Raw genomic sequence first — 144,179 nt, 5'->3', positions numbered from 1 at the left:
GCATAATCAACATTCCAGATTCAAAAAGATGGGTAAATAATTGTTATTTGTAAATAAGATAGTCATTAAATATAATAATGATGAATATTTTAAAAATTACATGGGCTAATTTCCATGTCATCATGTCAATTAGGCAAAGAGGATGCAAATTCATATGCTTGTATGTGTGTGTGTGTGTGTGTACCACACACACAGTGGCATATGAGTGGGAGGTTCTACGAATAGACACATTTAGTTAGGCAAATGCAGATAGAAGTAGATAGGTAGAGATAGAGATCAGTGATAAGTTTAGTTATACAGATGGAACAAAAGTAGGTTTACAGTTGTAAGTACACAGAACAGAGTTTATTTTTATGTTATTATTCATTCATTATTGTATTATTTTTCATATGAACACCTGTAGACCTACTTTTGTCCCACCTTGTCTGCATTTATGGCAGGTAATTCTGTTGCCATCATTGATAAAAATAATTTAATAATAATCATATGTTACCTCCAGCAGGAACCACTGAGATCCACTCTATTCCTAATGAAACAATGGAAGTACAATAGATATCTAGTTTTTTCTCCTGTTTTTTGAATTAAACTTGTTGTGGTGACATTAGTTTAAAAAATACTGAATTGGTTTCAATTGTACAATTCTATAACACATTGTCTGTACATTGTATTGTGTGTTCACCACCCCAAGTCAAGTCCTCTTGCATCACCATTTATTTCTTCTTTACCCTCTTCTGGTAATTACCATGCTATTGTCTATGTCTGTGAGTTGCATTTTTTTTTTCACTTAATCCCTCCCCCTTTGGTCTCTAAGATTTTATTTCTTACTATTGTTATTAAAATATCAGTGAGCCCTAGTTTGTATGGCGAGTCCAGGAGGGTGATGTTAAATCCATGGTAATAACTGTGGCTGTAATATGGGGTGAGATATGCCAAGTATGATCAGCCCCCTGTGCCATTTATCAACAACAGATCTTTGAGTTCATTATATTTCTGACGCAAGAGCATCTCACTCTTAACTGTGTATGTCTTCTGATACATTCAGTAGATTTCATACACAGACATTAGTGTTAGACAATGAGTTACTGGAGCAAAAAACTCATATTTGCATCCCCAGGACCTAGAAAAGAGAAGATCTGTGGAAAAGGACTTGATAACAGTATAATAAAGAATCAGTGTTATGATCTATGGTGCAACTGCTTGGCCAGTGGGAAAATCCATAGGTCATGTTGCATCTTCCCTAGGACTACTCAGCTTCGTACACTAGTCTGGTGTGCCGTTTAATTTTAAATGCAACTATATGATAAAACTTTCCTTCAACCAGGAGCGTGCTCTGAGCTTCAATTCAACACTAGAAGATTAGTTATATTAATCCTGAATTTCTTTTTAAGGCATAGGTTAGTGAAATCTATTCTGTCCTCTAGCTACCTAGGGTCCTCCAGGCACTGGCTGTCTTAGAGCACAGTCATGGGTCCTGAACTCTTCATTTCTGTTATTGTGCAAGGGACAACCAAAACAGGAAGACTCTAGAACCCTTCTGCCTGAAAAATACATACAACATTTTATCTGAAACACCAGGATCTCCAGTGCTTGCTAATGATTGTTTCTCCATTCGGATTCTCGTCTTATTTTAAAAGGATCAAAGGTCTATTTTCTCTTCTTTGAGAATTAAAATCAAACAAATAAACAAACCAACAACAATCTTCTGGAAGTTACAGAGTTCATTGCAGAAGCTGTAACAAAGCAGACCCTGACAACTGTTCTATCAAGAAATCTAAACTCTATTTAAGGTAGTTAATCTACATGGAACACTTTTTTTTTTTCAATAGGTAGACTAGTCTTTATTAATTAATTCTTAGAGACACGTGCCAGATACCTGGTGCCCTAATCATAGGAACAATGTTCATTTTTCTTCATTCTGAAAGAGGTTCATAGAAAACAAAGGTACAGGGCACTTTAACTTACAGTGCAAAGTTGACCTTTTCAACTCTGGAAATAGATTTTTAAAAAATCAGTAACAAAAATCAGAATATGGCCCTGCAGAATGTATGTGGGGCCTAGTGTCCCATTTCAGTTTCTCTGTTTAATGAATCACCTCAGTGAATGTGTCACGTTCCTTCTGTGGGTTACAGAACGGGGCCGTGTCCCCACTGCTCTCCGACTCTACAGAATGGGGCCGTGTCCCCACTGCTCTCCGACTCTACGACTCTACAGAACAGGGCCGTGTCCCCACCGCTCTCCGACTCTACAGAATGGGGCCGTGTCCCCACCGCTCTCCGACTCTACGACTCTACAGAACGGGGCCGTGTCCCCACCGCTCTCTGACTCTACAGAATGGGGCCATGTCCCCACCACTTTCCGACTTCAAGACGTTCGTTCTGATGAAATACAATGCAAAGGTGTCCCTCCCACCACCCCGCCAGTGTCACCGTGGCTCACAGAGGCCTGAAATCTCAAGTTCCTCTGCTCTCATTCCTACATCTTTTGTATGTTCCTTCTTTTTCTGATGTTTTTCAATAGGTAGATCATATTTTGGATATGCTGTAAAGTTTAGCTCCAGAAATGTAAGTGCTGCTTCTTAATCTCCTCTTTTTCACCATTTGGTGTTCATTTTTACATCCAAGGGGAGGGACATCCCTTTCTTCCCACCCTATACTCTAATAAATATTCTTTGCAGTCCATTAGGAAAGCTTTAAAATATATATGATATGTGTGTGTGTGTGTGTGTGTAATGTATTTTGTTAGGAGAAAGGCTGTCATATATAACTATATATCAGTGTTTAAACTCAATAAACAATATTAAAAATAATGCCTAACTTGTGGTGGCCCAGTGGATAAAGCATCAATCTCAATGCTAAGGTCACCGGTTTGAAACCCTGGGCTTGCTAGATCAAGGTATATATAAGAAGCAACTACTATTAGTTGATGCTTTTTATTCCTCCCTCCCTTTCTCTCTCTCTCTCACTCTCTCCTCTCTCTAAAAAAAAAATCAATTAATAAAAAATATTTAAAGTATATATATTCAAGAGTTGAAAAAATACAGACTCAAAAGCCCAGAAATTCCTCTGAATAATGTCACTCAGTGGAAATTCATGAGTTTATTTACCAAAGCACATATACTCGAATGTTGACAGTAGCATTTCTTCTGATTATCAAAACTGGAAACACGCATATGCCCATTAACAGTTCACAGTGTTTTGTGTGCACAACAGAACGAACACGCTAGGATGAGCAGAAGACATCGGCATCTTACAGGTTGGAATGAGAGGTGCTGCTTAGCTCAGCACTTGAGGAAGATAGAGAAAGCAGGATTAGGTAGAGGATGTCAAGCTTTGATCCAATTAGCCAGTCCCTAAAGATACTTTGACCAACACTGCAAAGAGTTTTATTTTAAAACAAAGGATTGCCCATCGGAGAGTCCCGGAACTGGGGCAAGGCGGACTATGCACACCTCTGTGGAGCAGTCATTGGACGTTGGCCATCCTGGAGAGCGGCCAAGACCACACGTGGTGGTGGTGGTGGGGCTTCCTCGGTTGAGTCAGTTTCAGAAAGGAGCTGAGAGCAGAGGGCTGTCTGCTGACAACACGCCCTGCTGCTTGGACAGTCAGCCCGTTACTCCCGCCGGGGTTCCAGGTGTGGCTGGTGCACCGCATTCTTCACTAGAGAACTCATGTAACAGGATCAGTAACTCTCACAAATACAACCCTGAGTAAAAGGCTTTGGGTGCAAATGAGAAATAAGACATAATTTCATTTGTAATACTAAGTACGTAGGCAGGTAAGAAGATTATATACAGTTAGAAGTCAGAATTACACTGGCTAATGCTGACATTTAATGAACAGAAGTGGTTATTTGTAATGTAATTTTTCTTGGTCCAGGTGCTGGGTACAGGGTGCATTCCGTCAGCAGTGGAAACGCTGTTGGAGCTGCCCTCTAGAATTAACTGACCATTTTATAACTATTCACTGGAATGAGGTTGGGGACACTTTCTATAGGAAGACAGGAAAATGTGCCTTTAAATATTTTTTTTAAAGTATGTATTGATTTACTGAACTATCAGTTACACTTGGGAACAAAATTTTTGTTGCATCTACAAAAACACTTGTTCTTACCTAATTCAAGTGTGCTGATCTCAAATCTGACATTAGATTTCTCTGTAAGCTACAGTTTTTTTGAAATTCAAGATTTTAGGTTTTCATCTTATTGTAAAATTTGTAACATTTAATTTAACATAATGAATAGAATGTCTTCTTGGGCATCATCTTTGTGAAAATATAATAATTAATATAATGCAGTAAATACACTAATACACTAAAATATATGATTGCATCAGAATTTGTCTACAATTTCAAAATAGAACATATTAAAACACTTATTTTAATCATAAAATTTGTGCAAAACTTATTTAAATTCTGTTCAGGCAAAAATTTGCGTTTGTAGCTCTTGTGTTTGTGTACTTGTTGAGGACAATCTTGTTTGATGCCCCAGCAGTAGTCTGCTCATCACTAACAGCTCCAAGATTTTTGGGAAACTTATCAAGGCGACTGTTCAGGAAGTGAATTTTAATGCTCACGTTACATCCAATGTCGCAGAAAACCAACAGCATCCTTTGAACCAGAAGTTCATAGTTTTCTGCTTTTTTGTTGCCAAGGAAGTTCTTTGTAACTGCCACAAAAGACTGCCATGCTGCTTTCTTTTCCTTATTCATCTTCCTTGCAAATTCTTCGTCACGTATGAGGGTTCGAATTTGAGGTCCATCGAATACAGCTGCTCTTCTTCTTGAAAGACAAGGCAGGAAAACCAGAAATAACATGTTGAAAGCATTCACTTTCTCTATTCAAAGCCTGAACAAACTGCTTCATTAAGCCAAGTTTGATGTGAAGTGGGGGGGAAATGATCCTGTCTTGATTAACTACGGGTTCATTCACAATATTTTGCATTTCTACTTCCAGAGTTTCACGTTTCGGCCACTCCTTCTGTGTCCAGTGTTTCTCCCAAGCTCGGCTGTCCCACAAACACAGAAAGCAAGGATACTTTGTGAAACTTCTCTGTTGTCCTAGCAGGAAATTTACCATTTTAAGATCCACACAAATGATCCAATTATGCTCCTCATACTTCAGAAAGTCGAGGACAATTTTTATGTCATTATAATCTTCTCGCAGATGAGTTTGAATAACCAATTGGAACTGCTGCATAAACATTATCGTTGTGTAGGAGAACACATTTCAGACTCCATTTAGAGCTGTCAAGAAATAGTCGCCATTCTGTTGGACTGTAAGTGGTAACACCTAGCTGGCTGAGAAGACTACTGATATCATGACAGTAAACAAAGTGTTTGTCTTCAGGAAAAAAGTCCACAAAAATTTGTTCATGCTTCCTGAAATGGAATACTTTAGCTGACCAGTGAAATACATTCTTTTCTTGAAGCCTGGAGGCTAATAACTCAGCTGCTTTCTTTGATAGGCCCAAATCTCTTACTAAGTCATTCAATTCGGGTTGTCTAAACTGCTGAGGGGTTAATGACTGCTTGGCATCAGAAGAAGACCCTTCACATTCTACAACCATTTCCTCATGCATTTTATCAAAATACACTTGCTCACCATGTTCACTTTCTTCGTCCTTAGAAGAAATAAAACCATTGAAAACTGGAACCGGGAGTGTCTCAGAGTGTGGGATAGGTCGTATTGCTGAAGGAATATTAGGATATGTGATCATATGCCATTTTTTCTTGCCGATGCCCTTTGTATGGATCAGACAGAAATAACAGTCACTGCTGTGGTCCTTAGGTTCACGCCAAACCATGGGAATACCAAAAGGCATTCTTTTGCGTTTTCCTTCTGTCCAGTCACAAAGCATTTCCTCACAATTATGACACACAATATGAGAAGCCCAATTCTTGTCTTGATCGCCAAGGGGAACTTGAAAATAGGCAATATATGCATGTGTCACAAATGATGAAATATTGTGCCTTTGATATTGAAGTGTGTAACAGCCAGATATATAACAGAAGTGTCAGGACTATTCTTACATTTACACCTACTTGAAGAAGCCATGATTCAATCTTAGAACAAAATAAGAGGGTGTTTTTATCAAATAATAATTTTTTACATTTAAAGACAACTAAAATTATGTAAAAATGATGTTTGTAAAACATTAATTGCCTTGTGATTATGTCCAATCCAAAGTCGTTGCCCTTTAACTCCAATTTTAAAACCAATGCATCTCATTAATTACAACAACAAAAAATTAATATTGCACAAAAACTAGAGCATGCACTAAAAAATGGATTTTATATTTGGAGTCAGCGATGCAGAAATATATAGAAACCATTCTAAAACCTCATGCAACAGAAAATGAAAAAGAAACTTTTCCCCGGTGTTTTTTATAATGTGCATGTGTACATATTGGGAGTTGGAAATACAGTATATCTTTTACTTCTACTCTTCACTGACATATTTTTCAAAACTGACATTTGCAATGCATTCTGCACTTTCTGCATTTTCCATTCTTAGTGCAGCCAAACCAGAATTTTCTGCCCTGCATACTCTTTTAGGTGAAAGTAGGTCAATACCACAACTGAGAAAAATTATTTAGGATCAGAATAAATTCTGGTTCAAACTGAAAAGATCATTTCCAAAACTCTGCAACACATTCCTCACTAAAGTTCCAGCTAGGGATAAATATGTAAAAGAGAGACTTTGGGGCTTTAGCGGGATGTGAATAATATTCTACTTTTATATTCATGGATTCAGCAAATCATAATCTGGATGTCTACTTCTGCAAACACGCACACAAACACACGCGCACGCATATGATACAGTCTGCAGGTGCACAGGAGAAACCAAGATGAATATGGTTTATAGTTCAACAGCTCTTATCAGCTCTTATTCCAAAGGAGAGACAGATAGGTGAACAGATAATTATCATATCACAGAGCATCTTTATCTGAAGCTTACTGACCCCTACGTGGAAAAGGGGACTATAGCTGACATCCGTGTTTATATCAAAATATCCTATTAGCTTTCTAAGAGGTCTTGCCAGCACATCCTCTATTTAGGGAATAAATACTTTGCCTTACCTTCTCACCCTCTTAGCTGAAATGAACACGAATACCAACACACACACGTGCACGTACACCATATAATGGTAAAATGGATTTGGGAAAAAATTGATTCAAATAGCATCGCTGTATATAAATAACGGTAGGTCTAAATAGTAATTCAGACTATTGAAATGCTTTATTTCTAACTGGCCTACTTCTAAAATGCTTGCTCAAGCTACTGTTCAACTGAGCTACCTAAATCCTCTTTGTATTTCATTAATATGGTCCACTTTTACAAACACAAAGCCCTGTTTACTGGCAACCTTCTTTTCTGTGCCTCTGGAGAGTCTTATTAGTGATGATGATGCCCTTAGATAGCCTTTCTTTATTTTCAAAATCCTTTTCAACTCCAGTCAGACCCATCCAGTTGTTCAGTGTTGGCCCATAGTCTGCCCCCTGTCGGCCATTGTTTCTGTTGCTGTAAGAAGTCCCCGCACCTGTAAAGAATGTTTGTAAGACTTTATTTGAGCCAAACCTGATGACAGTTGTCAGGAAGAAAGCTCTCTGAGGCTTGGGAGAATGACAAATTTGCAGTTTCTTTTCTGCATTTGGAATCAAGGAGGGGGCATCAGGAACAGGAGTGAAGATGTGAGACAGCAAGGTGGGGACGGGATGAGAGGGTAGTGAACAAGATCACGTGCTTTCCTGGGGTGGAGGTGCTCCTTTCAAGGGTTGTTGACTTAGACGCACAGCAACAGTGGGCAGAGCTTGCTAAGGGCAGAGGTAAACTTTTTCTTAAGGATGTTCTATGCCTGGGGAGTGACTGCCCACCATGACCTGCTCAGTGAAGAGTTTATGATCAGATCACCCTGGGAGATGGTTTTCCAATTATTTTTTTTGTCTCCATTTTGGGTTCAGGGAAATCAAATTCTACCTCTAGGAACTGAATATGAATTTGAGAATAAATTATAAGTGGATTTTCAAATTGGCGTACTCTTTCCATAGGTGAAAGAAAATACTTTTGAGCCCCGGATGTTTGAGGACAGTAGAGGAATGTATTTGGTAGGCACTAGGTATACTTTATCCTTTCCCAAACACCCCCACTATGTGTCAGGCACCCTGTCAGCTCCTGGACAGATGAAGAAGGCTGTGACCATGACCTCGAAGACCTTGCCATGTCATAAGTGAGACAAAGAAACACAATAGTCATCAGATGGTATTAAGTATACTTTATTCTTTCCCAAACACCCCCACTATGTGTCAGGCACTCTGTCAGCTCCTGGACAGATGAAGAAGGCTGTGACCATGACCTCGAAGACCTTGCTATGTCATAAGTGAGACAAAGAAACATAATAGTCATCAGATGGTATTAAGTATAGTTGGATACTAGTAGTTATATGGTATTATGCACTCATGATGGGGTGCTTAGGCCTGTCTAGGGGTGAAGATTTTATTGGATTATTATGGAATGCTTTACAGAAGTAACCCCTACACTGTTTTGGAAGATATTTGGGAGTTAGATAACAAAAAATAAACAAACCAACACAGAGAAGGGAGTCTAGGCTGGGCCTGGAGGTAGAAGAGAGCTAAGGATGAGTCCATTGTTCAGGAAGACCAGGATGCAGAAACCTTGTTTGAACCCACAAGTTTATAGTCAGCAATAAAACTAGAGAAAAGTCAACTTTCGTTAAAGCTCGGCGCCCGTGTCAAAATCACCGGTATATCCTGACTTCCTTCTCCCGGACACGTTGACTTTTCTCCAGCTGCTGAAAAAAATTGCATTCCACAGCTTTCTTTCTTCAGTATCGACAAATGGTTAAATGGAAAGGGAGGTCAAAATAGAAAAATCAATGTGATTTTCACACCGTCCTCATTACTAGGTCAACCATGTCTTCTCTGCGCAGACTCAAGCCGGCATCCTGGCTTTGGGCAGGCTTTACAAAGGGTGCCTGCTGACTGAACTGTCAGTGCAGGGAGAGGAAAACTAGTTTTTGGAGAGTCTGCAATAAAAGAGAAAGTAAAGTAAAACCTCATACACCACATCTGTGATTCAATTTTTAATTATCATCGCTGAACGCAAAAAACAAGGAGGACACTGGTCGTCTGGGTCATTTCCACTGAAGATGAAGAACCATCCAGGGTTGGCGGCAGCTAGAGGGGCCCCAAGGGAGCCTCATGTCAAACGACCATTCTTTTTCTCTTTTATGAAAACGGAAATCAGGGCACGGAGAAGTCAAGTGGCTTGCCCAAGGTGACAAATTAAGCTAATGGCTGAAGCTTGGTCCCAGCAGAATGTGTTCAGAAGCAGAAGCATTTATATCTGCAGAGCAAGGAAAAATAGTGTATTTTGAATGACAATTTATTACTTTTTTTTAAAAGAAAGTTGGGTTGTTTTTTTTTTATGAAAAATCATGCTTTCCTGGGACTGTGCCGTGGTATCGATTTATCTGTGGTTCTCTCTTCGTGCACATTGGGGCGGGGGCATATAGCTATATTCCTCAGAATCAGCATCTCTGACCCAGTAGTTATTAACACAGGCTGCACATTAAAAGCACTTGAAGGGCTTAAAAAAAAATAATCGGTGTCCAGGCTCCCCTCTCTAGAGATGTTAATCTGATTGGGCTGGCATGGTGTCTTGCAATCTGTGTATTTCAAGTTCCCTAGGTGATTTTAAAGCAGACTCGGTCCACAGAATGACTGCACTGACCCCGCATTATAACCAGGAGTTGACTGTTCCTAACCCTCCCCATAGATGTTTGCTATCCATACTGTTAATTACTTAATATGTATGTCTCTCGCGTTGACTAATATTTAACTTAAGTACATTTATTTTAAATAAATAAATCGCATGTCACTATGAACAAAGGGCAATATAGGTCAGCCCCTATTTTAAAAAATGAAATAAACATGATATAACCAAGAAAACCATTATTCAATACTAGGTAGATACCATGACTGGCCAGAGATTTGGAGCCTAAAGCCTTTTTCGTTGCTAAAATTATAGATCTTACATATACGAGGGAAATGGTTAATTTAAGTCAGTGACAGGACACCAAGACACGCTCCCTGATATAAATGTGCGGATTGGCAGAAGTAAGGAGAGCACGCGTGCTTTCCCGACGGCTCCCGACCCCCTGCGGTATCAAATCACTTTAGTTAACACCGGTGGTCAACATCCCATGCTTCAAGAACCTGTGATTTAATGTACAGTTAAGAAATCATTCTTCTCCAGGACACACAGGCTGAACTCATTTCATGGAAGGGGGAGGGGCCATCTCACAGTTAGCAAGGCTCTCGCCTCTTCCTTGGAGCCGTAGATCTCAGCCTTAGCTGCGTGTTATAATTACCTGGAGGAAAAAAATGCTAATAACTAATAATGCTAGCTCCCCTAGAGATATATTAAGTTTTCATATTTAGGATGGAGTTTAGCTTAATATTTTTCTAGGCCATTTGTGGCTTAAGTGTGTAACAGGTTTTATACCTACTGTGCTTTAAAATTAGCATGACTCCATTGTTTATTAAGAATCTAACTATTTTCTTGGTTTCTTTAATTTTCTTTTTTGGTAGTGAGGCAATTTATGGAGCTATGTTGGCTTTTATTGTTCTCCTAGATTCCCAAGGAAGGGCTTGAGACATAAATTTTAAGATGCAACAATGCCCTTTGTTTTTTTTTAAAAGCCAGTGATGTTATGTGATCTATTTCTCCAACGTAAACTCTTCTTCTTTCTTTTTTCCTTCCTTCTTGGACTCCAAACACCTACCGTTATTATACTTTTGGGAGGAGGACAAAGCTCCATATAATTTTAAAGACTTTGTTCATACTGTTCTATTGATCTGAGTAACCTCACCATCCTATCCTCTCTAAACATACATGTACACACACACACACACACACACACACATGAATGTGCACACCCTTTGGGTGACCAGTCATTCTCTGTCTCAACTTAAATATTACTTTCTCAGGAGTCCAACACTTTTCCTACATTTCCTTACCAACAAGTTACAACTAAGCTTAATATTAGTAACAGCAATCTCTCTCTCTCTCTCTCTCTCTCTCTCTAACTGTATCACATCCCATTATCACAAGCATCTAGCACAGAAAAGTTGTTTATATATTTTCTTTTTATTAACAAGAGAGGTAGGGAAAGAAAGGGAGGAAGGAAGGAAGGAAGGAAAGAAGGAAGGAAGGAAGGAAGGAAGGAAGGAAGGAAGGAAGGAAGGAAGGAAGGAAGGAAGGAAGGAAAAGAGAAGAGAGAAGGAAGACAAGTGTAATAGTGGAATAAAAGACTTACCTGAAAATTCAAAAGCAACAAAATAACACTTTCATTTCCACAAAGTCTACTGTCCTGAGAACACAATATTTGGGGGAGACAACAGTATATTTTTATAAATCTCAACACTTTTAGGTCAGTATTACAGGCAGAGTTTATTTATATTTATTATGAACTTTAAATGGTTTAGAATATTTTAACATCAATTTGAACCTTTATTTATGGTGACCACTTCATCATAACTATTTCTTCTCTTTTCATTCATTCATTCATTCTATTATATATATACACACACACACACACACACACACACACACTTTATCACGTTACTCATGTTTAACAGATATTTTGATACCATTACCTAATAGCTGTACAATCTGTCAGCAAATTTGGGGAGAAAAAGAACAGAGAACAGAAATCTTTTAATGCATTTTCGGGTACAAGAAGGTATGTTTGGCTGAAATACAAGCAAAGACAAAGTACTTATTGACATTTTGGTACGTTGAAGCTCAAATAAAGAAGAGAATTTTGGTGTGGATACATATTCCTATGTTCGCCAGATAGTCATCACAACTGACCAACCAGTCGATAATTGAAAAAATGTATAGTTTGGCTGCAAAGTGATGTCTATAGTGTGTAAACTGTAAAATAAAATTGAAGCATCGTCACCAGAAAAGTGAAGCACCATATACAAAAATAGCCCTTTCAGATATCTGTCAGTGGGAAGGGAGAGTGCTGAAGATTGCCCTGTGAAGACAGGCTTTGCGTAGGGGTGCACAGCAATTTCGTGTAGTGCTGTAATTCTGTGCAAATATTTTCACTTTGGAGAAAATGATCAGTGGGTGTGCGGCATACACAAAAGCAGCTCTGTTTTTTTCTTTTTAAAAAGGAAATTGTACCACTAATGCCCTTTGCCCTTGCCGCCTGCCGCTGGAATCTCCTTATCCTCTTCTGACAGACAGGCACAAATTGAATTACCAAACAAGCTTTTTAAAAAAAAAACCCTAAGCACCAGTAACCTCTATCATCAAACACTGTCTCGCCACTGCCATCTTGTGGACAGGATGCTACCATGCAGCTAGCTCGTCTACCGGCCAAATCAAGAACATAAAATTTCTACTTTTCCAGAGAGTTAGAAACTGAGAATAAATAGTACTCACAATGAATTATGGACACTTCTGCTAACCTACTGAGAGACATAAACTGTTTAAATATATATAGAGACATATGTGTGTGTGTTCATACAGTGAGCATTTTGAGTATATATATATGTATATGTGTTGGTGTATATGCTCATATTATTAATATACCATATCTTTTATAGATATTTATGCTCTCAGATCAGTGTTTTTAATTAATTAAACAAGTATTTATTGTAGATTACAAGATAACACATGGAGTGGGATACCCATGCACATTTTTTTTTAATTTCAGTGAGAGGAGGGGAAGCAGAGACAGACTTCTGCACGCGCTCCAACCGGAATCCACCGGCATGCCCACTAGGGGGTGATGCTCTGCCCATCTGGAGCTGTTGCTCCGTTACTTAGCACCTGAGCCTTTTGTTTTTTTTAGTGCTTGAGGTGGAGGCCAAGGTGCTATCCTCAGCGCCTGGGGCCAACTCGCTGGAACCAATTGAGCAATGGCTGTCATGGCTGCAGAGGGGGGAGGGGGGAGAAGGGGGGAGAGAGAGAGAGATTGAGAGAGAGAGAAGGAGCAGGGGTGGAGAAGCAGATGGTTGCTTCTCCTGTGTGCCCTGACTGGGAATCAAACCTGGGACATCCATGTGCTGGACCAACACTACCACTGAGCCAACCAGCCAGGGCCCCATGCACATTAAATCCATCATAAACACTCAAATATGAACAATAAAAAGTTATGTAGTATCAATGTTACTTTAAAAATTGTGGGAAGAGGCCCTGGCCGGTTGGCTCAGCGGTAGAGCGTCGGCCTAGCGTGCAGAGGACCCGGGTTCGATTCCTGGCCAGGGCACACAGGAGAAGCGCCCATTTGCTTCTCCACCCCTCCCCCTCTCCTTCCTCTCTGTCTCTCTCTTCCCCTCCCGCAGCCAAGGCTCCATTGGAGCAAAAGATGGCCCGGGCGCTGGGGATGGCTCTGTGGCCTCTGCCCCAGGCGCTAGAGTGGCTCTGGTCACAACATGGCGACGCCCAGGATGGGCAGAGCATCGCCCCCTGGTGGGCAGAGCTTCGCCCCTGGTGGGCGTGCCGGGTGGATCCCGGTCGGGCGCATGCGGGAGTCTGTCTGACTGTCTCTCCCTGTTTCCAGCTTCAGAAAAATACAAAATAAATAAATAAATAAATAAATAAATAAATAAAAATAAAATAAAAATTGTGGGAAGTTATATGCCTAAATATTGGTCTGAAAAGGATAGTGAGATTTTTGGCAAGTGTTGTTTTCATACTTAACACTGCCTCAGCCTCCTCCTCGCTATTTTATTTTCTCTTTCTCTCCTACCCCTGCTCAACCCATGTATAAATGAGATCATTTAGACTTTACTGTTAAGGTCTTGTCTAAGCGGAAAGTTTCCTCGTTCCGTTTGTCAACTGAAAGATATCTTTTCTTTTGGAATTCTAAATATTCCATATAAACTTGACCCCACTCTTGTGGCTGGCATAGACATCACACACATTCTACTTTAGAGCAACATGTGTATATGTTCATGGCGGCACCATTGACATTTGGGTGAGTCTTGGTGCACTGTGGGATGTTTGGCAGCATCCTTGACCTCTGCCTACTCGATGCCAAGAACATGCCTATCCCAGTCTCCAGCATGACAACCAAAACTGTCACCAGGTCCTGCCCTTGCCTCGGGTGGATGATGGGGGGGTAGGCAGGGATGTAAATCATCATTGGCTGAAACTTCCTCCTCTTGAGAAATGGACTTAAAGCTATTTTTTTTAACATTTTTATTATTTTTATTTATTCATTTTGAGAGAGAGAGAGGAGTGAGAGAGAATGAGAGAGAGAAGTGGGGGAGGAGCAGGAAGCATCAACTCCTATATGTGCCTTGACCAGGCAGGCCTGGGGTTTCAAACCAGTGACCTCAGCGTTCCAGGTCAACACCTTATCCACTGCGCCACCAGGGTCAGGCTCATTTTTAAAATATATCCTGTTCTCCCCTTATCTTACCAACCTCTGCTTACATGTTTGCTCACATCTTTTCTCTCGACTGAAATGCAGAAACTCTTCAAAGTTTTGAAGATCCACAGATACCCATTCTCCTTTTTATTATATGATTCTTAATCTTTGATTGTATATTGGAACATTTTCATCTCTCTTGTTAAACGATAGCATTCTTATGAGCCAAAGCATAAAAGGCTTTCCTTCTCTCCCCTCCCTCTAACGCAGCATTTCTCAGAATGTGTTCCTGGAAGCAAGCCGTTTGGTATTAGTTACTTTGTGGTGTGGCCTGTGTGCACACTTGCATTTGTACGTGTGTAAAGATCCTAGAGTTTGAAACAGGGGAAACCACATTCCCATCATGGACTTCCACAATAGACAGGAATACATAAAGGCTATAGAAATCTTTTTTTTTTTTCTTCTTTCTGAAGCTGGAAACGGAGAGAGACAGTCAGACAGACTCCCGCATTCGCCTGACCGAGATCCACCCGGCACGCCCACCAGGGGCGATGCTCTGCCCCTCCGGGGCGTCGCTCTGCCGCGACCAGAGCCACTCTAGAGCCCGGGGCAGAGGCCAAGGAGCCATCCCCAGCGCCCAGGCCATCCTTGCTCCAATGGAGCCTCGGCTGCGGGAGGGGAAGAGAGAGACAGAGAGGAAGGAGGGGGGGGGGAGGAGAGGCAAATGGGAGCTTCTCCTATATGCCCTGGCCGGGAATCGAACCCGGGTCCCCCGCACACCAGGCCGACGCTCTACCGCTGAGCCAACCGGCCAGGGCCTATAGAAATCTTTTAATTCATATAACTAACTGTTTCATACAGTTTTCTTTCTCTCTCTCTCTCTCTCAAGAATGTATATTTGATTAGGTCAATGAATAAATAAATTGATTCAGAGAGTTTGGCTAGTTAAATTTTAATTCAATATAATTTTTTTATCCTCTTCTGAAAGATCATTAGAACTTTTTATCTTATATTACTTTCTGTCGAGTGAGAGTCATGTGTCACTGAGCAGGAAAGCCGTTCCATCGATGCTGGTCACTTACAGAGCAAGACTGGTTTTGAACTGTCACTGCGGAGTGCGGAGGGGATTATAGAGTCAGAGGAGGGGTGGGACGAGAAGAAGGAGGATACGAAGTGACTGAAGACAGGTGACCTTGTCTACAATATGAAGAAAGACACAATTTCCAGGTCATACCGTGGTGAAAAAAGGACATGGACAGATATCCAGATAATCTGTTTATAATCAGAAACTCTGGCTACATATGGGTTAATACTGGGAAAATGCTTTTCTGGGAGCGTTTCATCGTCTGGAGCGTAGAATAATGGTTAACACCAGAGCTTTTCTGAGCTTTCACATTGATTGACGGTAAAACTGGGGCTGGGGTGCTTGAAACGGGAGGACAGTTGTCAGAATGACTCTGTCCTTGACCTTGTTTGTGGTCAGTCTCCCTAGAACACTGAATGGGGATATTTTGTACTTGCAGGAAGTAACTAGACTGCTCACAAAAATTAGGGGATATTTCAAAATGAATATGAAGCGATAAAAAAAATGAAGCATTTGATTTTGTTTTTATTAAACAAGAACATAAGAAAAGCAAACAAAAAGTCAAAGAAAGTTCTTTGGTTATGCAAATGAGATGCAAAACCAACTTGATTTCATTGGTGAAAATACACTATTATATATATATATATATATATATATATATATATATATATATATATATGGTGGAAAGTACTGGAGTAACTGCATGTTCTGTGATCCCCTAATTTTTGTGAGCAGATTTAAATAAAGTGCTATTGTGGACAGATATTTTAGAAAGCACCTCCAGATAGAGGGAGTCATAAGAAAGGTGCTGGCGGGTGCTGGAATAATTAAGAACTAGGAGACAGAATACCAAGAAAACTTTAGAAGCAACTACTTTTATCTTCCATGACCCCACCTCTTCATTTAGATGAGAAATCTCTATTTTTCTATCAAACCATGATCTGAAAAACTTACGTTTGGCTAATAACATTAAAGTGGAAGTCATTAATATGAGCTTAAAGAGAGTCTTCTTCTTAAGTCAAATTAACGCTAAATATTTTAAACTGAGGGGGGAATTCACATCTGGTGTGTTCTCATAAAAAAAAAACAAACAAACATTTTTTTTGGAGAGAAGAGTTCTGCAGCATCGGCCCAGACCTATAGTCGTAACGCAGAGAGGGAGTGTGTCTGAATTCTGGGTCTGTTGTAGATCCAGCCCCTGTCTCTGTTTCTGTCCAGGGGTTTAGAAAATGGGACACATCACCTCTATGGTGTCACATGCAATCAGTGCACTGGTGAATTGTTAATGCCATGACTGCAGCTCCACGGAGGCGTTTTAAATACATCCAAGCACATACGACATCTTTTTACATGCTCCTATAAATTAATAAACACATATGCATGCATACAAAAATGAAAATGAATTCTGCAGCGAGACCTGAGCCACTACTCTGTGCGAAATGGGCTAGATCAGGGATCCCCAAACTTTTTACACAGGGGGCCAGTTCACTGTCCCTCAGATCATTGGAGGGCCGGACTATAAAAAAGACTATGAACAAATCCCTACGCATACTGCACATATCTTATTTTAAAGTAAAAAACAAAAAAAACAAAACGGGAACAAATACAATATTTAAAATAAAGAACAAGTAAATTCAAATCAACAAACTGACCAGTATTTCAATGGGAACTATGGGCCTGCTTTTGGCTAATGAGATGGTCAACATGCTCCTCTCACTGACCACCAATGAAAGAGGTGCCCCTTCCGGAAGTGCGGTGGGGGCCAGATAAATGGCCTCAGGGGGGCCACCTGCAGCCCACGGGCCGTAGTTTGGGGACCCCTGGGCTAGACTGTAAGAATAAGGCAAGCAGGAAGTCTCATGGACTTAGACGTAACCCAGCTCATCAGGGCAGGGTCAGATACAGGGCATCTCACTGTCGTGTTGAAATAAGGAGAAACAAGTTCTATTTGAAGGGGCAGGCTTGGAGTTGGGAATAGGACAGGTAGGACCAGAAGTGTGATTGATTGTCTTTGGCCGGTAGATTCGAGTATCTTCTTTATATGCCAAGCTTGCGACTTTGATCTCTGGTCAGGGAACATACAAGAACCAGCCAATGAATGCATGAATACATGGAACAATAAATTGATGTCATACTGTCTTACTCTCTTGCCCTTCTCTCTCTCTCAAATAAAAAAAAAAAAGTGTGATTGATCGGTTCTCAGATTGGTTAAGTTGTTATTTGAAAGTGTACGACGATCTTCATAGGCAAAAGAGGAAAAAGCTATAAAGCTATTTCAGATAAAGGAAATAGTTGCAACAAAAGCAGGCTAGCATAAAAGAAGTTGGAGGAATAAGGGAACCCCTCTGTGAGGCCACAGAATACTAGAGCTCATTTCATAACAGATAGAGCTAGAGAGAAAGTTTTGGACTTAAAAATAAATTTAAGGAACATTTTACAAAGTTGTTAAAGGGTGCTCTGAAGATAACCAATTATTGTTGGAGGTCCCAACCTGAACCAGCTATGGCATAAGAAGGGGAAATCACACAAGACTGCATCTTAAAGTTTTAATGTTGAGAATCGCTTTGGATCATATCTCATTTTATAGCTGCGTCAAATTAGGAGGAAAAGGAAAGCTTCAGAACAGCGCTGTCCAATAGAAACATGTGAGACAATAATTTAAGTCATATATATAGATTGAATTTCTACAACAGCCATATTAAAGCATTAAAAAACAAAACCCAGGGGAAATTTAATAGCAAACGTGGTCAATAAAATATGTCTAAAGTGTGATTTTTCTACATTAAATAAATATATAAAATTAAAAGATATATAATATCACGTTTCTTTTTCAAACTAGGTATTTGAGATCCACTGTGTGTTGTTCACTCACAGTGTGTCTGGATTTGAACTGGCCCGTTTTCAAATGATGTGGCTATTGATTATCCTATTGAACAGCACTTGTTCCTGCTGGTGGAGGGAAAGTGATCAGAATTTATTGTTAATTATGATGTTGACTACATTCAGTTTCTGTTTATATGTTTAAGGTTTGTTCAGTTCCATTCCATTTTATTCCACTCCATTCCATTTTATTCCATTTCATTCTATTTTATTCCATTCCACTCCACTCCACTCCATTCCACTCCATTCCATTCTACTCCATTCCATTCCACTCTGCTCCATCCCAGTCAACTCCATTTCATCATTTCATTCCACTCCATTCCATGTCACTCTCTTCCATTCCATTTCACTTCACTCCATTCCATTCTATTCACTACATTCCATTCCAGTCTAGTCCATTCCACTTTATTCTATTCTACTTCCTTCCATTTTATTCCATTTCATCCTTATTCCATTCCATTCTACTCCACTCCATTTCTTTCCATTCTATTCCACTCCATTCCATTTCACTCCACTCCACTGCACTCTATTCTATTTTATTCCATTCCATTCTACTCCACTCCATTCCATTCCATTCTACTCCACTCCATTCCATTTCACTCCACTCCACTCCACTCTATTCTATTTTAGTCCATTCCACTCCACTCCACTCCATTCCATTTTATTCCACTCCACTCCACTCTATTTCACTCCATTTCATTCCACTCCATTCCATTCCATTCAATTCCATTTCACTACATTCCACTATATTCCACTCTATTCCCTTCGACTCCACTTCATTCCATTCCATTCCATTTTATTCCATCCCATTCTATATTATTCCATTCTATTCCACTCCACTCCAATCCAATCCACTCTACTCCACTTCATTCCACTCCAATCCAATCCACTCTACTCCACTTCATTCCATTCCACTCCACTCTACTCTATTCTACTCCATTCCAATCCACTCCATTCTACTCTATTCCACTTCATTCCATTCCACTCCACTCTACTCTATTCCACTCCACTCCAATCCAATCCACTCTATTCTACTTCATTCCACTCCAATCCAATCCACTCTATTCCATTTCATTCCATTCCACTCCACTCTACTCTATTCCACTCCATTCCATTCCACTCCATTCTACTCTATTCCACTTCATTCCATTCCACTCCAATCCACTCTATTCCACTTCATTCCACTCCAATCCAATCCACTCTATTCCACTTCATTCCATTCCACTCCACTCTACTCTATTCCACTTCATTCCATTCCACTCCACTCCACTCTATTCCACTTCATTCCACTCCAATCCAATCCACTCTATTCCACTTCATTCTATTCCACTCCACTCTACTCTATTCCACTCCACTCCAATCCACTCTATTCCACTTCATTTCACTCCAATTCAATCCACTCTATTCCACTTCATTCCATTCCACTCCACTCTACTCTATTCCACTCCACTCCAATCCACTCTATTCCACTTCATTTCACTCCAATTCAATTCACTCTATTCCACTTCATTCCATTCCACTCCACTCCACTCCACTCTATTCCACTTTATTCCACTCCACTCCAATCCACTCTATTCCACTTCATTCCACTCCAATCCAATCCACTCTATTCCACTTCATTCCATTCCACTCCGCTCTATTCCACTCCACTCTATTCCACTTCATTCCATTCCACTCCACTCTACTCTATTCCACTCCATTCCATTCCACTCCACTCCACTCTATTCCACTTCATTGCATTCCATTCCACTCCACTCTATTCCACTCCATTCCATTCCACTCCACTCTACTCTATTCCACTCCACTCCAATATAATCCACTCTATTCCACTTCATTCCACTCCAATCCACTCTATTCCACTTCATTCCATTCCACTCCACTCTATTCCACTCCACTCCAATCCAATCCACTCTATTTCACTTCATTCCACTCCAATCTAATCCACTCTATTCCACTTCATTCCATTCCACTCCACTCTACTCTGTTCCACTCCATTCCATTCCGCTCTACTCTATTCCACTTCATTCCACTCCATTCCACTCTATTCCACTCCATTTCATTCCATTCAATTCCACTGTATTCCATTCCATTCTATTCCTAGAATGATGACAGTTTTGTCATAAATTAGTGTTGAATTATTTTTGAGTGCTTTTTCTATATCTATAACTCAAAATTCCATTATTCACTCTTTTTCCTTTTAAATATTTGATAAAATTATATAAAATTCAGCTGTGAGTTATGAAAAATGTTTGTAATAAATTGTACCCTCTCCTATATTAGGGAAATGTTTGGATAAGATGCCCTATAAGTATTTGACATAGATGTCATAAGAATCTAATATGGGACTGGAGTTTTTGGGGGTGGGTTATAATTATAAATTCAAGTGCTTTAGCACCAATAGGATCCCTTACATCTTATATTAGTTTTGTTAAATAGTATTTTTTAGAGAATGTATCCATTTTTAGTCTCTGGCTATGATATCTATGGCTTATTCAATGCCAGATGTGGCCCCTTTACTTTTAATAGTCAATTCCTTCACCTTTCTTTTCTTGAGAGTGTCTATCCATCAGTATCTTAGGACTTTATCACCTTGGACCAGGTCCATCAAAGGCTCTGTTGGCAATGTCATTTGGATCATTTGCAGCCTAATTAATCTATCTTTGTGGTGCCTCAAAACAGCATACACACCTCCTTAATTGCTACAACATCACACCTACTGGGGACCACAAATGGAGAGTAAGCAGACTCCCATACACCCTGCAACTCCTGTATTAGTATCGTTTACTGCAAGATTAATGACAGATGCTGAGAAAAGCAGAAGTAGGAAATAAAAGCACAGTTTGGGCTTCTTAGAAAACTTCTAATGCCTCTTAAATAGAGCAACTACTTAACTCTTAATATCATGGCTTTTTAGCTAACATTAGCGCTTTTATTTTTCATTATATGCTCTGCTTATCTCAATGAACTTTACAAAGCTTCAAACCTGAAAATAGCTTTGCTTAAAAAGAAATCTGAAAAGTAAAACTATTTCTTTAGATGTTTAAAATGCAATTTTAAATGGAGTAATCAAATTAAAAACATATATATTCATTTTATTGAGGATAATTTATGTTTAATATGTCAGATGTCCTGTTTAAGATCTAAATATTTATTAAAATAACCATAGTAACAAATGACATGGCAAAGAAGAAAATAATTAACTACCCAGTAAATTTAACGAGAAAACACATACAAGCAAATCAATAACAACCCCTGACACACACACACACACACAAACAATAATATTTTTGAGTGCTTGACTTTGAACCCAGGCTCCTTGATTGTGACACATTGTCATATCAATATTTCAACCTTATTAAGTAAGCTATATGCTTATTTGTGTGTGTGTGTATATATATATAAAATATTATGTATAAATATATTGTATATACAAAAATATATTATATATCAATAATATTGTATATATCAAATGTCCCATAAACAATCTAATATTGTATATATAAAAACAATATAAAATGTTTCTTTTTCAATTATTAAAAACATACACACACACATATACACACATATAATTATAGAATTATTTATGGACCAAATAAACATTGTTCTTCATTTGGCTTTTATACCAGTGAGAGCAGAAAAACAAATAAATGATTATGATTTTAGCTATTCTCACACGGAATAAAGTCCTATAAAATTTAGTGATCTAATAAGAGCCGTGCCCTGCAAAGAGAGATGTTTACCTGAAACCTATGTGTTCTCATGGACCAGTGTCACCCCATTAAATTTAATTTCTAAATATATATATATATATATATATATATATATATATATATATATATATACAATAAAAAAGGAAAATTATTATTTGAAAATAGGCAAGGAATTTGACTTAGCAGGAATGAAGAGCCTAGAGGGAGGATTAACACCAGACAAGAAACTTAAGGTCACAATGCAATAGGTCTGATGTGATATTCTATAGATTTGATAATCTACACATATGATGTTCCATAAGTATGATCGTCATGCTGCAGTCAGAGAAACCATTATGGGGCCCCATGCAGTGGCATGCCATATCCACTTCATGTCTGGTGAGGTCATTTTTGCCTGCCCAGTGGGGAAGGAATTTGGGATAATAAGATGAGAGGTTAAGACCAGCAGGTGGCTGCTTCAATAGTTTGGATAAGAAATGATAGCATACGGGTAGGGTGGAGGTCAGCAAATATATGTGCATTACAATGATTCATATAACCTGAACAATTGGATATGGGTTGGGAGGTAAATTATTAAAGATAACAAGCATATCCACCCTCTTTTCAGAAAGAGATACATTATATGTTTCAGGTGACTCTAGGTATGCATTAGATTTGGTGATAGTCCAATGTAAAACCTTCTGTTAAACAAACACATTCTCTTTGAATTACGCTTAAAATTTCCCGATAGCCTTACATAAAGCTGTATTCTCCAGCTGGGTTACAAAGGTTATTTCTTCTCTTAGAACTAGAGAATTCAAAACATTTTTCATGGAAATTACTGACCTTTGCCATACAATGTTTCAGGAAATAACCACTACTCTAGAAAGAGAGAGCCTTTGTTCTTTTTTCCTTTTAAAGGTGGTGTCTTCTGAGCGCCAGACACAGAAATTGCATGTCCCATATAATGTGCGTGTTCTGAGAGTGCAGTCAAGTCAGATAAATTGTAATAAACACAAATTGTCACTAAACTTCTCAGCTTATGCCTTCTAATATTGTGTGAATACATTTTATTTCCTAACATTATGAAACAGCCAAGAGTATAATAAATGACTTACCTAAGCCCTTTGAGGATTTTTGCATAATTTACCAAAACAAATTGCTTTTAGCGGAAAAGCTGCTAATTTACATGAGTAGGAAGTGTTTTCCTTGGTGTGATGAATTTAATTTCAATTTCCCTGTTTGCATGAATTCACTCCAGTAATTCATCACTGTTAGATTAAACTACAACTATGTTTTCCCTGAGCAGGTTCCTAACATTCAATATATATGAATGCAAATCTATTTCCTTTATAGCCTGGCTATATAATATATATAATACATGATTGCTAAGGTACCCTTTTAATAGAATAAATAATCATTAAAATTGATGAATATGACATGCATAATTTAAAAATATGAGTACAGCCATTTTGTAGTTCTATGAAGTTATAATTCAGGGTTTTTTTTAACTTTCTAAAAGAATAAAGAGACACATTTATAGCATGTTGAATGTACCAATTTGAACCTTGAGTATTTTCCATTTATTATGCTATTTTTCTAACATCTCTGTGAGGTAAGATTCATTGGTCTCTTCTGATATTAAAGGAATCTAAAGTTAGGAAAGAAAAAACCATTAACTTCTTTGTCATATAGTTAGTTAAAGACACCCTGAGCCATTTATTCTCTCTGTCCCCAGTAACATGGCCTGTCTTCTGTTGCTTAATTGACAGTTTTGTTATTTGAATCCATGAATTAACAACCATTAGGCATATACATTTATAACTACGCTCACATGTGAAAGTGTATTTGTGTGTATTTAGTTACATGTCCATATCTCATTCTTCGAACAAAATGTCATTTAGACTTCACAGAACACCCGTGGAGAAATACAGACCTTGAGCACATTCTTGTGGCTTATCACTTAAGACCCATGTCTTCAATTTTTACTCTAGAACTATGGTAATTATCTATTGCTAGAAACAAAAACAAAATTAAAAAAATAAATCTAGAAGTTAGTTAGTAGCTTAACACAACCAACATGTATTATCTCACACAGTTCTTGAAGGTCAAGCTCAAGGGTGGTTTCGTTGAGTGGTCCTGGACTGGAGTCCCTTGGAGAGTGCAGTTATGCTGTTGGCTGGAGCCGCAGTCATCGTAGGATTTAGCAGAGTCAAAAGAATTAACTGTCATGCTCACTCATGAGGTTGTTGGCAGGTCTCGGTTCCTGCCTGGCGTTTCAGCCATAGACCTCTGTTTCTTGCCACATGAGCCTCTCCACTGGACACGTAGATGTCCTCGTGACCTGACAACTTGCTTGGTGCTAAGTTCTCATGACGTAGCAACTTGCTAAGTGATTGAGAGAGTCGCCCAGCAAGAGACCACAGCAAGGCAGAAACGGCAGTCTCTTCTGACCTCCCCTCAAAGGTGACATACCGTCACTTCTGCTGGGTGCCCTTGATCACACAGACTAACACTGGTAAAAGGTGAGAGGAACCCTTACCAAGGTGTCAACACCTGGTACAAGGTGGGAAGCAGACATTAGCAGGGGGCATCTTGACATCTGGCTACCCCAAGTACCAAGGATAGACATTTCCACAGCAAACCAGGGACACCTGAGTTGACATAAAACAGTCCATGGGAAGAAAGCGTGTCTCTAAAACTGCTGAGGTCTTCAGTGATGTAGAAATAACGATGTTCTTGCAAAGTAGAAGATGTGGACAATTTACTTAATGTCATCGCTAAAATGTGTGACAGTGCATACTGTGAACTGTGAAGCAGTGTCTTTTGACCCAAAGTGGTGTGGAAGCTATGTTTGAAACACTTTATAAATTTGGGCCCCTCTCTTTGATCACTTTGATAAGCGGAGAACCTTTTACATAATGCTGGGCTCGCAAAACCACCAGCGATTCAGTAAAAATGCTTTCGATTTCGACTCGTGAAACTGGATTATAGTGGTTTAAATACCTAGAGCAGGGGTTGTGGACAAGTCCTGCTGGGGGTGAGGACAATGGAGACGCAAAGACCTGACTCTGGGGACCTGGTTCAGTGACACAGATTCATTTTATTCAAGAAGTAAACTAGCTTATATACATGGGTTCAGCCAATAGGATGTTACAGCTTGTCCTTCATAGCCAATGGCTGAAAAGATCAGGGAGCTGCGTGGTTGGCGCTGAGTCACTTCCTTATAGCAGGCAAGCTCCCTTCCTGGGTATGCCCAGAAAGGTTCTGGGAGCTGGAGTGTTCTCACAGCATTGCATCAGCCACAGCTGCTAGGAATGTGTTCTGCACTCCACCCACATCTCCCCCTTCTCTTTTAATTAAGTCCACTTGGATTTGATGAATGACAGCTTGCTGTTGTTGTAGCTTCTGAATGCTACACATTATGCAACAGAACCCTAGTAGAACTAAAACAACTATAATACCTATTATACTATATGCTAATAGATTAACTGGATTAAACAATGAGATAAGCTTCTGTAATATTTGACTAGTTAGGAAATAATATGGGCATCTTAAACAGGGGATTCCTCCTAGGGGTCAGGATGTCATTTCCCTCCCATTGTGTTACAGAGAACTTCTAGGTGCCGTTAAACACAGTTCCATTTTGATTGTAAAAAATGGACATAGCTCCATGCACGCCCCCTTCCCACAAAGGTCCCAGCGTCCAAACCCAGAGCAGATGGCTTGCCATGGGCTGTGTACTGCATATGGTTGCAAGGCACATTACACAAATTACAGCAACATGACAAATCATACAATCTCAACAATTACAAAGGTACATTTCACCAGTCTCTGAGCACTTTTCCAAAAGCGCAAAATGTCAGGTTGGGGGGTTCCTGGGATCCAAATTGGCTGAAAAACACAAGCATAACCTCTCTCTTGCACTAGAAGAGGGTATGGTCCCCGCCACGGTGCCATGGCTGGGTCCTTCCAGCATCATTTCAGAGAGAGGGGTGGGAGAGAGAGAGAGCGAGAGATACAGAAAAATAGACAAGGCAGACAGACAGAAAGAAAAAAGACACATGGGGGCATATAGGCTGGCCCATGGGTCTGCAGCAGGAACACGTGTTGGAGTTAAAGCTGGGGTAGACAATGGTGTCTGAGAGGCTGGGGTGGGGCATCGAGCCCCAGTAGAGAATGCGGAAGCAGCGACTTCCGCTTCTTCCGGTGGCGGAGCTGATGGCGCAGTTTCTAATGTATCTAGTTTCATTTCTGAATGCTCAGCAGCAAGTCCATCAAACTCAGTGGCCCAGCCCTTTTCTTCCTCTTCAGGGGAAGGCGAATACAGAGGTAGGGGTTCCTCTGAAAGAGGCGTAGCCTGTAGGACCTTAGGGACTGGCAGAGGGTCCCCAGCAGGAGCACTAGTCAAGCAGGTGTGTATTGCCAATAAGGTAGGAGTGAGGCCAAGAGGGAAGGTTTGCCCCCCATGCACCTCGGCCGAACAAATGCATCGGAGAGCTCAGGCCCAAGTATCCGGGTCCCAGAACAGCACATCCTCAATCCAGGGATTGAGACCAGAGAGACTCTACCAGTAAGTACAGAGATCCTTTTCACAAACTTCAACTCACCTACTCTGCAATAGGGCCTGCAGGGCTCGAGCCTGCGGGGCTCGAGAGTGGGGGAGAAGGTTTCCCATTGCAGAGGGTCACTCACCCGTCCCTTGGATGCCGGTTAGGTCCCTGCCCCATGTTGGGCGCCAGTTGTGGTAAGTCCTGCGGAGGGTGAGGATGACGGAGACGCAAAGACTCGACTCTGGGGACCAGGTTCAGTGATGCAGATCCACTTTATTCAGGAAGTAAACTAGCTTATATACATGGGTTCAGCCAATAGGATGTTACAGCGTGTCCTTCATAGCCAGTGGCTGAAAAGATCAGGGAGCTGCGTGATTGGTGCTGAGTCACTTCCTTATAGCAGGCGAGCTCACTTCCTGGGTGTGCCCAGGAGGGTTCTGGGAGCTGGAGTGTTCTCACAGCATTGCATCAGCCGCAGCTGCTAGGAATGCGCTCTGCGCTCCTCCCACAATGGGTCGGGAACCTTTTTGGCTGAGAGAGCCATGAACGCCACATATTTTAAAATGCAATTCCATGAGAGCCATACAATGACCCGTGTACATTACACATTATCCAATAAAAATTTGGCGTTGTCCCGGGGGACAGCTGTGATTGGCTCCAGATACCTGCAACCATGAACATGAGCGGTAGGAAATGAATGGATTGTAATACATGAGAATGTTTTATATTTTTTAACATTATTATTATTTTTATTAAAGATGTGTCTGCAATCCAGATGCAGCCATCAAAAGAGCCACATCTGGCTCGCGAGCCATAGATTCCCAACTCCTGATAGAGGGAGATAGGCAACTGTTGATCTGGGTTCAAATTGCAATTCCCTTTAATTCTCTTGAACTCCCACAATGCTTGTATTTTCATGATGTCTGTCACTACAGGTCAAGCTGCAGAGATCATTTTTGGATTCACTGCTGGCATTAGGGTGGATGTGCAGTGCCAGCTACAACTTTTGATTTTGTTGTGAAAGGAAAAGCTTTCATAATGTCATGACAGCTTTTCAATTCTATCTTTTTTTGCCAAGATTAATAACAACAGCAATAACGTAAATTATAATAACACCAGATATATGTTTAGCACTTAGTATATACTGGGCACTATTTTAAGCCTGGTTATATAATAACTTATTTAAATAACTACCTCACTATAGTCGTACGAAGTACAGATACTCTGGATATCTCTATTTAGATGAAGGAACGGAGGTACTGATAAGTCATTACTTGCTTGCAATGTACAGTGAGTGGGAGAGACAGAATTTAAACTGAAGAATTTGCTTTCTGGAGTACACACTGTTAATCATAATGGTAAAATGTAGCACTTCTCTCTGGCTGCATATATTAACTGTGTATATTAACTTTTCCAGACTTTTCATTTTTTAATTAATATTCCTTTTAGAGAAAGAAGGGAGACAGAGAGAGAAAGTAACATCAATTTGTTGTTCCACTTATTTATGCATTCATTGGGTGATGCTGGTCTGTGCTCTGACCAGGGATCAACCCACAGACGTGGCAGAGTGGGAGGGTGCTCTAGCCAGCTGAGCTACCTGGCCAAGGCTTTGTCCAGCCTGTTATGTGGAGGTAGCAAGGAATAAAAGGATAAGGTAATAAAAGGTAGGTCTGCCCTCCAATATTGTCTGGTACCATATATTACCTACTAATCATGGGTCTATTCATCCTATTTAAGGGTAGATTTCTTTTTATATAAAGTGGTGAAAATACTACATCCTTTACTTACCTTAGATCAAATAATATTTGTTATTTTTACGCCAAGTAGGAGATGCAAACTCATTTTGTCAATTGTAATAACTACAGTGTGTCTGTAAAGTCATGGTGCACTTTTGACCGGTCACAGGAAAGCAACAAAAGACGATAGAAATGTGAAATCTGCACCAAATTAAAGGAAAACTCTCCCAGTTTCATACCTATTCAGTGCAGTTCAATGTGGGCTCACACACAGATTTTTTTAGGGCTCCTTAGGTAGCTATCCCGTATAGCCTCTACAGACTCGTCCCTGACTGATGGCCTACCAGAACGGGGTTTCTCCACCAAACTTCCGGTTTCCTTCAACTGCTTACCCCACCGAGTAATGTTATTCCTATGTGATGGCACTTCATTATAAATGCACCGATATTCACATTGCACTTTGGTCACGGATTCGAATTTAGCAAGCCACAGAACACACAGAACTTTCCTCTGTACCATCCACATGTCGACTGGCATGGCCGTAGGCTGCTCGCTGTATACACAGTGTTATGTCATCATCTGCGCATGCGCACATGCTGCCACATCATCCTACAGAAACTGGGAGGGTTTTCCTTTTATTTGGTGCAGATTTCACATTTCTATCATCTTTTGTGGCTTTCCTGTGACTGGTCAAAAGTGCACCATGACTTTACGGACACACTGTATACATTATTCTAAGATGCTATTCTGAAAAGAAGAGAGAGTATAAGTGGGAAGCTGGAGGTGATTATAATTCCTTCATTCCTTGGCAAGTCAGAATGCATGTACTTATAATTGCCTCTGCCTTTACCTTTAAAGATCGGTAAGAATTGCTTTTAAGGTCCTCTGTCTGTTTCTCTCTGCACAGTCTCTTCTCACTAGTGTCAAGTGTTTGGTGTCCGTCTCTATGCAGCATATCTAGTGAACCAGAAAAGACTGTTTTCCCCCCAGAAAGCTTTTGTGGTACTTGCCACAAGGCCATCCAACAACTTGTTTGCTGAGCTCTCTTAACCATTAGCATAGACATCCCCCTGGCTTCCAAAACAAGCATAGTATGCCCCTTGCCTGTTGAGGACTTAGTGGGAGGCATCCTCAGCACTTTCTAAGTATTGATTCCTTTGCCTCTGATATTATTAATTACTGGGGCAAGAGATACATTATGGGGAAATGTCTCAGCAACATGAGCCGAGTTATCAGCAGTAGCAGGTACGTGTGTGCTCACCGACCCGTCTCGCTCATGTTAACATGCATCCCTGACATTGAAGAGAAGGATGTGGGGTGGGATGGGATGGGGGGTGAAGCGAGCATTACAAAATAAATGAAGGCCAACCTATTATACTAACTTTTATAGCATAGGTAATTATACAGGGCTAAAGAAGTCATAAAAACCAAAGCATAAACTATCTCTGAGGGGATCAGGGAAGACTTGGTAGAAGACAGGGTATTTATTTATTTCATTTGTGACAGAGACAGAGAGAGAGGGATAGATAGGAACAGATAGACAGGAAGGGAGAGAGATGAGAAGTGTCAATTCTTCACTGCAGTTCCTTAGTCTCCTTAGTTCATTGATTGCTTTATCATATGTGCCTTGACCGGGGCACTCCAGCTGAGCCAGTGATCCCTTGCTCAAGCCAGCAGCCTTGGGCTCAAAACAGCGATCTTTGGGCTCAAACCAGCAACCACGGATTGTTTCTATGATCCCACGCTCAACCGAGCTAACCCACACTCAAGCTGGTGAGCCTGCGCTCAAGCTGGCGACCTAGGGGTTTTGAACCTGGGTCCTCTGTGTTCCAGTCTGACACTCTATCCACTGTACCACTGCCTAGTGTGGCAAAGACAGGGTATTTAAATTAGACAGAAAAGATGCGTAAAATGTCAAGAGGCAGAAAAAGAAGAGGACAATTTCAATTAAAGACTATTGTACAGACATAGAATAAAGGCAGAGATGTGCAAAGATCCAATAAGAGTGATACAATTTGGGTGGACTCTAGGGTGTTTTATTTTTGTTTTGTTTTTTTCATTTTCCCGAAGCTGGAAATGGGGAGGCAGTCAGACAGACTCCCGCATGCGCCCGACCGGGATCCACCCGGCATGCCCACCAGGGGGCGATGTTCTGCCCCTCTGGGGCATCGCTCTGTTGCATCCAGAGCCATTCTAGCGCCTGAGGCAGAGGTCGAGGAGCCATCCCCAGTGCCCGGGCCATCTTTGCTCCAGTGGAGCCTCGGCTGCAGGAGGGGAAGAGAGAGACAGAGAGGAAGGAGAGGGGGAGGGGTGGAGAAGCAGATGGGCGCTTCTCCTGTGTGCCCTGGCCGGGAATCAAACCCGGGACTCCTGCACGCCAGGCCGACGCTCTACCACTGAACCAACCGGCCAGGGCCTCTAGGGTGTTTTAGAACAAGCAGTAGAAGACAGACCCCTGGGTTTGCAACTGGCACCTGCCTGTGATGGTTTATAAACAGTGATCCTTAGGAGGAGAAGCTTACAAGGCTTCGTCTAGTCCTCAAAGTCTTTCAGTATCTCATGTGTCCTTTTGTTCTTAATGTCTGGCAAGCTATATTACATTCACTTTTCCCAGTGTCAGTTTATCCTGTGTGGAATGGTTGGTGCTCAAGGGAAGATGACAGGGAAGTTTGCTCTGTTCCTCATAGTCATCTTCTATAGAAGCCAGATCATAAACGTGGGACATGCTGGCCCTTGGAATCAGTCATGTTAACTTGCTCCAAGTTGAGTATCTCATGATAATATGAAAAAAAAAATTAACAGACTTGCTAGTATTTGTATGTAGATCCCTATGCATGAAAATGTTGGTAATAACATTCTGAGTAAAAAGGACCACCTGTATAATAAATTCAACTGCCTGTGACTTCTGCCTAGACACATAATGAGATGGGTACTTCCAGAATGCTTTGGCCTTATAAAAAAGAAAACAATCATTTGCATATTTCTCTCAATTAATTATTATACTGACATACTTAATTAAAACTATAAAGGGCAGTGACAATATTTTATTCTTTAAATGCAAGAGGAGGCCTATTACACAGTTCAGATTGTTTCTGTATTTAATTTTCCTGACATTTTTACTGCTCAAACTGTGCTCCTTCTATGAATGTTGTCAATTAAGATGAAAAGAAGAAAAATTAATGTCGCTCTTGAAAATGCACTCGTGTTTGTTTGTGGGATCTGTGTACATTCAGAAGGTTGTGATTTGCATATGTCATGTGTCATGAAGCCCAGGAAAGCGGACGTTGGAGAGGCTGGGGCATTCCATACTCTCCCAACGTCTTATTTCTCATCCTCGGGGATTCACTTCTGAAGACGTGGTGTCTTCTTAAAAACATTAGACTTTAGGCCCTGGCTGGTTGGCTCAGTGGTAGAGCGTTGGCCTGGTGTGCAGAAGTCCCGGGTTCAATTCCTGACCAGGGCACACAGGAGAAGCGCCCATTTGCTTCTCCACCCCTCCCCTTCTCCTTCCTCTCTTTCTCTCTCTTCCCCTCCCGCAGCCGAGGCTCCATTGGAGCAAAGATGGCCCGGGCGCTGGGGATGGCTCCTTGGCCTCTGCCCCAGGTGCTAGAGTGGCTCTGGTCGCAACAGAGTGATGCCCAGGAGGGGCAAAGCATCACTCCCTGATGGGCAGAGCATCGCCCCTGGTGGGCGTGCCGGGTGGATCCCGGTTGGGCGCATGCGGGAGTCTGTCTGACTGTCTCTCCCCATTTCCAGCTTCAGAAAAATACAAAAAAAAAAAAAAATTAGACTTTAGAAATTTATGTTGATATATGTGCAGTTATTTCAATTAAAGAGATCTAATACATAAAATAATGACAAAATGTTAAATTGTCTTAAATATACACTAAGAAAGATTTTTTTCTTTTTCTTTCTTTTTTTATCTTATTTTAATTAATTTTAATGCATTGACATTGATAAATCAGGGTACATATGTTAATTTCTAAAGGCAATGTGGAAACTTGTCCTTCCGAAATCAGAAGACAATGGTCAGCCCTGGCCTGTGGGCCCAGTTGGTTAGAGCATCTTTCTGAAGCACAGAGGTGGCCGGTTTGATCCTCAGTCAGGGCACGTACAGGAACAGCTTGCTGCTCCTCTATCTCTATCTCTCTTCCTCCCTATCCTTCCTCACTAAAATCGATAAATAAAACTTTTAAAATATAATTTAAAAATAAAGCAATTATCAGTGCTCTAAGAAGCACATGTTTTTTTTTTAAAGTTGCATGTAAAATTATATCATTAGTCAATTTCTCTGAGTTATTTATACCTTAAAGCAAAAGTTTGTGTTGATTATCTCAAACTTATGGAGGTCTTTAAAAATAAAGTAATAAATCAGATTTTTATTCAAAATTAGTTATACTAAAAAAAAAAACCAAACATTAGACTTCTTTTTTCCCTCAGAATAATATTGTCAACATTCCTTTACATTTCTACCGTGTACATTTAAATATGTTTCTGGGGTTTTACCAGTGGTGGCACAGGGGGCAGAGCACTGGCCCAGGATGCTGAGGGCCCTGTTTGGAAACCCCAAGGTCGCTGGCTAGAGTGTGGGCTCATCAGCTTGAGTGCAGGGTCATCTGCATTCAACATGATCCCAAGGTCACTTGCTTGAGCTCAAAGGTCGCTGCCTTGAAGCCCAAGGTTTCTGGCTTGAGCCCCCCTGGGTCAAGGCATGTATGAGAAGCAATCAATGAACTACTAACGTTAAGCAACTACGAGTTGATGCATCTCATCTCTCTCCTTCCCCTGTCTCTCTCCCTCTTGTCTCTCTCTCTCTCAAAAATAGAATAAAATAAATATATTTATGGATATATATTATGTGTTGGGACAATGAGTGTTGAAATAAACATGGTGTAACAAAGTGTACCCTGTACTTAAATTCTGGAAATGAGTTTGTGTCATATCCCTTCCATTATATTTATGAAAGGCTTCTGTAAGTCACAGCTCTGTCATCCATAAAATGGATGTAATGGTACATATTCTATTGACTGTAATATCAAATGGAGAATGTCAACCACTTAATGTACATGTAAGCACTTTGTAAACTGTTACACATAAAACAAATGTAATATTTTCCTGAGGTTGCAATCTCCTTAAATCAAGAAGAAGACAAAATAAATTAATGACTCCTGTCATAAAGAGCCTTATAAGTCTAGCGGGGAAGGCAAATATATAAGTCACCATAATTCAAGGAGAAGGGAATATGTAATATACGAGAGAAATAAAGCTAGTACATAAATATGGCAAACTTGCCTGCAGTTCATTTTATTTCTTTGAGTGGACCTCTTTGGCATAAGACCACTGGGGATAGATCGGGAGCAGAGGAAATAAAATTTCATCCCCAAGGAAGAATTCAGGAATTTTTTCTATTTAAACCTGGGATTAAAGACACATTGGGATGTTAATACAGAGCTGAACAAAAGTAGGTTTATAGTTGTGAATATGTGAACTTATTTCTGTATTATTATTGATTAATTATTGTATTATTAGCCATATGAACAACTGTAAGCCTACTTTTGCTCACCCTGTATTTTAAAAATAAATAAATGTGTAGCTGGATCATCTGACTGCATGAGCAGCAAGAGCCTGCACGGCTGCTTCGGGCTTTGGGTCAGCTCGTTTGGGAACTGATATGAATAGTCACCTATGAAACATTTCAATAAGCTCCACTAAGGAAAGGAGGAAAGAAGGAAGGAACAGATGGAGGGAGGGAGGGAGGAAGGAGGGAGGGAGGGAGGGAGGGAGGGAGGGAGGGAAGGAAAAAAGGAAGGAAGGAAGGAAGGAAGGAAGGAAGGAAGGAAGGAAGGAAGGAAGGAAGGAAGGAAATATGGGAGGGAGGGATGAAGAGAGGGAGGAAGGGAAGGAAAAAGGGAGAAGGGAAAATATTAAATAATCTCTCTCTCTCTCTCTCTCTCTCTCTCTCTCTCTCTCGCTCTCCCCCTCCCCACTCCTCTACCAACCCATATTTCTTTCTCTAGGTATCTCTCTTGTATGTACTCACATACATACACCAATTTTTTAAGTTCTAAATTCTCCATTTTAGAAGAGCAAAATGAGACGGTTATTGACTTACAGGAGAATTTTAAGGAACTTGTTAACACAACTGATTCTGAGTGCCACATCTTTCAGCTAATTAATCCCTGTGAGGGATCTGTGCTCAGTGCTTAGCATTCACTCCCTTTTCCCTTACTGGGCGTATCTGAGTGCACGTGACCAGCTTTGTTGAATTGAACTGAAAGTTGGACTGTTGATCCATGTTGTTCCTTCCAGATAAAATTACACGATGCCCATCACTGTGTGTTTCATGACAGCATGGCAGGTTGTCATATCCTCACATGAGCAGTCCTGACTGGGACTGGAGGTGGTCTATATCAGGGGTGGTCAACGTTTTTATACCTACCGCCCACTTTTGCATCTCTGTTAGTAGTAACATTTTCTAACCGCCCACCGGTTCCACAGTAATGGTGATTTATAAGGTAGGGAAGTAACTTTACTTTATAAAATTTATAAAGCAGAGTTACAGCAAGTTAAAGCATATAATAATAATTACTTACCAAGTACTTTATGTCGGATTTTCGCCAAGTTTGGCAGAATAAATCTTTATAAAACAACTTACTATAGTTAAATCTATCTTTTTAATTATACTTTGGTTGCTCTAGTACCACCCACCATGAAAGCTGGAACGCACACTAGTGGGTGGTAAGTACCAGGTTGACTACCACTGCTCTATATGACCAAAGCATTAGACAAGAAAACATTAACCTAATCTATAATCCTAGGGCAAAGGTTGACAATAGGACATCCCATGCATGAAGACAAGAAGCAACACACACACACACACACACTCACATACACAAATCCAAGGGCAAGTGTGAGGAAAACAGCTGTGTTAAGTTTGCTCACTGGTTTACCGGTGGCAAGCACATTGCCTGATTAGTGCGTGAGCACAGAGCAGCGCCACGTGTGCACGGTCTATGTAAAGCTAAGGGTGCTTGCGCCGTGGGCGGGTGGTGGATTGTGGATTGCCTGCCCGCCACTGGGAGGGGCCACCTTGCTGTTCATTTGCCTGAGAAGAGCAGTTTTCCCCTGCCTGCTTGCTTGTCCACTACTGGGAGACTATTAAACGGGAATGGCCGAACGCTTTCTGGCTCCGCAGTTTTCTACCGTCTGCCCGAATCCAATGTGAACCTGCCTGGCCTCGGCCACCAGCCTTACAGTGAGTGACAATCTAACACGTGGAATCAAGGACTTGACTGATAACTGAAACTCAGAAGAACTGAAGTCAACAAAACTAGTAGACACATAGCATGAGGATGCTAAATAGTCCGCAACTTTCAACTGCAGGAGGAAGGCCAGTTGAGAGCTAGCCGGCCCACGTCTGTTTTCTGCTGCCCCTCACCCGCTGTGGGTAACAGACAAGCCATCGCCGAAACAGGTGAGGTTTCCAGCAACCTTAAAGCAGTTTCACCTGCACCGTGGCCAAGTTGTCCTAGGCGTGGGGGTTGGCAGGGGCAGGCTCTTTAAAACCTCTAGAATTTGTTCTTACCTTCTTACCTAGAATAATTGTACCTCTGTTCTCAGGTGAAGGCACTGCAGATTCAAGGGAGAGAGACTTTGCTGCCCGTGGTGGGAGTGTGGAATGGAGTGTGTTACTGAGACCTTGGGGACACCATCAGCAGCCGAAGACCACGTCACTGAGCCACGGCCATGAGACAGGTACTGTGCAGACTGCTTTAGAGAAACAGCTTTCTTTTTTTTTTTTTTTTTGTATTTTTCTGAAGCTGGAAACGGGGAGAGACAGTCAGACAGACTCCCGCATGCGCCCCACCAGGATCCACCCGGCATGCCCACCAGGGGCGATGCTCTGCCCACCAGGGGGCGATGCTCTGCCCCTCCGGGGCCTCGCTCTGCCGTGACCAGAGCCACTCTAGCGCCTGGGGCAGAGGCCAAGGAGCCATCCCCAGCGCCCGGGCCATCTTTGCTCCAATGGAGCCTTGGCTGCGGGAGGGGAAGAGAGAGACAGAGAGGAAGGAGGGAGTGTGGGGGTGGAGAAGCAAATGGGCGCTTCTCCTATGTGCCCTGGCCGGGAATCGAACCCGGGTCCCCCGCATGCCAGGCCGACACTCTACCGCTGAGCCAACCGGCCAGGGCCGAGAAACAGCTTTCTTAATACTGCCCAGAAATCCATGCAGGAGAGGCTACTGCTGGTCTCATTTCATACGTGAGCAAACGCAGCCTCGAAGGCACCTTCCTGTCGTCACTCACCTCAGACGCCATTGAAAGGGTCCGAATCCAGAGCGGAGTCTGTATTCTACGGTGCTATAGAGTTGGCCATTTGGATGCTGGATAATTCTGATGGGCTTGATCTGAAATGGAGAAAGAATTCTGAAAGGACTCGGGCTTTGGGGGCTAATTCACATTCCGTTGTTCAACTCCCGGTTTCTCCTGTTTTCCTTACCTCTGCTTGGCAGCTCACATTCCCACACCAAGCGCCGAGGTCCCTGGGGCACTACAGGACTGTGCAGGGGTACTGCGGGACGTCTTACGAGTTCAATACTCGGCATTGGTTATACATCCCCAAACTATAAAATCATAAATCTGAGGTAATTCACTGTTTAAATAGCAGATTATTTATATTACTTTTTTTTTTTTTTTGCACTGCCCTATAGAATTTTGGAAGACCAGGAGGTTGTGCCAATGGAATGAACCATGGAGGAGAGGTTGGGAAGGTTTCTAGTGAAGGAGAGGTTGGGAAATATATACCTTTTAAATGACATGGTGTCTTTGCAAAAGTGCCATGAAAATCAACACAGAATAAGGAACAAGAATGACGGTATACAAAGTAACTCCAAGGCTTAGAAATTTGATCAGCACACATCCTCTCAGTGAATAACTGTGGTTAGTTCAGGATGAAACTATAATGTTGCATGTTTTTGCTTTTTTTTATATGCATGTAGGAAAATGACCGCTAACTTCTTTAAGCATAAACATTACTCTTTTAAGACTTAACTATACCATTAAATGGATTGTTAGAAATTTGTTTTGGCATTTGGACTCCATGAAATGTTTCTGAAACAAGGGCACAGAAACTGAGAATGTGTTGTGACCTGTGAGTGACCCTGTTTCTGTGCTTTGGGAGGTGGATGAGTTCAAGTTGAAACTTTGGACCCCACGTGTCAAGTTCTGTTCATGTAGAATTTGCCTTCTTTACTTTTAGACTTAGGTATAAGTTCGCAGGCTCTCATGAGTGGCCACCAGAGGGCGTATGATATAACTCCTACAGGCAGTGGAATGCCTTCTCAAGTTCACTGAATGTTGGCCAGTGGTGACAGTTGGGATAAGATCAGACGGATGCATTTCCGCTTCTTTTTCTTTTTCACGTACCTATCTGAGGTGTATGTGTGTGTGTGCACGTGTGTGTGCATGTGTGTGTGTGCGTGTATTTGCAGATTTCGCCAAGTTGTCCAGGCCACATGAGCACCCCCACTAAGTGAACTGCTCTTTCTCCCTGCAGCTCTCTGAGGTGGTGGCCAGAACACAAAGCAGGACACCACAGAGCGCCTCACCTTCCCCTCACTCAGCGTTCTCTCTCACCACCACAGCTGTCCCGGTGGTGAGCCTTAACCAAGACAGTGGCATCATGGCCATACTCTCCCCAGTCTCACTCTCTAGGGCAGTGGTCCCCAACCCCCGGGCCATGGACCGGTACCGGTCCGTGGGCCATTTGGTACCAGTCCACAGAGAAAGTATAAATAACTTACATTATTTCCGTTTTATTTATATTTAAGTCTGAACGATGTTTTATTTTTAAAAAATGACCAGATTCCCTCTGTTACATCTGTCTAAGACTCACTATTGATGCTTATCTCGGTCACATGATACATTTATCTGTCCCACCCTAAAGGCCAGTCCATGAAAATATTTTCTGACATTAAACCGGTCCATGGCCCAAAAAAAGGTTGGGGACCACTGCTCTAGGGGACCCAGGCTATGAGAGGATCATTGTCCACTTCCACCAACGAAAGAATCGTTTCATCAGGTGAATTGATTGATAGTATAAGAATATACTTTCTCAAAATATGGGAGCATCAGAAAAGAAGTTTGGATGCTTTCCAAGATTTCTTTGGGAAAAGATTCCCAAATGTAATTTTTATCACTCTTTGGAATCTTTCCAAAAAGACACATTGACAGATTTCAGTGACATCAAATTGACTGCATTCTAAGATATCTCTCTTTGGGTTTTTTTTTTAAATCTTAACAATATAATCCCTGTATGGCTATTTGTAAAATCGGTGCTTTAAAAACAATCAAATGGGTCAAGTTTCAAGCTATTTTATTCTTCTGGTTTTAAAGGAATTATTGCATTTTAGTCTTGTCAAGGCCTGACCTATGGTGGCGCAGTGGGATAAAGCGTCGACCTGGAAGTGCTGAGGTTGCCGGTTTGAAACCCTGGGCTTGCCTGGTCAAGGCACATATGAGGGCTGATGCTTCCAGCTCCTCCCCCCCTTCTCTCTCTCTCTGTCTCTCATCTCTCTCTCTCTCTCTCTCTCTCTCTCTCTCTCTGTATCTCCCTCTCCTCTCTAAAATGAATAAATAAATTAAAAAAAATACCAGAAATATCCAGTTGAGCCTGACCAATGGCAGCGCAGTAGATAGAGCATCAACCTGGGACACTGAGGTCCTAGGTTCTTGGACACCTCCAGATCGCCAGCTAGAGTACAGGCTGTTTGGGCTCACCAGCTTGAGTGTGGGATCATAGACATGATCCCATGTTTGCTGGCTTAAGCCTAAAAGTTGTTGGCTTGAGCAAGGAGTCATTGTCTTGGCTGGAGCACTCCCCCAACCCTTCAAGCCAAGTATGAGAAGCAGTCAATAAACAACTAAAGTACCACAAGTACAAATGGATGCTTCTCATCTCTCTCCTTTCCTGTCTCTCTCTCTTCAAAATTGTCCAGTTGAATCCAAAAGGAAAGCACTGCGCATCTGTTGAGCTATCTTTTCCTACCAAACACCAATGTAGGTGCTATAAATGTGTTATCACATTTGTGCTCAGGACTATCTGATGAATAGGTCCTGTTGTGTAAAGGTCAGCACCGAGGTCAGAGCTTGTGCATTACACAAGGAACGTTTCAAAACTAGGACAGGATCAATTCGGTTTTCTGCCCCGGTTTATCTGACTGACTCTTTCAGGACAGCGTTATCAAACGAGTCTTTTTGGAGTTGCGGAAAGTTTCCAGACTTGACGTTGTGAATCATCCGCCTGCACAATGCTTTCTGATAATGAGTTCCTATGATGAATGAGCTCATTCATTATTCGGGAATCTGGTGGGCCACACAGGGCAGGGGAGACCCAGACGCACTCTCCTGGCCCATCGCTCCTGTCGAGTTTTCCCCGCAGGAGAATCCCCGCTGACTTTGGCAGCACTGAATGCAGAGAGCATTAAAAGACCACAATCTGATCTTGCTTTACCCCCTGTGGTGCTAATCTAAGCTCCCTGGAAGCGCCTGTGAAGCCAGTATGAGCTCAGAGTTGAGTTTAACTTCTCCACAAGAATGAATGTGCTGAGAATTCAGCTTCCCGTCAACGGTTCGCTCTGTGTAGGGGTCATCTACTTAAAAAGTTTGAAGTCAGTGTTTTTGAGCTTGAACTTTTCCATCGCCGGTTGATATCTTTTTTTTTTTTTTTCTTCCTCTTCTTTATTCTAAACACTCTTCTAAACTGATGTGCTATTGCCACAGAAATTGGGTTTGGTTAATGATCCTGATTTAAAAATCATTACTGCTAACAACCACTGATATTTTACTCTTCCCATTGAAGAGTTTGGAAGCGAGTAAGGGTGTAGGAAAACGGCCAGGAATGAGACTGTGGTCCTGAGACAAGTCTTCGGCGTGGACTCTGGAACGCCAAGTCCTGCGGGGGGCAGAACGCTGCCCGGCAAGCACTGATAAGATTGTTTAAGGGTTGCAGCTGATCCCTATGGCCTTTTCCTACATACCTGAGAGCTATTAGTTAATTATCCTTCTCTGCACCTGTGAATCCATTCTGGGTTAATTTGACCCAGGCTCTGCTATTTTGCTTGATGAGCAAAGACACGAATAAATACAACGAGGCTGCAGAGATCTGGGCTCTCAGTCCTAGAGGCTGGGAGTGCCCTGTACTCATCTTTTCTGTATGTTGTTGTGTCTTGTGTGTGTTTTTTCTAAAGTCCTGTAGCGCCTTCCTCTCGTGCACACCCATTGCAGAGCTGGTCTCAGCATAAGGGAAACCTTTTATCACCCAGATGACGGTAAAAATTCTCGTCCCAGTCACTGACTGTATTATATTCTCAGTCTTCTGTATGTCGGTCTATTGTGCAGTCTGTCATCAGAGTCATTACGGCAGTGTTTTAAGTTCACTCATTTTGGTTATTAGACCTGAAAGAAATGGAAATTTTGTAGACAACACTCTTTTCTGCCCTCAGATAAGTCCCACTGACTATTCTCAATAATGGGTATAGGCCCTTCGTCACCATTTCTCTATTCTATTCTATTTTTCCTAAATAAGAAACATGAATACTTATACAATACAACAGGGGCTCTCTTGGACTTTTAATTAAAAACATAAGAATGAGAAAATCATGGCACAAACCATCGTGCAGGCCCTGGCCAGTGACTCAGTGAATAGAGTGTTGGCCCAGGATATGGACATCTCGGGTTTGATTCCCAGTCAGGGCACACAGGAAAAGTGACCATCTGCTTCTCTACCCCTCTCTCTCCCTCTTACCTACCCTACCCCTCCCACAGCCAGTGGCTTGATTGGTTTGAGCATCAATCCAGCACCAAGGATAATTTGTTTGGTCCGAGTGCATTACTCTCAGACACTAAAAATAGCTCAGTATTTGAGCATTGGCCTAAGACAGGGTTTCTGGGGAGATCCCATTTGGGGCTCATGCAGGAGTCTGCCTCACTATCTTCGCTCCTCTCAACTAAAAAACAAACAACTATATAATAACAAAAAAAAAATAACTGTATCCTACAGAACAAAGTTTCTTTTTAAGACAGAGTCAGTTCTTAATAGTTTATAGTTCTGACAGAGGTCTGTATGAGGAGTGTTTTTTATATGAAGTAGACATCTTTATTCCAATGGCAAAGTCCTCTACCATATTTAGAAAACTGAAAACATAGGTTTACTTCCCAATAGAATATCTAATTTGAAAAACAAAATAATCCCAGTCTATTCAATTTAAATCATTTTTTTAAGGTTATGAACTCACTTCTTTTGACTTTGCTGTCAACCTCTAGGTGAAATGTTTCAAAAGTTTGCATAGTGATTTTCCCATTAAAATGCAAATCAGTTTCCTTAGTGACACATATTAAATTAAAGCCCTAATATGAAGTGGAGACATGCTTTAGTGGCCGCAAATTTCAATCCAATCCTCTGTCAAGATCTGAATTCTGGAGTTCTATCTGAAGTCAAGTTCATAGAAGCAGTTTCTCAAATTATTTCATGCCTGATAATGAGAATGTTAACAGTTCAAAGAAGTATTTCTAACAAGGAACGGATTTTAATTGTTAACACTAATTGTTAATAAATGAGCATGCATTTGAAATAATTGTTTGATTTCATTTTCTTGATATGTATTTGTCTATAAATTTGATAAAGAACATCAAAGAATTTGGCACTGATATTTCATGTTGCTGTGATTAAAAGGGAACTGATATCTTGGATAAGGTCAGGGGCAATAATAATAATAATTTGATTATGACATCTTATCCCTGAATGCTTTTAATAGATTTTATAGTATTCTGTAAAATGCAATATGGCATTTTTCATTGCATCCTAGAAAGAAAAACGGCACCAGTGGAAAACTGGTGAAATCCAAATAAAGTCTGGAATTTAGTTAATGGTAATGTACCAATATTGTATCCACCAGGACGCTTGTGACAGAAAGTACCTGAGACATCAATGTCACCAGAGTATCTATATGTTAATACTTTATTCCCAATTTTTGTACGTTTTCTTTTCTTTCTTTTTTTTTTTTTTTACTTTTTTTTTTTTTTTTTTTTAATTTTTCTGAAGCTGGAAACAGGGAGAGACAGTCAGACAGACTCCCGCATGCGCCCGACCGGGATCCACCCGGCACGCCCACCAGGGGCGACGCTCTGCCCACCAGGGGGCGATGCTCTGCCCATCCTGGGTGTCACCATGTTGTGACCAGAGCCACTCTAGCGCCTGGGGCAGAGGCCACAGAGCCATCCCCAGCGCCCGGGCCATCTTTGCTCCAATGGAGCCTTGGCTGCGGGAGGGGAAGAGAGAGACAGAGAGGGAAAGCATGGCGGAGGGGTGGAGAAGCAAATGGGCGCTTCTCCTGTGTGCCCTGGCTGGGAATCGAACCGGGTCCTCCGACGTTTTCTTTTCTACTTGTTAGTTAGATGTGCCTTGTTCCAATAATATTTTATCACAGCATTTTCCTCTTTAATACAGGATGTAACTTAGGGTCATTTCTTGCCTGTGGTTGTCTCGTGACTTTAGTCTTTATTTAATTTTGACTTGACTCAGCATTATTTCATGTTTTATGACATTGACATTTTGAAAAGTATCGACTGACAGATTATGCCCCAGCATGGGGTAGTTTAGTATGCCCAGGGATGAGAGTCTACTTGTGTCTCTGTGGTCAGATTATGGCAAAGACAAGACAACTATTATTCATGTATTTCACACAGAGAAAGTTCATGGTGTCTGACTGTCCCTCATGGGGATGTTAATTCCGAGCTCCTAGTCTAGACATTGTCCAGTATCTTCATTGTATATGACTACAGTTCTTTTTCTACATAATCAGTGATATGTGTGGAGACTTCTAAGGATGATGAAGTATTGCTATCCTCACCCTCTCTCCCTGTGACATATGCCAGCAACAATTTTAACTACATGGCAAAATGATGATTTTTCAGTTCTACCAGTCACTTCACCTTTCACAGACATGGCACCTTAAGGATTCTTGGTCTCCTCTCTTTAATATGCATATTTATTCATTTATCTGTAGCTCTACTGTAAAAGTGAAATCGTACACTCTCATTTAATGGAAAGGGTTAATTAAAATCTATCATTGTCTTTACCTACTTTGATGATAAAATCAGTCAGATTTGTCCTTTTGGTCGTGTCCTTGTCATATTTGGGCTCACAAAACTCCTTGTGCCATCACTCGGTGTCCCAGACTCATTCTGTACTTCCTGTGTCCTGATTCTCGAATCAGTTACTCCTGCAGAATGCCTGATTCCTTCTGGTAGTAAGGGATATTTTGAAGCCAAGATCTGGATTCTAAATATGCTCATTAGTGCTCAAATCAATGTTCCTTCTAGACTCTTTCAGGGTCAAGAGCTAGAAGAAATAAATATAAATACATGCACACATGCATACATACATGCATACACACATACGTACACACATATAATATATTTATAAACACGTACAACGACACACACGCACAATTATCCCATATATTTGTGTCTGCACTTTCCCTGAAAGAGGACTTAGTTTCCTTTTTTTTTTTTTTCTTTTTTTTTTGTATTTTTCTGAAGCTGGAAACGGGGAGAGACAGTCAGACAGACTCCCTCATGCGCCCGACCGGGATCCATCCAGCACACCCACCAGGGGCGACGCTCTGCCCACCAGGGGGCGATGCTCTGCCCCTCTGGGGCGTCGCTCTGCTGCGACCAGAGTCACTCTAGCGCCTGGGGCAGAGGCCAAGGAGCCATCCCCAGCGCCCAGGCCATCTTTGCTCCAAAGGAGCCTTGGCTGCGGGAGGGGAAGTGAGAGACAGAGAGGAAGGAGGAGGGGCAGGGGTGGAGAAGCAAATGGGCGCTTCTCCTATGTGCCCGGCCGGGAATCGAACCTGGGTCTCCTGCACGTCAGGCCGATACTCTACTGCTGAGCCAACCGGCCAGGGCCAAGGACCTAATTTCTAATAACAGCCACACTGCTTCCCATTTGCTGAATTGTACACTACACAGGAAGGAGTTGCAGAATTTCTATTCCTGCAATGCTACAAAATTAAAGCATATTATTAAAAATAGTGTCTTATTTTTAATTATTTATTTTCTACAGACTGAGTTTTAACCTTCTTTTTTTTTACTCTTTTCTCCCCCCTCCATTCTTTCATAAACAAAAGGCGGCATATTATGGAGTTAGCTTTCTTTTTTTTTTTTTTTTTTTTTTTTCTTTTTTTTTTTTCATTTTTCTGAAGCTGGAAACAGGGAGAGACAGTCAGACAGACTCCCGCATGCGCCCGACCGGGATCCACCCGGCACGCCCACCAGGGGCGATGCTCTGCCCATCCTGGGCGTCGCCATGTTGCGACCAGAGCCACTCTAGCGCCTGGGGCAGAGGCCACAGAGCCATCCCCAGCGCCCGGGCCATCTTTGCTCCAATGGAGCCTTGGCTGCGGGAGGGGAAGAGAGAGACAGAGAGGAAAGCGCGGCGGAGGGGTGGAGAAGCAAATGTGCGCTTCTCCTGTGTGCCCTGGCCGGGAATCGAACCGGGGTCCTCCACACGCTAGGCCGACGCTCTACCGCTGAGCCAACCAGCCAGGGCTGGAGTTAGCTTTCTTCATTTAGTAACATTCTTTGGAAATGTCTTCGTATTTGTTCACAGGCAGCCTTATTTTCAAAGCAACATTGTACTTCATGGCGTCTATGCAAAATGTTTTATCCAATGAAGTCTTATGTTTGGGCATAGATAGTTTCCAGTGTGTTGCATTTCAGTATAATGCTACAGAGAATAACCTTGAATAATTTTTTTATTGGATACATATTATTGCTGGGTCATAGGATAAATGTACACACAGTTTTGCTGCATGTTGGAAAGTATACCCATAAGGTGTTTTTTTTGTTTCTTAGTTACCATTTTGCACATAAACCACATTGTAGAGCAGTGCAGTTACTCTAAAGTTACTCTAAAGCCTAGACAAAAAGGGCATTATCAAATTTTTGGATTTGAGTCAATCTGATAGATAAAATGTAATATCTGACTGTTCCATTATAATCTGCCTTACTCTTATTGTAGATAAAGTTTTATGATCAGTTGATATATTTTACTCCTTTTTTATATCTTGTTAAGATATGTGTTTGTGTCATTTGCTCATTTTTTGGTATGATTTCTGAGCAATGGTTTCTTTAGTATTTGAATGTTCTTTATGCATGAGGGTTATTTTGTCATTCTCTTAATTGTTTCCCCCAGGTTACTAAGAAATTATTTTGTATTTTTCTAGCATTTGAAGAAGAATTTTTTGTTCTTCCTTTTCCCCCTGCTCCTTCTTCTTCTCGGTTTCTGATTTATTTAAAACTTGTATGTAGCATGAGGAATAGCTCCAGGTCCAACCCCTTCCTAACTGCTTTCCTTTTACTTCATGCTATCTGTTTTACAAGGGCCAACACTTCATCAGTGCTTTGAAATATTTATCTGATACTAGACTCCACCTGTAGTTACGGATTCTTAGGGACTCCTGCGTCTCAGCTTGTCAACCTTTGTGATGGGTCTATGCTTTTTTTTCAGAAGAAGCTCTGAAGTATTTTTGATACTTATAGGATGCCCCTCTCACATGTATTATGTTTTGACAAAGAGTTTTCCTAGCAATCCTTACATGTTTTTTTTCCCCTACATTGTGTTCCGTGTCACTGTGCACAACCCTAAGGAAAATAACTATTGTTTGTATTTGTATTGGGATACAATTAATTAATACATTAAATTACTGAGAACTGATATTGTGACACGTTGAGACTTTCTAACTGAGAGCAGCTTGCTTATCATTCCATTTGCTCGTTTGCTTTTGTGTCTCTGGCAGTGTTTTATAGCCCTCCCTGTGTGTTTGCACACCTGTGTACACGCCCATGCACACAAACACACACAGGCACTGGCATATGTGAACACAGCTTCTTCTCCTGTCTCTTGCCTTCGCCTCAAACAGGCATTTCCATTGATGTGAGCCTGTCGTTATAATAAATAGCACATCTAACCTAAATCTCAGCAGGGTCTTAAAAACATTTGATAGTGGATATCAAAATATCCACAACGTGCCAACAATTTTGCCACATCCTCCGAATTATTCTAGCCATGATTCTGCCTTTTTTGAAAATTGGACAAATAATTTCTAAATTTAGGATGCCCCCCCCCCCACATATGATGAGAGAGATTTTCCAGCCCCGGTGGCCAGTTCGAAGTTTCTAAGTGAGAATTATTCAGCAACAATATCCTGGATTGTATGCCCTTGACCCCTTCATTAAACTCAATTTCTCAAAAACTCTGCACTATGAGGTGCGCAGTATTACAAAGGGACTTTTACAAATAAGCATTCAACTATTGCCTATTTTGCTATTGAACTTGTGGTTAGGTTTCAACTCTGTGGTCTTCTTTAATTTGCAAAGAAAATGGATGGTATTTTCCTCAAATTTATAAAGATGGCCTGTGGGAAAAGAGCTAATTACCCTAAATGTAGTTTAAAAGTCCCCAAAGGAGATCTAGAAAAACCTTTTTCAAATGGGTCTGCTAGACTAGTTTAATATTCCTTTGAAAAACTCTGGGATCATCACAATGATGGGATTTATTGGGAACTTTCCGTTTGTTCTGCACAAAGAGGAGTCCTATCCTATGCAGAAACCTGTGGCTTGCAAGAGGGAAATAGTCCATTTAAATGCAAATCTTCTAATCCAGGAGATTCACAGGCTAAATAGAAGTGGGTCTTCAGGGTGACTCATGAAGTTAGCAGTCTATGAACATTCTTGCGGGATAACTGCTTATATTAGGAAACCAAATAACCCTCTTTATTAAATGAGGATACAACATCCTCCCACCCAAGTATCCACTGGACTTCACTTAGTTACAGGGGCTCATAATGTGCAGGCTTCCTGAGTGTTAGAAGTTTCAGTGATTCCTACGTTATAAATCAGGAGCTGACAATGCTCTAGTCCTAGGTGCCGTATTAAATCATCTATAGCAATTGCACAGTGTGTCTTCTCCTGTCGCGATTATTGGAAAAGTGTTGCAGAAAGCGTGTTAAGAAGACAGAATGGTGTGTGTTGGAAGGACAACACTATTTCATAAGAACAGTTCCACTCCAAGATTCACACCTGATCTGTCCTCCCACAAATCACACCCAACGTTCATTTTTAATTTCTTTCCGTACGTTCAAAGGTGTAGTAAACTATTTGTAAGCTGTAATTTTAATGCTGGAAAATACAAAGGCAGAGTTGCCCAGTCAATGCTAGCATCCTCAATCCCATCTTATTTCCAGAATTTTGGTTTATCAAAAGTAACCATTCTCTAAAACCATGATTTTTCCAATATCCTCTTGTAGGTAATCCATGGCTCAAACTCAACGGCAATTTTGAAAGGATGAGTAAAACTGTGAGTTTTAAATGAAACCCATTGCTTAATGTAAGCTGTTTAAAAGTGTTTTAAGACACAGCTGTGATTAAGACAAATGTCTAGGCCAGTAAAGCTGAGCAAAGAAAGGGGGTAAAGAGAGAAGAGATAGAAAAAAAGTGCTAGATTCAAATTCTGTAAGAAATTGCGTTTGCAACCTTAAGAAGTGTAAATATTTTTTAAAATAAGCTATTTCAAAGGAAGTGTGTTTTCTTTAGTCTTTTCTTTATGCATTATTTTTATATAGGAGAGGAGGACATGATGTATGATTTAGGAAGTGACTTTGCTTTGGAAGCAGCAAGTAGAATACATTGGAGAGAGGAGAAGGAATATATTTAGGACAGGTTAGGGCAGGGATCTCAAACTCGTTGCCATGCGGCCCGCCCACCAATTTTGTGCGGCCCGCAGACTAATCAAACTTCGTGGATTAATCTGCGGGCCAGTCTGCGGGCCGCACAAAATTGGTGGGCGGGCCGCATGCGGCCCGCGGGCTGCGAGTTTGAGACCTCTGGGTTAGGGATTGTGATGTCTCACTATAGCTTTTGAGATGCAGAAAAATAATTTTTAAAATAAATACAGACAATGGGATTGCCAGACTTGTTGAGTCATTTCATATAGATGGGGAGAAGTCGGGGATCTTTCTTTGTATCTTTGAAAACTAGGCTGATAGAGTATTATTGCTTAATTGAGTGTGTATTCATTAAAACTTTATATTGAGGACTCTGTGAAACATCTATAGAAGGTGGCTGGAAGCTTGGGATGCAAAAGGTTGTAATCCCACCTGAGCAGGTAAAAAGGATACCAGAATTTGTGGGACAGCAGAGATGGCTATGCCCATGTTCAAACTGACTTATCATGAGTTTCTAGCTCAGAAGTTCTCAAATTTAGCTATATACTGGAATTACCCAACAACTTAAAGTAATATCGATTCTCTGGACACATTCCAGTGGTTCTAATTTTGTCCTCGGGTAGGTCCCAGACTTCGATATTTTTCATTTAAGTCCCCCACAAATTCTCGCATGCAGCCCTGCTATAGATGATACCTGAGGAGAGTGGATGCATGTTTTATTTCTTCTCTTTGTGAACTTCCCTTGAATAATTATTTACTGAATAAATATTAGTCTCGCTCACTATACCACGTGATAATGGAACTACTGAATAGATCAGTTTCAGTCACAGTTTCATTTCTCAGGCCTCGTTCCTGTGACACGGACACTTTGTAAGGTCACATGGACCGTTCACTTTCTCACTCACCAGTATCTGTCTACTGAAAAAGCCTTTCAGTGAGCTGCTGGGAATACATGCCAACCCCTGCTTCATCCCCCATGTCATCAGGTTTACAGTCTGCATAGAAAGAATAAAGGAGGCAAGGGAGGAAAGGAGGAAGGAAAGAAAGAACTTATGGCCTATATCCTTTCTGCAAATGTTGCATTCAGTTTTCTGTCTTATCACTGATTATGGGTGCACGGAGTCTCCAGCATCCCTGTATGAATGAAAGGAGTGTTTGGACGGCAAAAGACATGTCAGTGCACGCAGGGACTCTATTGAAAATTCCGCACGTTAGACAGCTGTCAGAGGGAAGGCGGAAGGGGGGATGGAATCAAAGAAGGTGACAGGATTAGATAGAATCATACACACACACACACACACACACACACACACACACACACACACACAACAGGGTAGCAACAGCCAGAAGGAAAGGGGGCAGAGAGAGAGGGAGGAGCCAGAGAGGGGATAGAAAGAGACTTTGCGTGGGGCATGGGTGGACATCATGCAGGATGTGGAGGGTGTCATATTGAGTAGGACACTTGAAGCCATGTTAACACAATAAATTAAAAATAAAAATAAAAAAATAATAAGGCCTGACCTGTGGTGGCGCAGTGGATAAAGCCTCGACCTGGAACACTGAGGTCGCCAGTTCAAAACCCTGGACTTGCCTGGTCAAGGCACATATGGGAGTTGATGCTTCCAGCTCCTCCCCCCTTCTCTCTCTCTCTCTCTCTCTCTCTCTCTCTCTCTTCTCTAAAAATGAATAAATAAATAAAATAATTAAAAAATAAATAAATAAAAACCAACTAAAAAAAATCTGCTCCTTAGCTCTTCATCTATTTTTCTCCCTATAAGCCTGATCCAACAGGAACGCCTTATATTATAAATAAGATGGTGATGCCGCTAAGATGTCTCTAGCTCATTTTTAGCAGGGGAAATAACTTCACTAAGGACACAGATAATTCTCGTTGCTCACTGTCTCCCAGAGGGACCTGGTTATTGTGAGACAGATTAGAATGCCTTCCCTTCAGAAGACCTCAGTGAACATGCTTAAACTATCACTGTGCTCTTAAGGTGGAGAACACCCCAGGTCATTAAACAAGGCAAACTCTGCCCGAATTGTAGGGATTAGGTCACTGAACAGTCAGGGAGAGATGGTGTAGTGTCAACATTTGGACCTCGAGCTCTTGCGTTCAGAGGAAGTTTATTTCGCCAGAGCGCACTGCACGGTCATAGCAGAGAACTTCAGTGAGCGTTTCATGCCCGAGTAGGAAGGGGTAAAAGGGATCATGCCAAGGGATTGGGCGTTGTTCAGAATGCGTGATAGAAACATCTCCGTGGGAGCCAGACTTAAAAAGGATACCTCAAATTTAATTTAAAAAATTAAAAAGCAAATACAGAGAATGAATTTGAAGAAAATTATACTTAGCATCAGAATCAGGGGATTTGAGACTCTGGGAGGAAAGCCTTTGGGAAATTATCCCAACTTGGTCAAATTTTCTTTCCATTTTTTGTTACCAGTTTTACTGAGTTTCAATTTATATGTAGTAAAAGCTACCTATTTTAATGGCTCAGTTTAATAATTTTGCCAGATTTAAAGAGTTGTGTAGTCATCACCGCCGTGCTGGTTTAGAGCCCTCTGAGCCTCCCAGAGACTCACTGTTCATAGACGGTGTTTGTTCCCGCTCCCAGACCTGGGTAAGCAGTGCGTCTATTTCCCATCTCTGCAGAGATCCCTGTTCGGGACAGTTTATATAAGTGGCCTCATACCACATAGTGCCCTTGGTGTCAGGGCTTCTATCATTTGCCCTAATGACTTTGAGGGGCACCCACGTTGTAGTATACATAGGAAGCTTCTGTCCTTTTTTTTTTTTTTTTTTTTTTTTGTATTTTTCCGAAGCTGGAAACTGGGAGGCAGTCAGACAGACTCCTGCATGCGCCCGACCGGGATCCACCCAGCACGCCCACCAGGAGGCGATGCTCTGCCCATCCGGGGCGTCACTCTGTTGCGTCCAGAGCCATCCTAGCGCCTGAGGCAGAGGCCACAGAGCCATCCTCAGCGCCCGGGGCCATCTTTGCTCCAATGGAGCCTCGGCTGCGGGAGGGGAAGAGAGAGACAGAGAGGAAGGAGAGGGGGAGGGGTGGAGAAGCAGATGGGCGCTTCTCCTGTGTGCCCTGGCCAGGAATCGAACCCGGGACTCCTGTACACCAGGCCGACCCTCTACCACTGAGCCAACCAGCCAGAGCCACTTCTGTCCTTTTTATTGCTGAGTCATACTCAATTGCACCAACACTCTGAATTAAAATATGAGGGAACTGAGATCAAGAGAGGCTGTGTGACTCTCTCCAATTCCCATAGCAAGTCTGCTGGCTTGAATTCAGCCTCTCTGGATGGGACATTGTGTTCTGACATGGGATGATAAAGGCCCTGACCTCACCCTAGTGATAAATGCTCACTGGGGAGAGAGATGTCAACATGCAAAATGTGGTGACTGTGTGTGTGGGGGGGGCTCCTCACATTCCGTTCAGGGTGACTGTCACTTGGCTAACCCAGAAAGCTGGATCCTTGCTGTTTCTCAGACCCTTTGATGCACGCTTTAATGAATGTGCATTCAGCACTCCCCCACATCAGTTTCTTTGGGGAAATGTGCCCATTTGCTGTGATGACTTTCAGAATTATTTATCTGTTTACTTGTATTTTCCTCCCAGCTAGTCCATGAGCACTTTGACATCAGGAAGTTCTCTGAGGCCGACAGAGTCTGTTCTAACACACGCCAGTCTGTACTAACACACGCCAGTCTGCTCTAACACACGCCAGTCTGCACTAACACACGCCACTCTGCTCTAACACACGCCAGTCTGCTCTAACACGCCAGTCTGCTCTAACACACGCCAGTCTGCTCTAACACGCCAGTCTGCACTAACACACACCAGTCTGCTCTAACACACGCCAGTCTGCTCTAACACACGCCAGTCTGCACTCACACGCCAGTCTGCACTAACACACGCCAGTCTGCTCTAACACACGCCACTCTGCACTAACACACGCCAGTCTGCACTAACACACGCCAGTCTGCTCTGACACACGCCAGTCTGCTCTGACGCACGCCAGTCTGCTCTGACGCACGCCAGTCTGCACTAACGCACGCCAGTCTGCTCTAACGCACGCCAGTCTGCACTAACGCACGCCAGTCTGCACTAAAAACGCACGCCACTCTGCACTAACACACGCCAGTCTGCTCTAACGCACGCCACTCTGCACTAACGCACGCCAGTCTGCTCTAACGCACGCCAGTCTGCACTAACGCACGCCAGTCTGCTCTAACGCACGCCAGTCTGCACTAACGCACGCCACTCTGCTCTAACGCACGCCAGTCTGCACTAACACACGCCAGTCTGCTCTAACACGCCAGTCTGCTCTAACGCACGCCAGTCTGCTCTAACGCACGCCAGTCTGCACTAACGCACGCCACTCTGCTCTAACGCACGCCAGTCTGCTCTAACGCACGCCAGTCTGCACTAAAAACGCACGCCACTCTGCTCTAACACACGCCAGTCTGCTCTAACGCACGCCAGTCTGCACTAACACACGCCAGTCTGCTCTGACGCACGCCAGTCTGCTCTGACGCACGCCAGTCTGCACTGACGCACGCCACTCTGCACTGACGCACGCCAGTCTGCTCTAACGCACGCCAGTCTGCTCTAACGCACGCCAGTCTGCTCTAACGCACGCCAGTCTGCACTGACGCACGCCAGTCTGCTCTGACGCACGCCAGTCTGCTCTAACGCACGCCAGTCTGCACTAACGCACGCCAGTCTGCTCTGACGCACGCCACTCTGCACTAACGCACGCCAGTCTGCACTGACACACGCCAGTCTGCTCTAACACACGCCAGTCTGCACTAACACACGCCAGTCTGCACTAAAAACGCACGCCACTCTGTACTAACACACGCCAGTCTGCACTAACGCACGCCAGTCTGCTCTAACGCACGCCAGTCTGCACTAACGCACACCAGTCTGCTCTAACGCACGCCAGTCTGCACTAACACACGCCAGTCTGCTCTAACACACGCCAGTCTGCACTAACACACGCCAGTCTGCACTAAAAACGCATGCCACTCTGTACTAACACACGCCAGTCTGCTCTAACACACGCCAGTCTGCACTAACGCACGCCAGTCTGCTCTAACGCACGCCAGTCTGCTCTAACGCACGCCAGTCTGCACTGACGCACGCCAGTCTGCACTCACACGCCAGTCTGTACTGACACACGCCAGTCTGCACTGACACACGCCACTCTGTACTGACACACGCCAGTCTGCACTAACACACGCCAGTCTGCACTGACACACGCCAGTCTGCTCTGACGCACGCCAGTCTGCACTAACGCACGCCAGTCTGCTCTGACGCACGCCACTCTGTACTGACGCACGCCAGTCTGCACTGACGCACGCCACTCTGCACTGACGCACGCCAGTCTGCTCTAACGCACGCCAGTCTGCACTAACGCACGCCAGTCTGCTCTAACGCACGCCAGTCTGCACTGACGCACGCCAGTCTGCTCTAACGCACGCCAGTCTGCACTAACGCACGCCACTCTGTACTAACGCACGCCAGTCTGCACTAACGCACGCCAGTCTGCTCTAACGCACGCCACTCTGCACTAACGCACGCCAGTCTGCTCTAACGCATGCCAGTCTGCACTGACACACGCCAGTCTGCACTGACACACGCCAGTCTGCTCTAACACACGCCACTCTGTACTAACACACGCCAGTCTGCACTGACACACGCCAGTCTGCTCTAACACACGCCAGTCTGCACTAACACACGCCAGTCTGCTCTAACACATGCCAGTCTGCACTAACACACGCCAGTCTGCACTAAAAACGCACCTCACTCTGTACTAACACACGCCAGTCTGCTCTAACGCACGCCAGTCTGCTCTAACGCACGCCACTCTGCACTAACGCACGCCAGTCTGCACTAACGCACGCCAGTCTGCTCTGACGCACGCCACTCTGCACTGACACACGCCAGTCTGCTCTGACACACGCCAGTCTGCACTAACGCACGCCAGTCTACTCTAACACACGCCAGTCTGCACTAACACACGCCAGTCTACTCTAACACACGCCAGTCTGCACTAACACACGCCAGTCTGCACTAAAAACGCACGCCACTCTGTACTAACACACGCCAGTCTGCACTAACGCACGCCAGTCTGCTCTAACGCACGCCAGTCTGCACTAACGCACGCCAGTCTGCTCTAACGCACGCCACTCTGTACTAACACACGCCAGTCTGCACTAACACACGCCAGTCTGCTCTAACACACGCCAGTCTGCACTAACACACGCCAGTCTGCTCTAACACACGCCAGTCTGCACTAACACACGCCAGTCTGCACTAAAAACGCATGCCACTCTGTACTAACACACGCCAGTCTGCTCTAACACACGCCAGTCTGCACTAACGCACGCCAGTCTGCTCTAACGCACGCCAGTCTGCACTAACACACGCCAGTCTGCTCTAACGCACGCCAGTCTGCACTGACACACGCCAGTCTGCACTCACACGCCAGTCTGTACTGACACACGCCAGTCTGCTCTGACACACGCCACTCTGTACTAACACACGCCAGTCTGCACTGACACACGCCAGTCTGCACTGACACACGCCAGTCTGCTCTAACGCACGCCAGTCTGCACTAACGCACGCCAGTCTGCTCTAACGCACGCCAGTCTGCACTAACGCACGCCAGTCTGCACTGACGCACGCCAGTCTGCTCTAACGCACGCCACTCTGTACTGACGCACGCCAGTCTGCACTGACGCACGCCAGTCTGCTCTAACGCACGCCACTCTGCACTGACGCACGCCAGTCTGCTCTAACGCACGCCAGTCTGCACTGACGCACGCCAGTCTGCTCTAACGCACGCCACTCTGCACTGACACACGCCAGTCTGCACTAACACACGCCAGTCTGCTCTAACACACGCCAGTCTGGCCTCAAGCACGGTGCCATATAAACGCTGCACTGTGTAAATAGAGAAGGTGTAAAACAAGTCCCTCGTGGTCCCACAGGTAGTATCAGAGATAAGAATTCACATTTGGCTAACTCCTGTGTTTGAAACATTTTATGAACTGCAGATGAACTCCACATTTTCTCTTCCTTGGATATCCAGGAAAGTTAACCATCATGTTTTGCGATCTCCAAGGAACCTAACGAAGGCTATCACTCACTCTAATTAGTCCCATTTGATTTCCACTTTATTAAGAACAACTTGGTGACACGTGCATGCCCTCTCACCTAATTTTAATTAGGTCTCATGAAACACAATTTAGTGAATCTGGCCATTCACCTCATTATAAAAAAAAGAAAAAAGACAAATTATCCCAAACCATGTTTCTTATGAATATAAAACCCTCTTTTCCAGCTAAGAGGTTTTATCTACTCCTAGATATTAAATATTTGCAAAATATACATAAATCATCAATTTTCAAGGACATGTGAATTTATTAAATACTCTTTTTTTCCTTCTTTTTCTAAGTGAGAAGAGGGGAGATAGAGAGACAGATTCCTGCATGCGCCCTGACTGGGATCCACCCAGCAACCCCGAGCTGGGGCCGATACTCTGCCCAGCTGGGGCCATGCTCATATCCAAGCTATTTTTAGTGCCTGAGGTAGAGGCTCCATGGAGCCTCAGTGCCTGGGGCTGATGTGCTAGAACCAATCAAGCCATGGCTGTAGGAGGGGAAGAGAGAGAGTAAGAGAGAGGGGTAAGGGGAGGTGTGGAAAAGCAGATGGTTGCTTTTCCTGTGTAACCAGACCGGGAATCAAACCCAGGACATCCTCATGCCTAGCTGATGCTCTACCACTGAGCCAAATGGCCAGGGTCTATTAAATACTCTTAACTTCAGATTTTGACCATTACCAATTTACATTTATATATTTATACGTCAATCCAATCCATAATATAGTTAGGCTGCTAAAGCAGAGGAGCAAAGGAGGAGTTGAGGTCATGCAGTGGTCAAGCACATGGAATTTGTCAAGTCCCTCGGGTACAAATTGACTCACTCCCTCCTGCCATATTTGTCACCACGGGCATGTCATTACATTTGAATCCTCCTCTGTAAAATGAGAGCAACGGCACTATCAACCGTGTTGGGTTGTGGTACTACCCAAACAATGCGTTGCCAGTAAAGCATGTAGAATAGTTACTGACACAATAAATTGTTATACATTATCATAGCTAACATTGAGTTAAGATTGTTCTTTAGATATTATTCTCTGTTATTCGTTTGAGCTCTTTTCACAGAGCCTGGAATTTCTGTGAGATGTCATATTCTAAATGTACTATCTTTGGTCCATCAACATAAAATATTCCAAAATTTCAATCCGAGACTGTAGTTGCTTTTGGAAGAAGCATAAGTAGTCTTTTACAGCCATGTGTCCAGACGTCCACATCAGAGGATGTGGCATGGCACATGAGATAAGTGATCTTATAATGCAGGTGGAGCCTTTGAAAACTTCTATATCATGCCCCATCATATTTCTAATTGCAGCAAATGGAAATCATAGAGTATCATACCAGTCCCTGAATGCAATTATAATGTATTTTCATTAATAATACCATGTGTCTTATAATACTAAAGTTTAACTTCATGAAAAAGTAGAAAATGCAAATGGGATTTCAATACAGATCAAGAAATACTAAGAGAGATGGAGAAATGAGGAATTGATGTTCAATGAGTATAGAGTTTAAGTTTTACAAGATTCTAAAGTTCTAGAAAGTTATTGAAAAATAATGTACATGTAATTAATAATAATGGACTATATACATAGAATAATTTAGATGGTAAATGTTGTATGTTTTTTTACTACAGAAAGCATGCATTTTGGTCAGAGGATATCGAATGATACTAAAATATATATTTTTTTATGTATTACATATTGGAAATTTGATTTATTAATTGACCGAATAATTTCAGAAGGCAGATTGTGAAACAGAAATATCCCTAAAGAAACTGAAGTTTTATTGCCTGAGTTTGTATAACCCATATTTTCTCTCCTCTCCAATGATATGCATTATGGGCAGCAAAGAGAATACATAACCATGTTCTCTCATCAGGAAATGTAAAACTGAATTATTTTTCCATCTCTATAAGTCACTTCATGTGGATATTTAGAACAGTCAAATGGTTGTATTTTTTCCTAAATGCCGACTTAACGGATTTGAAGAAAAAAAATATCATGGCTGGCCAACAACCCATAATTCTTACGATCCTCTCATCAAAGTTCTGGGATCCTAGCTTGGTTTATGTCAATCGTTCAAACCAGAGACGTGTGTAAACACATGCAAGTAAACACGCTCTCTCCTCTATGGCTTTTTAGATGCACACAGAGAAATATGAGAAATGTCACATTCTTCCAACACACCATTAGGACGCTGTGGTGCTCACTGCCTAACCCAAGTCGGATTAGAAAGTCCATGCCCTTACCACTCTGTGGTTCCCTGTGTCTGAGCTCTCCATTGCCCTATTGGCATGCTCATTAACCAGCTGGGATGGGACTTCCAGCTTCCGTCCTATAGCGATTTCCTTGAAGAGTGTGGTTCAGAGTGCACAGTCAAGAGTTAGATTTCAACTCGATACTGAAAGAATTTCATAACAGCAAATGCTTTTCAGCCATGAATGAAAGTTCCTGCAAAGGATCCTGTGAAATGTTCTTTTCAGCAGTCCAAGTAAGATGCAAAGAAATCTCTTAGGAAAGGTGAAATGTTTGGAGAAACATTTCTCTTATCTTGCAAACCGTATTTTACACCTGGGCAGTTTTCCTCTGGTAAGAGCAAGTTTCTCTCACAGGAGGTTGATGACATCCTTTAAAGAAAATTGGAGAGGTAAAGCTACAACCATCTGGGAAAAGATACACATCTATACAGCGGCGCGATTTTGTTTTCTTCACACACAGACACATGCGCGCGCGCACACACACACTGGGTAAATTATTATTGACATTTCAAACACTGTATAATTATGTGCATTTTATAGAAGGCAAACAACTCTTAATCCTCCATCTTTTCATGCACTCTTTGACCTATCATCTCTTCATTCTTTAATCTATCACCCAAATCAACCACTTGTGAGTGTTGGGGGCAAATGCACAGAATTTCAACTTGCTAAACCAAGATTTGCTCTCGGACTTGTTGAGAGAGTCAGTCCTATCCCTCCCCTAGCTACCTAGCAATAAGTTAATAATTCTAAAACGCGTTTCCAATGGTAAATGCCAGAAATTTTGCCCACAATTGGAAACTCACCATATTGTCACAGCTGGGAGAAATGCAGTATACACACTGTCATCATAAACTGGTGTCCTGTCATTCAACCCAGGTACCCAGAGGTTTTTCTTATTTAATAAAGTGATATAATGGCTTATTAACCCTGTGAAGAGAAGAATTACAATTTCACGCTATACTTGCAATGGCACAAAACCCGCTCATTTGCCACGGTGGGTTTAGGTACTGGGATGCCATGTGTTGGCTATAAAGATGTATAAACGCATCTCATCAGAATACAGATCTCAATTAAGCGTTAACTTTTATTTTCCCACATACAAACAGGTTGGGCTATTCAGCGGGCTCTTTTCTGCCCCTTGTCAGGCTTTCTCTAAGCTATCTGTCATTATTTCAACATCTGGAGGGGCAGATAAGCTGCTCCAATTGGAACACTGCAGTCAGCAACTTTCTCCAGGAAACTAAATTTGTCACTTCTGCAAAGCATCAGTCTTCTGCCAGCTTTTGACTTCCTATCCTCAGGCCAAACTCGAAAATCAGGCCTCCCAGTTTGTAAGGCTGCTGTGCCAGGGACTAATTCAGCGACGGAGGAGAGGTTGACAAAGGGTAGGAAGATCATGATTAATTCGAATTAATTCCTAAAGCAGCAGGAAACCCATCTACATATGATATAAGGATTTAATCTTAACCTGACGTCTCTCTAGCCATTACACAGAACTTCCTTCTTAAACAAATATTGAATGTTACTCTGCATTTTTCTCTTGACAATCACTTGCACAATTATTGTGCCTCTTTGATTGAGGGAGAGGACGCACTTTCAGATTAACCAGAAAATGAACAATTGCTAATTCTAAGTGTGATACAAAAATCAACTCACGAGTCACCCATCCCTGATCTAATCATTGAATTAAAATGACAGCAGACCTGCACAAACCTAAAATTATTTTTAAAAAGGGAAAATGAGTCAATTCTTTCTCTGATTAAAACTGTTCACTGATTTCTCTTTTTCCAGAGAATATCTTGAGGCTTTTATGAACAGGTCCAGATGAGTTGTCTTCTGGCTCTTGTTTCATTCTCTCGTCTTGTCTTCTGTCTCTGTTCCACCTCAAACCACTTGAAGTTCTCTCTGTCATGCCTTCTTGCCAAGGTGTGTGGGTGAACCTCTTTTCTGGGATGCCTCAACTGCCCAGGTGGGTGCTTTGCAAACTCAATGTGCATTCACAATAGCAAGAGGTCTTGTTAAAGTGCCAGTTTGGACGCTTCAGTTCTGCAGTGGAGCCTAAGATTGCGTACTTAAAACAATCTTTGAGGGGATGTTGAGATCTGTGGTACAGATGGAGTAGCAAGGTCCCCGAGCACTGGTTCTCAACCTGGAGTAGGGGGGCAGTTTTTGCTCCTCAGGGCCATTTGAAAACAAATCTGAAGACATTTTATTTGTCATAACTGGTAGGTGCTACTGGCATCTTGTAGATAAAGGCTAGGGAGAATACTTAACATTCAACAATGCTCAGGAAAGCCTACTACGGCTAAGCCTTATTCAGGCCAATGTGTCAATAGTATCACAGTGAAAAAACCTCGACCCGAGGGCCTCTATCTTACAGAATAATCTCAGTCACCACATCTTGTCTGAACAAGTCCCTAGACCCACCTAAACAACCCTGATCATTTCTGGCTTGCCCTGTCCAATCCACCCCCTTCCTATGCACTCACTCCCTCACCAGATTGAGTGTGCATGAGTATGCATGTGGTGAATCTGCTGTATCATCCATTACTGTTGTGTGTTGCACTTAATTTCCCTTTAATTCAATGTGTAAACATCTTGGACACAATTATATTTGTGTATCTGTGTCATAGTATACAACATCTATCTTGTTAACTTAAGATACTTTTTCTGTGATTAGCATGAGATGTTAAAGGAAAATAGGATCATTCAAATTTGCAAACTTTAATTTAGCAATCATAAGGAAAAAGTAAAATACCAGGGTGCCACATTGTTGAACCAGTTACTGTGACAGAGGACTTCACTGCTCTGATAGAAGTTGAGGAAAATTAGTATTCTAATTGTTCATAGGAATGTGACTGGTTCATATTACTCAGATAAATTGTAAGTTGTTTTAAAAATATACATAATTTTGATTTGTCTCTACAGGCCACTTGTTATTGGTTGACTTGAATTCTAATCAGTTGATTGATCTAGAGGAGAAATTTTTATCCAGAGCAGGGGTCCCCAAACTTTTTACACAGGGGGCCAGTTCACTGTCCCTTAGACCATTGGAGGGCCAGACTATAAAAAAAACTAAGAACAAATCCCTATGCACACTGCACATATCTTATTTTAAAGTAAAAAAACAAAATGGGAACAAATACAATATTTAAAATAAAGAACAAGTAAATTTAAATCAACAAACTGACCAGTATTTCAATGGGAACTATGGGCCTGCTTTTGGCTAATGAGATGGTCAATGTCCAGTTCCATATTTGTCACTGCTAGCCGTAACAAGTGATATGACGCGCTTCCGGAGCCGTGACACGTGCGTCCCACGTCACCAGAAGTAGTACTGTACGTGAGCAATGCCACATACAATACTCTCACTGACCACCAATGAAAGTGGTGCCCTTTCTGGAAGTGTGGCAGGGGCGAATAAATGGCCTCAGGGGACCCCTGATCCAGAGGTTTATGACAGAATTCAGAAGGGAAGATAATACACCTCATTTAACATTTTATGTTTAATGTCAGAAAGAGACCACATAGTCATTAGTATACTTTGTCATCTGTGGCTACCACAGATATTTTCTTATTTATAACAGGCTAATTAAAATTATGATAATTTAAGAAATGTTATTTAATGTGTTAATGATGAAGCCCCTATATTTCTACATCATGATTAAAACTTTGATAATTTTATTTTCATATAATTAGCTTTCTTTGTAATCCTGCTTCTTTATTTTTTTAACAATTTTTTTATTTATTCATTTTTGAGAGGAGAGAGAGTAAGAGTGAGAGAGAGAGTGTGTGTGTGTGTGAGAGAGAGAGAGAAAGGAGGGAGGAGCAGGAAGCATCAACTCCCATATGTGCCTTGACCACACAAGTGCAGGGTTTCGAACTTGCGACCTCAGCATTCCAGGTTGATGCTTTATCCACTGTGCCACCACAGGTCAGGCCATCCTGCTTCTTTATTTAAAAATGTTATTTTCACAGTCAATTTATTAGCCACGTGGAACACCAAAATTAAAAATTAGGAATGAAAATTCTAACCCAATCTCCAACAGTCCATTTCAAACCCTATATCAGTTAGACCAGTACATATAGTATATGGGAACAATATTTTAGGACTATACCATTGCTGAAGAACTTTATTAAAATTCTTTATTATTAGATAATCAGAAAACTGTGCAATGTCTATAATGCAAAAGACAAAAGAAATACATAACATACTATAATATATTTGTTTTCAATTACTATATAAGAAATTACCCCAAATTTTCTGGCTTAAGTCAACACAACTTTATATCTTATGGTTCTTATTGATAAGTCTGAAGTCAGATATAAGTGTCATTAGGCTAAAATCAAGGTGTGAGCAAGCTGTGTTTTATGTTGGAGGCGCTCTGGGAGAATCTGTTTCCTGTTTATTAGGTTGTTAGCATCACTCAGTTACTTAGGGCTGTAGGAACCAGGTCCCTGTGTCCTTTCTGCTTATACGATGAAGGCCGTTTGTCACTTTCCTTGACTGATGACTCCCACACCCATCCTCAAAGCCACCAATGATGTGCCTAATCTTTCTCATTTCCTATCTCTCTTCTTCCATCATTTTTTAATTTAAGAACTCATACGATTAGGATAAATCTCCCCGTCTCAAGATCTATAACCTAATCTCATCTGAAAAATCTCTTTTTGCCTTGTAAAGAAATATATCTATATGTGCTGGAGATTAGGATGTGGCCATGCTTAAGGGGTCATTATTCTGTCTATAATACATACCCAGATGGGAATCACCTGTCTTAAATCAGTTTACTAAGTTTTACACATTTTATCATAGTCTAATGAGAGCAAACTAGTCAGCCTAATGCAACTAGCCCAGGTGCCTAGAAACATTTCACAGCAACTAAAGACGTTCTTTATCTTTGAACTTTATTCAACCTCGTAATTATTACTTGAAATTAGCTGAATCATGTCAATCAATGAAAACTAAATTAATTGTATTATTTATTGATGTGATATATAGAAAGCTGTTATAATCAGTTTGGATATAATATTCTTACTAAAGGGAATTTCAAATATAAGAAAACAGAAGGGTCAGAATGACCACCCTTAATCCGTATTTCCTATGGGATGCAAACTGAATAAAGCTGTATAGTGAGCATGTGCAATTTTTACCCATACTGTTCAGTGAGGAGAGAAAATCAACACAACCTGAGGAACACAACCACACTCACTAGACTGACATGCAGAGAGGTCCAACAATCCTATATACTTTGTATAAATTATCCATGTCCTTTTCTACTTTTTTTTTCTTTTTCTAATAAATGCCTGAACACAGGAAAATAGTGAGTATATCTCAGTTCATATTCTCTTAAGAGAGTCTTACCCTGTGAAGCTGTCTAGCCGCTTACCCAGCCTAGAGATAATATGTTGATAAACACTTCTTGTGCTTTAATCCACAGAAATGTATAATGTTATAGCTCTTGTTATCTTTTGGGTATTGTGCTTTTAAAAGTATCTCGGCATTTCTGGACAGTGTTATTGCATGACATTTCCTTTCAGAAGTTAAATTCTAGGAATCACCTGATGAAAAGATTTTAGTCACTTGTTTTGGATTGTATTTATAGGAAAAATCCTATGAAAGTGAAGTGATCAAAGACCGTTTAGTTAAACAATGAGTGATCCATCTCAAAATTATCTGTGTTTATGGGGTAAGGATAGTCCAAGAAAGTTCGGGATGTGTACCTACTGAATATGTAGGATAGATAAACTCATATTATAAAACCCAAATGCTTACAACCCTGCCCTATGTAACATGACAAATTATATTATTTAGAAGGTTTTAAGTCTTTAGTATATTTGAGTCAGAATGTACATTGGCCATAGCTTAAGAGGAAAAAAACAACTGTCAAGGTAGAGATATTCAATTTGGAGAAGAGCACCTTCCTTCTTGGAAAACCACAGGTGAAAGTAGTAAATGAAATAAAAATACTAGTTACACAAAGGAAATGCCAAAAGCAGTTCACGACTTCCTGTAGAAAACAGCCTTTAGCCACGGTTCAAATCATTCTCTTTCTCTTTACTGCCTTTTATACCAGCGAAGAGGATAGGTAAAGGATCTTTGGAACTGAGAGCAAGTTTCACTAATGAGTCTCCTGGTGCCATCCCTGTGATGGGCAGAATTTCATCCATAAAACATTAAGATAAAGCACCCACAGCCCTTCAGGTAGCAGCCAATTCTCATTCCAGGGACTTGCATTTTGTGTCAATTAAAGAATAAACTTCAAGTGATGAAATTGACTTTGCTCAGGCTTGTAGCGCACCTCCGGCAAACATTAGCACAACAATCACCGTCACACTTTCCGAACCTCACAGGTCCCTGGGAAAGGGCTCTCCAGTCCTTTCTCATTGGTGTACTGTTGTTCTCATTTACTCACCGAAATTCGCATTTTAGTCTCAATTATTCGGCTTGTTGGATACTGAAACAGAGGAGCAAAAACAAGCCTTTTTCAAACCTGTAGTATTTAGTATTTTCTATATTTATAAGTACACCTCTCAACTCTTTTTTTTTTTTTTTTTTTTTTTGCTTGCATTGGGAGGATTTCAAGGCACTTCTGTGAGGTAAGATAAGGATTTTCTTATTTATGAAACTAAAGTTCCTATAAATAAATTTGAATCCTGGGTGCCTTCTGGGGCATTTCTTTCTTCTTGGTTCTTGAATTCTAGGAAAAGCAACAGTGAAAGAAGTAGTGTTAACTCTAACCCACTCTGTTTCTTTATTTGTTGTAACAGCAAATTATTTCTTAGTGTAAATATGAGGGTTAAATTTAGAGTGAGCACTACTGGTACATTTCCGCGTTTCTTATCACACCTAAAGTAACGAAAGGATTTTTGTTGAAAAAAAAAATCTCTTCTCTTGATTAAAAAGTTGTTAGTTAGAATCATAAAATCCTCTGGTTTTACCTTTGGAAATCTCATTGCCATCATTTGCATAAACTGCCATTTTGATTTCTTTGAAGACTAAACAAATTTACACTTTCTCACATAACTTGCCTCATCAGAAAAAGCTTTGCATATTCAGGAAAGTATAATTTGTCTTCGCTGTCGTGTTAGTTTAGGGTGTGATTTACCTGTCTTTGTTAAGCTATTTAAGGATAGCTGATTAAAATAAACATGAAAGCGACAGACCAGCAAACACTTAAATTTCACGATGAGAACACCTGTGTAAAGAAAGTTAACGAGCACCCCCACTACCCAGCACCGTGCAGTGTAGCAAATTCAAGTCGAGTCGGTGATAAGATTCCACCTCAGCCCTTTTCCCGGGAGAAATGGCACTGCCCCTAGCAACCTCTCATTAACGATAGGTCTTTTACCTATGACACTTCCCAAGGTCCTGTCACCATCGGCAAGAAGTCGGCACAGCCACGTGAGCTCCTTTTCCCTCTTGCCTGATTGCTCCAGTTCCAAAATAATTTGAAACTTGGGAGATTTAGAACAGCAAACAGCGTCTTTCTTGTCGCTGTGACCGGGCCTCGTTTCACCTAAGCGCTGCAGACGCCCAGTGAGTCACTCGATCCGGAGAGGCGTTTGGCCGCAGAACTGAGTTTAGGAAGCACATTGCCTAACGTTCAATTTAGGGTGTCCTCTAATCTACGGTTATACATTTTTTTGAAATGTCAAAGAAAAGGGAACAGGTTAGATTATGTTGTTGTCAGTGAATTAGGGAGGATGTGCGCAGGTTGTAAAACTGGACAGGAATGGAGGGGACGTCATCTATTTCAAACTAAAAATAGTTCTTCACAAATCAGAGAAGTTAAGGACTCTTTAGAACATAACGAATCATTGCTTTCAACACCTTCAGTAGAAGAAACATATATATATATATATATATATATATATATATATATATATATATATATATATATATATATGGAGGAAGGTGTTCAGAGGAGTGTAGTCCCCAGGTTATGCTTTCAAAGAATGTGTTTATTGACCACCCAGCACTCTGGGGCTTGCATGTGACCAGTCACCCAGTGCACCAGGAACCGGAGACATCCCAACACCTGCACTCAGCGGGGAACCTAGCTCTGAACAAAGCAGAAATAATCCTGTGTTCACAGTGCCTTCAGTCTAATGGGAGGAGATGGAAATTAAATATGTTTATAAGTAAGTAGCTAATTATAAATTATAAATGTGGTCTATTCTTTTTGGAAATAACTCCAAGTTGAAAGGAGATAAGAAGGGAGTTGCTGGGGCACACCCAGAGGTCAAAAGAAAGCCTGTTTTGAGGAATTACAGTGTAAGTAAAACGCTAAAAATGAAATACACACTGACCAGGCCAAAAATAAAAATGGAAAGGGGAATGATGAGGAGCAAGGGGTCTAAGCGGAAAGATCAGCCCATGTAAAGACGTGCAAATGGTCAGGAGAGCAGCGTGACGGAAGAATTTTAAGGAGGCCAAAGTAGCTTGAGAGTTTCCGAGAAACATGGAAAAGATTAGACTGTAGTGGCAACTAGAGCAAAGCCATTCTGTAGAAGACTCAACTTCTATCAACGGCCATCTCATTCCAATGCCATTGCTGAGGTTTTGTTAATTCATAAAACCAGTGCCCATTTTTATGCAACATGACATAGAAAAAGATTGGGACTCGGAAGTTCTCTACGCTTCTGTGCACTCCAGACATAAATTGGGTGCTCTACTTGCAAACTTCCGTTTTGATTGTGTAATCAAAACCACCGGCAGTTTCTGGCAGTGAGTCGAGTTAAGCAAATTAAGCTACATGACATCAAAACACGTTGCTCTGTCATCAAACAGTTTGCAGTGAGCATGGATTTTGCAAGATTCACTATCTCAATCTGTATTTGCCCGCGAAGCTTCCCCGGGCTCTGTCTCCATTGTCAAATGAGGAGTTGAGCGATCACCACGGGAAGGGAATTGATGGAGACATTTCAGGTTAAATGAGTCCCCTTTCCCTAGATTCTGCTGTATAATAGCCTCATGTCTCCTCTTCAATTTGCTTGCATAAACAGAGCCCGAGGGCAACTGGGAGACGAGTTAGGTACTCCAAACGTGCCTCAAATAATATTACAGAATTTAAGGTCTTGTCTACAAAGCATAGTTGACCCATAACATTTCAGTGCAGCTGAAAGGGAGGGCGGAAAGATACTGCTCTAACTTCATTGTGTACATTTAAGGAAACTGAGGCTCAAAGATGTTTGTTCAGCCCTGGCCGGTTGGCTCAGCGGTAGAGCGTCGGCCTAGCGTGCGGAGGACCCGGGTTCGATTCCCGGCCAGGGCACACAGGAGAAGCGCCCATTTGCTTCTCCACCCCTCCGCCGCGCTTTCCTCTCTGCCTCTCTCTTCCCCTCCCACAGCCAAGGCTCCATTGGAGCAAAGATGGCCCGGGCGCTGGGGATGGCTCTGTGGCCTCTGCCTCAGGCGCTAGAGTGGCTCTGGTCGCAACATGGCGACGCCCAGGATGGGCAGAGCAGTCGCCCCATGGTGGGTGCCGGGTGGATCCGGGTCGGGCGCATGCGGGAGTCTGTCGGACTGTCTCTCCCTGTTTCCAGCTTCAGAAAAATGAAAAAAAAAAAAAAAAAAGATGTTTGTTCATTGGTGCTATTATTGCATGATGCTACAGAGACAATCCCAAGTATAAACAGAGATGCAATACACATATTCAGATTCCCACTTCACACATTCCCCTGAGCATCCATATCCAGTCATTGGGATCCACTCATCCCAACAACCGTTTAACAAACACTCAGTATTTACCAGCCCATATGGGACTTTTGGAAGACAAATAACCATAGCTAACTCCAACTTCCTCTCTGGTGGGGATGGCACTCAGATTTACAGGTCATGCTTCTGCTTGCCACACCACAGAAAGGACGGAGATATTTAAAGCTTGAATAGCACTTCCCCAAATCATACCACTATTGGGTGGTTGATAGACCTTCACCCCTAACCTGGTCTTATGCATTATGCTCTTCTGCCCTGTTAGTAATGATTTGGGTATCCTTTGTGAGGAAAACATTAGTGCTAATATCGTCAATTCAATAAACGCTCATCAATTTCTACCACGTGTTTGGAACTGTGTTTCTTGCTGAGATTAGTCCAGGAAACACAATGCATGTATTTCTTATCATTGCTGTCTAGTAGGGGAAAGGGCTGCTAAGCTAAGACTGGCACAGATTTCTTTAAGTGCTAAGGGTACTTTTAATACTACTTTAAGTACTATTAAGTACTAAGGGTTCATCGGAGGCACTGTAAAACAATACAACAACAACTCGTTTAGTGGTATCAGAGAGGCTATAGTCTGGATGAGGAGTAAATGGAGAGTTTACCACAATGAAAGGCACAGAAGAGATAGAAGAAACAGAGGGTGTGATGGTCCTGGGGTGGGGGAGAGCTTGATGCATAGGAGGCGTCGGAGGCTACTGTGACTTTAATGTACCAAACAATGAGAAACGTGTGTGAAACGGGACAGAAGGAAAAAGTAGCATGTGTCAAGAACTGACAGGTCCTTACAGGGTAATTGAAGAAGGAGAAGGAGAAGTTGAATGTCATTTATAAAGGGATTACAGAGAGGCAGGAATGGAACTTTTCAAGCACTGACGTTTTGTTGACCAACATTGGCAACCTGGATCAGGTAGAGAGGGCTGTGTCTGGAAAGATTCCAGAAATCACTGCCATTTAGGTAGTGTGGGGAGAACTGAGCATGTTTATTTTGAGAAAGAGAATAAGAGAAATCAGTCTTTTCTAGGAGAGAAGGGATGGAAACAATAGGCTGAATCTCTAAGGAGACAGATTTCAGCTTAATAGAGATGTGTTTAAACTCAAAGACAGTCAATGAAACGAAGAGCAGAGCTATGGCACTGTCACTTTTCTGGCCCTGATGGCATTCAAGGCGACATTACATATTCCTACTTCTCAAACTGTTGTAGAACTGGCTCCATGACTAGAACAGAAATTGTGACAGGTGCCCTCCTCCAAAATGGTTGCAAATGCTACGATTCTTCGTTTGCTTTATAAATCTGAATCTCAAACAGCAACCTATCGCTAGAGGTGAAATAGCACCATTTCTTTGTATGTATAATTCAGGATAGAATTTTAAAATCTCACTCACGAAGGAAGGGTGATTTTGTCTTCAGGACCAGATGGAATTTTTTACACAAAGTCATGACTGCCTTGTTTCAGCTTGGTACCTGCTGAGTACTAGTCACCAGCCAGTGTTTACCAGGGACTGGTCAATAGTTTCCCTTCTAGATATATCTTATTCTTGTTCTGTTTATTTTCTACCCATGAGCATAAAAATGCCATAATCAATCATCTCTCTAGCATTAACTTTGATGAGAAATTAAAATCCAAAGTTACTGTCTGACCAGGCGGTGGCACAGTGGATAGAGCATTGGATTGGGATGCAGAGGACTCAGGTTCGAGACCCCGAGGTCACTAGCTTGAGCGTGGGCTCATCTGGTTTGAGCAAAAGCTCACCAGCTGGGACCCAAGGTCACTGGCTTGAGGAAGGGGTTGCTCGGTCTGCTGTAGCCCCACGGTCAAGGCACATATGAGAAAGCAATCAATGAACAACTAAGGTGTCGCAACGAAAAAGTGATGATTGATGTTTCTCATCTCTCTTCGTTCCTATCTGTCTGTCCCTGTCTATCCCTCTCTCTGACTCTCTCTCTGTCTCTGTAAAAAAGAAAATAATAAATAAATGGAAAAAAAAATCCAAAGTTACCTTTTCTCCCTTTGTTTCGGTTCAGTTCTTATTACCTCTCAACATTTCAGCCTTTCCCTGGTCTATTCTTTCCCCCACTGCCCGCTTGTCCTCTGTCCAGAGTATTGCTAGAAGGAAGTCTCTTCTACGACTGTATTTTTGCACGATTTCCATGTTTAAAATGCACACATACAGGATATTTCTCCCGAGTGCTTCCAGTGTAAAGTCTGGATGGTTTTATCTCGATAGAAATCACCCTTTGTCATTTTTATCTAATATACTTGATCACTCCCAAATACAATTATTACTTTTTTTTTTTTTTACTTATTACAAAGAGTTAAAGCTACTGGGGACTACTTTTTATTTTATTTCTTTTTTTTTTAAGGAGTAGTCATATATAGAAGTAGTTCAAGTACAAATAACTGTTATTTGTAGTATTTTGAATATTTTAGTGTTAGTTTTAGTGATAAAAATGCAAGGGCTATCATTGAAGGACCTCATAGAAACAAAACATTATAAGAGGTAATATATATATATATCTGATTTTAATTAATTTTAGTATTCATTTATTCTTATGTATACTTGTAAAAGGCCACTCTCAGACTTTGACCCAGGACACTGAGATAATGCAGCAAACACATAAATAATGTCTTTATTTCATGGGGCTTGTATTTCAGTGAGTCATAATATTCATTTTACAGAGAGCTATTATTCAATCCCCTCCCTTTCCACCACCTTTCCTATCACAAAATAACATAATTTATCTTGTAAAAATAAAAAAAGTATAAGTAAAAAAACTTTTCTTCCTATGCACCTCCCAAATGAAAACCCGTTTCTTACATATGGGTCATGCATGAATGTGCCTGTTCAGAAGAGTCACCGCTCCCACAGGGGAAGTGTGGGTTTTTAACCTTGTTTTGACTCAGGAGCCTACATTGTCAAGGAGGCGCGCCAACTGGACTCTCTCTTTGAAGCCTCCACCTCCACCGTCTGTGTTCATTTTAATGTCATGCCACCGGCGGGCTTCTGCAAGTGGAAGATCATTCCGTTCCTAATGCAGTCCGGTAGCAGCGCGCACTCTTCACCCTGGAAAACGCGAGAGGGGCCGAACGGGGAGCTTTCTGGGCAGAGGAACAAAGTCCAGAGAAAACCCCCAGTGAGATTGTCAAAGGCAGGCTGTGAAGCGGTGTGAGGAGGTGCCACATGGCATCCGAAAGGAGGGAGAGTGATTGGCAAGGTCAGGCTCTTCGCAGAGATAGCATTTGAGACCGGTTCGATTGAAACTTAAAAGCTTAGAGAAGTCAAAGGGGCTGCGAGAGAAGGGAACATAAAAGAGGCGAGCCTTTTCTTCGGGGAAACTTGGTACGAAAAAGAATCTCTTGTGTTGAAGAAATTCTATAAATGGAAAGAAAACTGTGCAAGAAATCTAGGCTATAGAGTACAGAGAAAGTGCTTTTAAAACACACGTAATTGTATTCGGTTTACAAAAGAATTCATTGCAAGTATGTGCAGAGAGGGACGTATTTTCAAAATAACCCAAAGGGAGTATAAACAACTACTATTAATTATTGCTTTTTAAATAGTTCTTATCAGGCAGTGCCCCCCCTTTTTTTTTTTCAGAGACAGAGAGAGAGTCAGAGAGAGGGATAGACAGGGACAGACAGGAAATGGAGAGATGAGAAGCATCATTGATTAGTTTTTCTTTGTGCGTTGCAACACCTTAGTTGTTCATTGATTGCTTTCTCATATGTGCCTTGACCGCGGGCCTTTAGCAGACTGAGTAACCCCTTGCTCGAGCCAGCGACCTTGGGCTCAAGCTGGTGAGCTTTTTGCTCAAACCAGATGAGCCCTCGCTCAAGCTGGTGATCTCGGGGTCTCGAACCTGGGTCTTTTGCATCCCAGTCCGACTCTCTATCCACTGCGCCACCACCCGGTCAGGCTCAGGCAGTGCCTTTTAATTGTGATCATTGAATCAGAATTACTTGTGGGGGAAAAGAAATAAAAACCAAAAACAACCTCCCTGACCATTTCTGTATACCCACCCAACCAAGATTCTTGAGGGTAGGGCTCAGAGGTGGCTTTTTTAGCAAGCTTCCCCCACTGGGAGGTGCTCCTTCTGTTGCTGTAGCTGCTTTTTGGTTCTTTAAGGTCTGGCTTGTGCCTACTCTTCCCCTCAGCTGCACAAACCTCCTGCCTCTGGCTGCTTTTCCGTTGTGGACTCTCCACTCAACCACCCAGACACCTTGGCTGCCGCTAGACTCTTGTTCTTCCATCCTCCACAAAGCAACATGTCTCCTTCTCTGCCTGCAATATCTTCCAAGCCCTCCTCCTCTTCCTCTCAAAACACCAACTTAGACTCACTTCCTCCAGGAAGTCGCTCATAACTACACCAGGTGCCGTGTTAGGCAGTCTTTCCACATGACACAGTCGTTCCTAATGTGACATCATCGATGGTCAACCTCAATAGTTCTTCTCATTCTGGATTGGGCTAATACCTGGGGACATGTGTCTTTTATCTGTTTGGTAAATTCCTGTGAAGGGGCTGCTTGCTTCCAGGCACCATGCTTAGCTGGGCACTACCTGTCGTGTCTAGCGAGGGAGAAGAAAAGTAAGTGATTACAACAAAGTGGAGTAAGTGATATGATAGGAGAAATGCAGGATGCCACAGGACAACAAGGGCATAGGACCCCGCACTGACTAGACTTCTCGGAGTTGCAGTCAAGAATTACATGACTGCTGAGTCACCAAGGCCGTCACTTGGCTGCTTGTCTCCATGATGCTACGTGCAGCCTTTATTGAGAATCCTTTGACAACAACCGTAAGTTCTGCACCTATTTCAAAAATTTCTTTTAATACCCCTTTATTTTGTGTTTTCCATGGTCCATAAGCTTTCCTAAGAATGGGAAGAGCAAAACTAAAGAAAACAATAACCATATTTGCTCTTACTCTCAGGCTTGTGATATGTGTTAAGCTTACCATAATATTATTTGCTGAAATGGACTGACCATTAATTTATATCAGGGGTCCCCAAACTATGGCCTGCGGGCTGCATGCGACCCCCTGAGGCCACTTATCCGGCCCCCACTGCACTTCCAGAAGGGGCACCTCTTTCATTGGTGGTCAGTGAGAGGAGCCTCTGCATGTGGCAGTGCTGCAAAGCGTGGTGTCGCTCACGTACAGTACTACTTCCGGCGACACGGGACGCATGCATCACGGCTCCGGAAGCGTGTCATATCACTTGTTACGGCTAGCAGTGACAAATATATGGAACCAGACATTGACTATCTCATTAGCCAAAAGCAGGCTCATAGTTCCCATTGAAATACTGGTCAGTTTGTTGATTTAAATTTATTTGTTCTTTATTTTAAATATTGTATTTGTTCCCATTTTGTTTTTTGTGTTTTTTACTTTCAAATAAGATATGTGCAGTGTGCATAGGAATTTGTTCATAGTTTTTTTTATAGTCCGGCCCTCCAACCATCTGAGGGACAGTGAACTGGCCCCCTGTGTAAAAAGTTTGGGGACCCCTGATTTATATCATCCCTGAATGTGGATGGTGCCACCTAACCTTCACATCATCCTTATACAGTAGGGGCTATTATTATCACCACATTACAGACGAGGAAACCTAATTCCCAATAAATATTCTCGTTTGTCCATAGTCCCCCGTAGCCCCTTTGTGTCAAACCCGTGTAGTCCGACTCCGGCGTGCACACTCGTACCATTAAGCTGTCTTTCCTGCAGTTTTACTTCACCTTGACATTCCATCATCTTAGGTTGAAGTTTTATTCCAACCTTGTCATTTCTGGGGAGTCACATAGCCGCAGTTCTAGGATCATACTGTCTGGCTTAAATCCTGGTGACATTACCTATTAGTTAGACAGCCTTGAGTCATTTACTCCAGCTTTCTGTGATGCACTGTCGTCACTGGCCCAGTGAGAATAATAATAGCATAATTCTTAGAGAATCGCTGTATTAGTTGAGTTAATGCATACTAAACAGTTGGAGGAGGGCTTAGCAAACAGTAAGCACTCATTTCTGGTTATCATTGCTCCTCTTTCCATCACTGTTACTGTTAAAATGACCGCTACACATAGAGCATTGTTCCCTCCCTGGGCTAGTTCATAAGCCCTTAGGACGTGAACTATATAGAAACAGTTTCCCTATTGTTAAAATGAGCACTCCCATCCTCCCTGTTTTCCTTATAAGATTTCCATAAGGAGGAGAATGAAAGAGTAATGCAATGTTATTTCAAGTTTTCTGAATCTACACTAACAAAATACCTATAATTATATCACTATTTTTTCCAGTTTGATTGACAGGCATCTCTTTCTCTTATTTTGTGATTGTCTGAAAGATACTTCGTGAAAAATGTTCTATCATCCCAAAGTTCGAGGGAGAAAATAATCTCAGATTATCTCAGTCATGTCTATGATATCAAATTCCCTTTAAAAAGATGTGTAAGACAACGCAAAGAAACAAGAATAACGCCAGATGCCCCCAGGCATCAGAATTTGGAATGTGTTAGAACTGCTTTTCTTGACCGTCTGCTCTCTCTCTCTGCTCATGGGAAACATACACTGGACCCTGTGTACACGTGGGACGCAGTGAGCAAGGAGATCTGGCTTTCCCTGATTGATGCCTGGCCTTCACTATGCCAGGAACTTGAACTGTGTTTACGCTTTATTCTTTTAAAGGTTTTTGCAACACTATGAAATCTGATGCATCATCCTCATTTTTACTTGACATACTCCTAAATGTGCTGTATTACTTGGTGTTACAATTAACACCAAGTTCATTCATCAATCCAAGAAAATAATTAATGTTTTAAGAAATGTCCTAGCTGGCCCTGGCCGGTTGGCTCAGTGGTAGAGCGTCGGTCTGGCGTGTGGGGGACCCGGGTTCGATTTCCAGCCAGGGCACATAGGAGAAGCGCCCATTTGCTTCTCCACCCCCACCCCCTCCTTCCTCTCTGTCTCTTTCTTCCCCTCCCGCAGCCAAGGCTCCATTGGAGCAAGGATGGCCCGGGCGCTGGGGATGGCTCCTTGGCCTCTGCCCCAGGTGCTGGAGTGGCTCTGGTCATGGCAGAGCAACGCCCCGGAGGGGCAGAGCATTGTCCCCTGGTGGGCAGAGCGTGGCCCCCGGTGGGCGTGCCGGATGGATCCGGGTCGGGCGCATGCGGGAGTCTGTCTGACTGTCTCTCCCCGTTTCCAACTTCAGAAAAAAAAAAAAAAAGAAAAGAAATGTCCTAGCCAATGGCTAAGGAATGGCCCAGAAAGATTGATATGAGGAGGATGTTTGAACAGAAGTACAGTGTGTCTGTAAGTCATGGTGCACTTTTGACCGGTTACAGGAAAGCAACAAAAGACGATAGAAATGTGAAATCTGCACCAAATAAAAGGAAAACTCTCCCAGTTTCATACCTATTCAGTGCAGTTCGATGTGGGCTCATGCACAGATTTTTTAGGGCTCCTTAGGTAGCTACCCCGTATAGCCTCTACAGACTTGTCACTGACTGATGGCCTACCAGAACAGGGTTTCTCCAACAAACTGCCGGTTTCTTTCAACTGCTTATCCCACCAAGTAATGTTATTCCTATGGGGTGGTGCTTCGTTATAAACACGCCGATATTCATGTTGCACTTTGGTCACGGATTCAAATTTAGCGAGCCACAGAACACACTGAACTTTCCTCTGTACCATCCACATCTCGACTGGCATGGCCGTGGGCTGCTCCGCTGTATACACGGTGTTACCTCATCATCTGCGCATGCTCACATGCTGCCACATCATCCTACAGAAACTGGGAGGGTTTTCCTTTTATTTGGTGCAGATTTCACATTTCCATCATCTTTTGTTGCTTTCCTGTGACCGGTCAAAAGTGCACCATGACTTTACGGACACACTGTATATGCTTGTTACATAAACATATAAACAGATATCATCTTAAAACCCATCTAGGTTCCTGGCACAAAAACCAGATTGGCTTTAAGTTGCATGTTGTGTGACCCTGCAATAACAAAATGTCTAAAGCCCAGTCACTTTATGTTTGAGTTTTAGAATAATATTATTTTAGTTTCCTTTGATCATTATAAGAATACCAACTGTTGAATATAGAAAATTTTGGGAAACTCTAGAAGGAAAATAAAATCACTCATCCAAAGATATGTGGGCAATCACTGCTACATTAGTCCACATTTTATAAATTAATTTTATTATATTTTTAAATATTTTTTTGTACTTCTATGTCTTGTCCTTTTTAAATTAAGATACTCTTATATCTTATCTGCCGTTTTCCAGTTTATTGTTTGGCGATCTTAAGACAAACTTTTTGTAGATAAAAGCCTAATAATTTTGTAGTTTTCTATACTGAGGATTGATAATTACTTCATTCAGCATTATTGTTTTGTTGTTTTCAATTTATAAATTAAAATGTATTCTAAATTAGCCTGCCATAAATACCTTTGTTATTCAATGACAGATTCCCACTGGGCGTCTTTCAGAACAAGCCCGGTTGAAATGAGAAAGACAGCCAACAAAATTGTCTTCAACGTAGAATAATATATTTTTCAGTTCTAGTTTGCCCATGTTTGGTGTGGAATTAGGTATTGAAATCCACTGAAGTTTCCAATTTTCAGCTTCCTTGCACCCACACAGCCTTGTGACTGTGTGTTTGTTACTATAATGAATTCCCAGTTAAACCTAACAAGGGGCTCACTACACAAACATTCTTACATGGCATGTTTATTTATAAGTAAAGCCTGGATCAAAATGCAGATACTATGTAGTAGACTTAAGGGTTTGTGCTGTAACAGAATGATGCTTAAAATTATTCTAATTAAATATGTAGCCATGACCAAGGAGTGACAAGTAGAGCTAATTCATTTATTTGATGGAAAGAGAAGGGATTGCTAAGTCAAACACTCGTCACTATTGAACTGTGGTATTGGTGTGATTCTTAAATATATATATTTTTAATTCTGAACAACACATAAATGTAGTTAATGAGGAAAAACTTTTAAATGACACCTCTGGCTTAGTATCCTGAGGTTAGCGCCCCTGCAAAGCAAAATTAGAATATCCCCTTCTGCAAACCTGATTTGTTGCTCACTTCCATCATGAAAATAAGATAAACATATTCAAATATAATGCATGCCCCTGGCCCATACCACGCATCTATAGTGTTAGACTATCTGGGACTTGGAGCCTGAGACTCTGAATTATAATATAAAGACTGCCAGCTAATTCTCAGGGACACCAAAGTTTCATAACGACTCCTCTAAGACTGTAAGTAAGATTGCCTGTCACTCTACATGTATAAGAATTTATGGTTCCACTTAAAACATTCTGATGGTTTTACACAGAACTAGTTATTTTGAAATGTAATGTCTGCTTTGAAATTATTTCTACTTTCACTACTCAGAAGCTGTTTTTAAAAATGAGACAGAAGACTTATGCATGTGGTGAGGTTTGTATGTGTAGGTTCGGAGTAGAGAGGGACAGCCGGTAGTATATTCTTCTCTGTGCCCCTAGTGCCTAGCCCAAAGCCTGAGGCCAGCCAGGTAGCCGGCACAATGTAGGGAATGAAGTAACTGATTGGAATGTCAGTGGCTTTTCTCTCAATAGGGAAAAGGGTGGAGGTAAAGCTTAGCTCCCGAAGTGAAGCCTGCAATGCTCCCAGTAGTAAACTCTGCAGTCATTTCTTGATGGGAATGAGGAGCACTTTGTTTCCAGCCTTTCTCTAGAAGGCCATGTATACATTGCATCAATGCAGCGGTGGATTTGCCCTTGATCAAATTATGTGCGTGGACTTGTCTTTTGTTTCTTTCGCGTGCAGGATCGCTGCTGACCTCTAGATGGTGCTGCCGGCTCATAACTCAGCAGCCACACCAATCCAAATGCGAGGCAGCGCTGAGCGTTCTGACCCCTGAGGAACCACCTCTCCGTTTGTGTTTCTGCCTCTTGCCTGGTTGCAGGAAGCTGTATTTTAAAATGCTTCCACTTGGCCAGTTCCAATCACCTCTCCTTCCTACGTTCCTCCTCATTATCTTTGCTTTTAAATGAAGGAAACTGTTTGCAAGATATTCTTAATAGAATTTCTAATTACGTTTATGCTCTTTTTACTTGTGATTTGCTTAATGAAAAAGTAGAGCTGACTGACCCATGTTAGGGGCAAAAAAAACCCCAAAACAACAACAACACTGTTTCTACCCGGGAATATTTCCTGTTGAACTCCATACAGGTGGAATTCGATACTTACATACTCCATACATAATCTTTCTCACTCCAACTGTAACCATTTAAGCAGGAAACAGCTTAACACTAACTCTTAGTGAAACAGACACACCCAGGGTTGAAAAGTTAGTGGCGCAGGAACAGCTGTTCGTCCTCTCATTCCCGGGACACACGCTAATATTTTGTCGTGGTGTCCTTCCCCAATTAGCTCAACGTGGGATCAGAAAGCATTCCCAATATAGAGATGAAGGCCGCTAAGTGTCTGCAGATACATGAACTCATTCACTCACCCTGATCTAGAATAATGCTAGGGAAAGAAAAATGGAAGTCAACACAGACATGAAGCAAAACTAAAGAGTTTTTTAGTATGCGGGAAGCAGAAACTGATTTGCTGAATCTAGAAAGATTCTGAAGTTCAGCAGGAGTTAAGTTTTCCATTGATTTCCGAGAGAGAGACAGAGAAGGGGTGTGGGAGAGAAAGACAAAGAGACAGAGAAGCATTAACTCATTGTTCCACTTAATTGTTCCATTTAGTCGTATACTCACTGGTAGCTTCTTCTATGTACCCTGACCGGGGTTCAGCCTGTGAACTCGGTATGCCAGGATAACACTCCATCCACTGAGCCACCTGACCAGAGCCAAGAGGCTAGAATACTGAGGGAAAAACTGGTCATATACCACCAATCCCACCAGTCCAGGCAGACGAAAGGGTAAGGCCGAAACAGGAATTGTTCACGGCAGATGTTGAGGAGTTATACTGTGTTCTCTTACTCAGATTACTTACCTGGGATAACTAGAACCGGACCCATTCCTGAGCGATGCTGTACCCAGAGATCTTTAACTTCAAAAGAGCATCATAATCCAGTGACTTAGTCTAGAATCATATTTTTTTAAGGAAGTTACATTATTTCTCTCTCTTCCCTTTCTATTTTCTGATTGAAAAAAAAATTAGGACATAGGGTGTATTTATCTAGACGCTAGCACCTTGAGTGCCTTGATAGGCTCCTCCGTGCCAGCAGGCAAGAAGCAGCAGAGATGCTCAGACCACAGGAAGACACTGCACTCGGCCCCTGGAGACAGCGCGCTCTATCTGTCCTGCCCTGTTATTTTGGAAACATCGCTGATTATTCATTCCCAGACCTGCTCATCCCAGCACCACTACACACAGGGCACAATTGCTCATTGTTCCCCACTGATTAGAATGCTGTCATTTATAAATGGGTGATGCAAAAGAAGAAATTAGACCAGGGCCATTACGGCAGGTGGATATTTCTAGTTGCTTGACTCCTGGGTAATCAGTCTTCTGTGGACCTGCCCCTCTCCGCTTACTGTGGGGGATTATTAAAGTGACTTTTGACACTGAAAAGTGGCCCAAACTCCGTGTATGTTCCATTCTAAAGTGCGGCCTAAATATCACCTTTTCCTTAACAGTGTAAGTATCTAAATTTCCTCTCCAATTGTCTTTTCTATGGAAATGATAAAGTTTCATTCAAATACTTTACACTGACATACTAAAAAAGCTAAGTAGAAAGTGTGGGTATTAATATATCAGATTTGTCACCACTGAAACACTCAAGCTGGCTCTTGTCCATTCATTGCTCATGGGCAAGATTTTAGACAGCGCCAATGAGCGCTGTTAGAGTCTATTGTATAGCTCTGGACTTGTGTTCAGAGCTAACACTGTCTTTAGACATTGCATTATGTAAGGATGTCCTCTTGACAGGCAAGAAGGCAGATCAGAGTGAGAGAAGAAGGAGAGTATGCTTCCTTAATTTCCAGCCAGAGTTTGACCCACATAATTGCCACATCCCGTGAGACCCCTGGTGACTCACATAGCACACCACACAGACTCGTGCACAAAGCAGGTGCTCATACATGATAATTACAACAGTTCCAGCATCCCTATTACCCTGAAGGATTAGGGAGGTGGGAATTAATTAAAGTCTAAAAAGAAGTGGGAATCTGAGAGGGGGAGGAAAAAAAGTTGTATTGATGGGTATAGCTTCCCAAAGCCTACTTATTCCCATTGGTACTTAACTACCAGCCCAACACTGGGCAGAACTATCTGAGGTTTGGCAGATGAGGCCTGCTCTGGTATATGTGAACAAATATGTCATTGTTTTATTCAGTTTGATGCTGAAAAAAAGAAGTGATTCTTTTTTCTTTTTTTTTTTTTTTGCAAATCTAGTATGGGGCAAAAAAAGTAAGTTTATAGTTGTTCATCTTATAAAATAATAAATTTTATGTTTCGCATACTTACAACCATTAACCTACTTATGCACCACCCTGTAATTTCAAATTCAGTCACAGAAACCAAAGTAAGTTCAGTAAACTATGAGACTAGTTTATAAGATTCAGTTTTTAAACAGAGTCCTTCTAACAAAACTTAATATTGATATCTTATCACCTGACCTCTGATGGTGCAGGGGATAAAGCATTGACCTAGAATGTTGAGGTCACCAGTTCAAAACCCTGGGCTTGCCTGGTCCAGGCACATATGGGAGTTGAAGCTTCTTGCATCTCCCCCCTTCTCTCTCTTTCTACCCCTCTCTCTCTCCCTTCACTCTTTAAAAAAAATGAATAAAAAATATTTTTTTTCCCTTTTTAAAACTTAGACCATTTCTTTTATAATTAGCATCACATATCTGCAAAGAGAGATATATGATACAGGCACACATATACAGTATGTCCGTAAAGTCATGGTGCACATTTGACCAGTCACAGGAAAGCAAAAACAAAAACAAAAACATAGAAATATTGTTTCTGCACCAAGTAAAAGAAAAACCCTCCCAGTTTCTGTAGGATGATGTGGCAACATGTCCGCATGCGCAGATGATGACGTAACACCATGTATACAGCAGAGCAGCCACGGCCATGCCATTCAAGATGTGGACGGTACAGAGGAAAGTTCAGTGTGTTCTGTGGCTCACTAAATTTGAATCCATGACCAAAGTGCAACGTGAAGATCAGCGCATTTATAACGAAGCGCCACAACATAGGAATAACATTACTCGGTGGGATAAGCAGTTGAAGGAAACCGGCAGTTTGGTGGAGAAACCCCGTTCTGGTAGGCCATCAGTCAGTGACGAGTCTGTAGAGGCTATACGGGATAGCTACCTAAGGAGCCCTAGAAAATCTGTGCATGAGCCCACATCGAACTGCACTGAATAGATATGAAACTGGGAGAGTTTTCCTTTTATTTGGTGCAGATTTCACATTTCTATCGTCTTTTGTTGCTTTCCTGTGACCGGTCAAAAGTGCACCATGACTTTGCGGACACACTGTATATAAAACTCTTTATGTAGCTGACAATATCAACTTGTTCTGAAAAAAAAAATTATGAATATACTTTGACCTTTATTCTTCTGTATATTCCAGAAAGTTACATTGGAAAATAATATACATAACTTCCCACAGAAACACATTCTTCAGGATCACGAGCGTTCTCAGTCTGACAGAGACTCCCTCCCTCACCGTTAGAGTAACGAATTACATTTCAGTTCCAATACATTTGTTTAGAAACTTGATAACCACTGCTTTCAGAGCTAGGATTGTTCTTGGAAGGAAAGTTCATTTTTTTTAAAAGGATTATAAAAGAGGGTCTAAAGGAGACAAGGGCTACGGAGAATGAACAGATTCCTCTAAGTTCTTATTATAAAGAATGACTCTAAATTCTATGAAATTGAATTAAAAAAAAAAAAGTAGAAGATTCAAATTTCCAGAACATGGGCCATTGCAAACTTTTTTTGGAACAGAAAAGTTTCTGTTTTTTTAATTTATTTTCAGGAAAAAAAAAAAAGATGAAAAGGCAAGAGGAGTGATTGCAGGGAAAGTAACAAATAATGATCTTAAATATTTAAGAGAAAGAGAAAAGAAAAACAGCTGTAAACATTAACGCTATCATTCAGCTCACTTTTCTGGTTGCTAATCACTGATGTTCATACTGATCACAGGCCTAGCCAAATTCTCAGGATCACAGGAAGATTAAATGCTCCTCGTTAGATTGTAGCTAACAAGCCTAGAGAATGTCCTAATATATGTAACAATGATTTTCAATAACTTGCTTTGTGACCTTGGAAAATTCACTTAACTTGCTCTGAACCTCAGTTTTAATTATTTGTCAAACTGAGTGACTGAACGGGATAATCTGAAGTCCCTCAGATAACAAAAAGTCAATGATTTTTAAGATGTATCCAAAAGGAAAAAAAAAAAAAAAGTCAAAATGTCCTTTCAACTGGAAAGTTAAATTACTAAAGTACTTCTCAGATCCATCAGCGGCTCCCAAAAGGCTAGACTGATGACCCTGAACCATAGCCAGTTTCGGGTCTTATTGGTAATAGCCACAATGTAATTAAGAAAGCATCGACTAGGGGGCAGACCAGCCAGAGGAAGGTCACACTCGCAAAGATTTCTGTGAGCTAGTGCCTTGTGCAAGTCTGAGCCCTCCACCTGCAAGACTCCGAGTTTATAGAAAGTTTTGACTTTGAAGATGTGGAAAATGCACTAAAAATTAAGTACTTCACCAGGGGAATCTAAGGGGTGAAGGAAGGGGCAACAGGAAGAAGATAATTGCACTAGGCTTTCTTATGAATGAAGAGGAGCCTCAACTTTTGCCTTTATTCTGTATGGCAAAAGTTTCCTATAGAAGTGGCTACTGTTTTAATTTTTTTTTATTAGAAAGAATATTTTTAATTTTAAGAAAAGAACAGGCACCTGTTTTTTTTAAGATTGAAATAATATAGACTAACACCTAAGTGACCACCACTCTTTATGTCATTTGGACCACACAACCCTGCCCATTTGACTGGCCATGCTATATAGGTAGCTATAGCTTGGTATCAAGCATTAATAAAAAAAAAAACACTTATATTTATGAATAAATATATGTATATATATTATACATACATATATATATATGCAACATAGGCACAGTAATACAGGATCTCAACAAGATCACACATTCAGTCTCAGTGGGTAAATGCGCTTTCCTTAGTTAACATATCTGTGAGATCTTGATACTGTCCTGTATGCTGATCTACCTCTTGAAATACTGGCAAGAAATTTCATTGTGTGGATGCACTTGAATGTACGGCCCCTCTAAAACTTCCTTCAGCCCTGGCCGATTGGCTCAGCAGTAGAGCGTCGGCCTGGTGCGCGGGGGGACCCGGGTTCGATTCCCGGCCAGGGCACATAGGAGAAGCGCCCATTTGCTTCTCCACCCTCACCCCCTCCTTCCTCTCTGTCTCTCTCTTCTCCTCTCGCAGCCAAGGCTCCATTGGAGCAAAGATGGCCCGGGCGCTGGGGATGGCTCCTTGGCCTTTGCCCCAGGCGCTAGAGTGGCTCTGGTCGCGGCAGAGCTACGCCCTGGAGGGGCAGAGCGTGCCCCTGGTGGGCGTGCCGGGTGGATCCCGGTTGAGCGCATGCGGGAGTCTGTCTGACTGTCTCTCCCCATTTCCAGCTTCAGAAAAATACAAAAAAATTAAAAATAAAATAAATAAAATAAAACTTTCTTCAGTTAGATGGGAGTCTTTGCTATGTTTATAACCCACGTTCCTTTTGAACATTCATAGTTTACACAACATTTTTAGAACTAGATCAGCTTTGTCTTCTGTATAACTAAATCCTAACCTCCCTCCGCTGAACATAGTACCTGTTATAGAAGAAAAGCACAGTCTTTATTTTAGACTTTCAGAAATTGACCTGCCTCTGAAAAAGTCTTGCTTTGTTCATTACTGGCTGTGGTCCATGAGAGAATTAATTTCTCCCAGGGTCTTTCTTTCTTTTCTTTTCTTTACTTTTCTTTTCTTTTCTTTTCTCCATTATCTGCAAAATGGTTTAATTGTTTTGTAAGAAAAAAAAAAAGAGGTGGTGAATATGCTCTTCTAAAATAGCAACAGTGTAATGAAATACTTTAAACATTGAACAAAGTGAAATATGGATAGATACTTAAATATAAATGAAAGCAACCACGTTTTTACTCTTTGCAGTCTCTTGAGTGATGGTTGCGGCAACTACCAAACCAACACCAAACCCACGCTGTCGTTGGAATCCAGTCTTAAAGAGTAGACTGCTCCTGATATTATCGGTGATTCAAAGCAAGACACACTCCTATATCGTCCCAGACACAGGGCATCTCAGCTCAGAGGATATCCATGGCCCATCAACCGCATTAAATTGTATAATTGGTATGTCCCACCAGTTACAGAATCCCAAAGAGGATATTCCTTCAAAAACCTTCCTAAATGCAATTACTTCTCCTTCTTCAAATTGGCAGGAAGATTGCCCAGGGAGATTTTTTTGTAGAAGCATTTCCAAGATGCAGAAAGAAGCTATCTCAAAACTTTGTAGAACTTGACCAAATACATTTGCATCAGAAAAATAAGTGCCGTGGTATGATTCTTTTTAATGAAAGAACAAAAGACTTTATACAATTTTTGTACGCCCCAGAAAACAACAAAAGAAACATTTTTTTTAAAAATCATAAGTACGTGACTATTGAAAATATTTTCATTAGGTTGGGTTTACGTTTTCAATCAGTAATTTTTTTATTGTTTTCATTTTAATGGAAAGGTAGTTTTATTGGACAGAGAAATATAGCTTGAAGCATATATTGGAATTCCAAATTACCTCTCCTTAAAGATGGTAAAATCTTATTGATACGAATATGTTATATTCAGACCTTCTAAGACAAATCTTTCTTCTCATTTTACTCTTTTAACTAAATCCAACAGCCATATATATATATATATATATATATATATATATATATATATATGGTTTAGAAATTCTATTATTTTCTGCTTCTCAGAGCAGCTTGGAAATTGCACAGCCTACTTTAGCATTCTTTAGTCTTTAACAAGTAAGACTGGGAATTGAGGAATAATCAGTAATGGTTATCTGCATTTTCCTATTTAAGAACAATAATGGTGCTCACTCATCCTGAACAAGGCTGTTAATTAATCATTGTAGCTATGCAGGTTGAAGTCCCAATGTTATCATCATTGAAGCATAGCAGTAATATAAACTCCTGCTTAAGTGCCTTTGTTCTGTGAAATAAATCTTTGCATTACAACCATTCCTAATCATTTATTAAAAGCATAACACTTTGCCATTATCATACTTGATTGTGATGTTTTTAAGCCATTTATTTGTTTTATCTACTCACGAGCACAAATTTAATTTGCTGAAATTTTTAAGCTTGCTGCAGATTTGGTAGGAGGAGATGGGTAAGCTCTGTAGAAAGAATTCACTCTAAAAAAAAATAAAAATGAAGACAAAAATAAAATAAAGAAATAAGATAGAAAACTTATCTGAATGCCCAAACTGATTGGTAATTCAATGGACATTTAGCATAAATAAAGAGTGTTGGAATGATGGGATTTGGGGATAGTACACAGCCCAAAGAAACAACAAATACTATTGCGTTAGCCATGTTATCTGAAACAAATAGAACTCTCTGTTGACTTCCAAGGAATGTTTGTCTCTAAATTAGAAGTTGAGGTAATGGCCTCATTTGCTTAAATGTTAGTATCTGTGAATAATTCAAGTGAAATGACTACTTTATAGTTCCCTGGGACCTACATTCCTAGAAAGGACAACTTTTTAAGAGACTTTTCCTAACCAGATACAAATGATCTCTACTTGACTCGTGCCACAAAAATTGAACAGTCCTGTTAGGATGAATAGTTTTATTATCCTAAAAGTACTGAATACTTCACAGTACTGAATATTTCAGGGAAAGTTTGCTACTCCTACTCCCCAAAACAGCAAGGGAACAGTAGGCAATTTCCTGGTGCTCTTCTTTAAGGACACGTTGACTAAAGGCTTGAATGAGGAGGGGGAGTTTCTAATTCAGGTTATGAAGAAATGTAGTATCACTAATTGTTAAACACACAGACCAGAATTCATACAGCCAAATGAATGTTGACTTTTTGAAGCAAGTACCTAGGAAGGCTACAGATCTACTCCAATATATAACCTCATCTCAAATCTCTTCATGTCCTTTCAGTGGTCCCATCAAACAGATCATGATATTTCCACCCAAGGGATTGGAAACATTTTCCCAAGCAGTGGTAGTTAGGGAGGAATTCCGACCACATTCTGAAATTGGACCAAGGTTTTAATCAAACGTGGCTTTGGTCACCAATTCTATCATTTATGGCCTAAAAAACTGTGAAGTTACTCTGAGTGACTAAATAAAGGAACACGTATTAAAAAAATTAATACATGGTAATTTTATTCCTTAATAGAAAAAAATCTCTCCTTGGCAACCCTGACCCTAAATTTTGATGTAGTACTGAAAGTAAAATTAGCTAAAATATGAAAATACTTTCTTCACCAGGATGTCTTATTCCTCCCTTCCCTAATTTAAACATGCATCGAGTGCCTATGATATGACATTTATAGTACTAGGTAGACTTAATACAAAAATAGACATTGCATGTCTTCCCAAACCTTATAGTCTCACAGAGGAGACAAGTAGCCAAAGAGCGAGAATACTTTCTGACTAGAGCTGTAACAGAGGGAGGCAAGGATGTATGAGATGAATAGGAGGAAGGAAAGAGAAGAGAGTTTAAGGGAGGCTTTTAGAGAAAAATGGTGGATCTAGAAAAACACATAGGCATAATGAAAGCACCTTTCATGGAATGAATGTTTATGTCGCCACATAATTCAAATGTTGAAATCCTACCTCCCAATGTGTTGAGATTAGAAGGTCAGGCCTTTAGGTAATAATTAGGTCATGACTGTGGAGCCCCCATGAATGATATTAGTGACCTTATAAAAGAGACCCCAGAAAGCTCTCCTGCCCTCTCTCTGACATGTAGGCATAATAAGAAGCCAACAGTCTCCAAACTGGGCCTGACCAGGTGGTGGCGCCACAGATGGAGCATTGATCTGGGATGCTGAGGACCCAGATTCGAAACCCCAAGGTCACTGGCTTGAGTGAGGGCTCACCAGCTTGAGTGCGGGATCATAGACATGACCCCATGGTCGCTGGCTTGAAGCCCAAGGCCACTGGCTTGAGGCCAAGGTTGCCGGCTTGAGCAAGTGGTCACGGGCTTGGCTGGAGCCGCCTGGTCAAGGCATATATGAGAAGCAATCAATGAACAACTAAAGTTCGCAACTATGAGTTGATGCTTCTTAGCTCTCTCCCTTCCTGTCTGCCTGTTTCTCTCTCTTGGTCTCTCTCTCACTAAAAACAGCAAACAAACAAAAACCAGTCTCCAAGCTGGAGAGTGGCCCTCAGCAGTACTAAACTGTTGTACCCTGACCTTGGACTTTCAGCCTTCAGAATTGTGAGGACTGTTTCCGTTGTTCATAAGCCACACAGTCTGATATACGTGCCAGCCGGAACTAGGACAGTGTCTTATTGTCAGGTGAGGGTGCTGAGGTCTAAATAGAAGGTTTAGTTAATATGGAATGGAATGACCTCTCCCAGATTTTAACTGTGAGTTATTGTAACACAGATCTCTCTATCGAGGGCCCAGGGCTTTGCGACTGGTCTATATGAAGAAAGTCTATATATTCTGCTTTGTCTAGGAAAGACCCAGTTTATGCCTATTGTGCTGACGTAATTGTGACAATCTGCTCCTTTCACTTCTGAAAAGGATACCAGCTTAGAAAATAAGTGATATCATTTGATCTCTTGGTGTATGATGTAATGCATGGTCTCTGAGACACACAGCCAAGATTTATTCATGACAGAATAGAATTAGGAATGTTGGCTCCAAGGGCAGTACTTGTGGAATTAAAAGTATCTCTCACCTTTACTGGTGGTGGACAAGTTACTGAACCTCGGAGCCTCAGTTACCTCGTATGTGTAATGGATTGGGGGAGGGGCTGTGTATTTGATCTGACGGGTGAGTTTTGAAAATGGACTACGTTAGTGACTCTAGAGTCCTTAGTAAAGTGTCTGATGTATATAACAACCAATATATGATAGCTGCTGTTAGAGGGTTAGCTATTTTTCACCAATTTATTTCTAAAATCATATTCATGGAAAGCAGCAGAACGTAAGATTTAAAGACACGTTCTTGAAACAGACTATGGAAGTTTGTATTATAGTTCTGCCAGGTCTGCATTTAAAAGCTGTGAAACCGCCTGACTTGTGGTGACGCAGCGGATAAAGTGTTGACCTGGAACGCTGAGGTCACTGGTTCAAAACCCTGGGCTTGTCTGGTCAAGGCATATATGGGAGTTGATGCTTCATACTCCTCCCTCCTTTCTCTCTCTCTCTCTCTCTCTCTCTCTCTCTAATTCTAACTCTCTCCCCTCACTAAAATAAATAAATAAATAAAAAATAAAAAAATAAAATAAAATAAAAGCTGTGAAACCTTGGGCAAATTACTAAACCTCTTTGCGTCTAGTTTTCTCATCAGTTAAATAGAGATATCAATGCTCAGACTGACCTCATAAGGTTATTGATAGTGTTGAATGTTAGACAGAGAATAGTTAGAACATTTCACAGTGGAGAAAGTGCTGTTACACTTATCACCATCACCATCATCATCATCACCATCATCATCATCATCATCACCATCATCATCACCATCACCATCATCATCATCATCATCATCATCATCATCATGGTCTTTTTCTTAGGCCCATTTTGTGATAATTTTTGAGGCCATCACAAACTTCCTCTGGCCCTAAATACTCAACATTTTTGCACTAGATATTGCTAAAGTTATTTTTTTTGTAGAGTTTTATACTTGGTATGAATACCCAAAAAATTTCATCTAATTTTAAACTATAATTTTGCCTTTCATTACAATGGACTTTCATTAAATATTTCTGGAACTTGGCTCCCTGACCAAAAAAAAAAAAATGTTTTTAATATCCACCCCTTTCATATTCTACTTCAGTACTCTTAGTAAATATTAACATATAAGATGACTGTTGAATACTAAAGTACTGTGAAGCACCCACTCAATTCATTAATGGTGTTTGACTCTTAGAAAATGCTCAGAGTACTGAGAGAAACGGAAGCTGTCTGTGTGTGAGTCTCTCTGTTTTCAGGTCATTAATCAAAGCCCCGCATACCGATTCAAGTGCTTCATAGCATACATAACATAGCACAAACATTCTACTGCCATGCAAGTTTAGTGAAGTAACTCATGAAGTAAAACATAATTACGGCGAATTAACAAAATAGAATTCCAGACAACTTATCCTGAACCTCAGCAAGAATAGCTGGACATCATCACAGCCTATTTGCCAATTGAATTGTATCCCGTTTGAATACGAAAAAATGGTGAAAGTTCATAGTTATTTGTTTATTTTTTCCAAAACAGACCTTTAAAGCCTAGTTCTAAATAATTATAGTATCATCTCCCCAAGTGAAGTTCTTCAGAAAGTCAATGGCTTAGGATCCATTCATTCGCTTATTATTTCTTCCTTTCTGTTGTATTTTCAATTTACTATTTCAGCCCTGTGCATATGCCCCGCCTCTTTTTATAAGGCTCTTCGCTGACATCAATTTCTTGCCAATCTTTGCTCATTTCACCTGGTGAAAATGCCAGATTTGATGTGAAACTTTCTCTGCCATCTGCTATCTTCGTGACTCCGAGGGCCTAGTCAACATACCCCATGGCCCTCAAGGACCAGCTGGATGCATATTCCTTCTATCCTGATTTTTCACATCGCTGCATGAAGCTTGAGTTTCCCTGTTTAGTCAGAAATCCTTCAAGAGCAGAGACTGCTTCATGTTTTACACTTTTGTGTGGTGTTTGGCTCACTTCCACCCCACTCTTCACCAAGGAACCACATATTTCTAGGTGTGCCAAAAATATTGTTAAAGAAACAAATGGCTGTGAAATCAGAACAGTGCTCGATGGTAGAGTCAGCACCTTGGTACATGTAGAAACTCTACCGATGTATCCCAGTGCTCTTAGGCAATGTTACCATAGTTTAATGACAGGTTTTATTTTGCAAACACAAGAGTAACTGTCCTAAAAATTAGAGTTGCCTTCACTTTCTCAGTCTCTCTCTGTCTCTTACAAACACACACACACACACACACTCACACTCACATATACAGAGATCATGGTGGGGGAGGGAGGGAGAGAAAAAGTAAGAGAGAAAGACACCTGCCAATAACACCCCTGTGATACTGCCTCTGAAAGAAAGACAGCCCCATTAAATTACTTCTGAAAGAAAGGCACAAAGTGAGTTAGGTATGCTGAACAGGTGACTATCAAAGGCAGACTATCCCCTGCTGCCATTAACTACATGAAAGCTTTGGGGAGTTATTCCTTTGCTCATTTTAGTGGTTTGTATAATGAGATCAGAAGACAGAACTCTGGCAACTCTTGGATCTATTTGTAGCTACTAGTTTCAGAAAGACACTCTGCTGAGGAATGATGGTTCTATTTGGAAACACCAGACATCCTGATGTCTGAAGTGGGCAATTATCACTCCTGTCTTGTCTGGGTATCATCTAGTGCCTTGTCTTCTTAGGCAGGGGACTTTTCACTTTTTTTCCTCCTTTTCAGCCACAGGACCAGGTAAAAAAGCCTTCACATGCTCATGTGGCTCACTGTAAAATATAGTCTTGAGAGCAGAAAAAGGGAAACAAGCCATGCCTGCTAAGAAACATTGTAGAAAGTCAAAGTAATCGCACACACACACACAAAACACACACACCTCTATCTCCTTCTGATGTAAACAGTAGTCCACAGCAGGGAAACTGGCCAACTCAGCCTGTGCCTTCTGGAGCGTCTCCTGAATGCTGACTTGTGTTTGTACGTCTATGCTTGCGTTCGCCTCCTTCCTTTGCCTTTGTTTTGGCATTCCAGATAACTAATTCCCGATTTAGAACCCAGACTGACTTTATCGGTGGTGTTTTTCATAAACAGAGCTTTGTGTTTTCCCTAGCTGCATCATCAGCGTAGATAACTAATCCAGGATGAGACCTGATGCCAATATCTGAACGCCACCTCTTCTGAGAAAGACTGGATCAGAAAGAAGGATGGGGGAAAACTGCTTGATACTTTAGTATGTTGGAAGGAGTGCAAAAGCAAGAGAGAAAAGAGTCCAAAAGGCGCCAGTGAGTTCTGATGGGGGGAGGACATTGACATTCTCAGTCCGGGTGCCAATGAGGGGACAGAATTCACAGAAATGCTAGGTAGAATTTTGGAACCATTGATCCGGATGGGTAGCTCTTGATTTTTGTGAATCCTTATCTTTAGTAACACTTGGAATATTGTTTCTATGAGTTCAAATTTGCATCAGTGATAGAATTCTCTTGCATTCTTTTTGTTTATTGCTCAGTGTCTTTCCTCAATAAGAGTGTAGTAGTTACATAAGTCCTCCCTTCTGGATCAAGTCAAGTCTTATAAATGTACCAGCTCAACTGGCTTCCAAAATATCCAGCTCAAGAGAGTAAATGTCCAGAGATCTTGCATACAAAGGTCTCCTTACAATAAACCAGGACTTATATGTCATTCCTCGTCTTGATGCAGGACAAGAAGATAAACAGCACACAGACTTGCCTACCTTTCCCCATGATCAATAACATCTAGATATGTGACCATTTAGTTGCCACCATTATCATAAGATCCCAGTTTACACTTGATCATTATGTGATCACCTTAATCACCTACACATAGTAGGTCTTCTGTAAAGATGCTTTTGAAGCACAGAACACAGATTAACCACATTAAGAATGACTGAGGAGCCTGACCAGGCGGTGGCGCAGTGGATAGGGTGTCGAACTGCGATGCCAAGGACCCAGGTTCGAGACCCCAAGGTCGCCAGCTTGAGCGCGGGCTCATCCGGTTTGAGCAAAGCTCACCAGCTTGGACCCAAGGTCACTGGCTCGAGCAAGGGGTTACTCGGTCTGCTGAAGGCCCGTGGTCAAGGCACATATGAGAAAGCAATCAATGAACAACTAAGGTGTTGCAATGTGCAATGAAAAACTAATGATTGATGCTTCTCATCTCTCCGTTCCTGTCTGTCTGTCCCTATGTCTCTCTCTCTCTGACTCTCTCTCTGTCTCTGAAAAAAAAAAAAAAGAATGAGGAGGTGTAAACAGCAGATTTCTAAGTCTGAGATGTTGATCTGATCAGGTCTACTTGGTGCTCGTGAATTTGTACTCATTTAATTAATATTTATTGAACTTGTCATACCAGGTGATCTTCTCTGTGCTGAAAGTAAACAATAACCAGGACAAGTTTTTACAAGTTCTCAATGGCTCTGATAACTGGAGATGAATTTTAAGGAAATCTATCTAAAGCAAAGAAAAAAGATAAAAAAAGGAAGAAGAACCAAAAAAGAATACTCATAATATGTTTTACTTGAAAATGCTATTAGAGCCCTGGCCGGTTGGCTCAGCGGTAGAGCATCAGCCTAGCGTGCGGAGGACCCAGGTTCGATTCCCGGCCAGGGCACACAGGAGAAGCACCCATTTGCTTCTCCACCCCTCCGCCGCACTTTCCTCTCTGTCTCTCCCCCCCCCCCCCACAGCCAAGGCTCCATTGGAGCAAAGATGGCCCGGGCGCTGGGGATGGCTCTGTGGCCTCTACCTCAGGCGCTAGAGTGGCTCTGGTCGCAACATGGCGACGCCCAGGATGGGCAGAGCATCGCCCCCTGGTGGGCAGAGCGTCGCCCCTGGTGGGCATGCCGGGTGGATCCCGGTCGGGCGCATGCGGGAGTCTGTCTGACTGTCTCTCCCCATTTCCAGCTTCAGAAAAATGAAAAAAAAAAAAGAAAATGCTATTAGAGATGGTTAGCCCAGCTCTCTCGCATAATGCAAGTGGATTTGAAATATAATCGTAATTAGTGCAACAACAGCAGTAATATTTATGCAGTGATCCCGTTGTTCCATGCACTGTCTTTAGTCTTTTAGACCCATTATGGCCTTCTATTGTCATAAAACGCTAACCAGGAGGACACAATCACTAACCTCATTTTGTAGATGGGCTCCTCACTACTGCACTGAGTATAGCCGCACTCGGACGTGTTAAGCAATATGCTCAAGGTCACGGCCAGCACGTGGCCCGCACAGTCTAATCGCAGACCCTGTGCTCTCCCCAGCACGTGCGATGCCATTTTCCTCTTTTCCCCTCTTCACCAAGGGAACCATGTCAGGGTAAGAACCCAGGGCTCTTGACTCAACTCCTGGAACTGTTTTCTTTCTAATGTTCTGTTTCCTCAGGTGTAATACCATCAGACTTATTGCCATGGTTTATGCCAATGAACTTCTCCCTTCTTCACGTGAAAGAACACACTCTGACATCTCTGGCAGCAACAGTTAACCAATTTGTTTGAACCTATCTCATAATTCATTGATACCTGAAGGCATCTGCTATAAGAAATATATACTCTTTGACTCTTATGGTGAATTTGAAAAATATTAATCTATTTTATGGGTATAGTTCTATATATATATATTTTTTTCATTTTTCCGAAGCTGGAAACGGGGAGGCAGTCAGACAGACTCCTGCATGTGCCCGACCGGGATCCACCTGGCATGCCCACCAGGCAGGCAGGATGTTCTGCCCCTCTGGGGCATCGCTCTATTGCATCCAGAGCCATTCTAGCACCTGAGGCAGAGGCCACAGAGCCATCCCCAGCGCTCGATCCATCTTTGCTCCATTGGAGCCTCGGCTGCGGGAGGGGAAGAGAGAGACAGAGAGGAAGGAGAGGGGGAGGGGTGGAGAAGCAGATGGGTGCTTCTCCTGTGTGCCCTGGCCGGGAATCGAACCCGGGACTCCTGCACGCCAGGCCAACGCTCTACCGCTGAGTGTATATATATATATATTTTAAGCAAAGCAAGATATATAGCCAGCAAGTGCTGGTAAAGGTGTTAAATGCTCTGTGTCTCCCTTGAGACCACAGGAATCTGTCCAAAATCCATACAAAAGCAGAACCTGAACAACTCCTGTTGGGAGTACAGGTGATTTTTTGTTTAATGTTTATTGCATCTTTAGATTTGTTACCTCTGTGTTGGCAGGGTTTTTACATTAAAAGACAATTAATCTTGGAAAACTTGCATGCAGGATTGAAACAAGGTGATTGTGAAGTAATTGAAAATCAGATATATAGGCCGATGATCTTTAGAGAGCACTTGCTGAATATGTCAGAAATCATGCTTTATGGTGTTTGGCTTTTTGTTTTGTTTTTGTTTTTCTTTTTGAGAGAGGCAGGGAGAGAGAGAGAGAGAAAAACATAAAGCTGCTCCCGTATGTGCCCTGACCAGGGAATCGAACCATCAACCTGTACTCGGGGATAACGTTCCAGCCGCTTACCTCTCTCATTCTCTCTATAAATCAATCAATAAAATCCAGCCATTTTATTGATTGATTTATAGAGAGAATGAGAGAGGTAAGGAAAGAGAGAGGGGGAAGGGAAGCATTCATTTGTTGTTCCACTCAGTCGTTCATTCATTAGTTGCTTCCTGTGTGTTCCCTGTTCAGAGATCGAACCCACAACCTTGTCGCTTTGGGATGACCCTCTTAACCAACTGACCTAACCGGCCAGGGTGTGTTTTGCTTTTCTGCTTTTACACATTAGCACCACCATTCACCCCCAGTCCTGACATCCAGAAATGTCTCCAGATGTTGACAACGGTTCCCTTGGGAGACAAATCACTTCCAGTTGAGAACCGCTGGTCCCTGTTACTGAGCTACTGTGATTCCCATCCATAATCGAGAAGTTTTGGACAAACAGTTACATGCCCATTAGATCTGTTCATCAAATCTGTACAAAATTATCATTCCTAATATATGATATTTAAAATAAAGTCAAAGCCAGAGACTATCTTATTCTTTCTCCTTTGCTTCTGGATGCCCCTAGGCACTCTTTAAATGAGGAGCACACAAATAACTCTCCCTTAGGGATTAGAAAGGACTGACGGAGCATGTATGTTCAGATGGTGAGTCTTTTGCTAGGACTACTACTATGACAGCCGTTATAGTCAGCTGAGACAGTGATAACAAAATGCCACAAACGAGGTGGCCTCAAAACAGGGGTGTGTGTGTGTGTGTGTGTGTGTGTGTGTGTATTTTATCTCAGTTTTGGATGCTAGAAATTTAAGATGAAGGTGTTGGCAGGTTCAGTTTCTCCTGAGGCCTCTCTCCTTGGTGTGCTGATGGCTTCCTTGCTGTCACTGTGTCCTCATGTGACCTTTACTCTGTGCACCTACATTCCCAGTGTCTCTTCTTGTCTATAAATTTCCTCTTCTAGAACTCCAATAAGATAGGATCAGGGTCCCATGATCCCCACCCATACCACCTCATTTAACCTAGATAACCTCTTTAACTATACTATATCCAAATACAGTCATATTCTTAGGAATTGGGGATTAAGGGTTCCACATGTGATTTTAGAGGAAACACAACTGAGTTCTTAACAATTTTGTTTACCCAAAACTTCAGTTCCCCTGTTCCTGGTTGGCTGGCTTAGTGGACTGAGTGTTGGCCCAGCATGAAAACATCCTGGGTTTGACTCTCGCCCGGGCAGGGCACACAAGAGAAGCAACCATCTGCTTCTCTTCTCCTCCCTCTCCCCCTTGTCTCTCTCTTCCCCTACCACAGCCAGTGGCTTGATTGGTTCAGTCATGGCCCCGGGCACTGAGGATAGCTCAGTGGGTCCCAGCGTTTCAGCCTCATGTGCCGAGGATAGCTCAGTTGATTCAAGGATCGGCCCCAGACGGGGGTTGCCAGGTGGATCCCAGTCGGGGTGCATGAAGGAATCTGTCTCACTATCTCCCCTCCTCTCACTTAAACAAAACAAAAGAAAAAAAAAAACCTTCAGTCTTCAGTCTTCCAACTATAAAAAGAGCAAGTCATAATAGGTCAGTTTTTTCCAGAACTTCAGTTATCGGCATACTGTCATTGTGAGTTGAACTAATTCCACGTAATATTTTACTCTTTTTGTTGGTATTATTAAGGCAAATCGCTGTTTAAGTTGTAAACATATTTGAAAGGAAACCTTCAATCATTACAATGAATGGAAAGCTGTCATATTTCCTTACTTTAAATATAAGATTACTAAAATATTTTAAATGACAAAATATATACCTTTACCATTCTTCAGCATGAGGCTTTGAGGCTGAGGTCCACTTTATCTTGATTATATGAGCAAGTGTTCAAAGTGTGCAGGAGACACATTAGCAACACACTGACTGATTCATTCTCCCTGATGTATCCAGAGGGGATGGAAGAAAGCCGAAAGGAGAAGAAGTTTCTTGCTATGAGATTCAAGGTTAATTATTGCCTTGCCAGCATGCTCTTCGAAACTATCTTGAGTTTCGCTAAAAAAATCATTCTGATTTATACCTCTGTTTCCCATCCCCCACGCTGGCAAACCCTGTACGACTAATTTTTAATTCTATTTCAAAGATCCTACCAATCTTTAAGAATAAGTGAGTGTCAAAAAAAAAAAAAAAGAATAAGTGAGTGTCAAATATTAAAATAGGTAAAAGTAAAGTTAATAGTGAAAGTTGTGGGGTTAATTGTAAGTCAAAAGGATTGAGTGGAGTCATTGAATAATGTCTCTATAACTGACACAAGAGAGCTGTACAGTTTGGTGCAGCCCTAATGCGCTAGTCTGACAAAGTTCAAAGACAAGAGACTGCTTTTGCTTTTTTGGTACGCATATCAAAGAGTTTTATAATAATTCACGTGATGATGGGCTGAGATTGTTCTATGATTGATAAACTCAAGGGATATAATGTATCATATTTGGAATAGGTGTTCACGGTGATTGGTTTAATAATGATAGGAGGTGTCAAAGATTAAAAATATCAGGGGGGAAATGTCTATATAATATGCAAATGACTGTTAAATGCAAGCATCTCTAACTAGGTAAGTATGAAAGCACGTGCACCAGGAAGTCAGACTTGAGCATCATTCTCTCTGGAACCTTCCGATCTCACGCAGACGCTTGGAACACTTTCAAGTTCATTGCTGGGTTGAGTTTATGAGTGTCACAGAGTACCTTTTCTCAGAGTTCAGGTATATACCACTTCACAAAGTTGAATATTGTGTGGAAAAGTACTGAGGAGAGGGATAGCATGTGTTTATTTAGCAATAGCTATTCTTAATTTTTAAAAAAGAGAGAAATGGACTAAACTGATTAATCCTATTTTACCCCCAACCCCATTCTCTGCAAACCACAGTAGGCATGGTTAATTATAACGTCCAGCATCAGGGAGCTAGTGTCATTATTGTTGGGTGTGTCTAATGAGCTCTATTGCTTCTGGCATGCGGTGTCCACATTACAGGAGTTTATTCTGGATTTATGAATCTCTGGAGTCCCACAAGACTAAGTGAAGACATGTCAACTGCTATTGTACCTTCTTATGCCTCATTTACAACTCTGGCTTCATCTACTCCATTTTTTTTAGCCTGAAGACTAGGGCCTTATTATAAAAGCATTCATTCATAGAATTCGTATGTTAACAATTACAATTTAAAGCTTCTTGATTTTATTTTTTAAGGATGAATAATTTGAGTTGAAGAATCTGATTGATGTAGTAGAAGCTATATCCAGTGTTGAAGTTTATCACACATATTTGCCCAGGATTCATGATGGTGAGGAGCAGCCACTTGCTTGAAGGGCATACCTTTGCAAGAAGCATCCCCAGCATAACAAACCTCCCTTCTCAAGAATGGTCAGGCTTTCTGTCTATCCAAGCCTTTGAAGTAGTGTCTCAAACCATTACAGTCCCTCCACTGGAGAAAAAGTCCCAGAATCTTCAAGGTGAACCCCATTACACCCTGGAATCAGGAGATCTACAAACTCATTTTCCCTTTTCTAATAGGCAATATACATTTCAAGCCACAATCTTTGTTCCTGAGTGTGCCTTCAGTCAAGCATGTGGAGACAGAAGAAGCTCTTTGCTCTGCATCAGTGTGTTGAATTCCTGGTCCACAGAGAATCATAGGAATTCTACTCGTCACTTGGAAATGCTACGAATTACACAGATGCCCCTAAAATCAAAATGCTCCACAGCATTAGGTTGTTTGCCATGAGCCCTACCCATTCATCACCCACAAAGGCCTACTTCTGTTCACCCACTGGTGCTCTTGAATCAGAAGTTAGCATATTTCCGGGTCCTTTAGGAGAAGCATCAGGAGGGTCATGCACCCAGGAGTGAAATTTCAGCAGGGATCCTCTAGGTTCTGCATGAAAAATCAGACACAAACCATCCAACTAAACCCATAATAGAGAAGAGAGTGGAGCCAGCCTGGGGAGATAGCCCAATACCCATGATACACATTGCTTATGCAAAGAGACGGTACCTGCCTTGTGTTCCACTACATTGCCAGTGCTTACCAGAGTGCCTGGTACATAGTAGGTGCTAAGAGCCTATTGATGGACTGAAGGAATGAACCAAGAAAGCAAAGATTAAATAACTGAAAGAGTCCCATTCTACTTCTCTCAGTTTTCCATTGAAATCAGCCTGCATGATCCTGTAATGTTTATCAACTCTGATGCCATAATGAAATAACCCCTAAAAAAAATCTATCTAGTAATACCAGTCCCCTCCCCAATTATACTTGATTCAATTGGCCATTTGTACTTTGAATACCAAGTGATTCAAAAATGGCCACCAGGGTTAGAACTGCTGACATGGGCACAACTATTTTTCTAGGGATAAGTATAGCTCATGATTGTCTAGTATTCCTCATAGAAAATTACTAATATTAATGCCTAAGAAATTATAATAGGCTGATGAATTTTTAGCCCAGTGGTACTTAAGTTAGAAGGTGCATCATAATCACATGGCATGCTTGTTGAAACAGATTGATGACTTTAACCCCAAAGGCTCTAACTGAACAGGTCTAGGGTAGAACCCATGAAGTCACACTTGAAACAGCTGTCCAGGTGATGCTTTTGCTGTTGCTTCCGAGACCATATTTTGGAAATCACTGCTTATAATGCCATGGTTTTCAATAATCTCTGTGATCCTAATGTTTCTAACAGCACTTCACTATTCTGGGAAAGGCAGATAGGACAGAATACAGATTAGTCATTGCTGGGGGATGGGGATGGTAGGGACAATGTGAGCATTATCTTGGGGGGCTGCTGAGCCTGTTCTGCATCCTGTTCATGGTGGTGGTTACATGAACCCATACACGTTCTAAACTTGTATAACTGTTCATCAAAAAAAGTCAATTTTATTGTGTAAGGAAAAAAAAACAAGTTTATTTCACATAGTAGGCTCACAAATATTTTTTTTATTTGAGTCCCATGCCAAGTCAGTAATTTAGTTTGAGAAGAGTGAAAATATAACTTTGTACTCTTTCATATTATATGATTTTCCAAGAAAACCTCAGATGATGCTCTTTCCACCCTACAGATGTATTGCAGAGAGTGGACTCAAGGTGCTCTGACCCAATTCATTTTCTTCTAAAGGCACTTTAACTGCTTGAATGAAAAGTCTTTTCAATAGTCAATAAATAAAAACTATTACTTAACTTTTCAAGAACCATCATTCTGGGACTGAAACACATGTTGGCAATTCTCTAAGAGACAGGCAAGCGTCTTTCCCTCTGCTGTCCATGTGTGGAAAGAACCTTGACTCACAGCATACGAGAACCCGAGAACCTTTTTTTTTTTTTGTATTTTTCTGAAGTTGGAAACGGGGAGGCAGTCAAACAGACTCCCGCATGAGCCTGAGTGGGATCTACCCGGCATGCCCACCAGGGGGGCAATGCTCTGCCCATCTGGGGCGTTGCTCTGCCGCAATCAGAGCCATTCTAGCGCCTGAGGCAGAGGCCACAGAGCCATCCTCAGCGCCCGGGCAAACTTTGCTCCAATGGAGCCTCGGCTGTCTGCGGGAGGGGAAGAGAGAGACAGAGAGGAAGGAGAGGGGGAAGGGTGGAGAAGCAGATGGGTGCTTCTCCTGTGTGCCCTGGCCGGGAATCGAACCCGGGACTCCTGCACGCCAGGCTGATGCTCTACTACTGAGCAAACCGGCCAGGGCCTGCATACGAGAACCTTTACACCATACTCTCCGGCAAGATGACAGAGCTAACTTACTTTGCCTGAGAAAAAATACTAAGTTCTCCCAGGCCATATCTGTATTTACCAATGAACAGGGTCATCCATGTGAATTTTAGAGGAAATCACATCACGTGTTAAACTTGATCCATTCTTCAGGGAGAAAGAATTACAGATGCTTACATTTTGAGTTAGGGTAATTTGCCATCTATATCTATAGGAATTTCTAAGATTTCACTCTTTATTATATATTTTGTGACAATAAAGGCATAAAATTTATTATTTTTCCACCTTGGAAAAGCTTAAGAAGGACTCCTCCCAGACCACAGAATACAACAAGCTCTCCTACTGCTGTTTCTGCAAGGGTTAGTAAAAACAGCATTGGTTTCCTAGAACATTGCACTTACACAGAATGAGAAAGGTACACAGAACCCTATTTACTGCATTGATTCAGAATAGGCGCCAGGGAGAGCCTGCCTCCACCCAGAAAAACTGAGCGTTAAGTAAGCTTATTCCTCTAGTCTGCTGTATAGCTTTAGACTATTTACTACACCTATGATCTTTTATTTTATCCCTTGTAAAATAAGACAGAGACTGATTATTTCTAAGCTACTATGAGTAATGACATTCTGTATTTCATTCCATGCAGGGGGGGGGAAACTTGGAATAGTCGCATTGAGATTAGGATCAAATAATTGATGGTTTTCATATACACGTTCACTTATATTATTCTAATACTGGAAATTGCTCTGAGAAAAGAAACAAATGGGAAGTACAAAGACAGAGGAAGAAGCCAAGCGTCAATATTTGTAGTTGGTATGATAGTCCTTTTGGAAGATGCAATGGAAACCACTAGAAACCATTCAAGTACAAAGTGAAATCCATGGCATTTGGGACACGCAATATGCAGAAAGATAAAGTGATATCTTTCTCCACATCCATAAGCACCAGTTAGAAATCATAACAAAGACTTCATCTGCAAAGTAAAATGTAGATTAAAAATAACAAAAAATATGTAGGACAAATTACACATAAAATTTGTTTAGGGACCTTAAAATATTATAATTAATTGAGAGACATACTATATTTCTTGGTAGATTCAGGGGTAATTAATACCAATAAAGCATTTGATTCTTCATAAGTTGATAAATGGATTTAATATAAGTCCAATTAAAATCACAGTGGGGTTAATGGGTTTTAGAAACAACTTTCATAAATTGTCTGCGTTTTCATGTGGAATAAGAAACAAAATAGCATACTCAATTTTTTTAAATGCCATGAGATTGGTAAAAGGAAGCTTGCTATGTTAGATATTTAAATATACCATGTTCATAGATTACATCATCGTCATTCTCTACATGGCTGGTCCTCTTCTAAGAGCTGTGTATCTGCTACCTTATTTATTCTGTAGCGCAAACCATAAAAAGTATGGTGAGTTTGTAAATGAAGAAACAAAAGCAAAGAGAGAAATAAAGAATGCACCCTGATGCCACAGCATGTAGGTGGCTCTCCAAGGGTTAGAATCAAGATCATCTGACATCAGATTTTGTGCCACTTACTGCTATGGTCTGAAAGCAAGAAATAAATGAAGACGATGAGGTGCACATGTAAGTAAATAGGAAGATAAAAGGATAGGTATTAAGTCAGAGAGATGAAAATCCATCAAAAATTAGGTCGTCTCAGTGAGTGACGTCACTAAAAAGGAACTTCAGATATCTCAATGCCAAGGACCGAGGGCCCCTCATTCTAATTTTTTCTCTACCTCTTGTGCTTCATGTTTACTGTTTTGCTATATTAAGCATCACTGATTCTGCCAGAAGAATTGGCAAAATGTGGTGACAGGAGATTTGACTGTGGGTTGTGAACACAAAATGTAATATACAGATGAGGTATCATAGAATATTACAATTAAAACCTATGTAATTTTATTAACCAACATCACCCCCATAAATTTAATTCTAAAATACAAAAAAAAGAGAACTGGCAAAATTAATCTTATGATTTTTGTTTCTCTTAAATAGATGAAAATGACCAAGGCTGTAGTCTTTTTTGATTTCTGCATATCTGAATATTGAGACTAGGCATAAGATAATTTGATTATGTTTATCTCACGTGTCTATGTACATCCATGCTGCAAAGAGGTACTTATGTTCTTATTTAAAATGGGATGAATCAAATGGCAATTCATTCATCTTTGGTATGCAAATGAGCATGCAAAGGGAGAACTTCATCTGTATGAAAGAGAACAGCTTCTGTTTAATGAGATTTTGCTATATCAGGTAATTTTCTAAGAACTTTACATGAATTATTACATCCAAACTTATGACAAGATCCCCATGACATAGGCATCATTAGCTCTATGATATACATATATATATGTATACCTCTAAGCAGAGAGGTCATGTTCCCATTCACACTGGTTTGGATGCAGAATTGAAAACAAGGTTTTAAAAAACAAAATTTAAATTTAGTTTTCTGTAATTTAACAACCTATGCATGACAAGCAATTCTCTTCATCCCCACCAACGTGTGGAGGGTGATTTGTGAAATGTGCTTGCGGATAATAGGGACGAGGTAGACTTCCGGTACGGAGGAGAGACGTTTCTATCGGAAGTCATTGTAACAGCACCGGTGACCAGTACACGTTGTGTTTCCTTCCTTTCATGGCTCAAAAATATCCTTTCATGGCTCTTAAGCTTTTAAGAATTTTATCATCTTGTGTATGACCAAAATGAAAAAGCAAGGCAAAGGTAACAAAAGCAACTCTAACAGTGTGTAGGTCAGGAGTGGTCACTCACCCACGAGAGGGGTCTGGCAAAGGCTGTGCTTTTTGTAAACAAAAACCAGTCACACAGAAGGATAGCACAGCCTCCTGAAAGGAACACCTTAGACCAAGATTTTCTCTGTACAGGCAAGAGCCAAAAAGCAAAGTCAGAGAGATAAATTTATCCAAGACAAAACTGTATCTTAAGAATGGTGACTTTTTGTTGAAGGCAAAAGAAAGCTAGAACAAAAAAAAACCCCAAAACTTTCAATTTTAATTTTAATTTTAATGGTGACATGCCCTGCATTGCTCTGCATAGGGGAAAGATTTCGACTTTCTCAGCAGCAATCTGTTTATTCGTGGATCAAATATTTACAGAGTGACTACTGTGCATAAAGAACTGTGGTAGGTGCTTGGACCCATCAGGGAACAGTAAAGACAGAAAGCGCTGTCCTTTCTTAGTAGCTGAAATTCTCCTAGGATTCAGGGTGAAGACAGAAAAACAATACACATAACTAATGAGTGTGTAGACTGTGTGCTCCCTTAGAAGTGATTCATGCTGTGGGTAAAGAAGGCAGAGAGGAACAGAGCAACAGGTGAGGGTTGGGGAAGGAGGAGTAGGGAACATAACTGAGGTAGAGAAACTGGAGGAGAAAAAACAACAGAGTAGACAAATTACTTGAGAAAACAGAGCCTTAAGCCATAAAACCAATAATAAGAATTCAATCAAGTAAGGACATAAGAGACCTTCCTAACCGGGAAAATGCAAAACGGCTGGGGACACGTAGACATCTTGGGGAGAGTATCAGAGGTGTGGAGTAACATCTGGAAGAGCCGTTTGTTGACATCTTTAGGAAAGGGTGACCTCCAGTCGTGTCTCTATTACTATTCCCCTCAAAGGGCGGGGTGCTGGTAACTAAGGTACAAAGAGAAAAAGTGAGTTCCCTCTCTAACACGTCTACTCATGGGCCCAAACCTGAACCTAGGTCCCCGCATCCCAGACAGATCTGCTTTCCAATTCTCCGCTGAGCTTTGAACAAGCTCTCCCAGGTCACTGTGTGTATAGGGCCCTGACCTGGTCGCTGTCGTCCAGGTGTGCATAGTCAATGTCACATGATATAAAACTCATTGAGAAAAATATTCCGAGCTGGCAGGAGAAAATAATACACCAAGCAGTGAAACTGAAAGCAAGCAAGAAAAAAAAAAGTGGATAAATGGACATCTTGACCAAAATATGCTTACCATTTTGCAGCCTGAGTGTAATCTTTAGCGAGTAATTTATATTAAATCTAATAAAAAGTGTGTCAGAGAGTTTATGACCGAATGTAACACAAATCAGGAGTGAGTGTTGCAGTGGGTGTGAGTGAGTTATGCTTGCTGCCCCTGTAATATAGGGGAAGGCAATAAGACACTTTGAAACCCGTGAAAGTTTCAAAGTCTGACTCTTAAAAAGTTCTTGCTAAAGAACCTGCAGGCTCCCAGAGGCCGCATATGTTTTCCTGACAAAGCCCGTGGTTGGGCAATGGGTCCCAAGGTGTGGGCATTAAATTCCAGCTCACATAGTAAATTCTTCAATTCATGAGGCTGAACTGACAGCACTGTAGAAATGCTTTTCTATAAACAAATTCCATCCTTTGGCCGGCTTTCCCCTTGGTTTCTGAAGAGAATGGTAACGGTGAGCTGAGACACGTAAACAGAACAAAGGAGAACCGTCAGACAACAGGAAATTGTTCCTTATAACGTTCTGCTGCCTGAGATCAAAGTACAAAGGCCCCTTCTTTCCCACTAATTGTTGCAAACTTTGTCTAATTGTCCTTTAACCCCACAGTAATTATAGCAGAAGGAAAATGCTCTTGTTTAATCTTGCTTAATAGTTCTGCCTAGTGTTTAAGTACAAAAATGCACTGGATTTAGGCAGTCCTGAGTTTAAATCTCAGATCAAGCCATGTGAAATTGGGCACTTTAATTAAAATTGCTGGAGGGAAGTTTAATCTTCTGTAAAATAGGACTAATATTTGCATCGAACGCATGGGGGGGGTGTTCATTTTGATCAATACTTTTTGTGTAATTCATTTAGCACAGATCTGGCACATAAAACTCTCTAAAATAGTGGTATAAATGAATCATCTTGTAGCACTAGCGGGTTGGCCGTTTCAAACAGTCAGAGATACCACTCATTCACAGTGAAAATAAAATGGATTGATGTGTGTGATAGCATCCATGTCAGTTTCCTGCAGATGAAGAATTTAGCCTGAAAGTAAATGAGAGACTACTAAGAATAGTACATATTATTAATATAATTATTTATTATTAAGCATTGGTGAGAGTCTACATGTCATATATATATGTATGTATATATACATATATATATGAATCTTACAAGAAACCATCAAATGCCTTTTTAATTTATTACATAAAGAAAATTGAGACATGCCTTTTACAAAGTCACCACTTGATGAAAGAATTATAACATGAAGTCTAGTTTTCTGAATGAACGGAAAATTATTCTTTAAACTAATTAGAAGTATGTCATAGCATTCACGAATTTAGCAGTGTGTATGTATTATTTAGGGAACATAATTATGAGAGGTTGTGATAAGTATTTTTGAGGAGCTTATAAGATTGTGATGTCTGAGAAGGTTGAATAGCAAAAGCAACCAAAAAACAACAACAACAGAAAAAAACCCTCTCTAACTGTAAAAAGGGTATACGTATGACATGTTGATGAACTGGATTACTTAATATGTTATAAAGTTGCCAATTTCCCCTCAACTAAATTTATAAATATTTGGGAATTGAATAAAATTTGAAATGCATTTTGGGGGAAGTTTAGGTATGGAAAAGAAGTTCATGGAAGCTCAAGTTAATCATGAAAAAATTTGAGCAGATATAGCTTTTTCTTTATTAGATTTCAAATATTCTCCAAAGGTAAAAGTGGTCCCTGCTACTGAAATAGACAAAAATGAAATGGAACCTCGAACCCCAAAACAGTACCTTCTATGTATGAGAACTTAGTTTATGATAGAGATATAAGATCAACACTCACTTAGGAAATAACAGCTATGTTTATGGAGACATTGAGAGAGCTCTCATTATATGTAACACAATCATATAATTATTTCACAACATGCAAAAATAAACCTTGAAGGGCCTACATGTTTAAATATGAAATTTAAACTTATTAGGGTCATAGAGAAAATGATAGAATATCATTGTTCCTTGGGATACAGAGGAATCCTTTTATCAGTCCAGGAAAATACAATCTATAAAAGAAGGGAAAGAAAAATTATGCTGGGGTAAACTTCATTAAATTGAAGACTGCTTTATTCAAAAAATAAAAATGTAGACAAATACAACAGACATATGTCAAGTCAGAACAAGTCACTTGCAAAATTTAAAATTGGAAGTGAATAATAACCTGAATTTTACAAGGCTTTGCTGCAAAATAAGACTATGATGGGAAATCAAGAAAAATAGGTACATTGTATGAATAGAAAAGTCACATAAGGGAATACAAAAGTATGACAAGTATATGACAGAAAGTACAATCAACAAAAAAAATTGAACACAAGGAGATCACTTTGCATTGTTATTTGTGTAGAATGGAAAGCTGGGTAATGCTTGAGAAAGGAAGGGAATAGACAGCTTTTGGGTGCTGCTTGGATTGTTAACCAGTTTGGCCATTTCAAAGAGCAATGGCCATTAGTGTGTATATCCCCTAGACAAAAACATCACACTCTGGTTGTATCATCCCTGCCAGACACTGTCTCAAATGATCACAAGGGTTCATATATGATGGTATCTCAAAGGAGCTGTCACTATAAAAGATAGGAGGTAGGATTTCAACTTCAATATTCCTCTGTACAATGAGGTAGTTCTCTGTTAGTGTTTATGAACAACTGATGTGTTTGTGATGCCTTCTCCTCCATGAATCACATTCTCAACAGGAGTTGGAGACAAGATTTCTATCATTAGTAGAATCCATAAATAAGCTATGGCATATGCATTTGATTAAATATTGAACAGCAGTGTTTTGATGCTTTATGTTATATTTATATATATTGAATTTAAATACAGAATTAATCTATTTTATTCACATAGAGCCACATACAGAGATTGAAAAATTCAGTTTTAGAAATATATCTGTTTACATATACATATTCATGCATATAAATGCATACATATACACATACACCCATTTATATTATGTATATATAAAAAAGCCCACTAGTTTGAATGTTTCACATATATCTAAATAGATTACAGAGAATATAAATCCATGTTATTATACACGCATATATGATCCATGTCAGTTGGCTGAGAAAGACTAGAATCAATGACACCCTGGTAGCAATAAGCATTTCTTGTGTTTAGATATTTGTTTCTAAATACCATCCTCAAATAAAAAGAAATAAGACTCCTGGGTTGGATCTCAGAAGAACAACAACAAAAAGGATATTAATGAAAATAAAAACAACTGATAAAATCTGTGTAGTCTATAGTTATTCACAGTATTGTTCCAATGTTATTTTTTTAATACTGATAGCTGTCATATTGTTATTTGAGATTTTCCACAATAGAAGTAGCCTAGTGAAGGGTATATAGGAACTTCTTGCAACATTTTTGTGAGTTTTATCATATTCCAAAATAAAACATTTCAAATTTACAGAACGTAGTTTTCTGTTAGAGGTATGTAAGGAAAGAATCGCTGGATGGGAAGGGAAAGAATAAAGGAGAGGTGCCTGGATAACGGTGTGATGATGGAACACTCTGGTGTTAGTACATCCGCCCTTGCGCAGCTCCAATTCGACAGAATGAAATGAAACAGAACACCCAAACATAGAGAAGGGTTTACAAATTTGAACGCCTACTTGAACAAAGCAAATGTGGAAAATATATAAGAATTAGTGGTAGTGGAAAAAAAAAAAACCTTGAAGGAATTGACTATTTCTAATAGAAGCAATGAAACAGCTCTCGTTTACTGAGCACTTCCCAGACCTACACACTCTCCGGCACTGGACATGTAGTGGGGAATTTACTCTTTGGGCCATTAAATCCACTGCGCAGGGAAGAAGCCAAGATACAAAGAATATGTATAACTTGCTCAATATTACAATAGGAAAGGAAAAATTTGAATGCGGGCAAATCAATTCCAAGACATCCTTGTAGCCACCGTGCTGGCTAAGCCGCTATTGGCTCTAATAACTTTTCCTAAGAAAAAGAAAAAATCAAAGTTGAGTACCCAAGATTTAAAATCTTGATTAAAGGACATTGGAAAATAACATTTTCCATCACATAATATTGTAAAAGCAATATAATAATAATAATTGTAATAAAAAGCAAAAAAGCAGGCTCTGAGAATCACAGACTAGTAACTAGCAAACTAAACCACAAACTGAACTCAGGGTGCAGCTTCATGAGTTGCAAACTCGGAGCTTTTCATAAAAATTCAGCAACATTTTTTCATCATCACAGAGCAATACAGATAGTCAAAGACACAGCAAATGCAGTAAAGGAAAGAGACCTCTCACTTGAACTGAGCAACAACTAATTTGAGCTTTCAAAGATGTTTGCCATTGAATCTGGGCCTTCCATCCTCTAAAGCAGCAAGACGGAAAGAGCAGGGCGGGGAAGTAACCTGCACCTCATTCTTCACTCTGTAGAAAGCAGAGTCACGAGTCTCCCGAGTAAAGGAAACCTTCCGAGTCATTGACTTGGGCACGCCACCCCCAGTTTATTACCTGCTTATTCGCTCATTTATTTAATGTTCTGTCCACAAAAAGAACTCATTTTGTACATTGATACAAATACAAATAAGAGATTAAAAAACACTTTTTATTTTCCATTTGGAAATGCAGATTAATAGTTCAGAAGAAAGGAGCAGCCACATGTCTTACCAAGAATTCAGCAGGCAGCGATCTATCACGTCCTTATTTACTGGGACACAGTGAAAAAGAGGCTTCGACATAATTTTTAAAAAGTAGTTTTTGCCGCTTCCTGCCTAGGTGATGTCAACTCTCGACAGTTTTTATCATTCCTCATTGAGCACCACTCTGTTACCCTGGAAACAGAGTAGTAGTATGCGCTGAATGTACAAAACTTAGGAAAAGATCGGAGGCATTCTAAGTAGGAAACATAATACATAACCATTGACATATCCAAAGCCATTCATGGAAGTCAGTTAATTTTGATTTTAATTACTGACTCGAGACTTATTGAGCTCTCATCTGAATTTTCTGGGTATGTGTGTGTGTATGTATGTATATATATATATATATATAATATATATATATATATATATATATATATATATAATGTATCAGGCATTCATCAGCAGACTGGCACATGTCCCTACTTTTAAGATTTATGATTGTTGATTAAGAGAACTCATATGAAGCATTTAACACAATACCTCCTAGATCATCATGTGTCCTGATCCAAGTTTAACTAGTACTTCAATTTCGGGGGGTCAATATTTCTTATGCCAGGTCTACTTGAATTCATTCAAAAATTATGAGATATGTCAGGTTCTATTATCCACATTTTCGTGATAAAAATAAATGATCTGAACTACAAATCGATTAGCATTATGAAAATTATTGTGTCTCTCGTCTACATCGGGCACAATAAATTTTTTTGAGAACCGCCCGTGCATCCCAATGCTTAAATTAACCGTGTGGTGTTCTGCGTTAACTCATTGGCCCGGAGACCTAAGCTGAGCTGTTTCTTGCCCCTTGAGTATCTGCATATTCTTCCAAATATTACTTGGACTATTCACTCCTATCTACCTTGTGGCATTCTTCTGTCGCCTTAATATCAGAGGCTGTATCTGAAGTGATAAATTTCTCCTACAGAGGACTCCAATCTGTCCTGTGTCACTGCACACATCCCATCACCTTAGACTGAAATTGGGCCTTGACTTTTCGAAGGTCCTCCCTATGTTGATGCATTTGTGGATTTACCTTTAGCAAAATCTCCTTGCAACCAGGGATCCATGACCAGATAATGGGATCATTCATGCCGCCTGATTTATGCAGTAACTCTTGAACTGTGTCATGGAGAAACTCTTTAACTCCTTTTGCCAGGAACCACTCAGAGAGATATGACTCAAGCTGGGTAAAAAAAAAAAAAAAAAAAAACAAGCCTTGGGGAACTATCATTTAAAACAAAGAAAAAAAGAATTGATTTACTGGACCTTATTCAAGCCTCCTCATGAACATATCTAATTGAAAATTTCAAAGGTGTTCTTCATATGGGTGAATTCCTTTCCCTTGAATTTAGTGTTGTTAAAATAACAATGAGGGCTCCTATAACCAGGAGGTAACGTGATGTTTTGTAAAAGAACAAGATTCACAGTGAGATGAACCTAGTCCTACATCAAAATTCTGCCACAGCCTGACCAGGCGGTGGCACAGTGGATAGAGCATTGGACTGGGACTCAGAGGACCCAGGTTTGAAACCGCGAGGTCACTGGCTTGAGCAAGGGGTCACTTACTCTGCTGTAGCCCCCTTCCCTTAGTCAAGGTACATATGAGAAAGCAATCAATGAACAACTAAGGTGCCCCAACAAATAATTGATACTTTTCATATCTCTACCTTCCTGTCTGTCTGTCCCTATCTGTTCCTTTTTCTATTTCTCTCTCTGTCCCTGTTGCCCCCCTAAAAAAGAAATTCTATCGCAATTAACAACTCAAGTTCCTTAGAAAATTTGTTTATGCCCCTCATACACATGTTTTCTTGATCTAAAATGAAAATCCTAATACATATTTTACAAGCTCACTGAGAATATTAAATGGTGAGCATGTTTGAAAATGTCTTGTCAGGCACTTTGAAAACATTCTGCAAATGGTGGTTGAATTCCTTCTGGGAAATGATTATGTATGAGTCAGAGCTACTCAAGTCCCCCTGGTGCTATAAAATGAGGAAGGATGGACCCAGGGAATCTAGAAATAAACATAGTCAGCCTCTTACTTCCCATCATCTTCTTTAAAACTCACATAAACATTATAGTTAACAAAATGCAACATGGATTAAATATATTCATCATAAATGGCATAGCAGGAGGATCAACAGAACAATGGCTTTGGATTCCAAAAGCCTAGATTTGAATCTAGTTGCTTAAAAGAGGACATCATCTTAGATATTTCCAAACCTCTCATTTTTCCTATTCAGTAGTTCATCAGTATCACATATCATTTTCCTTCTCAATCCATTTTTTGCCTCCTCACCACTATATCCTGGACTCCATCATAATTAGCCTGAACTTTGTATTACCCTGGTCTTACTGGCTGCAAGTCCTGTAGCCAGAATTATCCTTCCAACCTGAAAATCAGACCAGCTTGCTCATTTCCTTCCAACTCATCAAGATTTTCCATTACTTCAAGCATAAAGTCTAAGCCTCTTAAGTAGCTTATAAAACCCTTAACTAAATCACCTGCCCCTGCATCACCAGATCCATTGTTTGCCAAATACTTTCTCAGACTTTTCTCTCTAGCCTTACCAATGTTTTTCCAGTTTCTAAAATACTTCCTTCAAAATACTTTCAAAAACTTTTCTACAATGTTCATTCTCATTCTTCCAATCTAATTCCCAACATTTACTTTAGTAACTCTCTTTCTAGATAGATAGATAGATAGATGATAGATAGATAAGATAGATGATGGATAGATAAAAATATTATAACAATATTAGATTTACAAAATTATTGGGAAGATAGTACTGAGAGTCCGTGTGTAATCCATACTCACCTTCCCCCTTTTTTTTTAAAGCCTTAGCTTAATGTGGTATATTTAGTAACATTAATGAGCTGATATTGATAAATTACCATTAGCTTTAAGTCCATACTTTATATTTCCAGTTTTTCCTAATGTTCTTATTATACAGTGTGTCCATAAAGTCATGGTGCACTTTTGACCAGTCACAGGAAAGCAACAAAAGACGATAGAAATGTGAAATCTGCACCAAATAAAAGGAAAACTCTCCCAGTTTCATACCTATTCAGTGCAGTTCGATGTGGGCTCATGCACAGATTTTCTAGGGTTCCTTAGGTAGCTATCCCGTATAGCCTCTACAGACTCGTCACTGACTGATGGCCTACCAGAACGGGGTTTCTCCAACAAACTGGTTTCCTTCAACTGCTTACTTATCCTACCGAGTAATGTTATTCCTATGTGGTGGCGCTTCGTTATAAACGTGCCGATATTCACGTTGCACTTTGGTCACAGATTCATATTTAGCGAGCCACAGAACACACTGAACTTTCCTCTGTACCGTCCTCATCTCGACTGGCATGGCCATGGGCTACTCCGCTGTATACATGGTGTTACGTCATCATCTGCGCATGCGCACATGCTGCCACATCATCCTACAGAAACTGGGAGGGTTTTCCTTTTATTTGGTGCAGATTTCACATTTCTATCGTCTTTTGTTGCTTTCCTGTGACCGGTCAAAAGTGCACCATGACTTTACAAACAAACTGTATTTCAGAATCTCTTCCAAGGTACCATATTCTATTTAGTTGTACCTTCTTAGGTTCCTTTTTGTCTTGATGGTTCTTTATGGTTTTCTTGTTTTGAAGACCATGACAGTTTTTAAGATTACCAAATAGTATTTCTAGAATCCTTCTTTCCTTCTTTCCTTCTTTCCTTCTTTCCTTCCTTCCTTCCTTCCTTCCTTCCTTCCTTCCTTCCTTCCTTCCTTCTTTCCTTCCTTCCTTCTTTCCTTCTTTCCTTCCTTCTTTCCTTCCTTCCTTCCTTCCTTCCTTCCTTCCTTCCTTCCTTCCTTCCTTCCTTCCTTCCTTCCTTCTTTCTTTCTCTTTCTTTCTTTCTTTCTTTCTTTCTTTCTCTCCTTCCTTTTCTTTCTTTCTTTCTTTCTTTCTTTCTTTCTTTCTTTCTTTCTTTCTTTCTTTCTTTCTTTCTCTCCTTCCTTTTCTTTCTTTCTTTCTTTCTTTCAAGTGAGAGAAGGGGAGATAGTAAGAAAGACTCCTGCATGTGCCCCTACTGGGATCTACCTGGCAACCCTCATCTGGGGTTGATACTTAAATAAACCAAACTATGTTTAGTGCCTGAGGCTGATGCTAGGACCAACCTAGCTATCCTCAGTGTCCAGGGCTGACACTTGAACCAATTGAGCCACTGACTGCAAGATGGGAAGAGAGAGAGAAGGAGGAAAAGGAGGGGGAGAGAAGAAGATGGTCACTTTTCTTGTGTGCTGTGACTGGGAATTGAACCTGGGATGTCTATACCTTGAGCCGACTCTCTATCCACTGAGGCAACTGGCCAGGGTGCTAGAATGTCTTTCAATTGGTACTTATGTCTGGTAATTTTCTCATGACCAGACTGGGGTAAGGATTTGAAGAAGGATAACCACAGAGATGAGAAAGTGCCCCTTTCATATCTTATATAAAGGGTATATCTAGTCAATGACATCATTTTTCATGTTGATCTCGATTAAAGCGTTCAAGGAAGTATTTATCAACTTGTCTCACTAGAACGTTATTGCCTTTTGTTCTCCTTTTTATATCATATTCTTTGGAAAAGAGTTACTCTACATACCTCACACTTAAGGAATTAAATGTTCTACCTCTAATGTTTAGAATATCTACTTAAATTATTTGGATTGCTTTCTGAACAGGAAATGCTTTTTATATAACTGTGGTTTCATGGATATTTGTTATATATTTTGTGTTAAGTCAGTACTATTTTGTTGCTTGGACTTTCCAGCTTTGGTCATCAGAAGCTCCTCCACTGACCTGTCCCTTTGACAGGCTTGCCATCTGCAGTAGACATTCCTGGATATTTGTTATATATTTTGTGTTAATTCAGTACTATTTTGTTGCTCGGACTTTTCCAGCTTTGATCATCAGAAGCTCCTCCATTGACCTGTCCCTTTGACGGGCTTGCCATCTGCAATAGACATTCATGGATATTTGTTATATATTTTGTGTTAATTCAGTACTATTTTGTTGCTCAGACTTTTCCAGTTTTGGTCATCAGAAGCTCCTCCATTGACCTGTCTCTTTGACAGGCTTGCCATCTGCAATAGACATTTTGTTTATTTATTTCTAATTTGTATACATTTACATTCCTTCTAGCTGGGACTTCCAATGAGATGTTTAATTGGAATAGTGAGAAAAGACATTTTTTATTTCTTTGTAATATTAGGGCAATAGGATTCAGTTTCTTGACATTAAGTCTGATATTATTTGTAAGGTAATTTGTTCTTTATCAAGTTGAAGAAGGTCCCCTTTACTCTGAATTTGCTGACAGTTTATTAATCATATTTTTTTATTGAATGTTTTCATGTGTTCTTTCTGCATTGATTGATAGGTTCACATAATTTGTTTTTTTTATTTTGCTAATGTAGTAGATTACATTGATTGACAAAGAGATGTTTAGGAACCCTTGTGCATGTACCGAGAATACACCCTATTTGGTCATGATGTAAAATTACTTTTATAAATTTTGGATTCCATTTGCTAATATGTTGTTGGGATTTTGGGGCCTAATGAGGAGAGATTTTTATCTAAGGTTTTTTTCTTTTCTTTTTGTATAATGTCTTTATTTGGTTTGGTATTAGCCAAACAATAATTTGAAAGTGTTATTTTTTGAAGAGATGGTAGAGAATTGCTATCTTATTTGAATGTGTGGTATAATTCACATGTGATACTATCTGTATAAAATGATTATTCTGTTAGAAGCATTTTGATTATTGAATAATTTTCTCTACTAGATAAAGGGGTTTACAAATTATTATTTACTTTATGTGAGTTTTGAGAGTTTGTCTCTCAAGAATTTGGTCTATGTATTTTTAATTATCAAATTTGTAGATAAAGAGCTTTTCACTGAATCCCCTTATTAACCTTGTAATTTCCATGGGATCAGTAATGATGATCCCTCTTATATTCTGATATTGACCATTGGCATCTCCCGTCTTTTTTCTTGATTAGCCTGGCTAAAGGTTTATGAATTTCATTGATATTCTCAAATAATTAACTTATGATTTCTGATGATTTTCTCTAGGGATTGATTATTTAAAATTTAATTAATCACTGTTCAAATTTGTATTATTTTTTTCTGCTTGTTTTAGATGAATATTTTTTCTCCCTTGTGTCTCATTAAGTGAAAATATATATTTCTGGGTTTTTTAATCTGATTATGGCCTGGCCTGTGGTGGCACAATGGATAAAGCATCGACCCGAATGCTGAGATCTCCAGTTCAAAACCCTGGGCTTGCCCAGTCAGGGAACATATGGGAGTTGATGCTTTCAGCTCCCTATTTCTCTTTCTCCTCTCTCTCTAAAAATAAATAAATCTAAAATAAATAAATTTGATTATGTATTTAATGTTATAAAATTTCCCCTAGCATTGCTTTCCCTATGTCTCACAAAATTTGACAACTTGTATCATTATCTCATTCAAAGTATTTATGTATATCTACGAAGACTCCTTCTTTAACCCATTTATTATTTATAAGTATTGTTATGTACTATAATAAGTGAGTTAACTTACAAATGTTTTGAGGGTTTCCATCTATTTTTTATTATTGATTTCTGGTTTAATTAAACTTCAGTCTGAAAAGATATTTGTATAATTTCAATTATTTTAAATTTTATGGTCCAGAATGTGGTTCATCTTGGTGTATGTTTTCTACCAACCTGAGAAACATTTTTATCTTGCTGTCGTTTAATAAATTATGCTACAAATGCCAGTGAGATAAAGTGATTGGCAATACTATTCAGGTTATCTGAATCCTTGCTGATTTTCTGCCTGCTTGATCTGGAACAGTCTTACTTTCTCTATAACTTTTGAAGGACAATTTTCCTCGATATATATTTCTAGGTTATTGTTTTGGGGTTGTTTGTTTTTTTCTGTCAGTACTGCTAATAGCTCGCTCAACTCTCTTCTTACATGCATAGTTTTTAATGAGGAGCCCGCTGTAATTCTGATCTTTGTCTCTCTGTGTGTAGGGAGTCTTCCTACCCCCAATCTAGCTTCAGTCAAGAATTTCTCCTTGTCTTCAGTGTGAGTATGATATGCCTTATTGTAGGGTTGGGTTGTATTGTTGTCCCCAACTTATTCTGATTTGTGACCTCTGAGCTTCTTGGATCCATAAATTTGCGACTGTGATTAATTTTTGGACAGCTTTTAGTAGTATGCATTTATTACATCTTTTGGATGAGTTAACATTCTATTTTACTTTATTTGTATGTGAAATGTGCCTCTTTTCTTCTTGTCCTAGGACTGCATTATGGATGCTAAGTATGAGGTTCCCTTGGTGTTCCAATAAACACAACTTAGAAGTACAAGGGTCCTAGTGCCACATGGAGCTCGCTTCTGACGTATAAGAGATGACGCCAGCTTAAACATTTTTCCTCTTTCCTCCACTTGGAGGAACTGCTCTGAAATGCAGTGCTTGAATGCAACCTCTCCCTCGGTATTTTTATTCTCCATGCTTCTCTGCCTTATTTCTTTTCCTATATTTCTACTTCCACGATTGGATTGTAATACCTTCTTCTACAACTTCAATTTCTAGTTATTAAGGCTAAAATGGAAGTTATTATAAGTATGATTATACAGGAAAACAATTATACAGTAGTTACTAATTACTAGAGATTATTCTAAGTGCTCTATTTATGCATATCTACATACATACCTACTTTATCCCCCCTCAAGCCTATAGGATTTTATAGAATTTTATTTATTATCACCATTTTGCAAGTTAAAAGGCTGAGTCTCAGGGTGGGGGAGGGCTATATAATATGTTTAAGCCCATGTTTCTCACAACACTTAGATTTAAGATTCATATCTAGGCATCAAGACCAGAACTCATGTTCTAAATTATACCATCATGCTGGCTTTGGCTGGGAGAACTCTTTGGTTCTCTTAAGAAGGGATAAGATAGACAAAACACAAAGACACAAAGACAGTCCAATGAAAGAACTAGGTTTACTGCAAGGATGGGTGAATGGGAAGCCTGGACATTCTCTGTATGTTAGAGTCCAGAAATAATTTGCAAGCTGACATTTTACCTGAGGAAATCCTTGGCATGGCTCACAGAATGTATGTACCATGGCAGTCCTAGGCATCATGAAGGGCATAGATGTGAGGACCTTATACTGCCTTAGTCAATTCTCATTGGATATGCAGGCAAACGGATACAGATAATGAAAGACTTGGCTCAGTTCAATCGTCATGTTATAGAATGATGACTTAGATAAATATGTTACAACTCATGCTGCTGCTTTCTTCTGGGTTTATCACAAAAGATGAGACTGCATGACTTTCTACATCTTCCACAAGTTCAGTTCACTAAGGACTCAGACAGAACATTTGGTAATTAAATAGTACTGAATGCCAGCTGTCCACACTGCTAGAAAGATAAAAGCACCGAAACTTGATTTGGGGGGGAATCTCTTAATGCTTAAAAATTCAAGGAAAATAGGAGATTAAGAACAACCAAAAGATGCCCATTATGGATTACAAAAATATTTATGTATAACTAAATTTGCTTTTCTCCCCACAATCAGAAAAGAAAGAGACTATAGAGGAATAGGGGTCAATGCCTGGCACTTGAGTAATCTATTTTATTTATTTAACTATGTAATTACCATTTATTAACCGCCTGATATAAACTGAATAGTGGACAAATTTTTAAGAACTACAAGTAAAAGTAAAACCCTTCCATCCTAGAGGATTTCATGGGAGACACACACAGAAACATAATGTATAGCATTTATTATGGTGAATTGTAAGAAGTTCTGAAACATATTACTAAGTGACTCAGAACACTGATGAAAAAGAACACAATAACCTGAAATACAGGTAGAGAGAGTTTTTGAGAGAAAAATCTACATGCAAAATCAGGGATATTTTTTCATCATGTGGATTAATCTTTTTTGTGTGTGTATGACAGAGACAGAAAGAGGGACAGATAGGGGCCGACAGACAGGAAGGGAGAGAGGTGAGAAGTATCAGTTCTTCATTGCGGCACCTTAGTTGTTCATTGATTGCTTTCTCAAATGTTCCTTGACCAGGGGGCTACAGCAGACAGTGATTCTTGCCCAAGCCAGCGACCTTGGACTCAAGCTGGTGAGCTTTGCTCATACCAGACGAGCCCATGTTCAAGTTGATAATATCAGGGTTTCGAACCTGGGTCCTCAGCATCCAGTCTGATGCTCTATTCACTGAACCACCACCTGGTCAGGCAACTTTATTTTCTATTGTATGAGTGCCCAGGGCAAAGAAGAGGTCCTCTAGTAACTTGATACAAACTGGTCCTTGAAGTTAGGGATTCCTCAGTGAGAACATGGTATAATCTATCTTCTGAAATTCATCTTCTAACTCTTTGGGGAGTCTGGACCAGAATCATCAGGTGGAAGGTGGGCAAGTCACAATGATATATAATCTTATCAGAACACAGGATGGCGAGAAATAGTTCCCTAATGGAATGATAAATGCTGGTTAGATTGTCATTAATCACTTATACATTTATTTTTTTTTTTTACAAGATTTACTACCTGAGAGATGCAGTAAGGTCTAATTATATGTGTCTATGTCATCACAGGAAAAGTTATTACTCATCTTGCTAACGTGGGACAGGAAAAAGAAATGACTGACTCTTGGGAAACAGCTCATTAATGATCATCTACTCCCTCATCACCTAAAGCTGGGCTCCTCCAGATTGTAGTGAACACTCTAGCGATTATTTTTATTTTTGCATCTGCACCTCACACCATCTATAGACAGAGCCCCTAATTCTTCTCCAATGGTCTCTGGTTGTGGAACATTCAACAGCAGAAGTTTGAGTTCCTCAGGTGTAATATGTCTTCTGAAGCGGAGGTGTGAATTTTATGCATTCCCAGATGACACGGACATAGTCGGGATTTTTGTGAAACCATGCAGCCCAAGTGAGTGTGCGCGTGCAGCCGCAGGCACCTCCAGAGTGTGTGCCGTCTTGTGTGTGAGTTATTTATGCAGTCAGGCCAACAGTCAGTCAGACCATCGGCCAACCAGCCTCGGAGCCAGGGAATTAGGCCACCCCATGCAACTGGCTGCCCCTTTAATCAGACACTTAGCTAGTCAGCTGGCCAGCCATGCAGCCAGTCACCCAGTCAGCTAGCAATTTAACTCTCCAGTCTGCTAGGCAGCTAGTCGACCAGGCAGGAGATCTCTGAGCCACGAGAGCCAGTCATTGTGTTTCTACCTTCGCTTGGCAGCCAGGCATTCAAGCTTATTGCTAACCAATCAGTCGTTTGGTCAGCCAGTCCGTCCTTAAATCTAGTAATAAAAGGTTGTCCAAGTTTTTGTTTGTTTTTTCTTTGTTTTTCGGGTTGCTATCGATCTGCTTGCTATCTTTATATTTTTAGTCATCGTGAGCAAACTGAATCATTTCATCAATAGATTTTCCAACTAGATAGAATGTTTAAGGCAGTACAGTGTTTTGACTTGGAAATCAGAGCAGACAGCAGACTGCAAAACGTTAATAGAGTCTGTAAGTTTGCAGAAGCCATCTCAACATACCTGAAAGAATACTCATTTTAGGAAGATATATTTCCTGAGAAAATGGGGAGCAATAATTGTAGAATTACCACATTTTTAATTCAGTAATTAATAGCATGCCTCTCGGGAATTCCATTTAGGTAGAATTTCTTAAATAGCTTCAATATCTTAGCCATAAAACACGATTTACCTTTCAGATTCTATCAAGTTAAGAATTTCATGTAATCTAGAGATAGCATCTTCAGTTCCTTCAAAGGAATCCGATTGCCCCTCTTGTAAAAGGAAAATAGATTCAGAGTCGTTTATTTCTAAATTCAGTCATTTTGCCATCATTTAGGTACTATCTATTAGATAATTTTCTTTAACTCAAAATGTAAAAGGCAAAGAGAAAAATAAAAACAATCATCACTCTGAAGGAATTCAGGGACTTTGGCAATGATGGAAGCAAACATTTCACTCAACAAGGTTCTAATCCTAACCAAGTACAAATCTTTATGTGATCACCCAGGGATGTTCCCAGAGAAGCAGATGACACTTAGTTGAGTTTTGAGGAGTAAGATTTGTGTGCCTGTCCATCTGGGCTGGAGGCAGAAATAACAAATCCTCCAGGAGGATATGGCAGGGTCAGTTCAGAGAAGTAGCCAAGGTTCTGTTTTCATGGATCCATCTACATGAGTGTTGTCACTCAGGAGATGAGGCGGTATTAGCCAGTGAGGTCATATCAATCACAGAATGTTCTTCCGTGAACTTCGTCCTGAAAGTCTCGGAATAAATCCTGGAGGGACGGGGCCTGGGAACAGGGATTCTGAGCCTCTCCACCTGGTGATAGTTTCTACTTGGCTGCTCTTATAGTTTCGGACAGTGCCCTTGAAACGTTTTTGTTCATACAACTTCAAATGAATTTTGAACACCTTAACCTCTTTCACATAATTAAATTAACACGTAACATATAACTTTAAGTGTAGATAGTTATGAATGTTGTGCTTCCTGCCACATTTTATTTTATTTTATTTTATTTTTTTATTTTATTTTATTTTTTAAATAAATTTTTATTAATGGTAATGGGATGACATTAATAAATCAGGGTACATATATTCAAAGAAAACATGTCTAGGTTATTTTGTCATTAAATTATGTTGCGTACCCCTCGCCCAAAGTCAGATTGTCCTCTGCCACCCTCTATCTAGTTCTCTGTGCCCCTCCCCCTCCCCCTAACTCTCTCCCTCCCTCCCTCCCATGTCCTCCCTCCCCCCACCCCTGGTAACCACCACACTCTTGTCCATGTCTCTTAGTCTCATTTTTATGTTCCACCAATGTATGGAATCATGTAGTTCTTGTTTTTTTCTGATTTGCTTATTTCACTCCTTATAATGTTATCAAGATCCCACCATTTTGCTGTAAATGATCTGATGTCATCATTTCTTATGGCTGAGTAGTATTCCATAGTGTATATGTGCCACATCTTCTTTATCCAGTCTTCTATTGAAGGGCTTTTTGGTTGTTTCCATGTCTTGGCCACTGTGAACAGTGCTGCAATGAACATGGGGCTACATGTGTCTTCACGTATCAATGTTTCTGAGGTTTTGGGGTATATACCCAGTAGAGGGATTGCTGGGTCATAAGGTAGTTCTATTTGCAGTTTTTTGAGGAACCACCATACTTTCCTCCATAATGGTTGTACTACTTTACAGTCCCACCAACAGTGAATGAGGGTTCCTTTTTCTCCACAGCCTCTCCAACATTTGCTATTACCCGTCTTGTTGATAATAGCTAATCTAACAGGGGTGAGGTGGTATCTCATTGTAGTTTTGATTTGCATTTCTCTAATAACTAATGAAGCTGAGCATCTTTTCATATATCTTTTGGCCATTTGTATCTCTTCCTGGGAGAAGTGTCTGTTCATGTCCTCTTCCCATTTTTTTATGGGATTGTTTGTTTGTTTGTTGTTGAGTTTTATGAGTTCTTTGTAAATTTTGGATATTAGGCCCTTATCTGAGCTGTTGTTTGAAAATATCATTTCCCATTTAGTTGGCTGTCTGTTTATTTTGATATCAGTTTCTCTTGCTGAGCAAAAACTTTTTATTCTGATGTAGTCCCATTCATTTATCTTTGCCTTCACTTCTCTTGCCATTGGAGTCAAGTTCATAAAATGTTCTTTAAAACCCAGGTCCATGAGTTTAGTACCTATGTCTTCTTCTATGTACTTTATTGTTTCAGGTCTTATATTTAGGTCTTTGATCCATTTTGAATTAATTTTAGTACACGGGGTCAGGCTGTAGTCGAGTTTCATTCTTTTGCATGTGGCTTTCCAGTTTTCCCAACACCATTTGTTGAAGAGGCTTTCTTTTCTCCATTGTGTGTTGTTGGCCCCTTTATCAAAGATTATTTGACCATATATATGTGGTTTTATTTCTGGGCTTTCTATTCTGTTCCATTGGTCTGAGTGTCTATTTTTCTGCCAATACCATGCTGTTTTGATTATCGTGGCCCTATAATATAGTTTAAAGTCAGGTATTGTAATGCCCCCAGCTTCATTCTTTTTCCTTAGGATTGTTTTGGCTATTCGGGGTTTTTTATAGTTCCATATAAATCTGATGATTTTTTGTTCCATTTCTTTAAAAAATCTCATAGGAATTTTGATGGGAATTGCATTAAATTTGTATATTGCTTTGGGTAATATGGCCATTTTGATTATATTTATTCTTCCTATCCAAGAACAAGGAATATTTTTCCATCTCATTGTATCTTTTTCGATTTCCCTTAACAATGCTTTGTAATTTTCATTATATAGGTCCTTTACATTCTTTGTTATGTTTATTCCTAGGTATTTTATTTTTTTTGTTGCAATCGTGAAGGGGATTATTTTTTTGAGTTCGTTTTCTAATATTTCATTGTTGGCATATAGAAAGGCTATGGACTTTTGTATGTTAATTTTGTATCCTGCGACCTTACTGTATTGGTTTATTGTTTCTAATAATCTTTTTGTGGAGTCCTTCGGGTTTTCGATGTATAGGATCATATCATCAGCAAAAAGTGATACCTTTACTTCTTCTTTTCTGATATGGATGCCTTTTATTTCTTTGTCTTGTCTGATTGCTCTGGCCAGAACTTCTAGCACCACGTTAAATAAGAGTGGAGAGAGTGGACAACCCTGTCTTGTTCCTGATTTAAGGTAGAAAGTCCTCAGTTTTATGCCGTTTAATATGATGTTGGCTGATGGTTTATCATATATGGCCTTTATCATGTTGAGATATTTTCCTTCTATACCCATTTTGTTGAGAGTCTTAAACATAAAATTGTGTTGTATTTTATCAAAAGCCTTTTCTGCATCTATTGATAAGATCATGTGGTTTTTGTTCTTTGTTTTGTTGATATGGTGTATTACGTTAACCGTTTTGCGTATGTTGAACCATCCTTGAGATTCTGGGATGAATCCCACTTGATCATGATGTATTATTTTTTTAATATGTTGTTGTATTCGGTTTGCCAATATTTTGTTTAGTATTTTAGCATCTGTATTCATTAGAGATATTGGTCTGTAGTTTTCTTTCTTTGTGCCATCCTTGCCTGGTTTTGGTATGAGGGTTATGTTGGCCTCATAAAATGTGTTTGGAAGTATTGCTTCTTCTTCAATTTTTTGGAAGACTTTCAGTAGAATAGGAACCAAGTCTTCTTTGAATGTTTGATAGAATTCACTAGTATAACCGTCTGGGCCTGGACTTTTATTTTTGGGGAGGTTTTTAATAGTTTTTTCTATTTCCTCCCTGCTGATTGGTCTGTTTAGGCTTTCTGCTTCTTCATGACTCAGTCTAGGAAGGTTGTATTGTTCTAGGAATTTATCCATTTCTTCTAGATTGTTGTATTTGGTGGCATATAATTTTTCATAGTATTCTACAATAATTCTTTGTATATCTATGATGTCTGTGGTGATCTCTCCTCTTTCATTTTGGATTTTATTTATTTGAGTCCTGTGCCTTTTTTCCTTGGTGAGTCTTGCCAAGGGTTTGTCAATTTTGTTGATCTTTTCAAAGAACCAGCTCCTTGTTTTATTGATTTTTTCTATAGTTTTTCTGTTCTCTATTTCATTTATTTCTGCTCTGATTTTTATTATCTCCTTTCTTCGGCTGGTTTTGGGTTGTCTTTGTTCTTCTTTTTCTAGTTCCTTAAGGTGTGAAGTTAAATGGTTTACTTCGGCTCTCTCTTGTTTGTTCATATAGGCCTGAAGTGATATGAACTTTCCTCTTATTACTGCTTTTGCTGCATCCCAGAGATTCTGATATGTCGTATTTTCATTTTCATTTGTCTGTATATATCTTTTGATCTCTGCGCTTATTTCTTCTTTGACCCATTCATTTTTTAGAAATATGTTGTCCCTGCCACATTTTAAATGCTGACATTTTTCAAGCAGACATGTAGGTCATTCTTATAAACATGTTCAATGAAATGGAAAATGTGGGTTTCTGGACCCAATTCCAATGCGTGATGTGAAATTGGGAGTTCCCACATCACCAACAAGTAGTTCTTGGCTACCAACTGGGTATCTCCTAACTCACTCAGTTCTTATACTATTCTTACACAGAGACCATTAGGGAGATAGGCTCACATCCCACAGATGAAGGACTCAGTTCTGCAAGACTGCCGCCCCACAACACACACACACACACACACACACACACACACACACGCCAGTTGCAAGCTCAGGTTGTCACCTGAGCTTCTGACCAACTTGCTATACATCAAAGTTTCCAATGAACCCTACCTTGGGTTGAATTAATATCCTAAAGCAGCTCACAGAACTGAGAGAAATATTTTACTTCCTAGATCACTGGTTAATGATAAAGGGATATAACTCAGAAACAGCCAGATGGAAGAGATGAACAGAGCCAGGTTTGGGCGAGTGCAGAGCTTCAGTGGCCACTCTGAACACACCACTCTCCCTGAATCTGGACGCATTCACTAATCCGAACCTTTGGGTCTAGCCCTTTTGGTTTTTTTATGGAGGGTTCATCACATATGTACAGTTGATTAAGTCATTGACCATTGGCAAGTGATTCCATCTTCAGCCTCTCTCCCCTCCCTGAAGGTCAGAGGTGGTAGTGCAAGTTCCAGCCCTTTAATCACAAGGTTAGTTGGTTCCCCTGGCAACCACTCCCCTTCCTTAAGTGAGGTCCAAAAGTCTCTTTATTATCATAACAAAAACACTTTTTATTGCTCATAGCACTTAAGAAATTGCAAGGGTTTTATGAGATTTATGCTAGAAAATAGGAACAAAATCAAATATATATATTTCTTTATTTCTTATTATAAATCATAGTATCATTCACCACCATCAATCATTTTATAAATTCACAAAAAAGCTTTTCTTTAACAGAAATTTTATGTCACATTTTTCTACTTGAACTCTTTTGCTATCTTCAAGAATTTTTTTACTAATGGTAACTGTTTATCTTTGAAAATATTTCAGTTTTTACAATATTATGTAATTTTATAATTAAATGCAATTGAAAAATATTTGTTATGCATATTATATATGTATATATATATATTAGTATCCTATAGCTTAGAGGCTTTAAGTATTTGAAATTAATTGGATTAATTTTATATAGCAATTAATAGTGTATTTTTATCAACTTATTAATGACAAAATAGTTTTGGCTAAATTGGATTCTCAATAATGTGGAAAAGACTTTTAATCAATTAGATTACTTATTAAAAGAAAGGGACAGAGACCACCACCAGTTTTCTTTTCTTTTTCTTTTAAACACAGATAAATTCTTAGTACTCATCTAAAAAGGAATGAAACAGTTTGCCGTGTAAAATCACTCAGGGCTGCAAGTCTCTTCCAAGTGGTAATTCCAAAATTTCATAATCTTTTATGATCCAAATGTTTCCAATGACCTGTCAGTAGACACCTCCACTATGTACACCTATAATTTTGTGGAGGAAAAGAAAAGCAACTAAAAACCATCTGTTGGACAGATAAAGTATATTATGCTCACTTTGTTAAAGATGGCACTGCCCACATGGAAGCCTATCACCCAGGTGATATTAATGTGTGTTGGGGGTGGGCTATGGCCAGGTGGGATTCTTGTAACCTGGGGTTTAGTTTTAGGACTGAACCTTTCCCACCCTTTTTGTTGTGGGGTGGTACAATCCCATCATGTCTCAGATAAGTGACTTTGTATTAGAGACTTCCCTATTTTGGATTTTGGATTAAAGGTTTTGATTTCTGCACTATAAAGTGGGGCAGACTGGGAGCTTGCTCTCTTGGTTCCTGAGATTAGCATTAGAGAGCGGAGAGTAGAGAAAGGCCACATGGAGGAGGCCAGGAGAAGCAGCCAAGATGGTGGAGTGCTGAAGGAGAAGCCAGTTTGTGCAGAGTTTGTGCAGAGTGAAGGAGATGGGGAACAGAGGTGAATAAGTCTGGTGAGCTAGAAACCTTTGATTCTAGGAAACTCAGATAAGTCAGTAGCTTTGTGAGCACTGAATGAGTGAGTTTTGGAGCCCAGTGTGTGATTTTACTTGCTTGCCGGGTGCAAGCTAGGATTAAAGATGATGGCCCATCAGCTTTTGGCTCCATTGTTTCTTTCTTTCTTTCTTTCTTTCTTTCTTTCTTTCTTTCTTTCTTTTTTTTTTTTACAGAGACAGAGAGAGGGCTAGACAGGGACAGACAGACAGGAATGGAGAGATAAGAAGCATCAATCATTAGTTCTTCGTTGCGCATTGAGACACCTTAGTTGTTCATTGATTGCTTTCTCCTATGTGCCTTGACTGTGGGCCTTCAGCGGACCAAGTAACCCCTTGCTCAAGCCAGCAACCTTGGGTCCAAACTGGTGAGTTTTTGCTCAAACCAGATGAGCCTGTGCTCAAGCTGGTGACCTCGGGTTCTCGAACCTGAGTCCTTCCTCATCCCCGTCCGACACTCTATCCACTGCACCACCACCTAGGCAGGCGGTTCCATTGTTTCTTTACCAACTGTCTGAATCCAATGTGAACCTGCATGGGCCAGGTGGCTGTGATGGTGGCCATGCCTACTGGCTTCACAGATTTGAAAACATGTTCTATTCAATGGACTCATTATTTCCCTTAATGTCTGGCAAGTGCATCAAAAAAAGCTTACTAAGTCTTAATAAGTTGGTAATCAGTTATCCTGTTTTTCATCCTCTTAGAAGGACCTTGTTTGTCCTTATACAACCTGAAAGAGTAGAAAGACATGTAATGTCATTAACTTAAAGCATCTTTGAATCATGCAATGAACTGCACTTACACTGCGTTTTTGACTCAATGGAGCTTTACATGAACTAGATAAAGTCATGTATCTACCACATTATTCTAGACAAAGTCAATGCCCTTCACTTCTGACTTCTACCATTCTGCAAAAATAACATTGAAGTGTAGCAGAGGAAGGCCTTTTCAATAAATGGTGCTGGGTCGGCAGTCATTTGAGAAAGTAAAAGAGTGACTTGGCCCTGGCCGGTTGGCTCAGAGGTAGAGCGTCAGCCTGGCATGCGGGGGACCCGGGTTCGATTCCCGGCCAGGGCACATAGGAGAAGCACCCATTTGCTTCCCCACCCCACCCCTCCTTCCTCTCTGTCTCTCTCTTCCCCTCCCGCAGCCAAGGCTCCATTGGAGCAAAGATGGCCCGGGCGCTGGGGATGGCTCCTTGGCCTCTGCTCCAGGCGCTAGAGTGGCTCTGGTCGCGGCAGAGCGACACCCCGGAGGGGCAGAGCATTGCCCACTGGTGAGCAGAGCGTCGCCCCTGGTGGGCGTGCCGGGTGGATCCCGGTCGGGCGCATGCAGGAGTTTGTCTGACTGTCTCTCCCCATTTCCAGCTTCAGAAAAAATTAAAAAAAAAAAGAGTGACTTGGCCCCTGCCACTGTTAGAAAAGGTCGTCAGGACGGCGTGACCTCCAGCTGACCTGAGACCTGGACCCAGGCAATCTTAGGCTCCTTTGCCTCTTCCCCTGTGCTGGGAATGTGCATTTCCCCCATTGTTTCCATAGCTGGATCAGGCGGAAGAACAGAGGCTTGAGACGGGGCTGTGTTATTGAGACCAACTTGGCCGAAACAGGACTGAACCCTTTTAGAGCCTCTGAATAAACATTTAAGATTCTGTAGATGACTGTGGAGACCTATACATCTCGAGGCAGCTCAAAACAAGCTTTGTAGGTAGTAATTTCCTTTACTTATCATAAACAAATACTAATTCTGTATATACTGTAGAACTAAATATGCAAGGGAGAATAATAAGGCTTTGAGAGGAAATGGGAAAGCATCATAATTTCTGTGGGGAAGACAAGGATTTTCTAACAGGACAGTAATAGTGCTAAACATTAAAGAAATAAACATGCGTATATCAGATTATATGAAAATTGACAACTTCAATTTATTTGAAAGATCCATTAAGAGAGCTACCAAACTACCCGATAGAATGAGGGAACATATTCACGGTATGTATCTTAAGTTCTGTATATATAAAAGAACTCTTAACAATCAATAAGAAAAAAGAAGGATAATCCTAAAGAAAAATAGGCATAAAAATTGAAGGCATTTCATAGCAGTGGAGATTCAAAGAGCTAATAAACCTGGGAATGCTGATCAACCTCATTATTTATCAGGGAAATGCATATGGATACCACAATATCATAGCAGCTCCAACCTATCATAGCAGCTCCAACCTATCATAGCAGGCTTGAAGGAATTAGGCGACTACTACCCAATGTTGGTGATAACAGGGAAGGGGCATGGGGTATTTTCCTGATAATGCTTTGTAAAACTCTTTGGCAGTTTCTTAAACAGCTCCGGGTATTTTATGATCCAGAAATTCTATGCTTTGTTATATCTTCAACAGCATTCTGGTGTCATTTATTGAAAAGACACTTTGCATTAATTTGGTGGCTTGGATGCAAATCAGGTGACCCTAGTTGTGTGTTCCTAAGCCAGTACCATGTTTTGTTTTTTGTTTTTTTTTGCCTACATGGAGGTGGGAAGGGCCCCCAGAGAAGCACAGAAAGCCCTCTGGAAGGCATGGCTTCTGGGCAGAACTGTGGGCAGCCCAGTGAGTGGCAATGGGATTCAAATAATTTAACAATTGGTTCTCTGTTCTAAATGACTGTTTTAAGTATTAAAAAAAAGATATACCAAAAGGTGATTTATTACTTCATGCATTGAATACTTAAATAGGAACAATAAAAGAGGTGAAAAAAAAAACTAGATTATGTTATAAGAGTTTTAAATTTATTTTTATTTTTTACAGAGACAGAGTGAGAGCAGAGAGAGGTATATAAATAGGGACAGACAGGAATGGAGAGAGATGAGAAGCATCAATCATTAGTTTTTCGTTGCAATACCTTAGTTGTTCATTGATTGCTTTCTCATATGTGCCTTGACCGTGGGGCTACAGCAGACCAAATAACTCCTTGCTCGAGCCAGCGACCTTGGGTCCAAGCTGGTGAGCCGTGCTCAAACCCAATGAGCCCATGCTCAAGCTGGTGACCTCGGGGTATCAAACCTGGGTCCTCCGCATCCCAGTCTAACGCTCTATCCACCACACCACCGCCTGGTCAGGCAAGAGTTTTAAAATATTAATGAAAAAATATTAAATAACACCTGACAAAAGACAAGTTGTCACCCCCTGGTTCTTTGGCACTTTTTCTCTTTATTTTATATATTTGTTTGCTGATGTAACAAACATGAGGGAATTAAAATGTACTATTTCATCAAAGGTATAATGAGTTTTATGAAATGAATAAATAAATATTACATAGTTCCATCAAACTTTTTTCATCTATGGACGGAATGAACATTAACTGCAGGCACTTAGAATACACTGTTGCGCAGATGAACATAAAGAAAGAGTAAGAAATGTCAATTTGTGATTTCTACTTGGCAGCCACCCACCTTCGGGAGAATCCTAATTACAAGTGCTATTTTAACAACCAGTTCTCCGAACTCAACAAAAAATTAGGTACTGCACTGGCTCTGGGGAACTGGTGTGAACCAGCTGAATCCCATCACTGCTAGGGAGCCCGGAACCAAGCTGCTCAGGGGAGCAAAGGGAAACCAGGAAGGGGAACAATAGGCTGGAACCCCACCCTGGCTTCACTTCTGGCCCTGGAAGTTTCTGAGGGTTCCTTGAGAGGTCTTAAGGTCAGGTACTGTCATGAGCCTCATAACGACTTTTCAAAGACAGAGCGCATAAGATTAAAACAGAGCTGAAAACTTTTTACTGCCTAGTGACGTGGTGGCTGAGGCACTGTCCGGTGCTTGCGCTGATGCTGGGATACAGGGTTTTATCAAGTCCCCGCTAGTGTCCAGTAAGGTCCTGGGCCTTCACCTTCACTCCCCACTCACTCTTTGAACCACCTGGTTGGAGCAACTTCCAGTCCTGCAAGCGCCTGGTAAGTGCCCAGTACAGGCGGACCTTTTATTTTTTTTTAAATCATTTTTAGAGTGTTTTTATAGTACCTCTTCTATGTTTAGAAACACAAGCACCTGCCACTGTGTTGTGGTTGACTACAAATTGAGGATAGCAGCATGCGGTGTAGGTTTGTGGTCTAGAAGTAATAGGCTACGCCATCTAGCGTCGTGGAAGTGCGCTCACTCTGTGACGTCTGCACAATGACAGACTTGCAAAAGGGCTCATTTCTCAGAGTGCATCCCGTTGTTCAGTGATGTGTAACTGTGTAGCAAGCCCTTGAATGTATTCTTTAAGATTGGCTTGGCTATTCTTAGAATTTACATTTCAATATAAAATTGAGAATGATCAACTTCTACAAACAAAAGCCTGCTACTCTTTAGATGGGAACTGTCATGAATCTATAGAAAATTGGAGGGGAGGATGAAAATCAACCATGTCAGTTTTTCAATGGAATTAGGTAAAACCTTTCAATTTTAAGGTATCTTGTCTTAAAATAACACAGTTGGGGATGCTGTTTTTCATAACTTCTCTGATCATTTTAAATCGTATATTACAAATTACTCTTAGCTGCCTGTGAATTTTATAAATACAACATTAATAATTCTAGAAAACTGAAACTTAACTTTTTTACTTCGTTTTTTTTTTCCCCCTCTGTGTTTATGTTTGTTTTCTTCTTTCTTTCATCCCCATTCAGTTTAGCCATCTAAATCCCTTACCTATTTTGGTACAAATTTCATCCAACATAATCATAGCTCAAGATAGGCCATTAGCATTCTTTCCAGTACATGCAAGAAACAAGCCATATTTGTGTTTACGGGAGAGAGAGTTGTAAATTACATTGAAATATTATTCAGTTAGAGTTATTCTCCAAGATTGTAAGGAGATGGATGGTCTCCAGGGGAGGGTTGTCATAAAAAGGAAAATCAAACCAGCTGAATAATACAATAAGTCTCTGTATAAAGCCGGCTCAGCCAAGCACGGATATGAAAGGTGGCAGCCTTGGAGGAGACGGCTGACAGATTTCATTTGTCGAGGATCAGATCTTGCCCTGGTGTCACATGTCATATTCTCCCGCCACCCCTTTGGTGTCCTACAGACACCCTCTTCAGGTGCTATCGGGGGACTGAGCAGAGGCTGCCAGCAAAAGGGCAGGCGTGGTTAAGTCAAGTGTGTAAAAAACAGCCCTGGTATCCTCTCCTCTCTTGTAAGATGCAGACAGACTCTCTGGTTGATTTATTAATCATACGGAGCGAAAGTGAAGCTAGAATAAATAAGTTTTACTCTCTTCTTCTTTCTCTCTCATCTTTGTGTCTTCCTTCCCTGCGTTCATCTTTGTTGTTCTGCTTCCTGTTTTCTCTTTCTTCATTCTTCTTTAGCCCATCTTTACTTTTTATATAACTCGCCCTTTCTGCCCCAACCAAAGTGACTGCTTTCTACTTCTCCCATTCTTTTCTTTGGAGTTTTATATGGATTCTTTAATAGTTATTGTTTTCTGTCATTTGATTGTCTAGAGAGAATCCATCTAAAAATTTTTCTAAGGCTCATGGTTGCTTTATCAATGATCTCCTTGACCTGTTCCTCTTGCTTGTCTTTTTATATCCATTGTGTGTGTCTTTTCTGCATCAAGGCAATGTGCTAGACACCAAAAGCTGAAAGAGTAGCAGACGTTCCCCTCTGACCTAGAGTAGTTCACCAGCTTATTTCCTTGATTGTTCTCTTAGGACAATTAGGAGTCCCCGTCTGTGTATCCAGAAGTAAGTCAAGGTCTTTATAATAAAAACCATACAGATTTTGCCCACAAACTAGAAACGTGGTCTTCAGAGGTTTACAAATTATATATGAACATATGTATAAGCATTTTAAATACATGTTAGGATTCCCTTTTCCAAGAAAACAGAATTTGAGTTGTAGTTCAGTCTGCAATTAGACTACTGGTTCTCTATATGAGCTCATGAGTCTCGGCCAACTCCATTCCTGAGCCTATTCTATTCCTTTTTCCTGTCCTCAATAACACAAAGACTGATTTAGAGATAATTCCCAAAACTATTTCAGTAATCATTTTGAATCTAATAACTAAATATGTATTAGCATGATAGCACTATAAACCCGGCATCCTAAGCAGTTGTTCTCATCATAGCTTATATGTACTATGTGAAGTTATCTTTCTGTCTGTCTGTCTCTCTCACACACACAGTCCATACTGTACATAGTTATATGCTTACTGTATGAGTTTGAGAAATAATTGTGAATGAAATGCTGAATAAATAAATCATCTTGAAATAAATGTAGATCTAATACTTATGATTTGAAATTGCCTGTTCTATGGTTCAAAATAGCATTAAAATATAATACACAAAAAAACTGGACTTTGCTATAGAATTTTAAACTCAGACTTAATATAAAAATGTCTGTATTTCAGCCAAGTTAGGATTGATTTCACTAACATTTACATAATGCCTGCTACGTGTCTGTTACTGAACTGAGTTCTTCGTTGTATAAGAGAGCATTCAATGCATAAGAAAGCATTCCAATAAAAAGGCTTTCAAAAATACATAGTTTAAGTAGCACTGTCTGAGAAGCGGCAAGGCAACAAGGAAGTTATTGGCTAGCAGTGATCAATTTCAGACAGTTTTGAAATGCCTCTGGTGGTATCTTTCTCACCATCTCGTAATGTTTTGCAGGTTGTTAAGAACAGAACATTAAATCACGCGGTCAGTAAAACTGTTACCTGCCCTGTAACTCATATAAACCCACCATGTACAGGAAATAATCATTTAATCACTTGAATGCCATTCTCATTGATAAAACTCAGCCACTTTCTTTAGAGTTATAGTACAATTGTTACAGAACCTGTTTATTCCGACAAAGCAACGCTGTCCAAAAATGCACACCATCAATCCTAACGAAGGGTTCATGCACGTGTGTGCACACACACCTGCACATGTACACAGTTACTCAGGCATGAACAAATTGACTTCTCTCCATCTCATTCACACGTCTGTTCATCTTCCTCCTAGCAAGAGCTCTAACTGCAATAACTAAGGAAGTATTCTACAGTCCTCACTCTGGTTTACTTCATCCAATTCCCGATTATCCAAATCTTAGGCAGAGTGATCTTCAAAATGTAAATTTACCCGTTTATCTCTGTGATAAAGTCACGCGGAGTCAAAGCAAAAACTCCTTAACAACGTCTGCAACTCCCTAGATTTTCTAGATTAGGAGTCTGCAAACTATGGCCCACGAGCTAAACAAATGTACAAGATTATTTGTAAATGAAGTTTCATTGCAATATAGCCATACATACTCATTTATGTATTGTCTGTGGCTGAGTTCGCCTGGTGATCAAGAGTTAACTAATTTACTCTCTTGCCTGTATTTTCCATTGTTTCTATTTCTGTTTCCGGTTGCTATATAACCATTACCACAAAGTTATCAGCTTCAAGTAACAAAAATGTATTATTTTCCAGCTTCTCTGAGTCAGCAGTCTGGCACTACGTCACTGTTTTCTCTGTTTGGGGTCTAGTAACACTGACATAAAGATGTTAGGGCTGGAGTCTTCTTCTAATTGCTTTGGGTTCAAAGAATTCCGTGTCTTGCACATTTAAAGACTCCTGTTTCCCTCCGGGCTCTCAGCCAATGACTTGTCTCGGTTCCTATTAATGTAGGCTGCCCCCACTTCTTGCCACACGGCCCCCTTCATCTTCAAATCAGCAATGGGAAATGTGAGTTAAACCCCCTTGTGTGGGAAATTTCTGAAGTTCGTTCGCTGTTTCTGACCTCTTTACCCAGACTTAAAGGTTTCGATTATCAAGCCTAGTAATAATATACAGGGTAATCTCTTTATCTTCAAGTCAACTGATTTGAGACCTTTGTTACAAGTGAACAGTTCCTTTCCAGCAGTATCTAGGTAAATAATTGATTGAATATTTGAGGGGATGGGAGTGTATGTACAACAGTGTCTGAAATCGAGGAGAGGGGCATTTTAGGATTCTGTCTACCATACAACACTTTATAGGAAATACTTGTTGACCCAGGTATAGACCCACCTGACTAATGCAGACATACCTCTCCCCATTAACCCCCAGCCCCAGCAAACCTGGCTTTTATTGAGTGCTTGTACTCAACAGACCCTCTCCTATGCTATTTTTTTACTGTTTAGAATACTTTTGTCTCCAACTATATTGGGTTAATTCCTTTTTCTTCATATATGAGTTCAGGATTTCTTTCCATAGAGAATATTCTTTAGCTCCCTGTCCCGGTCCTCTGCACATCAAAAAGAGCTATCTAAATCTCTATGCTGTTTACTTTTTAGCAGATGTCACCACTGGCATTCTATATTTGTCATATAATTATTCTGTCAGCTGACTAAATGGCCCAATTTACCTGGAACTGAGTGAGTTCCTGAAATATGGACTTTCAATTTAAAACTGTCAGTCTGGGGCAAACAGAAAAAGTTGGTCAACCTCTTATCTGATTAATGTTAATATCTACTTACCCTTCTTTTCTAAGTTTTATGAGTTAAAATACAGTAGATGTATAATGTTTGGTTGACTAAACTACCTGCCGTTTTTAGTTATAGCGGGGGCTCAGTAAAAGAAAACCTGCCTTTAATTAAATCCTTCTAAAGTCATTCAGAGAATGCTGGTACCTTGTGACCATTTACATAGAGTATTTGGTGCTAGCTAGCTCTCTTGTATTTATTTGCCAAATGACATCTACTTTTGGCTCATTCTCCCAACACAAAGCACTCCTGTGAACACCTGGAACAGAGTTCAATGAAACATGAAACATGAACTCTAAAGAAAGTCCAATTAATACTTGAAGTCAAGCGTTTGAAACGCAAGAAAGATGATACTGCTAATGCGTCTTTCTGATTTGGTTCAAATATGTCGATCCATTACTGCAGCCAAATAGGAATCATTTAAATATTTCACTTCCAAAAGAAAAACACCCTTTTACTGGCAGAGGAGTTGCATATTTATTTACCCAAGCGATGTATAGAAAGCGGATAGCACAGAGTAATCATTGTGGCTCCAAATCAATAGTAACTAGGGAATTTCAAGTTAAAATCACTGCATTCCAGGTGGTACAGCTAAACTTAAAGGCCAGAGTTACCGAGTGCTGCGGAGCAGGAGCGGCCTGGGGTGAGGCGAGACAGGGAAGGTCTGAGTGCTGAGAAACAATAGGAACTTTTTAGACTGATGCAGATGTTCTAAGTCTTCATTGTGGTGCTCTTTTAAAGAACACAGTTTTTGTGGGGTTTTTTTTCTGAAGCTGGAAACGGGGAGAGACAGTCAGACAGACTCCCGCATGCGCCCGACCAGGATCCACCCGGCACACCCACCAGGGGCGACACTCTGACCACCAGAGGGCGATGCTCTGCCCCTCCGGGGCGTCGCTCTGTTGTGACCAGAGCCACTCTAGCACCTGGGGCAGAGGCCAAGGAGCCATCCCCAGCGCCCGGGCCATCTTTGCTCCAATGGAGCCTTGGCTGTGGGAAGGGAAGAGAGAGACAGAGAGGAAGGGGGGGGGTGGAGAAGCAAATGGGTGCTTCTCCTATGTGCCCTGGCTGGGAATCGAATCCGGGTCCCCCGCATGCCAGGCCGATGCTCTACCGCTGAGCCAACTGGCCAGGGCCAAAGAACACACGTTTTTGAAGTTCCATCTACTTACCTTGGGAAGTTTTTCTGTATGGGAATTATAACTAAAGAAAGATATTTTTAAAAGTTTATCAATCATAACCTTCTCAATTTTCCTCTAAAATTATTTGGAAAATTTGTTTTCTTCTCCAAGATATCCACTAAACACTTACTACATGCACACACACACACACAGGCCCACTGGGAGAAGATAGACTGAGAAGACTAGTGGGTTATATCGAGTAGTGACGGCTCCAGGGGAATCCAAATCTATATGCAAGTTTAGTTATAGGAGGTAAACTAACAACATTTCAAGAGTCAGCTATCGTGAAGAGAAGGAAGCATTGACACCCAGCCAGTCAAGTGATGGGCATGTGTGGATGTGTGCAACTGATAAAAGGGGAACTCTGGGTCTTCTTTTTTTTTTCCCCCTGAAGTGAGAAGTGGGGAGGCAGACAGACAGACTCCTGCATGCACCCGACCGGGATCCACCTGGCATGCCCACCAGGGGGCGATGCTCTGCCCATCTAGGGCGTTGCTCTGTTGCAACGGGAGCCATTCTAGCACCTGAGGCAGAGGCCATGGAGCCATCCTTAGCACCAGAGGCCAACTCATTCCAGTTGAGCCTTGGCTGCAGGAGGGGGAAGGAGAGAGAAATAGAAAGAGAGAGAGAGAGAGAGAGGTGAAAGAGCGAGGGGCACAGAAGCAGATGGGCACTTTTCCTTTGTTCCCTGACCAGGAATTGAACCCAGGACCTCACACACCTGGCCGATGCTCTACTGCTGAGCCAACCAGCCAGGGCCTAACCTGCATAATTTTATGTATATCGTCTAGTGTTGAGGTTTTTGTTACTATTTTTAATTGTTTGTTTACTTGCTTTAATAATTTTTGTATTTCTCAAAATATGCCAGCCAAACTTATTTTGGGAGAACATATTAAAATTCATATTTCAGCCTGACCAGGTGGTGGCACAGTGGATAGAGCATTGAACTGGGATGCCGAGGACCCAGGTTCGAGACCCCGAGGTCGCCAGCTTGAGTGCGGGTTTATCTGGTTTGAGCAAAAGCTCACCAGCTTGGACCCAAGGTCGCTGGCTCAAGCAAGGGGTTACTCGGTCTGCTGAAGGCCCACGGTCAAGGCACATATGAGAAAGCAATCAATGAACAACTAAGGTGTCGCAATGCGCAACGAAAAACTGCTGATTGATGCTTCTCATCTCTCTCCATTCCTATCTGTCTGTCCCTCTCTCTGACTCTCTCTCTGTCTCTGTAAAAAAAAAAAAAAAAAATTCATATTTCAGGGCCTTGACTCCTTTCATAGCTATTCAATCTTAACTTTCAGGGCTTTTTTCCTCTGTTATGTATTTTAACAAAAAAATAAAACTGACAACTATTTTTTATATATTTTTAATCTTTTAACTCTTAATTGAATTTATTAAGGTGACACTAGTTAACATAATCATACAGATTTTATTTTCCAAATCCACTACACATTTCTATACACTGCACTGTGTTCACCCCTCCCCTCAAGTCAGGTGTTTTAAAGAGAGAAAAGTCCAGTCGCAGTTCAGTGGCAGTTTCCTCTCCCCTTGACTCTGCTTAGAGAGTAGCCTGCTCTGGACGCAAGAAGGGCAGAGAAGGCAAGAGGCTGTACACAGAATAGTCATTGTAATGTGTCTGACACAACCCACGTCATCTCCGGAATGTGACGGAAAACGACATATAAGGAAGCACCCCAGGCGTATGGAGGAAGACCCTGCTTGGCTTGGCCACTGAGATCAAAGTCAATCAATACAATTTTTTTAGGAAATTCCACCACTTCCTAAACCACATACAGTGCCCTTGTCAAGAGACGTGGCAGCTTACTGTTAATAGAAAATGATAACAATGTAAATATTTTTACATGTTTTAAAAATCAATAGCCATAGATCAGTGGTCCCCAACCCCTGGGCCACGGACCAGTACCAGTCTGTGGGCCATTTGGTACTGGCCCTCAGAGAAAGAATAAATAACTTACATTATTTCCGTTTTATTTATATTTAAGTCTGAACGATGTTTTATTTTTAAAAAATGACCAGATTCTCTCTGTTACATTTGTCTAAGACTCACTCTTGATGCTTGTCTCGGTCACACGATACATTTATCCATCCCACCCTAAAGGCCGGTGCGTGAAAATATTTTCTGACATTAAACCGGTCCGTGAACCAAAAAAGGTTGGGGACCAGTGCCATAGGTCACAGAAAGTGGAATTTAATTAATAACATCATTAAAGCAAATATATACTGCTCATAAAAATTAGGGGATATTTCAAAATGAATATGAGGCAATAAAAACAAGAAACATCTGATTTTTTTATTAAACAAGAACATCAAAAAAAGCAAAAGACAAGTCAAAGAAAGCTGTTTGGTTATGCAGATGAGATGCAAAACCAACTTTTATTTCATTGGTGAAAATGCACTAGACAAAAGGCTGAAAGTACTGGAGTTTCTTCACATTCCCTGATCTGCTAATTTTTGTGAGCAGTAGGAAAGTGCTCAGTAATGAAAAGGCATAAACTATTGCTACAAAGAATAACTTGGACAAATTTTAAGGATGTGCAGAGTGAAAATAACCAGTTTCAAAGGTGTGTGTGTTTGTAAACTATATGTAACATATATGCTATATTTAACAATATATTATAGAATATATATCAATTCATATATTTATATGCCATTGGTCTGTTTTTCCAGAGAATCCTATTATGGATGGGAACAGATCAGCGGTTGTCATGGGTAAAGCAGAGGGAGAGAGGTTGTGACTATAAATTGATAGTGTGAGGGTGCTTCAAGATGAGAGACTAGTTCTGTATCTTGATTGTGATGCTGGTGATAAAAAGCTACAAATGTGATTAAACATTACAGGACTCTACAGAATGGCATACAAAAAATTAGTTATAAACTGGTGAAAACTGAGTAAGATTCACAGTCTAGCTGATCATTTCATGTCAATATCACCCATGGAAGATGTTAGCATTGGGGAGAGCGGAGTTGAAGGTACACAGTACACCTTTGTAGGGTTCATTTTAACTTATGAGTCTAGAATTATTTCACAATAAAATCTTTAAAATAATTCTCATATGAGCCAGGCACGATCATAGTTGCTGGAGGTTCAATAAGTAGAATTAAACTTATTTAATTCCTTGTCCTTATGGAGCTTACATTTAGGCAGAGTTAAACAATGGACAAAACAAACAAATAATGGAATATTATGTTGAGCAGTGATTGATTCTGTGAAATAAAATCAACGTAAGGAGATGGAGTTTAATGGCTGGGCTCAAGGAAGGCAACTCTGCGAAGGTAACATGTGAGATTTACAATGTTTATACTTGAGGAAGGAGAAAATGGGTCCAGCTACTTAGTTACTTTGTTTATTGGTATAATACTAATGTAACATTGTTGTAAGCTAAGTCTACGAAAACAATTTTAAAAAAATAGGCTGGCTTTTAGGACATAGAGAATAAAGTAAGACCCACTGAGAAATGCTGTATATAAGCCAAAACTCTGTTTTATTTGGGGGAAGAAAAGAGTGTTGTAGGCTGGAAGAGAAATAATTTCATAGATTTTGCTTTAAAGGTTAGCACCCAGAGATTAAAGACAAATATAGAAACTACAATAATCAATCACTATACTCAAGTTTTTATATAGTCACATTTTTTTTATAAGACATCTGTCTCATTTTAGTTTGAAAATTCCTCAGCTGATTTGATTTCAACAATTACCCTGGAAAGTGTGTGCTCTTTTCCTAGAAACCCCATTTGACAGATGAGGAAACAGAAGCTCACAGAGAGAACAGGAAGTGCCCAGACACAGAATACATGGCAGCGACAGAATCAAACCCAGTATTATTGGGCTCTAAGGCATGTTTATAAGCAGTGTCACCCTGATGAAAGGAAGAGAGGGCAATCCTGTAAGAGACACCTGCATTACTGAAAGCAAATGGTATACCATCCTCACCATATGCTCGCCGTGCTGAACCCCACACCCAGATAATACAGCACCAATGTAACCGGGCACTGGGGTCAGCAGTTTGTATGAGCTGCATAAGTAATTTATTTATTTATTTATTTATTTATTTATTTATTTATGTACTTTTCCAAAGCTGGAAACTGGGAGACAGTCAGACAGACTCCCGCATGCACCCGACCAGGATCCACCCGACATGCCTACCAGGGGGCGACGCTCTGCCCACCAGGGGGCGATGCTCTGCCCATCTGGGGCGTCGCTCTGTTGTGACCAAAGCCACTCTAGCGCCTGAGGCAGAGGCCACGGAGCCATCCCCAGCGCCCGGGCCAACTTTGCTCCAATGGAGCCTTGTCTGCGGGAGGGGAAGAGAGAGACAGAGAGGAAGGAGGGGGGAGGGGTGGAGAAGCAGATGGGCGCTTCTCCTGTGTGCCCTGGCCGGGAATCGAACCTGGGACTTCTGCATGCTAGGCCGACACTCTACCACTGAGCCAACCTGCCAGGGCTGCATAACTAATTTAATGCTTCTCAAAACTGTAAGAGATTGATAGTAGCAGCATTTCAATATCGCTAAAAATGAGGGATTGAAGGACAGATTTATGTGGCCAATGTTGTATCAATCACTATTGTAAAAAATAAAAACTTAGCAACTTAATGAATTTAAATTGGCTTTATTTTGTGTCATGAATCGGGCAGCATCTACTCTAGCAGACAGGAAGAAGCTGGGTAAAGCTGTACAGAAAGAAAGGTTTTTATGGGCGGGAGGGAGCGGAACAAGGACATTATAGTAGGTAAAAAGGCTGGCCAGCTATTTATTGCCAGGTTTTTTTCCTTTGGGCAGAGGTTCTCAAAGTGTGTGCCAGGACGCACTGGTGCACCCTAGAAGATTTCCAGGTGTGCCCTATGGTACTCTAGAGAAACATGTGCCTGTTGGGAACCAAAAAACCAACAGGGTTTTTGGAGTTTAGATTTTGGGGGGACAGAGATGTGGGGAATTGGCTGTAAGCTGACAGTCTGCCCAACCCCCCACCTAACTTGTCTGATTAGGTTGCAAAAGGCTGTTAAGCTGTGGTGCTGGATTGTTTACACTACCCCCCATGTTCCCCAGAAAGACTGCAGGCAAGTTTCTTCTATCCTTTGTTTGGTGTAAAGTTAAGATGATCTGTATGGTGGGGGTTTTCTGCACTCAACACAATTAAGAGTAAAAAGAGGAATTCTTCAATAGATTGATGAGGAAATGAGAGTTTACCTTTCAAATTGATGCCCAAACATTGAAAAAATCGCTAGGACACATCAGGCTCATGTTTCTCATAAACACAAGAATGAAAAATTTTAACACATTCGCACTGAGACCTGCCAAATTTACTAAATCTTACTAAAAATGTATCTATATATATAAAAAGAAAACTTTGTCATTTTTTATTTTTTAATCATTTTTTTACAAATTCTAAAAGCATAATTCAAAAAATATAAAATGTTTTTTAATGTCAGAATAAATATTTTGTCGTATTTATTTCATTTAATTACCGTAAAAGCATGCTTGAACTTTATATTTTTTTCTTTAATATTTGACAATTATATTTTAACATATTTTTCAGAAATGTATATAGTGCGCCTACAATTATCTGTAGGGTTTTAAATGCACCCCGACTCCAAAAAGTTTGAGAATCGCTGCCCTAGGAACCCATCAGACAGATCACTAACTATGCTGATCAGGTGACTTCCGGTTGACTGGTTTAAGATTTCACTTCTTAGAGAGCAGAAACTGTAAGTAAATTAAGTCTTGCTTTGGTGAAGTAGCAGCTTGACCTAAGTGACTCTTTTTCAGACCTGTTGTTTTAATTTTAACAGGGAAAGACCCAGAAATTCCTGGAATAAGGATCATCCCTTTCCACCTGCTCCATTTATGTTAGAATTCACTAACTGATCGTCGTATTCTTTTTCTGTTAAAGCTAATAAAATATCTTAGATGATTTCTTAACACAGTGCTCCTGAAAATCTCTGTTTATGGGTTAGAGTTGTCACGAGGATAAAAAATTATTTACCATCCCATGAATCTATTAACCGATTAATATTAATCGATTAATATTCAGTGATGTGTGAGTCTCCATTCTGTAAAGCGAGTTAGGATTTCCTTTACAGATGTTTCCTTCTTTCTGTCCTCTGGCCAGTGTGTCGCATTCTTGTGGATCTGCACCAAAGCCTATATCATAACAACCCATGAGACTATCCTTTCTGCGCCCCTGAGGAACACTAGAATTTAATAGGAGGGTTTTTAGTTAATTCTATAGAGGAAAATAAAAAAAAATTTTTTTTAAAAAAGAACTCATTTTGAAAGATAATATGACATAGCAGGGACAAGCATAAGCCAAGCAATTAGACCAAATTCGATTTTTTTCTACATGCTGCATGATCTTGGACAAATAATTTAACTACCCTAAGACTCAATTTTCTCGTATGAAAGATGATTAGAATAATACTATCCTACTGCATTTTTTAAGGGGTGAAGTGATACATCACAGAAGAAGCTCCATGCACAGCGTTTGTATATAGAATACACTAAACAAATAGGTTCTCTTCTGTTGCATTTTATACATTGAAATCACTGAAACAGAGCATGTGATTTTCCCAGGACATGCGATAGTATTCTATATTAGCATTTTAGAATCAGAGGATGTTAGGGTAGGAATGGTCTTTTGATAGTGCACATGTAGGGATTTTTCTTGAGGGAGGGAACCAGGAATCATTTATTTATTTGTAGTCCATAATGACTTCCATTAAAGTAATGGTTTATCTATTTGAATAGCTAAATATCTATTCAACTTCATACTACTTAGTCTACGTGTAGAAAGGCAAAGTGGATCAAGCACAAAATGAATAATTTGATTTCTAGAGTGTCATGACCTAGATTATGTTGGCTTCGAGTGTTGCATTTATTTCTCTTTACAGAGCATCCTTTTTAATAAAGCCCGTGCTTGAAGTAAGTTTCTAAAATTTCCTCGAGAATCAGATAGGCACATTTCAAAAGAAACTACATTTGTTTTTAGGGGTTTGAATTACCATTTGGATGAGGTAACTTACCTATTTTATACTCTAGATCATTATCGAAATTAATTCTGAATAAAATGGAATGCAAAAGCATGAGGAAAGAGCAGTACTTTCAAGTGCTAAAAATTCTGTCTTTTTAATGTGGCATTGGCTAGTAGTAACTTCCTATGTTGGAACGTAAGAAAAAAATGACCCTGGCCAGTTGGCTTAGTGAGAGAGTGTCGGCACAGCGTGTGGATGTCCAGGTTTGATTACCAGTCAAGGCACACAGGGGAAGTGCCTGTCTGCTTCTCCACCTCTCCCCTTTTTACCTCTCTCTCTCTCTCTCTCTCTCTCTCTCTTTCTCTCTATCTCTCTCTTTCTCCTTCCCTCTCCTGCAGCCATGGCTCAATTGGAGTGAGTTGTCCCTGGGTGCTGAGGATAGCTCCATGGTCTCTGCCTTAGGCGCTAAGAAGAGCTCAGTTGCTGAGCAATGGAGCAACACCCCAGATGGGCAGAGCATTGCCCCCTAGTGGGCTTGCTAGATGAATCTCAGTCGGGGCATGTGTGAGAGTCTGTCTCTGCCTCCCTCCTCTCACTCAATTAAAAAAAATAAAGGGTCATGAGTGTTTAGTGTCAGGACAACATTGCCACTCTGTGGTCTGGAAAAATGGTTCTTATATCTGCCAGCATAGCTGACCACCAGGGGAGCATATAGGGGAGTATATGTGCTGAGCATCTTCAGTGAGCATCTTCCAAAGCAGTGTACCCAGTTTTATTTATTTATATTTATTAATTTTAATGGGGTGACATTGATCAATCAGGGTAAATATGTTTAGAGAAAACATCTCCAGGTTATTTTGACAATTGATTGTTGTATACCCCTCATCCAAAGTCAAATTGTCTTCCATCACCTTCTATCTGGTTTTCTTTGTGTCCCAAACTCCCTCCCTCTCCTTCTCCCCCGTAACCACCCGTAACCACCCGTAACCACCATACTCTTGTCTATTTCTCTGCAACTCATTTTTATGTCCCACCTATGTATGGAATCATATAGTTCTTAGTTTTTTCTGATTTACTTATTTCCTCAATATAATGTTATCAAGCTCCATCCATGTTGTTGTAAATGATCTGATCTCATCATTTCTTATGGCTGAGTAGTATTACATAGTATATATGTATCAAAGCTTTTTAATTCACTTGTTCACTGATGGACACTTAGGCTATTTCCAGATCTTTGCTGTTGTGAACAATGCGGCCATAAATATGAGGGTGCATTTCTCCTTTTCAAGCAGTGCTATGGTGTTCTTGGGGTATATTCCTAAAAGTGAGATAGCTGGGTCAAAAGGCAGTTCGATTTTTAATTTTTTGAGGAATCTCCATACTGTTTTCCACAGTGGCTGCACCAGTCTGCATTCCCACCAGCAGTGCAGGAGGGTTCCCTTTTCTCCAAATCCTCGCCAGCACTTATTCTGTGTTGCTTTGTTGATTCTGACTGGTGTGAGGTGATATCTCATTGTGGTTTTAATTTGCATTTCTCTAATGATTAGTGATGTTGAGCATTTTTTCATATGCCTATTGGCCATCTGTATATCCTCTTTAGAGAAGTATCAATTCATTTCTTTTGCCCATTTTTTGATTGGATTGTTTGTCTTCCTGGTATTGAGTTTTACAAGTTCTTTATAAATTTTGGTTATTAACCCCTTATCAGACGTATTGTCAAATATGTTCTTCCATTGTGTAATTTGTCTTTTTATTCTGTTCTTATTGTCTTTAGCTGTACAAAAGCTTTACAGTTTGATATAGGCCCCTTTGTTTATCCTGTCTTTTATTTCACTTGCTCGTGGAGATAAATCAGCAAATATATTACTGTGAGAGATGTTGGAGAGCTTATTGCCTATGTTTTCTTCTAAGGTGCTTATGGTTTCAGGGCTTACATTTAAGTCTTTTATCCATTTTGAGTTTATTTTTGTGAATGGTGTAAGTTGGTAGTCTAGTTTCATCTTTTTGCAGGTAGATGTCCAGTTTTCCCAACACCATTTGTTAAAGAGGCTGTCTTTACTCCATTGTATGCTATTACCTCCTTTGTCAAATATCAGTTGTCCATAAAGCTGTGGGTTTATTTCTGGGTTCTCTGTTCTGTTCCATTGATCTATATGCCTGTTCTTATGCCAGTACCAAGCTGTTTTGAGTACAATGGCCTTGTAGTATAATGTGATATCGGGAAGTGTGATACCTCCTGCTTTATTGTTCCTTTTCAAGATTGCTGAGGCTATTCATGTTCTTTTTTGGTTCCATATAAATTTTTGGAATATGTGTTCTATATCTTTGAGGTATGTCATTGGTATTTTAATTAGTATTGCATT

Source organism: Saccopteryx bilineata, chromosome 9, assembly GCF_036850765.1.
Source record: "Saccopteryx bilineata isolate mSacBil1 chromosome 9, mSacBil1_pri_phased_curated, whole genome shotgun sequence".
Lineage (NCBI taxonomy): Eukaryota > Metazoa > Chordata > Mammalia > Chiroptera > Emballonuridae > Saccopteryx > Saccopteryx bilineata.
This window is presented reverse-complemented; position numbering follows the sequence as displayed.